Source organism: Oncorhynchus mykiss, chromosome 2 (genome assembly GCF_057628025.1).
Source record: "Oncorhynchus mykiss isolate SJ-2025 chromosome 2, ASM5762802v1, whole genome shotgun sequence".
Lineage (NCBI taxonomy): Eukaryota > Metazoa > Chordata > Actinopteri > Salmoniformes > Salmonidae > Oncorhynchus > Oncorhynchus mykiss.
In genome coordinates, this window is record NC_143023.1 from 42305907 (window position 1) to 42450085 (window position 144179).

Consider the following 144179-nt stretch of genomic DNA (forward strand, 5'->3'; position numbering starts at 1 on the left):
ACTGGAGAACTGAAAGTATAGCTGTCAACGTCAATTTATATGCTCCCATGACTTGCTATCAGCAGAAGTACCTGTGAGTCCTGTGCGCCTGGAATGATGGATAAGTTCAAAACTGTTCTTAACATTTTTCAGAAACAGCAGACTAGTCTCGGGTTTGGTTTAGTTGCGTTGTTAACTGCAGGCGGGGAACAGATATTTTCGTCAGTGGTGTTCAAATGTCCTTGCAGCGGCTGGAACTTTTCCTACGGCATGGTGTTTCTCTTAGTGCCTGCTCTGGCACTGTTGGTGTTAGGTTACATCATGAGCAATAAAACATGGAAATTGTTTACAGGTTTGTGTTTACGCAAATCCAAATTTTGTAATTTTAAATATGTTTGCGCCAGTGGAGTGGTCTTCTTTCAGATCACCACGACAGCAGCAGTTGCACCTGTCAGTTGGATTGCAGTCGCTTTGCTCAATGGCAATTACTTTGAATGCGCCATGACTGGCGTCAATGTAACGGTTTTCACAAACCACCTTTGCGATGGAAAGAGTCCGCAGTGCCAGGATGAACTTTATAAATTCCCCTGCGGGAGAGCAACCCACGTGCCCCAATCCGACAGCAATGATGTGCTGGCAACCATCCGCGCTGAGTCGCAGGTGAGATAATATTCACACTAATAGAACCAAGTTATGGTTTGAATTATCTATTTTTATCATATCTTCTTTGCCCCATTTTACTCGCTTCAATATGTTTTAGTGGGCTATCCTTGTTTTTGTCGACGGCCTGTTGGAGTGTAGGTGATTAGACTGACAGATTTCTGCTAACGTTAAATGACACCACTGGATGTGTTCTGACAGCTAAGGGAGGTTTAATATATTTAAAACGGACATTATGAAGTACACATTTTTGCTTTGAAGGCATTTGTTGCATCGCATTTCATTTGGAAATGCCAACATTAAAATGCCCCAAAGCAGAAGTGCCTCAAAGCATAGTCTACTTCCATTGTTATAAAATAGCAGTTATTCTTCCGCCTGACTTAGTTCCTGTATGACTTGTTGTCATTAATGTACAAAACTTCCCAGTGTTTCCCCTATATGAATTTATCAGTGACAGGCAGCAGCTGCTAAAACGTGTTCAGTGTAAATGTAAAAGTTTAAAACCAGATATAAAGTATGTAGAAAAGATAAGGCAGCCCCCATTGATTTTGATAGAATGTTGGAGTCACTCAGATAGCATAAGAACATGGCTCCATTACAAAATGTGTAGAATTGCAGAAAATAAGCTTTGAAACAGCTACATTCTTTCTCTGTGGCCAAGAGGAGGGCCTCTAAAATGTATGGTCGGAGATCGCACCATTGGACACACCCACTCCACCCTATGCTAACTTTGCCACCACTGCTGAAAAAAATCCGACAGGAAACACTGCTTCCTATGTGAAGAGGTGATGGTGGAATTGCTGACCAACACACACCTCTGAAATGAATCTACCGTTCCATATACAGTATGCTTCCCTAATACATTCTCCTGCTACCTGCTATTTTTATAGATATGGTTTGAGTTTGAGCAGTACAGTGTACTGTATTATAACTGTGACATTAACTCAGGCATTCCAGGTAAGGAGTTAAGCAGAATAGTTCAATATTGTGTTGAATGTATTGGTTTTGATTTCAGGTCCTGGGTTGGCTACTGATTGCCTCCATCATGGTCTTTAACCTCCTGCTGACCTGTGTTGCCCGGTGTAACTCCCCAGTCAGCTACCTGCAGCTGAAGTTCTGGAGGGTCTATGCCCAGCGGGAGAGCGACCTGCTGGAAAGCTACACGGCAGATCACGCCGAAAAGCTTGCCGAGAGGAACCTGAAGAGCTTCTTCCAGCAGACGCCTCCAGAGCCTGTCACGACCCCACCTAACCGGGCATGGGAGAAGATCTCGTCCCTCTACAGGTTCAGCACCAGAGACCACTACTACAGCATCCTGCACAAGTACGTGGAGATGTGCCACAACCCAGCAGAGGCCAGGGCCCACAGGATGTCATCTGTCAGGTCAGACGGTCCAGACACTGCTAATCCAGCCGTGCTCGCCTTTGTGGATGAGGGCAAGATGATGCTGTGAATGGGCATGCATATGATCATAGGAACAGCATCACTATCATGACCCTATCTGTAAGCATCCTTATTTTTATCATCAAAGTCATGACTCATTATAGAGGATTATTGTCAGCGTTCTAATCTTCGTCATCATCGTCATCATTATTGCTGTGCATCAGGGGATTTTTCAGTAGAAAGACGAATTACATCTGATTAACCACTCTCAGGTCTTCACTTGAATAACAATACTTCCCAATTTTATATTGTTACTTGAAAGTTCACTCACTGTATCACGAGTGCTGCTTGCAGCTTTTTATTTGAAATTCTATGCTCAGAAGGGATTTTAAAAATATATTTTTTTTTATAGTTGATCATACTTTCTTTCTCTTCTCTTCTACTTTTCTTTTCTCTTTAGTATTTTTATGCTCCTCAGACTTGACCTACATCCAGGTGGTCTGTGGTATTAAACAGGAAAAGCATGGTCTTGTTCTATGAAATGGGGCGGCAGGTAGCCTAGTGGTTAGAGTGTTGGGCCAGTAACTGAAAGACACTGAATCCCCGAGCTGACAAGGTCAAAATCTGTCGTTCTGCCCCTGAACAAGGCAGTTAACCCACTGTTCCCATGCTGTCATTGTAAATACAAATTTGTTCTTAACTGACTTGCCTAGTTAAATAAAAAATAAGGAGCATATTTACTTCCTGTTAGCTAGTGCACTGCAAAATACATTCAAGTAAAACCCTGTTGCCAGTGTATATGTAGCATCTTTATGACGGTAACCCACAAGAATATTTAGTTAGACCTTACAAGCTTGGTCTCCAACGTATTTCTGCGTTATTGTTATTTATATTATTGCACTGTAGACCGAACATTGCCACGAGTGAACTGCGATGAACATCAGCTCTGAATTGAATAATAACTCAGCGAAATGGTTAGATCCGTATCTCTGTGTAAAGCTTAAATGTGCTGCATCGGTATCAGAAGTCTTATGGTACTATCGTGTGAGGGCAATGGGAGTTGTTGTTGGATGAGCATGAAAGTATTCACTTTAAGTATGAGGATAATGCAGCAATTTGGTCCAAAAGGGGAAAGTAGAGACTTTTTGAAAGGGAACACGCTATGTTATTGCCACAATGTCACTTCACTCACTGTCATTCGGGAAGCGAGTCCTGTGCCTCGACTTTCTTTCAAACACCTTTTCACCTCCACCTGCACCTCTGATTACGTCACGCTCACAGTATCTCATTTCTGACACCAATGCAAATGAATTTGAGGTAACGGGTCCACAAAGCTCTGAAGACTAACATATACCTTGATAAATTGGTCATTAGGGTAATTTTTACATTTTGTGACAAGATACATTTTGATTTAGTACATTAGGTACCTGATGTGGCTAGTCCAGCCCTGTTAAAAGCTTCTCTGTGGGAGAAATCAATGCACTCAGAGCCTTTTAGGGTGAGGATATTATAGCTTCACCCTGTGGGAATTGTAGAGCATAGAAACTCATCACAGCCTTCTATAGGAAATGGGAGAGGAAACTCTTCTGTCTCCCAACCACTGACTCAGAACACGTGTTTGATCTGCCCATTTCTCCTTTTTCTGAAAAAATGGTAGGTCTTATGCAAGTCTAATGTAATGTCTAGCTAGCTATATGATTGTCTATAAAACTGTGCTCTGTGTTATATTTTGGGGTATGCATGATATGCATCTGCGTGAGGTTCCATAGCTCAGTATTAAAATTACTGTTGATTTCCATTTCATTTTGCAACTGCTAATGAATGCAGTGCAGCCTTCGTGCCGAAATACCACATTGCTTTGTGTGTGTGTGTGTTTAAGCGTGTGCGTGTTTGTGCATGTAAGAGAAAGGGAAAACGAAAGAGAGGGCGAGAGAGAGAGCAAAGGGTGATTTCATATACTGTATAATGTTGTATCTGGCTCAAGCTGTATGTGAATTTAATACAGATAATAAATTGTGTTGCTGAAATCACTGTGCTGCTCAAATAACTATGAAATAAATCTGGTTAAAGTGAAGTTAATGTTTGTTGTTTTGACAGACTGCATGACCCAGTGGCTACTTGTCATATGGCGTCACTCTGAGAGGACAACGGCAGCTGCATGGTCTGAAGTACTAAAACAGATCTACAGGATCTCAGCCAGTTCAGTCACTGCTATTTTATTACCTACGCATAGGAAAGGAGGGGGAGTGACAGAGAAGGACATTTAGAAGGAAGAAATACATATCAGGGTGGGGTTTGAGAGTTGGAGAATGCAGACAACCTCACTGGATTAAGTGGGTGGACAAGGGTGGGGAACAGAGATACAGTGAGGAGAAGAAGGAGGAGTTGGTGAGGAGGAAGAGTGAAAGAGAAAGAACAGGAAGGAGGGAAAGGGAGGGGCAGAAATAGGCTCAAAAGAACTTCAGTGTGTTTGTCTTCGGCTCAAACAGCACAGGGAGTGGAGTGAGTGTTGGGAGACGCAACCGTTTGCGTCTAAACTATTTCACCGCTGTATTTTTCCTCTTCAAATTCTCCATTCTCTTTGCATTATTTTGGTTTTTGCGGAGCGTGCGTGACAAACCCCTCGTCGACACCATGGATAACTTCCAGACCGTCCTGCGCTTTTTCATGAACCAGAAGGCCACCATTGGCTACAGCTTCATGGCCATCCTGACCATCGGGGGAGAGCGAATCTTCTCCATGGTCTCATTCCAGTGCCCCTGCAACCACGACCAGAACTTTGCATACGGCCTGACCTTCCTGTTGGGCCCGGGCCTGGTGCTTCTGGTGCTGGGTCTTTTCTTCAGCAGCAGGCTGTGGCGCCTCTATACTGGCTGTTGCCTAAACCCCATTAAGCTATGCCCCAGGGGCAACTGTTTCGGCTGCCTCAAAGTGTTTGTCAAAATCTTCTCCGGTGCCTGTGTGGCCCCTATCATGTGGCTGTGTGTGGCACTGTTGAACGGGACCTTCTACGAGTGTGCCGTCAGCGGGCTGGATGATAACCTGGTGGTGGATCTGTTCTGTAAAAACAAGACCTTGATGTGCCGGGAGGAGTTGGCCCGCGTGCCCTGCAGCAAGTCCAAGCTGCCCAGCGACGAGAACATGGAACTGTTGCTCATGTTCCGGGCTCAGTCACAGGTGAGTGCAAGCAGCAGTCAGACCCTGTTTGTGACTTTTGTATGGTGGAATGTCATATTTTTCACTGTCAATGGGTCATTGATAGAGCTGCAAATGCTGGTACGAGTCAGACCAAAATGAAGGTGTAATTCGTTGATTTATTTTACTGTTTGTAATTCAATTGACAGTATTGAATATGTTTGTTGTTTGTTAACAATTGTCATTGTTGACATTGTTTATTCATTTTATGTGAGCGTAAGTTTTGGTTCATGTCTGTACATCCCCAGATACTGGGCTGGTGTATTATCATCATTTCAGCCGTTCTAGGGCTCCTCGGGACCTGCTACACCAACTGCCGCTCAAAGGTCAGCTACCTGCAGCTCACCTTCTGGAAGCGCTACGTAGAAAAGGAGAAGGAGCAGTTTGACACATTCGCTATGGAGTATGCATCCAAGCTGGCCGAGAGGAACCTAAAGAGCTTCTTTGAGAACCGTGACCCGGAGATATTCCCATTCCCCAACCACAAGGCATGGGAGGAGATCTCAGCCCTCTACACCTTCTCCAAGAGTGAGCAGTGCTACAGCACCCTGCAGAGGTATGTGGAGCGTGATGACCGAGACTACAGCCCTGAGAAAAGACCAGTCATGGAGCTGGAGCACGGCATAGAGATGGGCTGAGAGAGGGGCAGACAATGGCAGAGTATGAATTATAGTATATCCTATTTGTTTTACCTTTATAAATGACATGCAGTAAATGCAATAGATTTAACTCACAGACTGAGAAGAAGCGTTGTTGCCTGCATTTCCCCCAAAGCACTGACATATACACAGGGCACCATTCAGAAAGTTATTACCAGTGACACAGCAGTGATTTACCAAAGAATGCAGCCATTGCAGAAGTGGTGAAACAGTAGGGCTTCTTGTCTGCTGCAACCCACAGTTCGTGAATGGTCATGAACACTAGCTGATGCAATGTCCCTGTCATAACAAACACTTTGATTTGACAAAGTCTCCTCTACCTCTCTTTGACATGCCTTTGAAGCATTTCATTCACTTTACTGGTACATAATGGTAGGAGAGCTATTGTAATTGTATAGCTTTAATTGGGTATTTTGTGTGTAATATTGCACCACAATATGAATGCTACATGAATGACAGAGTTGTACCATGCAATTTGCTTGAAATGTTTACACAACTCAATGTTTACATTATTATGACAACCTGAGCATCATAAAGTGTCTTTCTATGGCACTACAAGCGAAGCAGCTCACTTTATATTTTATGTTAATTTGGGAATAACTCTGCCATTACTACCGTCCTGTTCAATTATTGACATCAATAGTAGAGGTAATAAATCATGTATGACATACGGAATATTCTCACTGGATTCTACAAAAAACATTTGTTGAACCTGTTTCTTTTTTTTCGTTCTCCTTTCTAACATCTGTAAAATCCCTACCATGTAATGTGTAAGCACTAAATTAACATGTACATAGAACATTATTTGGACATGTTGCATCATGCCTGATAAAAAAAAAAAACATTTTAGGGTGGTGAGTTTGTGTGTAAAAACGGTCCATATTCCACCATGTTTGACTAAGAGGGGGAGAATGCAGCCATATCGGTGTACCTTCAGAAAGTATTCATACACCATGACTTGTGCCACATGTTGTTATGTTACAGTCTGAAAAACAAATGGATTCAATTGATTTTGTTTCTCACCCGTCTACACACAATACCCCATAATGACAAAATGTTTTTAGAAATGTTTGCAAATGTACTGAAAATGTAATACACAAATATCTCATTTGCATATGGTACCAGTCTCAAGTTTGGACACCTACTCATTCAAGGGTTTTTCTTTATTTGTACTATTTTCTACATTGTATAATAATAGTGAAGACATCAAACTATGAAATGTAATAAAAACAAGGGCTTCGGGGGAACACATAGTCCAGGTAGCCATTTGATTACCTGTTCAGGGGTCTTATGGCTTGGGGGTAAAAACTGTTGAGAAGCCTTTTTGTCCTAGACTTGGCACTCCGGTACCGCTTGCCATGCTGTAGTAGAGAGAACAGTCTATGACTGGGGTCCTTGACAATTTTTAGGGCCTTCCTCTGACACTGCCTGGTGTAGAGGTCCTGGATGGCAGGCAGCTTAGCCGCAGATGTACTGGGCCATACGCACTACCCTCTGTAGTACCTTGCGGTCAGAGGCCGAGCAATTGCCGTACCCGGCAGTGATGCAACCAGGCAGGATGCTCTCGATGTTGCAGCTGTAGAACCTTTTGAGGATCTCAGACCCCATGCCAAATCTTTTTAGTTTCCTGAGGGGGAATAGGCTTTGTCGTGCCCTATTGACAACTGTCTTGGTGTGTTTGGACCATTCTAGTTTGTTGTTGATGTGGACATCAAGGACCTTGAAGTTCTCATTGGGCGCCATTTTAAATTCAGGTTGTAACCCAACAAAATGTGGAAAAAGCAAAGGTGTGAATACTTTCTGAGACACTGTAGGTGTACATGTTTAGACCTGCCTTCTCAGACAACCGAGGGCCTCAGGCACCAAGTGCCTCTCACCTCAGCTCTCTATTACGTCATGTATAACTTCCATAACCTTTGACTGCTTTGTTTCCTCAGTCTTGGAAGATCAGAAAGCTATTTTATAAAAAAAAATCTGAAATGTAGCTATATACTGAGTGTACAAAACATTAAGGACACCTTCCTAATATTGAGTTGTACCTGCCCCTTTTGCCCTCAGAACAGCCTCAATTCGTTGGGGCATGGACTCTACAAGGTTTCGCAAGCGTTCCACAAGGATAACGGCCCGTGTTGACTCTAATGCTTTCCCACAGTTGTATCAAGTTGGCTGGATGTCCTTTGGGTGGTGGACCATTCTTGATATACACAGGAAACTGTTGAGCATGAAAATCCCAGCAGCATTGCATTTCTTGACACAAAACCGGTGTGCCTGGCACCTATTACCATACCCCGCTCAAAGGCACTTAAATATTGTGACTTGCCCATTAACCCTCTGAATGACACACTTACACAATCCACGTCTCAATTGTCTCAAGGCTTAAAAATCATTATTTAACCTGTCTCCTCCCCTTCATCTACACTGATTGAAGTGGTTTTAACAAGTGACACCAATAAGCTGGATTCACCTGGTCGTTCTAGGTCATGGAACGAGCAGGTGTCCTTAATGTTTTGTACACTCAGTGTAGCTCTATGGTTCGGTTTTCTTTAATTAAACAGCCACTACAAACTTAGGCTAACTTTAGCCACCACAAGCTAGCAGTCAATGGAAGTGATAAAGGGATTGTATCATGTATGTCTTTAATGGCCAAATCATCTCCATATTTGGTTTCATGTCACTTATAGGCAGGGCTCCAAAAAAAAAAAAATCCTTAAGTGCTAATGCTTCCAACTAAAATTCAGATTCTCCAGATTCTCCGTAATGGGACAGTTTCTACATGCATCCAATCCGGACCTACAAAATCATCCTGCTACCAGGAAGATATTTGGGGTGAGATACATTCAAGACACGCACCTGATACCCCGCTTAGGTGCAAAGCTGTCATCAAGGCAAAGAGTGGCTACTTTGAAGAACCTCAGATATAAAATATATTATTATATTATTATTTTATAACACTTTTTTGGTTACTACATGACTCCATGTGTGTTATTTCATAGTTTTGATGTCTTCACTATTATTGTACAATGTAGAAAATTGTAAAAATAAAGAAAAACCCTTGAATGAGTAGGTGTATCCAAACTTTTAACTGGTACTGTATATTTTAAAGTTCAATCTTGTAGGTCTGTGTCATGACTTCCGCCGAAGTCGGCTCCTCTCCTTGTTCGGGTGGCGTTCGGCGATCCACGTCACCAGCTTTCTAGCCATCGCCGCTCCATTTTTCATATGTCCATTTGTTTTGTCTTGTTCCATACACAGCTGGTTTTCATTCCCCAATCAATCTACATGTATTTAGTCCTCTGTTCCCCATCATGTCTTTGTGTGTAATTGTTCATTGTTAACGGTGTATGTTTACGCGCAATACTTTTATAGTTTATGTTCCGTGTTTTGGGGCACTTGTGTCATTTTTGTGCCTATTGTTGAACGGAATAAAAGTTGCGCCTATTTACTCTACTCTGCTCTCCTGCACCTGACTTCGCCTCCCTTACACAGCCTTAACAGTCTCATTGAAAATGTGCTAAATCTGACTTCGAAATATCCAGCCACCAAATGATTTTATGTATGATATCGGAGGGAATCCAAAATTATTTGTGAATGAAAGATAAAATTGATTTCATAATTGTCAAATTATTTGACAGCTGAAAACTGAGCTGAGCTGAAAACTCAGAAATGCATCAGAAATCGTCCTTATTTTCTGTTACGTGGGGTGGAACAGGGGAACCCAAGAGCAGACTCAGATGAGGATACTGGGATGAAGTAACCAAGGTATTTACTGAACCCCAGGGGGGAAGTCAGGGGAATCTTGGGCGGGCTGCTGGAAACCAGGTGTGGAGGCTGAGGCTGAAGCGAGAGGGGTTGAGACAGGGTAAGCAGGTCCGGAGGGGAATCCAAAGGAGTAGTAGAGTGAGGAATCCAGGACAGAGATGCACGATGATGAGACTTGGGACAGGAGACAGGGACCAGAGTCAGAGCGGGCAGAACTATAGTGGAGAGGAAAACAGCATCAGGCAAGGAAAACAGGATTGCAGGATCTGAACAGTAACAAATGGCTAGAACATGGACTGACTGAGCAGGGATTACGATCCGGTTGCGTGGAAGTGGCAGGACTGAGTATTTGTAGAGGTCTTGATTATGGAACAGGTTGCAGCTGGTGGGGATCTGCTCTGACTCCAGCACACCTGTCTCTGCCCACACAATCACACACACACACACAGAGAGAGGGAAAGAGTACTGGGCGAGTGGTGGCAGGTTACAGAGACACAGGATGAGCAGTAGACGGCGTTGCAGAAGCACATGTGACATTTTCAGCAGATCCAGATCTGGATATGGACCCCAGCCAAGAGAGGCATATCTGGATTCAATATAGCTTCCTATCTTGAATGTGCTGTGTAAACACAGGTATTGAATTGAATTACTTAATTTTTACAGAAGGAACTTCAATTGTGGCAAGACAGATAAGATAAAGATATACACTGAAGTAAACATATAAACAGCAACATTCACACCTGACAGATACAAACGCTTACAAGGTACTGTATACAGTGTAGATGTCGACCGATTAATCGGAATGGCCGATTAATTAGGGCCGATTTCAAGTTTTCATAACAATCGGAAATTGATATTTTTGGGCGCTGATTTGCCGATTTATTTATTTACATTAATAATTTTTTTAGACCTTTATTTAACTAGACAAGTCAGTTAAGAACACATTCTTATTTTCAATCACGGCCTAGGAACGGTGGGTTAACTGCCTTGTTCAGAGGCAGAACGACAGATTTTCACCTTGTCAGCTCGGGGGATCCATTCTTGCAACCTTACAGTTAAGTAGTCCAACGCAATAACGACCTGCCTCTCTCTCATTGCACTCCACAAGGAGACTGCCTGTTACGCGAATGTAGTAAGCCAAGGTGAGTTGCTAGCTAGCATTAAACTTATCTTATAAAAAACAATCAATCATAATCACTAGTTAACTACACATGGTTGATGATATTACAAGATATTATCTAACGTGTCCTACGTTGCATATAATCTGACTGAGCATACAAGCATACAAGTATCTAAGTATCTGACTGAGCGGTGGTAGGCAGAAGCAGGCGTGTGAACGTTCATTCAAACAGCACTTTTGTGCGTTTTGCCAGCAGCTCTTCGTTGTGCGTCAAGCATTGCGCTGTGTATGACTTCAAGCCTAACAACTCCCGAGATGAGGCTGGTGTAACCGAAGTGAAATGGCTAGCAAGTTAGCGCGCGCTAATAGCGTTTCAAACGTCACTCGCTCTGAGCCTTCTAGTAGTTGTTCCCCTTGCTCTGCATGGGTAACGCTGCTTCGATGATGGCTGTTGTCGTTGTGTTGCTCCGGCCGCAAACCTGAACCTATAGGGGAGGGTCCGGGTGGGCATCTACTCTCGGTGGCGGCTCCGGTTCGGGACGTAGCCTCCGCTCCCTACGCTGATCTCTCCGCTTCTGTGGAACCGGACCGTGGATCGTCGCCGGAGACTCCGGACCGTGAATCGTTGCTGGAGGAACTGGACCATGGATCATCGCCGGAGGAACCGGACCGTGGATCATCGCCGGAGGCTCTGAACTGGGAGCCACCGCCAGAGGCTCTGGACTGGGAACCCCCGCCGGAGGCTCCGGACTGCAGCTCGTCGCCGAAGACTCCGGACTGCGGACCGTCGCCGGAGGCTCCGGACTGGGGAGCCTCGCTACAGGCTCCGGACTGAGGACCCTCACTGCAGGCTCCTTTCCATGGATCATCACTGGAGGCTTCGGACCATGGATCATCACTGGAGGCTTCGTACGTGGAGCCGGAACAGGTCTCACCGGACTGAGGGGACGTACTGGAAGGATATGCTGGGCCGTGGAGGCGCACTGGAGGTCTGGAGCATAGAGCTGGCACAACGAGTCCTGGCTGAATCCCCCCTGTAGCACGGCAAGTGCGGGGAGCTGGAACAGGCCACACTGGGTTGTGCTGGCGAACTGGGGATACCGTGCGTAGAGCTGGCGCAGGATATCCTGGACCGAAGTGACGCACCGGAGGCCAGGAGCGCTGAGCCGGCACAATCCGTCCTGGCTGAATGCCCACTCTAGCACGGCAACTGCGGGGAGCTGGCACAGAGCACACCGGGCTGTGGATGCGCATTGAAGGCATGGTGCGCAGAACCGGATAACACGGTGCTTGACCGGAGTCAGGTCTGAACCCTGACTTTGCCAATCTCCCTATGTGCCCCCCCCCAAAAAAAAAGTTTTTGGGGCTGCCTCTCGTGCTTGCTTTGTTGGTTTAACTCCTCGTAACGTTGCCGTTCCGCTTTCGCTGCCTATATCTCCTCCTTCGGACGGTACCCCCTGTATATAGCCTGGCTTGTTATTTTACTGCTGCTGTTGAATTATTTGTTACTTTTATTTTCTATTTTCTACTTTTCTATTTTTTACCTAACACTTTTTTTTTCTTAAAACTTCTTAAAGCATTGTTGGTTAAGGGCTTGTAAGTAAGCATTTCACTCTAAGGTTGTATTCGGCGCATGTGACAAATAACATTTGATTTGATTCAACTAAATCTTGTAATAAATCATGTAGAAATTGAGCAAGTTGAGATGACTAAACTACTTGGAGTAACCCTAGTGTGACGATCGTCTGAAGAAGTAGACCAAGGTGCAGCGTGGTAAGTGTTCATGATCTTTAATACTCAGAACACCAAACAAAAACAACAAAAAGAATAATGAACATCACGTTCTGCCGGCTTCACAGAGCTAACAAAAAACAAGATCCCACAACATAGGTGGGGAAACAGGCTACATAAGTATGATACCCAATCAGAGGCAATGATAGACAGCTGCCTCTGATTGGGAACCACACCCGGCCAATACCAAAGAAATACAAAACATAGAATGCCCACCCCACATCACACCCTGACCTAACCAAACAGAAAAATAAAACGGCTCTCTAAGGTCAGGGCATGACACCTAGATTGTAAACTGTCATAGTCAAAACATATTGATACAACAGTAGTTGAGACGTGGAGAAGTATGTCCATAATAAGGCGCTGCTCTTCCTTCTTAACAACACTATCAACAAGACAGGTCCTACAGGTCCTAGTTTTGTCGCACCTTGACTGCTGTTCAGTCGTGTGGTCAGATGACACAAAAAAAAGGACTTAGGAAAATTGTAATTGGCTCAGAACAGGGCAGCACGGCTGGCCCTTGGATGTACACAGAGAACTAATATTAATCATATGCATGTCAATCTCTCCTGGCTCAAAGTGGAGGAGAGACTGACTTCATCACTACTTGTATTTATGAGAGGTATTGACATGGTGACTGCACAGAGCTGTCTGTCTAAACTACTGGCACGCAGCTCGGACACCCATGCATACCCCACAAGAGAACAGACTATGGGAGGCACACAGTACTACATGATACATGACTACATGGAACTCTATTCCACATCAGGTAACTGATGCAAGCAGTAAAATTAGATTTAAAAAAACAGATTTAAAAAACACCTTATGGAACAGTGGGGACTGTGAAGCAACACAAACATAGGCACAGACACACGCACACACACACACGCACGCACGCACGCACCCACGCACGCACGCACGCACACACACACACAATAACATACGCACTATACATACACGCGGGGGCGGCAGCGTAGCCTAGTGGTTAGAGCGTTGGACTAGTAACCAAAAGGTTGCAAGATCAAATCCCCAAGCTGACAAGGTACAAAATCTGTCCCTGAACAAGACAGTTAAAACCTGTTATGGCGACCCCCCCATTCAGCTGAAAAGGTGGCGCGGGGAATTCAAAAATATTCTTTAGAAATATTTAACTTTCACACATTAACCCACTGTTCCTAGGCCATCATTGAAAATAAGAATTTGTTCTTAACTGACCTCCCTAGTTAAATAAAGATTAAATAAACATACACATGGATCTGTGGTAGTGGTGGAGTAGGGGTCTGAGGGCACACAGTGTGTTGTGAATGTATTGTAATGTTTGTAAAATTATATAAACTGCCTTAATTTTGCTGGAGCGGGAGCAGGTGTGACAGATTACTTCATTGGCAAAATGGACTAACTTAGGCAGAAAATGCCAACAACAAACAGTGAGCCATCATATTCATGCATAAAAAACAAATAATGAAAGAAAAGCATTGTAAGATTGAATTTTGGAAAGTTAGTGAGGGAGAGGTTGAAAAATTATTGTTATCTATCACAAATAGCAAAATAACTGCAACCCTAAACAAAGAGTTGTAGACCGTTTTAGAATGGGTGGCCAGTAATAAACTGGTCCTGAACATCTCTTAAACTAAGAACATTGTATTCGGTACAAATCATTCCCTAAGTTCTAGACCTCAGCTGAATCTGGTAATGAATGGTGTGGCTGTTGAGCAAGTTGAGCAGACTAAATTAATGAAGTGTTACCATAGACCATTACCAAAACATATTGATTCAATGGTTGTAAAGATGGGGAGAGGTCTGTCCGTGATAAAGAGATGCTCTGCTTTTTTGACGCCAGACTCCACAAAGCAAGTCCTACAGGCTCTAGTTTTATCTTATCTTGATTATTGCCCAGTCATATGGTCAAGTGCTGCAAAGGACCTAGTTAAGTTGCAGCTGGCACAGAACAGAGCGGCACGTTTTGCTCTTCATTGTAATCAGAGTGCTAACATCAATCATATGTGTAACAGAGTTATATTGGTTGCCACTGTATTGTTGAGCCAATGGGTTTTTGGTTTTAGTTTTGTCTTGCCTTCACCTACTCAACATGGCATCTTATTGGCTGGTTTGCGTAGCTTGCTGACGAGGGAGGATGTTTCATTAGAATCGTCCCAGTGAACAAGCACCAAACCAGCGGTAAATTATTGGTTGCAAAGCACTGCACGTCAAAAGTGATTTTTCTACTCCCAAGTGATGATTTAAATGTACAATTTATATCAATTTGTTTGTAAATGTTATTCGAACATCACACATAAGATGCAGCATTTTTTGGTGCATATTTGTTATGCATTTTGTTGTAGAGAATTCCAGCTAATACTAGCTAGCAACTTACTGTGTCTGGTGGGGAGGTTCGTATATTTTGTACAATGCGTCACGTGCAGAGTTTGATGGTGAGCTGAGCATTGCATGACGTGCAATTTTGTGCTGTTTCTATCAGGGACATTGTTCAAAATATTATATTGTAAATTGTAATTGTTATATTATTTTGTTAACTACATTGCCCAGTGAACAAGCACCAAACCAGCGTGCGTCACGTGCAGAGTTGGATGGTGAGCTGTGCATTGCATGACGTGCAATTTTGTGCTGTTTCTATCAGAATAAATCTCCATGACTGGTGCTACAAGTTGGAGCTCGTGTCGATGATTGATTGTACACAACGCAAGAAGAGTACTGTTACATATGCATGCCAGTCTCTCTAGGCTAAGAGTTGAGTAAGGACTGCATCGCTTCTTGTTTTCATAAGTGACATTCATGTGCTGGAAATTCCAATTAGTTTGCATAGCCAACTTACACACAGCACTGACACACACACACTTACCCCACCAGACATGCCACCAGGGTTATTTTCACAGTCCCCAGGTCAAGAACAGATTCAAGGAAACATACAGTATTATACAGAGCCATGATTGCATGGAACTCACTTTCATCTCATATAGCACAAGTGAACAGCAAACCTGGTTTAAAAAAAACCTAATAAATCAACACCTCACCACACAACGCCTATCCCCCATGTGACCTACTTGTTGTGTATGTACTGACATGTATGTGTAAATGATAGACGCAATCACACACGCACACTACATGTTAATATTTTTAAATGCATGTAAATTGTAAAGTATTTTTTCTGTAATGTCTTTTTCGTTTTTTTGTTGGACCCCAGTAAGACTAGCTGTCGCCATTGGGGATCCTAATAAAATACACAAAATATTCATGTATAAACAGTGCAGCATACCTTGCAGCAGTGGATTTCTTTGTGTAGTATAGGTTACTTTTAATCATGTTGGTTCCACATTTCAGTGGTGAGACAGGTTATAATACAGATATTACAAAGATTATTGTGCATGCATAATATTTCCATATAGTGTAGATGTTAAGACTGAAACAACAGAACAAAAGTAGTTGGCTCTCAGACGATATTGAACTCGCAGACAGACGCCTTCTCAGCACGACAGCTCTCATCAAACCACTTTCCATTGGCAGTGGTGGAAAGGATGGCACAGTTGTGGGAACGTCCACCGTCTGGTTGGTTGGTAATGTCAGTCTCCCAGTTCTTAAAGCGCAGGTTGGTGCCCGCCTGGTCGAGCCATTCCCCCTCGGTCACCATGTCATTGATGCCCAGCCATATGTGTTCCTCAGGGCCGATGCTCCGACGGACATAGTCAGCAAGCTGATCGTTGTCTTCCCCTGTCAAAGGGGTGCTGATTGTGCCCCCTTTAGCAATGCAGTCATCGTAGGCTGTGTGGTAGATCTTCTTAGCGGCGTCGGCCAGGAAGCACTTGCCAATAATCTTGATGCCTTTCAGGCAAACTGGAAGAACATTTATATCAAAGTTGGATTATTTTTACAACCCAATATCCACAACATCGTCACAGAAAACAGAAAACGTTCATATGTAGTCTACTGCCATACAGTGCCTTCAGAAAGTATTCACACCCCTTGACTTGTTCTACATTTTGTTGTGTTACAGCCTGAATTTACATAATAGGGGGTTTAATTTTCTCGCCCCAAACAAAAGAGCGAGGTGTAAACCTCTAAATAATACACTCGGAAAACAAGTGCACAATGATACAACAGAGGGGGGGGGGGGGGGGGGGGGGGGATCCGTGACACAAATATTGTACAATCCAGATGTGCAAAGCTCTTAGAGACTTACCCAGAAAGACTCACAGCTGTAATTTCTGCCAAAGGTGATTGTAACATGTTTTACTCAGGGGTATGAATACTGATGTAAATTAGATATGCCTGTATTTCATTTTCAATAAATGTGATAAGATCTCTAAAAACAACATGTTTTCATTTTGTCATTATGGGGTATTGTAGAGAGATGGATGAGAACAAACCAACCAACCCAGGCTGTAACACAACAAAACGTGGAACAAGTCAAGGGGTATGAATACTTTCTGAAGGCACTGTACATGTATACTTTATGGGCATACTTTATAATCTAGACCAACTGTTTTAACATATCCTTCTGTTAGTACTTTAAATATTCATGTTAAGGCAACACCCCAAATTGAATGCAGACTCAACAACTTCCCTTGACCAATGCAATACATTCCCTGTGGCAGGGCACAGGTGCTCCCTGTCATGTGAAATGGTCTCTAAGATCGCTTCAGGGCACCACAATAGACTAGGACAACCAGATCACTTGTGACTTGCATTTTCACTATGCTTCACTGAGATTAGAGTACAATTTCAATATCAACAGTAACATATCCCTTACCTGATTGCAAGGCTTGCTGCTCTTTCAATAGATTCAACTCCAGCACTATGTTATCAATCTGTTTCTTCAGCTCCTCAATGGCAGCATTATTTTCAGCATCTATGTTGAAGAAATTGGAGAAGAATCAACTAAGTTTTACAACTAGAACTGTACCAAGGAGGATGGTTTATGGTTGAGCAGTATTGTGCTCAACCTCTTATCTACTCAAAGTAAATGATCGACTAACATTGACTCAAACATATTGAGCATTTATTTAAAAAAATATATATTATTCTTTTCACATAGAGATAAAATATGTGTCCTACCTTTCTTTCCGCCCTTTTTCTTAGATGAGGTCTGTTGGAATGTGGATTGGCCGAGGAGGAGAAGGCAAAACAACAAATGCACACCACTGACATGCATGGTGTATATCTTAGTAGCCTATATTGCCACTGATATGATGTGTAAACGACTGTTTATATTTCCACTACTAGCAAGGAAAAATATGTTTCGAGAATTGGCACTCTGGGAGTTGACAGAGGAAATCTCAACTTTGAGAGAACAAATGTTTTACAGATGTCAAACTGGCGTTTGTTCTTTTATTCCCTTTTTCTTTTGACAAGGGGTGGAGCAGGATGTTCATTGATGCCTTTTAACCCTGTTGAGCCAGGGGGGACATTAGCTCTATGTGTTAACATAGGTTACCCATATGTTTCCTTTTTGGTTCCCATAATAAAACATTTAAGGGCCATTTTCTATTTTACCATTGACCTACGTATTTCCCCCTGCACTTTGTATTCTAAATTGAACAACAAGTTGTCGTGCTATTAGAATTAAATGATCAAAGCAGCCTTAGTATAATCTTGTATAAACATTAGGCCTGTAACTGTTAGCCTATGCATTTATTACCATAACAAAATGTGACAAAGTTGTATTAGTAAACTCGGGCACTCTTTATAGACATCTGTTATAATTGTAGTAGAATACTGGCTGAGGTCCAGGGAGTATGTTTCCTTTGTTCTAGGGGCTCCAATGGTCTATGTGTTGGGTGGATTGGGAGCTCCATAAACCCTGCATCTGGTTGTTCTCAGCTAGCTGGACAAGGTTTGGCTGACACCATGACAAAAGAGTGTGTGTTTGTTTTTGTATTTCACATGCACAGACCACAGATTCCCATTGTCTCAAACTTGTGGCCATGCAAAAATGCAAATATATCTCACAAACTTCATTGCTGTGGGGAGTATAAGAATTGTATTGTGTATTGTGTATTTCCAACATATTTTTCACATTTGTGGTTTTTCATCAGAAATGATTACTTATGGTACCTTCCTGTTTGTGTAAAATATTACTGTTCTCAGATTTTTTTATTAATAAATTTTAGATGTGTTAAAACATTTTTTTTTGCAAAACGCTATACCTTAGTAAAAATAATGAAGCAGAATAAAAATACAGAATAAAAATAATCCAAAACATGCATCCTGTTTGCAACAAGGCACTAAAGTCATACTGCAAAAATTTTGCAAAGCAATTCACGTTTTGTCAAGAATACAAAGTGTTTGTTTGGGGCAAATCCAATACAACATATTAAGGGGTACCACTCTCCATATTTGCAAGCATACTGGTGGCTGCATCATGTTATGTGTATGCTTGTAATCGTTAAGGACTGGGGAGTTTTTCAGGATAAAAAATAAATGTAATGGAGCTAAGCACAGGCAAAATCCTAGAGGAAAACCTGGTTCAGTCAGCATTCCACGATACACTGGGAGATTAATTAAAATCTACACTGGAGTTGCTTACCAAGAAGACAGTGAATGTTCCTGAGTGTCCGAGTTACAGTTTTGACTTAATCTTGCGACTATCAATCCCGGATCCGGGAGCGTAATCATAGCCTCAAACGAATTAGCATAACGCAGCGGACATAAATCTTCCTACAAAATCTTCCTATTCATGAAATTCACAAATGAAATATATTGAGACACAGCTTAGCCTTTTGTTAATCACACTGTCATCTCAGATTTTCAAAATATGCTTTACAGCCAACGCTAGACAAGCATTTGTGTAAGTTTATCATGGCATAATGCTATGCTAGGCTCTGCTGGCAGCAGGCAACATTTTCACGAAATTAAGAAAAGCAATCAAATTAAATCATTTACCTTTGAAGAACTTCGGATGTTTTCACTCAGGAGACTCCCAGTTAGATAGCAAATGTTCCTTTTTTCCAAAAATATAATTTTTGTAGGCGAAATAGCTCCCGTTTGTTCGTCACGTTTGGCTGAGAAATCGACCGGAAAATGCGGTCACTACAACGCCAAACTTTTTTCCAAATTAGCTCCATAATATTGACAGAAACATGGCAAACGTTGTTTAGAATCAATCCTCAAGGTGTTTTTCACATAACAATTTGATAATATATCGGGGCAATTGGTTTCTCATAAGAAGCGATTGGAAAAATGGCTACTTGTGTACTTTACGCAAGATTGTCTGCGGGAGCCACCATGTGACCACTTGCTAAATGTGGTCCCTTACGGCTATTCTTCAACATAAATGCGTAAAAAGATGTCACAATGCTGTGGACACCTTGGGGAATAAGTAGAAAACGTAAGCTCATTCGTAGCTCATTCACAGCCATATAAGGAGTTATTGGCATGAGGCGGTTTCAAAAAATGCGGCACTTCCTGATTGGATTTTTATCTGGGTTTCGCCTGTAACATCAGTTCTGTTGCACTCACAGACAATACCTTTGCAGTTTTGGAAACGCCAGAGTGTTTTCTATCCAAAGCTGTCAATTATATGCATAGTCGAGCATCTTTACGTGACAAAATATCTTGTTTAAAACGGGAACGGTTTTTATCCAAAAATGAAAATACTGCCCCCTAGTTACAAAAGGTTTTAAATCTACTTGAAAATCTATGGCAAGACTTGAAAATGGTTGTCTAGCAATGACCAACAACCAATTTGACAGAGCTTGAAGAATTTTGAAAATAATAATGGGCAAATATTTTACAATCCAGGTGTGGAAAACTCTTAGAGACTTACCGAGAAAGACTCAGCTGTAATCACTACCAAAGGTGCTTCTACAAAGTATTGACTCAGGGGTTTGAATACTTATGTAAATGAGACATTTCTGTATTTTATTTTCAATACATTTGAAAACATTTCTAAAAACCTGTTTTTACTTTGTCACTATGGGGTATTGTATGTAGATTGGTGAGATTTGAAAAAAAAAAAGATACATTTTTTATTCAAGCTGTAACACAACAAAATGTGGAATAAGTAAAGGGGTATGAACACTTTCTGAAGGTTCTGTATATCCATTGTTTCAGTGGAATGGAATATTTGTATACTGTACATTTGACTGTGATATGTGGTTGTCTCACCAAGCTGTCTTAATATGAATGCATTTGGTCACTTAGGATCTACGCATCTGCTAAATGTTTCATATACAGATCTCATTTTACTGTATTTAATTATTTATTTTATATATATATATATATATATATATATATACAGTATATCACAAAAGTGAGTACACCCCTCACATTTTTGTAAATATTTGAGTATATCTTTTCATGTGACAACACTGAAGAAATGACACTTTACTACAATGTAAAGTAGTCAGTGTACAGCTTGTATAACAGTGTACATTTGCTGTCCCCTCTAAATAACTCAACACACAGCCATTAATGTCTAAACCGCTGTCCACAAAAGGGAGTACACCCCTAAGTGAAAATGTCCAATTTGGGCCCAAAGTGTAAATATTTTGTGTGGCCACCATCATTTTCCAGCACTGCCTTAACCCACTTGGGCATGGAGTTCACCAGAGCTTTACAGGTTGCCGCTGGAGTCCTTTTCCACTCCTCCATGACGACATCACGGAGCTGGTGGATGTTAGAGACCTTGTACTCCTCCACCTTCCGTTTGAGGATGCCCCACAGATGCTCAATAGGGTTTAGGTCTGGAGACATGCTTGGCCAGTCCATCACCTTTACCCTCAGCTTCTTTAGCAAGGCAGTGGTCGTCTTGGAGTTGTGTTTGGGGTCGTTATCATGTTGGAATACTGCCCTGCGGCCCAGTCTCCGAAGGGAGGGGATCATGCTCTGCTTCAGTATGTCACAGTACATGTTGGCATTCATGGTTCCCTCAATGAACTGTAGCTCCCCAATGCCGGCAGCACTCATGCAGCCCCAGACCATGACACTCCCACCACCATGCTTGACTGTAGGCAAGACACACTTGTCTTTGTACTCCTCATCTGGTTGCCGCCACACACGCTTGACACCATCTGAACCAAATAAGTTTATCTTGGTCTCATCAGACCACAGAACATGGTTCCAGTAATCCATGTCCTTAGTCTGCTTGTCTTCAGCAAACTGCTTGCGGGCTTTCTTGTGCATCATCTTTAGAAGAGGCTTCCTTCTGGGATGACAGCCATGCAGACCAATTTGATGCAGTGTACGGCGTATGGTCTGAGCACTGACAGGCTGACACCCCACCCCTTCAACCTCTGCAGCAATGCTCACACGTCTATTTCCCAAAGACAACCTCTGGATATGACACTGAGCACGTGCACTCAACTTCTTTGGTCGACCATGGCGAGGCCTGTTTTTTCAGATCCTCAGAGAGTTCTTTGCCATGAGGTGCCATGTTGAACTTCCAGTGACCAGTCAGTATGAGTGTGAGCGCGATGACACCAAACTTAACTCACCTGCTCCCCATTCACAAATGAGACCTTGTAACACTAACGAGTCACATGACACCTGGGAGGGAAAATGGCTAATTGGGCCCAATTTGGACATTTTCACTTAGGGGTGTACTCACTTTTGTGGCCAGCGGTTTAGACATTAATGGCTGTGTGTTGAGTTATTTAGAGGGGACAGCAAATGTACACTGTTATACAAACTGTACACTCACTACTTTATATTGTAGCGAAGTGTAATTTCTTCAGTGTTATCACATGAACAGATATACTCAAATATTTACAAAACTGTGAGGGGTGTACTCACTTTTGTGCTATACTGTATATACACTACCATTCAAAAGTTTGAGGTCACTTAAAAATGTCCTTGTTTTTTAAAGAAAAGCACATTTTTTGCACATTAAAATAACATCAAATGGATCAGAAATACAGTGTAGACATTGTTAATGCTGTAAATGACTATTGTAGCTGGAAACAGCAGATGTTTTATGGAATATCTACATTGGCGTACAGAGGCCCAAATTCAGCAACCATCACTCCTGTGTTCCAATGGCACGTTGTGTTAGTGATAAAATAATTTATAAGGTTAAAGATAAATGATTAAATAATTCTACCCGGAAACTTAACCATTAGGGATTAGAGGTTGTGTTGCATGGATAAGGAGTAAATAAAAATATTAAACATACGTCCAACTAGGTGGGACTGGGGAAGAGAGGAATGTATGTGTGTGCCTAAAGAAAACAGAGGACAATTAATCTGTGTTTGAAACGACCCGGCTAGAACTTTGAGAAATTACGATAGGACAGGGAGTACCAATCCAGGTTTCCCTAATCTGGGGGGAATGGAACTGTCAGCTGGGTAGTGATAAACCGTGGTGAGAATTCTGGAGAAGATAGCTATCCTAATGTTAGTGTGCATGTGTGTGCGTAAGTAAGAAGAATGGTGTAAAAATAATGTCTTTGTATATGAACTGTAGAGCTCTCGTGAGTAAACATTGATTTGACTATTGTGAGCTGGGAATTCTGTCTGTTTCATTTAAACCAGAACTTTACAAACCGATTAGAATGATTGAAATTTATGAACATTGATAACAAAATTCTATTTCAGTTAGCTAACCCAAGTTTCTTATTTTAAAAGGCACATTTTTGAACGGTGGTGTATATTCTTAATTTTCTACATTGTAGAATAATAGTGAAGACATACATCAAAACTATGAAATAACACATGGAATCATGTAGTAACCAAAAAAGTGTTAAACAAATTCTTCAAAGTAGCCACCCTTTGTCTTGATGACAGCTTTGCACATTCTTGGCATTCTCTCAACCAGCTTCATGACCTGGAATGTCTTTCAATTAACAGGTGTGCCTTGTTAAAAATTAATTTGTGTAATTTATTTCCTTCTTTTTTTCATTTTATTAATATTTTTTCTTAAAAACAAATGTAAATATCACACCCTGGCCTTAGAGTTTTTTATGTCTCTATTTTGGTTTGGTCAGGGTGTGATTTGGGTGGGCATTCTATGTTCCTTTTTCTACGTTTTTGTATTTCTTCGTTGTCTCTGATTGGGAACCATACTTAGGTAGCTTTTTCCCACAGGGTTTTTGTGAGTAGTTAATTTCTGTTTAGTGTTTTCACCTTACAGGACTGTTTCGGTTATTCTCTTGTTTATTTTTGTTATAGTGTTCAGTTTTAATAAAACAATCATGAACACTTACCACGCTTCGGTCCGATGATTCCTCTTCTTCAGACTACGAATACCGTTTACAGTAACCCCTTTTTCTCCCCAATTTTGTGGTATCCAATTGGTAGTTACAGTCTTGGCTCGGGGGGAACCTATTTCAAAACGAAAACGTGACTATTCTACAGACACAGATGATTTAATATTTTCACCACCGGGAATGGTAAAGGTCGAAACCGATCTGTTAAAATCAATAAATGACAAACTGGGTATATTTGAACTAGTCAGATGAAGGCAAGCCTCGAGATGAGTGATGAAAAAGCTGCGAAATTGGAGAAAGACACAAACAAGCTAAAAGGGACAGTCAATAAGATTGAAACTGAAGTGAATGAACTTAAAAAGGAGAACACCGTTCTGAGAGAAGCCTTACTTGACATACTGACTAGATCCATGAGAGAGAATCTGGTACTTACAGGTATTCAAGAGAAAGAAGGAGAAGTTCCTGAATCTGTAGTTAGAGAGTTCCTTCTTACAGCACTTCAGATTCCACGCGAAGCTATCGACTAAATCAAACTCGAACATGTGCACCGCTTCGGACAGAGACGGCAGAGGTATGAACGCCCAATCGTTGCCAAATTTGCTTTCTTTAAAGATAAAATAATGGTTAAAAGCCTGGGTAAAATACTTTCTGGCACGGAAATTTGCATGAATGACCAGTTCCTGAAGGAAATTGCAGGACGGCGTAAAGTTCTGTATCCAATTTTCAAGGAAAATAGATTAAAATGGAAATGAGTAGCTCTCGTCGTCGATAAACTATATATTGATAACCAGTTGTTCAGAGACACAGACTAATCCATGGCTATTTAAAAAATTACAAAGTTCTTATAGATGAGGAAAATAATGAAACACACATTTCTAGCCTGGTTATGGATTGTAATAATACAACAAAAAAATATGGCTTTTCTATGTACCTTCAAATATAACTAATTGGAACACAAAAGCAATTATTCAACATAGTGAAGATAAAAACTCAGTAAACAGAAGGCACAGTATGTGTGGATGGTGTGGTGTGTGTTTTTTGGTGTTTGGGAAAGTGTGGCATTGAGTGAGAAAGGAAATGGTTGCATATCTCAGAACCAATGTATTGCTGTGAGCAGGGGTTGTGAGAGAGCTTTCAATGTTGTTCAGATGCTGGATATACTTTTTATAAGGAATTGTTCATTTTATTTATTTATTTATTGTCCTATCATGGTGGAACAGCGTTTTAAAATAAAATATACATTTAATTTATTTATTGTCCTATCATGGGGAACTACATTTTTAAAATGAATTATACATCTAATTTATTTATGTATGATCCTATATTGATGGAACGGTCCACATTTTTTCTCTTCAGGGCTATGGAATCGGGGGTCGGGGGTGGTCTGCCGGGCATTGGAATGACAGCACCACTCGGGATGAGGAGGGCTTTTAGTTGGTGGAATAGTGGGGAACAATTGGAGGTTTACTTAGTAGCAATGCAAATATCATGGTACAGCTATATAGACACTCAATCATCATGTTACTTTTTAATGGTACGTTTACAGACATATATTTTGATAAATATAATTGAAAGTTGTGTCTCATTATGGTAAGTGATGAAATAAGTATAGCCAGTCATAATTGTAATGGCTAAGCAGATAATAAGAAACAACTATCAGTATTTACCTGGCTAAAAGAGAAGGAATATAATATCTATTGTTTACAGGGAACTCATTCAACAATATTAGATGAAGTTTTGTGGAAAATGGACTGGGGGGGGCAAAATATATTTCTTCCATGGGCAAAGAAATTCAAAAGGGGTGATGGTATTAATTAACAGTCATTTTGATCCAAACATGTCATCAAGGTAGATGGATTATTTAAAATAGGTTATTGTACAATAAACAGATATGGCTTATTAACCTATACGGTCCGAATAATGATGATCCAAGCTTCTTTGAAAATATATATAAGAATTTATCAACTCTACAAGCAACACTAGACTTTATTATTATGGTGGGAGATTTTAATAAGGTCTTAAATACCTCTATGGACCGTAAAGGAAATCACACTACAAACTATCACCCTCAGGCACTTAAGGAAATCATGAATGTCATGGATATATTGGAATTAGTGGATATACTGTATGGAGACTTAAATACCCTGCCCTAGTGAGATATACATGGAGGAGGATTAATCAAGCTAGTCGTCTTGATTACTTTCTTATGTCATTCTCTCTAGCACCAAAAGTTTAAAAAGTGTTGATAAGGGACAGAATGCGGTCAGATCATCACATAATTGGCATATATATTACTCTTACAGAATTTCCACATGGGCGAGGATATTGGAAATGTAATCAAAGCCTACTAGATGATAAATTGTTTAGAACTAGGACAGAATAATTTATAACAGACTTTTTCAGACATAACATAGGTACAGCAGATCCCCTTATTGTATGGGACACTTTTAAATGTGCATTTAGAGGCCATGCAATTCAGTACTCATCCATAAGAGTCCATATCAACAAAGGAAATTGAAGGACTAACAGTACAGTTAGATAGCAATAAAAACTGTACAATAGAGGCACAGAATAAGTTAGAGGAAAAACAAAAAGAAACAAAGGAACTTATTCCAGAGAGATCCAGTGTAATATATTATAAAAATAAAGCGAACTGGATGGAATATGGGGAAAAATGCACCAATTTCTTTTTAAATCTTCAACATAGAAATGCTACCCATTTTTTATTGAAACTTGTTACAAATGATGGAGTCACGCATTATTCACTGAATGATATTTAGAAAGAGGCAGTAAAGTACTTTAAGAATATGTTTTCGTTTCAGTCTCCTCCATCTCCACTAACCGAAGCTAATTGTATGGATTTTTTTCCTAATAATGTAAAATTAACATCTGTACAGAAATACTAATGTGAAGGCCAAATTACAGAGGAGGAACTTATTGATGCAATTAAAGCCTTTAAGGCTGGGAAAACCCCAGGGCTGGATGGCATACCAGTGGAAGTATATCAAACTTTTTTTGATATACTCAGAGGACCATTATTAGCATGTTTTAACCACTCCTATATAAATGGTAGATTATCAGACACGCAACAAGAAGTTCTGATATCATTATTACTGAAACAGGACCCAAGTGGTATATATAAAGATACAGTCCATTTAAAAAATGGGAGGCCTCTTACACTTCAGTGTTGTGATGCAAAAAATCCTAGCTAAATGCTTGGCACATAGAATTTAAAAAAGTATTGTCAGATATTATTCATCCTAATCAGACAGGTTTTTACATGGACAATACATTGGAGATAATATAAGACAAGTACTGGAAACAATACAATACTATGAAATATCGGGGACACCAGGCCTGGTTTTCATCGCTGATTTTGAAAAGGCTTTTGATAAAGTACGACTGGAGTTTATATATAAATGCCTAGAATATTTCAATTTTGGGGAGTCTCTTATAAAATGGGTTAAAGTTACGTATAGTAACCCTAGGTGTCAAATAGTAAATAATGGCTACATCTCAGAAAGTTCTAAACTGTCTAGAGGAGTAAAACAAGGTTGTCCACAAGGTTGTCCAGGTTCAGAAATGTTGTGAAATAGCACAGTTACACATAGAAATCAACCTGGATGGACATCAGAAATAGAGGAAGGACTAAAAACAAACAAGATATAACTATTGTAAAATAGATTGTGTCTGTAAAATGTGTATAAGATGTATAAACTGAAGGTAGAAGCCTAAGTGTTATTGTTTATTAGTTTACTCCAATTGGGGGAAGGGTGGTAGGGTTTGCGGGGAATAATAAAGGTATATTCTAAAATAAGTATGCATATCTATGTAGGTATGTGTATGTATGTACGTATGTATATATGTGTATATGTATGAATGTTTATGTATGTACAGTATGTGTGTATGTGTATGTGTATATATATATATATATAAATACACCCCAAAAATAGATGGGGGGATTGGAAATGACGCAGACAATTACATTGACGTCAGCTGCAATCTATCCGCAATATTAAAGTTGATCTACCCCCCCATAATAAAAAATGTAACTGGAACTAAGGGGTCTAGCCCAAACCATGAAAAACAGCCCCACACCACTATTCCTCCTCCGCCAAACTTTACACTTGGCACTATGCATTCGGGCAGGTAGCATTCTCCTGGTATCCGCTAAACCTAGGTTCGTCCGTCGGACTGCCAGATGGTGAAGCGGGATTCATCACTGCTGAGAAAGCGTTTCCAATGCTCCAGAGTCCAATGACGGCGAGTTACAGTCTTGTACAGTCTCGGACTCGGACTCGGGAGAGGCGAAGGTCGAGAGCCATGCATCCTCCGAAATACAACCCAACCAAGCCATACTGCACATCCAACCCAGAAGCCAGCTGCACCAATGTGTCAGAGGAAACACCTGGCGACCTGGTCAGCATGCACCACAGGAGTCGCTAGTGAGACAAGGATATCCCTGCCGGCCAAACCCGGATGACGCTGGGCACTCCACTCCAGCCATCGCTTGGCATTGCGCATGGTGATCTTAGGCTTGTGTGCGGCTGCCCATTTTATGAAGCTCCTGACAAACAGTTGCTTCCAGAGGCCGTTTGGAACTCGGGAGTGAGTGTTGCAACCGAGGACAGACGATTTTTACGCGATACGTGCTTCAGCACTTGTGTGGCCTACCACTTCGCGGCTGAGCCATTGTTGCTCCTAGATGTTTCCACTTCACAATTAAAGCACTTACAGTTGACCGTGGCAGCTCTAGCAGGGCAGAAATTTGACGAAATGACTTGTTGGAAAGGTAGCATCCTATGACGGTGCCACGTTGAAAGTCACTGAGCTCTTCAGTAAGGCCATTCTACTGCCAATGTTTGAATATGGAGATTGCATGGCTGTGTGCTCGATTTTATACACCTGTCAGCAACGTGTCTGGCTGAAGTAGCCAAATCCATTAACTTGAAGGGATGGCCACATACTTTTGTACCAAATGTACCATTTGTACATTTCTTTATTAAAAATGTAGTTATGGCCCCCCGGGTGGCACAGTGGTCTAAGGCACTGCATCGCAGCTGTGCCACCAGAGATTCTGGGTTCGAGCCCAGGCTCTGTCGCAGCCGGCCGTAACCGGCTGCCCAGCGTCATCCGGGTTTGGCCGGCAGGGATATCCTTGTCTCACTAGCGACTCCTGTGGTGCATGCTGACCAGGTCGCCAGGTGTTTCCTCTGACACATTGGTGCAGCTGGCTTCTGGGTTGGATGTGCAGTATGGCTTGGTTGGGTTGTATTTCGGAGGATGCATGGCTCTCGACCTTCGCCTCTCCCGAGTCCGAGTCCGAGACTGTACAAGACTGTAACTACTACCAATTGGGGAGAAAAAAGGGGGTATAAAAAACATAGTTATTTATTACATTTGACTATGTAAAAATGAGCAGTACTACTTATTTCTCTGAGTTGAGTTATTTCTCATGAGTATTTGTCTCTCTGAAATGAAATCCTCAAGTGATAGATTTTAAACTGTCATTCTGTCATTGAACCACACCATGCCATGATTAGATAGTGAAAAACACATCTCTTTTAATTTCATTAAACAATAAAAGTTAATTTACCGACATATATATGGTAAATCATATATAATTTTGGTATGAAACTCTTCATGTTTTTTGCAGATGAGGCCTCTATTAAACATGAGATATTCTGTCATGACATGTCTCCATTCATATGCTCCATTTAGCAATAGTGAATGAGTTTATCTCAGTTTACCATGATGAAAATGTTATCATCTTAGATATCAATATCAGTTTCCTATCTTGAAATGTAACTCCATTTCGATATAATATGAATGTGAAATATGAATAATATGATATTATCTCTAGACATCTCTATCTCTAGATCTTTGTGTTTCATTCTCATTCCAAACAATAGTGATATTCTTGTGGTATCATTAAGTTCTTCATGGGGTGCCATGTGTTGGTTTGGTTGTCACGTGGCCTAATTTGGCATATATCATCCCACTCATCCTGCAATCATGTTCCCACCAGTAGGTACCTACAAGCTTGGCCTAGCTGCCAAAATACCCTTACATTTATTTATTTCATCTGGTTCCTCTCAGCTAGCTGGACATGGTTTGGCTGACACATGGCCAGCTGATAATGAAACAACAGTGTGTTTTGGAGTGTGTTTTTGTATTTCACGTGTATTATATGCACGTGTGAGTTACTCTTATCCTCAAGTATCAAGACGCCTACTGCTGAGGTGAAAGACACTGTTACCAAAGGAGCCATATCTCTCACATTTGCACAAACCATTTGTTGTTCCTCTTTCCAATGTTTTTCTCCTAGTTGGAGTTTGAAAAATGTGTTAACTGTCAATGATTTGTGTTCAATATAACACTAGCTTTATGATTTCCCATGTTCCAATGAGGATTAGACTACAGTGGCATTGAAAGAGCATGGATCCCTGTTACAATATTAAAAGTACTGGCCGGGGGTATTGGCTAAAAGCAAGGTTGAGTTTGCATAACTAAAATAAGTTTTCTATGTTGGTCCATATCATTGTCATTGACGAGTAGCTGGAGTATGCTGTATGAGCAAGGATTAAAAAAAAGGGAGTTGACTCAGTAATGAAACAAAACCAGATTAAATTGGGTTTTTCATTGACTTTATACATTTATTTGAAATAAAATATTTACAAAGTAAATTAATAGTTTAGCAGATAAGTAGCTTAGTATAATAACATTTTGTTAAAAATAAGTCAATGTACAAAAAATTCTGGCAAAGGCAAAGGCATCTTAATTTATTGTGTATAGAAATATAATAATGCCCAGCTTGTGTGCACAGCCTTCACAGGCTGGCCAGGTCTGGGCTGCATGGTGCCTCTGATTCAGGGCTTCAGTGAGCCATTATTTACTCAAATGCATAGCTAGTAGTCACATCAGTGCTCTGTAATTAATTACAGTTCTGTTCACATTACCTTTGCAATTCCTTCTAAGTATGACAACAATGGTACTACTACAGTATTTAGCTATGACTACAAAATACATGTGCAGTGCTTTTAGGGAGGCCAAATGATGGACTGAGTTGTGTAGAAAAATGTTAGTATTTAGTTCAAGGTTTGTTTTATTACTGAAATGTATTTAAGCACTTTAAAAACTAATCTAAAATGTTTCATATCCCTGATATTACAAGTGCTGTGGAGTGCAGCTCAGTCGTTTCTGAGACCTTCAGATTAGGTTAATCCAATTAAGACACAAACCTTTGGATATGAGCAGCTTCGATCATACTTCAGGGCCAAAAATGTAAGGCTCCCTTTCGTCCAAAAAGGCTGTTTGAAATCAGCCACATACAGTAGACGCTACACTAGAATGTATGAGTATCTTTCTTATGACTTTGAGAACTGAATTTTACACTGTACATAAAGTAAAAACTATTTTTTTTAAATACTTGAAGTAGTCAAATACACAAGGTTTGTGAAATCACCATGCTCAACACGGAGGAAATAAAACTGAATGAGCTATTAAAAACATCTATGGGTATTACACAAAAAGGAGCAACTGGTAAAATACCATTGCATCATTAAGAATAAATTAAGTGTTCTTATGTTTTTATTTTTTTATACACTGAGCAAGTCCTCTTCATTTTGCTTGTTGACATTGAAACCAGATCCCTCACCTCGTTTCCAAAATGTCAGTTATTGTCCTTCCAGTCTATTTTGGGCAAAGCACTGTGGGAAAAAAACACATATTAATGAGTATGGCTGAGACTAGGTGTGAATGCCAGTTAGGCTACTACGGGAAAATATAAAGTAAGAAATAGAACAGGCTTGGGTGGAGAAAAAGGAATGAAATAGTAAAACAGGAGAAATAAAATAACCAAGTACCTGTATCTAGGTTTGATCAGGAAAACAGTCTCAAGGAATCCAAACACACTTGAAACAGATACGACAACAATACACAATATGCCAATACAGCCATTTAGTATTCAGTGAGCCCAGAGGGAGAAACCGGTTCCGATGGTTGTAAAAGTAGTGATTCCCAGGGAGCGTTTTAGTAGAACCCGTAAGGTCCATTTAGGATGACTTGAAGATGTGAAGGGTTAGGCAAAGCAAGGTCGTGGGTCAGGGATAACTTTGTGACACCAACAGGAGCAGCAATGGGGTCTACCATACCCTAAACAGCAGCAGTGTGACAGTGAGGGGTGGGGCAGGGCAGTGACAGGACACAACGGCAGGGTACGGTTACATTACACTAAAGCTCAGTGGCCACTAGGGGTGCTCTCACGCAATGAGTGAACTACACCACACAGTACAGTGTCTGAATGTGTGCCACAAACCTCTCTGTCCATGGCTCTCACACCAGAGCTAGCAAGTACAATGCAGCGAGACATTGAACAGAAAATTGAGAATGGAGAGATTTTTTTTTAAAGAAATGAATGAAGGAAAAAGGAGATCACTCAACTGTAAATTGCCCTGTACCACACACACAAAATAAAAGGCACAACAACTTAAATAGTAGAACAGCCTAGTTTAAAATAGCCTAATGTGAAAATCATGAGTTATCAATAAACGTTATGTTCTTGAATTCTACAAAAATTGAGAGACAACAACTATACAAAAATGCAGAGACAACAGTATGCCAACAACACATAACTCACTGTAATATAGCCTACTAATATTAAATGTACATAGAGAGAGGCTGAGTGTATTCACCTTTGAGAATGTAGTCTGTCAGAAGGCTGGGCACCTTGTCACTGTCGTCTCTCATAGCTTGCAGGACTGCAACAGAAACACAAACCAATCAGAAAAATGTATTTATTCCAGGAATGTATTTGACCAGGGTATGTCAACCATCTATAACACTAGATAAACAACTGTACCCTGTACTTCAAGTAGCACAAATGTTTTTATTTATTTAAGAGTCGTGTGATGGGTGGGGGATAAATGCTCTGCACCTTACAGGTGCCACTTACTTTGGGTAAGGATCTGAAGATCTTCCACCGATGGAGGGCCTCCTTTCTTCTCATATGGGATGACTGTGGTCAGATACTAAGAGAGACCATGGGGTAGAAACAATAGAGAAAAAGAGAGAGAATAAGTACAGTGCCTAGTGAAAGTGTAAACACCCCTTGTACACTTTTCACATTTTTCTGCCTTAAAATTCAATTACACATTATATTGTTTTCCTACTGATCTACACAACCTATCCCACATTTTCAAAGTGAAAGAAGAATTATAGAACATTTTCCAAATGAATACAAATTAAAAATACAAGTCTTGATTGCACGTCTTCACACCCCAGAGTTAATACTTGGTGGAACCACCATCGGCAGGCATTACAGATGTGAATCATTTTGAATGAGATCCTACCAACTTTACACAAATGTTCCTCTCACAGCTGTAATGGCTGCCTAAAGTTCTCCCACCAAGTATTAACTATGGTGTGTGAAGACATATGCAATCAAGGCATCTTTGTTTTTTGTTCTATTTAATTAAGATCATTTTCTATAATTTTCCTTTACAATGAAATTGTGTAGTAGGTTGTGTAGATTGGTCAGGGGGGAAAAAATCTAATTTAATCCCTTTTTACATGTAATTTTAAGGCAGAAAAATATGAAAACTGTGCAAGGGGTGTGAAGACTTTCACTCGGCACTGTACATGCTAAAAACAATTGTTCAATTGCTGCTCCAATGTAGAAAGGCAATTGGTGATGTTTGTTAAGACTCCTTAAATACAGCAGAGAGGTGAGACAGCGAGTAATTCATGTTCAGTTTATGGAAATGTGACGCTGGATGAATCAGCATTTTTAGGTGGGACTTGCGAAGCAAAAGTCCAGACTTTAAATATTCGTCATACTTCTGACATTTGATTATTATTATTTAGCACATACTGGTCAGAACCAGTGTGCTTACATACAACTTATAAAAAAATATATATATATATTTAATACTTTTTTTAAATTACATTTTATACTTTTTAAGTTGTACATTTTTTTTGACCTTTTTGTCCTCCATCCACTTTCATGGCAATTTCCTCAATATTCTAAAGGCCCCCTTGTGACATCATCAATTCCAACATTCCATTCACTGTCAATGAAACAATGCAACTTTTTACACAAATCATCTAATTTAAGCAGTTAGTCAACAACTATTACAAAATGTTAGAGCATATGAAATCTTCATCTACTTCTCTGCTTTTCAAATCTGAATGCAAAACAAAAATATTTTATTCTGATACAAAGTAATAGCTATTTTAGTAACAGCATCAACAACATTTTCTGAAACTTTTTATACACAACTGAAATTTAGGCAAAAAGTTATGGGTATGACATCTTCGTCTACTTCTCTGCTATTCAAATCTGGCAACGGATTAAGAATAGCTTCTACCAATCAATCGATAGAGCTGTTTTAGTAACCAATCAACTGCTCTCTTTATAGATGCTGTTAGTCATGTCAGAAGCTAGCAGGTTCATTACTTACCAACAACAGCTGCATATTCCATTAAAACTGAAACACGTTTGGAAGTTCACTTTCCTTGCTTTGTCTAAAAACACTATCATGAATCTAGCAAATAACTTTTCTGGGTCAGAGTGCGGTATTTATTTATTAGTTTCAAAGCATAAATGTTTGTTAGCATGAACTTCTTATGGATGAAATCCCTTTAGTGGGATCGATTTGACAACATCCGATGAAATGGCAGAGCACCAAATTCAAATTAAATATATAGAAATATGAAACTTTCATGAAATCACACATGCAATGCACCAAATTAAAGCTACACTTGTTGTTAATCCAGCCAACGTGTCAGATTTCAAAAAGGCTTTATGGTGAAAGCAAACCATGCTATTATCTGAGGACAGCACCCCATCAAACAAAGTCAATCATAATTCAACCCGCCAGGCACGACACGGAACTTAGAAATAAAGATATAACTCATGCCTTACCTTTGACGAGCTTCTTCTGTTGGCACTCCAATATGTTCCATAAACATCACAAATGGTCATTTTGTTCGATTAATTCCATCGATATATATCCAAAATGTCAATTTATTTGGCGCATTTGATCCAGAAAAACACTGGTTCCAACTCACGCAACATGACTACAAAATATCTCATAAATTACCTGTAATCTTTGTCCAAACATTTCAAACAACTTTCCTAACACAACTTTAGGTATTTTTTAACGTAAATAATCAATAAAATTTAAGACGGGATAAACTGCGTTCAATACCGGAGGAAAACAAAGTGGAGCGTGCTTTTCAGGTCTATCAAACTGTACACTTCACTCGACCCTTGTTCTGGACAGCCCTATTTCATCATTACACAAAGGAAAAACATCTACCAATTTCTAAAGACTGTTGACATCCAGTGGAAGCAATTGGAACTGCAAGCAACTGCCTTAGAATTCTAGATTCCCAATGAAACCCCATTGAAAAGAGAGTGACCTAAAAACAAATCCTGGATGGTTTGTCCTCGGAGTTTCGCCTGCCAAATAAGTTCTGTTATACTCAAAGACATCATTCAAACAGTTCTCCTCAGTGTTGCCATGTTCGCGGTTTCCTGGCCAAAATTGGGCTACTTGGAAAACGATGTCACGGGTGAAAATGTACTCGTTGCGGGTTTTTGTTTTTTGGGCTATTTCTAAATTGCACCGCAGCAATTTAAAACATATATATTTCACTGTGACCTGCTCCTGACTGTAGGCAGTGAGTCATGCTGTTGCTGAGTGATTGAGAGATCAGGAGTGGTGTGTGTGTTGAGAGAGCACTAGTTATTGGCTGAGTCAGGTGAGCGAGAGGAACAAGAGCAGCACGCGTGTACGTTGTGACAACTTTTTACCAGTTGTTGGTAGGCTATTTAGATTGTCATTGTGGAGCCACCTTTTTCCATAAAATATGTTCATACTCTAGAACTGATGCACATCAAAAAATAATGGAGACCAGGCACTGGAAAATGACTTTTGGGGCGCACTAGAACGCATTACATAAATCCGCTTGGTTTAAACGGCATTCTAAAGTTGACTGCTTAAGTGCTTTATGCATGCTCAGTTTATGGGTATCGGGGGGCCGCCCGAGTGGACATTTTAAATGGAAGCTATGGAACTTCCTCATCTGGTTATTTTTATGGGGAAAAGTCCTCAATGAAACTGACTTTAGGCTAAATGTGGAGAATTATACATTTGCATCTTTTGGCCATCAAGTAAAGCTAGTAATATATATGCCATTGCAGGCTACCATTTTATACAATAGATATGTTGAAATGACGATATCACTGGACTCCTTGCAAATCAATTTGTGCAACCTGTGTAGCCTATCTGGGGCTGGCGAACCAATTTAATAAATAGTTTATAACTTTGTTGTTGTAGCCTTGTGTTATTATGAACAGTAGTCATATTAGGCTACAGGTGACACACATTCAGAAAAATAAACTGGCTGTTGTTGACAAGCATATTAAGTTCATATATCTATATATATATATATATATATACACAGTGCCTTGCGAAAGTATTCGGCCCGCTTGAACTTTGCGACCTTTTGCCACATTTCAGGCTTCAAACATAAAGATATAAAACTGTATTTTTTTGTGAAGAATCAACAACAAGTGGGACACAATCATGAAGTGGAACGACATTTATTGGATATTTCAAGGAGCAATGGGAAAAAATTTCAGTCTCTCGATGTGCAAAACTGATAGAGACATACCCCAAGCGACTTACAGCTGTAATCGCAGCAAAAGGTGGCGCTACAAAGTATTAACTTAAGGGGGCTGAATAATTTTGCACGCCCAATTTTTCAGTTTTTGATTTGTTAAAAAAGTTTAAAATATCCAATAAATGTCGTTCCACTTCATGATTGTGTCCCACTTGTTGTTGATTCTTCACAAATAAATACCGTTTTATATCTTTATGTTTGAAGCCTGAAATGTGGCAAAAGGTCGCAAAGTTCAAGGGGGCCGAATACTTTCGCAAGGCACTGTATATATATATAATTCATATTTAATTTAGTGATTGAAATTATGACCCCATTCTCTGTAGCCTATTCCAGCAGACTATTGGGGAAAGAAGAACTTATATTAGCAAAATTGCCTTGCTATTCATGTTGAATAAATTAGTCTTCATTTGAATGAAGCAAGTTTACATCTTGCCTACATCTTGTCTAGAATACTGTAGACTATCTGAAATTAGATGTAAGGCCTATACGGGGCTATAGGCTACCTGCCTTTATCTGAGCAAACTGTGGTAAAATTGAATTAGAATCAAAAACCCTGAATTTAGTTTGAAGCCTATGCCTATTGAAATGACAAGTCAATGGCGGTTCGTAGTCTTAACATCTGGCATATAATAAGAGCACAATTACCAGAAAAGAGCCTAACATTAATTTCTTTATGTTCATCCAAGTGTTTCTTGCTCAGAGATTTTGAGACCCTCTATTCAACTTTCATCACTCAAACTCTCCTGTGGGATTTATCTATAGTTATGCACATGCACAAAGGGGATAAGGGCACAAGGCGATTACCCTGTAACCAGAATAGCCTTGGTTTCATGCATGTTAATATTAGAAGCCTCCTCCCTAAGTTTGTTATATTCACTGATTTGGCGCACTCTGCCAACCCGGATGTTCTAGCTGTGTCTGAATCCTGGCTTAGGAAGACTACCAAAAATTCAGAAATGTTCATCCCAAACTACAACATTTTCAGACAAGATAGAACTGCCAAAGTGTGTTGCAATCTACTTCACCATAATTTGCAAATAAATTCATAAAAAATCCTACAATGTGATTTTCTGGATTTTTTTCTCATTTTGTCTGTCATAGTTGAAGTGTACCTACGATGAACTTGCACAATTGGTGGCTGACTAAATACTTTTTTTGCCCACTGTATGTGTCTGGTTAGACTGTAAACTCTCCTTCCAGACCCACATCAAACATCTCCAATCCAAAGTTAAATCTAGAATTGGCCTCCTATTTCGCAACAAAGCATCCTTCAATCATGCTGCCAAACATACCCTTGTAAAACTGACCATCCTACCAATCCTCGACTTCGGCGATGTCATTTACAAAATAACCTCCAATACCCTACTCAACAAATTGGATGCAGTCTATCACAGTGCCATCCGTTTTGTCACCAAAGCCCCATATACTACCCACCATTGCGACCTGTACGCTCTCGTTGGCTGGCCCTCGCTTCATACTCATCGCCAAACCCACTGGCTCCATGTCATCTACAAGACCCTGCTAGGTAAAGTCCCCCCTTATCTCAGCTCGCTGGTCACCATAGCATCACCCACCTGTAGCACGCGCTCCAGCAGGTACAGTGCCTTGCGAAAGTATTCGGCCCCCTTGAACTTTGCGACCTTTTGCCACATTTCAGGCTTCAAACATAAAGATATAAAACTGCATCATGAAGAACAAGGAACACACCAGGCAGGTCCGAGATATTGTTGTGAAGAAGTTTAAATCCGCATTTGGATACAAAAAGATTTCCCAAGCTTTAAACATCCCAAGGAGCACTGTGCAAGCGATACTATTGAAATGGAAGGAGTATCAGACCACTGCAAATCTACCAAGACCTGGCCGTCCCTCTAAACTTTCAGCTCATACAAGGAGAAGACTGATCAGGGATGCAGCCAAAAGGCCCATGATCACTCTGGATGAACTGCAGAGATCTACAGCTGAGGTGGGAGACTCTGTCCATAGGACAACAATCAGTCGTATATTGCACAAATCTGGCCTTTATGGAAGAGTGGCAAGAAGAAAGCCATTTCTTAAAGATATCCATAAAAAGTGTCGGTTAAAGTTTGCCACAAGCCACCTGGGAGACACACCAAACATGTGGAAGAAGGTGCTCTGGTCAGATGAAACCAAAATTGAACTTTTTGGCAACAATGCAAAACGTTATGTTTGGCGTAAAAGCAACACACCATCCCCACTGTCAAACATGGTGGTGGCAGCATCATGGTTTGGGCCTGCTTTTCTTCAGCAGGGACAGGGAAGATGGTTAAAATTGATGGGAAGATGGATGGAGCCAAATACAGGACCATTCTGGAAGAAAACCTGATGGAGTCTGCAAAAGACCTGAGACTGGGACGGAGATTTGTCTTCCAACAAGACAATGATCCAAAACATAAAGCAAAATCTACAATGGAATGGTTCAAAAATAAACATATCCAGGTGTTAGAATGGCCAAGTCAAAGTCCAGACCTGAATCCAATCGAGAATCTGTGGAAAGAACTGAAAACTGCTGTTCACAAATGCTCTCCATCCAACCTCACTGAGCTCGAGCTGTTTTGCAAGGAGGAATGGGAAAAAATGTCAGTCTCTCGATGTGCAAAACTGATAGAGACATACCCCAAGCGAGGGGGGTTGAATAATTTTGCACGGACAATTTTTCAGTTTTTGATTTGTTAAAAAAGTTTGAAATATCCAATAAATGTCGTTCCACTTCATGATTGTGTCCCACTTGTTGTTGATTCTTCACAAAAAAATACAGTTTTATATCTTTATGTTTGAAGCCTGAAATGTGGCAAAAGGTCGCAAAGTTCAAGGGGGCCGAATACATTCGCAAGGCACTGTATATCTCTCTGGTCACCCCCAAAACCAATTCTTTCTTTGGCCGCCTCTCCTTACAGTTCTCTGCTGCCAATGACTGGAACGAACTAAAAAAATCTCTGAAACTGGAAACATTTATCTCCCTCACTAGCTTTAAGCACCAACTGTCAGAGCAGCTCACAGATTACTGCACCTGTACATAGCCCACCTATAATTTAGCCCAAACAACTACCTCTTTCCCTACTGTATTTATTTTGCTCCTTTGCACCCCATTATTTTTATTTCTACTTTGCACATTCTTCCACTGCAAATCTACCATTCCAGTGTTTTACTTGCTATATTGTATTTACTTTGCCACCATGGCCTTTTTTTTGCCTTTACCTCCCTTAGCTCACCTCATTTGCTCACATCGTATATAGACTTGTTTCTACTGTATTACTGACTGTATGTTTGTTTTACTCCATGTGTAACTCTGTGTCGTTGTATGTGTCAAACTGCTTTGCTTTATCTTGGCCAGGTCGCAATTGTAAATGAGAACCTGTTCTCAATTTGCCTACCTGGTTAAATAAAGATGAAATAAAATGTATTTATTTTTAATTACTAAAGAGAGAGCCAGAGATCAATGTAGCCTACCCAGAAGAAAAACACCTGTTCCTGACCTTCCTCCTCCCGTTGTTGCTCGCTTTCTCAGATTCCGTCTCTGCTGTTAAGCTCCTGACTTTGCCGGTAATGGGCTACACCAGTGGTCGGCAACCTTTTCCATTTGGAGTGCCAAGTTATCGTACCATTTCTACTGATCTTACATGCCAGTTATGATTTTTATATGCACATTTACATGGAACTTTAATTTAATGTAATTTATAAAGTCATCATATCTCAAAATTAATGTTATGTGGTAAATCTAAATTATTTCTAAATGAAAATGATACAAATCTAAAAGTAACTTTTATTTTCATTGCCAATATGTAAAAATAGCCTACATAAAGACAACAAATAAAAACACTGCAACCTGCAGGTAGAAAATGATCAAAATAAATATAATCTAAATCACATTGGCTATGCATGACCTGTCTGCAAGGAACTTGCATTGTGTCAGCTATTATATTAACTTGGTCTGGCCTGAAGCTCCTGCTAGCAAACTTGCAACATTGTATAAAATATTCTGGGTCCTCAGAGTTTCCAGCTACAGTGAACTCTAGACAGACAGACACGGCTGCAGGCTATTTTGCACAAGGGATAAGAAGTAATCAGGTAGATCTATTTTATGACGCTTCCACCGGATCAGAGCATGACATTTCTTCCCCTTTCATGCTGAGCGGTAATCGAAAGGGAGCGAGCTAGAATGATGTTTCAAATAAGCTGTGTTGAGGAACAACTGTAATTTTCAATGGATGTAAAAACAGACGTTGTCTACTCGCTGCTTGATGTGAAGAAAAAATTACTTTCAGAAATTCCACAGTGATGGTGAGTTAAGACAATCATAAATAGTATTAGATCCTCAAATGGGCACAATTATAGACCTACATTTGCTCGCAGACCAAGTAGACTAGTCCTACTTCTATATGCGTAATCAGTTGTGTGTCCCTTACTCAAGATTGACAGGAGTGCTCAAAACAAAAGACAATTAATAAATTGACAACTCAAATGGAATGAAATAAACCATAACTTTTTTCTCACAGCCTAAGTTGTGCGCTCTGCAAACAACGTGTCTACTCCTACAATGACAACGGTAAAACTGTAATAAAAATAATAATATATTGAGTGCATTAACAGAAATTACCAAGGCCAAACAAACATTGTAGATTAGAAATTCTGGGAGTTAAGAGTAAATGTACCTCCGGTGATACTGGTGTGCCATCCCCGCGGCCTCCGCAATAGATTAGTCTCCTCAGACAGGTTTCTTGTGTGCCATAATTTGTTTATATACTCTACATGGCCAAAAGTATGCGGACACCACTTAAAATTAGTGGATTTAGCTATTTCAGCCACACCCGTTGCTGACAGGTGTAAAAAATCAAGCACACCACCATTCAATCTCCATAGACAAACATTGGCAGTAGAATGAAGAGCTCAGTGACTTTCAACGTGGCACCGTTATAGGATGCCACCTTTCCAACAAGTAAGTTCGTCAAATTTCTGCCCTGCTAGAGCTGCCCCGGTCAACTGTAAGTGCTTTTATTGTGAAGTGGAAACATCTAGGAGCAACAATGGCTCAGCCGCGAAGTGGTAGGCCACACAAGTGCTCAAGCACATAGCGCGTAAAAATCGTCTGGAGCAACAACGGCTCAGTCGCAAACAACGACTCAACCAAGTGCTGAAGTGTGTAGCGCATAAAAAATCCTCTGTCTTTGGTTGCAACACTCACTGCCGAGTTCCAAACTGCCTCTGGTAGCAACTTCAGCACCAGAACTGTTCGTTGGGAGCTTCATGAATGGGTTTCCATGGCCGAGCAGCCACACACAAGCTTAAGATCCCCATGCGCAATGCCAAGCGTCGGCTGGAATGGTGTAAAGTTCGCTGTCAGTGGAATTGCGTTCTCTGGAGTGATGAATCATGCTTCACCATCTGGCAGTTCGACAGACAAATCTGGGTTTGACTGATGCCAGGAGAACGCTACCTGCCTGAATGCATAGTGCCAACTGTAAAGTTCAGTGGAGGAGGAATAATGGTCTGGGGCTGTTTTTCATGGCCCCTTAGTTCCAGTGAAGGGAAATCTTAACGCTACAGCATATTTAAGATGATTCTTTGCTTCCAACTTTGTGGCAACAGTTTGGGCATGGCCCTTTCCTGTTTCCGCATGACAATGCCAAGCACAAACCGAGGTCCATACAGAAATGGTCGGTCGAAATTGGTTTGGAATAACTTGACTGGCCTGCACAGAGCCCTGACCTCAACCCCATCGAACACCTTTGGGATGAATTGGAATGCAGACTGCGAGCCTGGCCTAATCCCCCAACATCTGTGCCCGACCTCACTAATGCTCTTGTGGCTGAATGGAAGCAAGTCCCTGCAGCAATGGTCCAACATCTAGTGGAAAATAGGGGCTAGGCTATATATCGAATTAATGTTTTTGCGCGATATTCCAAATGCCTGTATCGCAGAATCAAGGTTTTTGTATTTTTCGTTTTCATGAGCACTTATGTCGGCTTGTTCTCATGTTGTCTTTTTGGTCTTGTCTCGTTCGCTCCTTCTGTGCTGTGCACCTTCCCATTACACCAGGGATCTGTATATAATGACAAGATGCTCATGTCTCCGCCCTAACAACAGGTATAGTTGTTCGAAAGGAGGGAAGGCAGGCAACAAGCTTAGGTTCAAAATAAGCGCATAGAAACGCATTGGCCTTATTTTGGACAGATTTTAGCGAGAGTGAAACCTCTCATTTCGCCTCTTTCTCCCAAGACCCCCCCCCCTCCCCCCCCCCCTACAACTCACAAAAACAAAGATGAGCGATCACCTCTTCCTCTCTGACAAACGGTTTCAACTTGCTATTTGCATTTGAGGTTAGGTCCAACAGAATCGGTCACATGGACACTGAAACACATGGAGACATTATTTCACTGTAATAGAGGAGAAGGTAACCTTTCGAACCATACCCTGTTTATGTTTTAACTCCTCAAATTTCAAGCAGAGCAGACACTACTAAAACGGATGTACCAATGAACATTCATTCTGGAAAATGAATGCTCAGTTTGTAGCACGCACATTACGTTACCACGTATCGCTAGCAGCATTTTTGTCAAATAAAGATAGATATACTAGCTGTTTAGTCTGTTTTATAAATGTGCAATAAGAATAAAACAATTACATAAGGAATTGACAACTCGTTCTCATTCTGAGAAAGAAGGTAGGCCACTTTGTTGAAATAGTTGGAGACGAACAGAAGGTTGTGTTCGTAACAATTCAACTGTTTTGCCTTGTCAGCTGAATTCAGAGCTTGTGAAAGTATACCTAGATCTAATTTGGCTAAACTTGAAATATAAATATTAGCTGGCTACTTACTAGCACGTGGGCTTGTGCTTGAGAGATTGTTTATGAGACCGGTGTTCATTTTCTATAATGCCTGATACACTACTAGTTGATGTGCATTATCCATAGTTCTGGTTTAAACAAAAATAGCATTTTTATAGACAGACCGGAAAGCCATATCAGTGATTATTACAAAAAAAAGAAGGTACAACTATTGTGATAAAATAATTAAATTATTAGTGGGTCTTATGGTTGTTGAAGGCATATATGCCTAGATATAATTTCACAAGCTCTGAATTCATTAGATTATTGCTGACTGATTAAAATACGGTGTATTTTACCTTTAAATTGTACAACAAAGCTTATTTAGAGAAAACATTTTTTTTAAATTGAGATATATATTGCGAATCTCCCATAAGTTTGAGAAAATCGAGATATGAGTTTTAGGCCATATCGCCCAGCCCTAGTGGAACGCCTTCCCAGAAGTGTGGAGGCTATTATAGCAGCAAAGGTTTTGAATTGATTTTTGAATTGATTGATTTTTGAATTGAGATGTTCGACGAGCAGGTATCCACATACTTTTGGTCATGTAGTGTATATTTTCCACTGCTCGACTAAATAAATCTCGGTCGACCAACAGCCTATCGACCAAACAATCGACTAACTGGGGTCAGCCTTAATACACTGCTTTCAGAAAGTATTCATACCCCTTGACTTATTCCACATTATGTTGTGTTACAGCCTGAATTCAAAATGGATTAAATATTTATTTTTCTCACCCATCTACACACAATAACCCATAACAACAAAGTGAAAACATGTTTTTGGAAATGTTAGTAAATTAAAAAAAATAAATAAATACAGAAATATCTAATTTACATAAATAAGTAATAACACCCCTGTGTCAATACATGTTAGAATCCCCTCTGGCAACAATTACAGCTGTGAGTCTATCTGGGTAAGTCTCTAAGAGCTTTGCACACCTGGATTGTACAATATTTGCACATTATTATTTAAAAATTCTTCAAGCTCTGTCAAGTTGGTTGTTGAACATTACTAGACAGCCATTTTTAAGTCTTGCCATAGGTTTTCAAGACGATTTAAGTCAAAACTGTAACATTCAATGTCATCATGGTAAGCATCTCCAGTGTAGACTTGGCCTTGTGTTTTAGGTTATTGTCCTGCTGAAAGGTGAATTTGTCTCCCAGTGTCTGTAGGAAAGCAGACTGAACCACATTTTCCTGTAGGATTTTGCCTGTGCTTAGCTCTGTTACATTTATTTTTTATTCTAAAACACTCCCTAGTCCTTGCTGATGACAAGCATACCCATAACATGATGCAGTTGTGTTGGATTTGCCCCACAACACTGTGTATTGAAGACATGAAGTTAATTTCTTTGCGACATTTTTTGCACATAATTTAGTGCCTTATTGCAAACAGGATGCATGTTTTGGAATATTTGTATTCTGTACCGGCTTCCTTCTTTAATCTCTGTCATTTAGGTTAGTATTGTGGAGTAACTAGTATTGTGGGCCAGTGACACGAAATCTCAATTTAATCCATTTAAAATTCAGGCTGTAACACAACAAAATATGGAAAAAGTCAAGGGGTGTGAATACGTTCTGAAGGCACTGTAGTTCTTCAACTACCACACAAAACCTTTTTTATTTTTTGTGTGTGTGTGAATTTTACCCCATTTTCTCCCCAATTTCGTGGTATCCAATTGTTTTTTTAGTAGCTACTATCTTGTCTCATCGCTACAACTCCCGTACGGGCTCGGGAGAGATGAAGGTTGAAAGTCATGCGTCCTCCGATACACAACCCGACCAAGCCGCACTGCTTCTTAACACAGTGCGCATCCAACCCGGAAGCCAGCCGCACCAATGTGTCGGAGGAAACACAGTGCACCAGGCAACCTTGGTTAGCGCGCACTGCGCCCGGCCCGCCACAGGAGTCGCTGGTGCCCAATGAGACAAGGATATTTTCCTACCGGAAGACGCTAGGCCAATTGTGCGTTGCCCTTAACCACTGCGCCACAAATACTTTTAAAGAGTTGTCACCACTAGATATTTCTCTCCCAAAATAATAGCGTACAACTTTCTAATCATTACATCATCATTCACCTAAAATCAAACTTCGAATGTAAATTGTGCATCTATTTATCTGAAACCCACAGCATGATTGATTCAGAGTTTCTTTGCTTTCCTAAGAGTGTTGCCCACATGATCCGGCTTTTTATTCCCATCTTCTAACAAAATAATGCTTTGTTCTATGTGTTTCTTCTTTAACTTCCTGATGCACGCATCCCGTTACCGGGATCATTTGTCAATATCCGCTGAATTGCTATTTTTTTTCAATTTTCATGAAATCACAAGTGCAATATAGCAAAACACAGCTTAGCTTGTGGTCTGATTTCAAAAAAGCTTTTCGGCGAAAGCATACCAAGCGTTTATATAAGGACATCACTCTCAGTAGACAAAACATTACAAACAGCTAGCCGCCAAGTAGATTGGTCACAAAAGTCAGAAAAGCAATAAAATGAATCGCATACCTTTGATGATCTTTGGATGTTTGCACTCACGAGACTCCCAGTTACACAATAAATGTTCCTTTTGTTCCATAAAGATAATTTTTATATCCAAAATACCTCCATTTGGTTGGCGCGTTATGTTCAGAAATCCACAAGCTTGAGCAGTCACTACCAGGCTCGAGCGGTCACTTCCAAATTGTCACGTCCTGACCTTAGTTCCTTTTTTAGGCCTCTATTTTGGTTTGGTCAGGGCGTGAGTTGGGGTGGGCATTCAATGTTTTTCAGTCTTTGTTTTGTTCTGTGTGTTGTATTTCTATGTGTTTGGCCTGGTATGGTTCCCAATCAGAGGCAGCTGTCAATCGTTGTCTCGGATTGAGAACCATACTTAGGTAGCCTGTTCCCACCTGTAACGATTCTCTTGTTGTGAAGTTGAGGCGGACCAAAACGCAGCGTGGTGGTTGTTCATTGTAATTTAATGAAGACACTATACATGAACAAACTAACGAAAACAAGAAACGTGAGAACTCAAAACAGCCCTATCTGGTGCAAACACAAAGACAGGAACAATCACCCACAAACACACAGTGAAACCCAGGCTACCTAAATATGGTTCCCAATCAGAGACAATGACGAACACCTGCCTCTGATTGAGAACCATATCAGGCCGAACATAGAACTAGACAAACTAGACATGAAACATAGAATGCCCACTCAGATCACACCCTGACCAACCACAACATAGAAATATACAAAGTAAACTATGGTCAGGGTGTGACACCACCTGTGTTTGTGGGTAGTTATTTTCTGTTTAGTGTTTTTGTTGCACCTTACAGAACTGTTCGTTTGTCGGTTTGTTGTTATTGTTCTGGTATTCATCTTCATTAAAAGTATTATGAATACGTACCACGCTGCACTTTGGTCCTCTTCTCCTTCCCCCGACAACAATCCTTCCACAAATAGTATCCATAAAGTTCGTAGAAACATGTCAAACGTTTTTTATAATCAATCCTCAGGTTGTTTTTACAATCGATAATATTTCAACCGGGACTGTAGCTTCTTCAATAGGAGAAAGAGAAAATGTCTGCTCCAAGCTGTTGGGCATGCAAAACGCTGCTGGCACCCAGCATAACAATGACGCGATGTGATCTTTCTTGCTAATTCTTCAAAATAAAAGCCTGAAACTATGTCTAAAGACTGTTCACACCATGGGGAAGCAATAGGAAAATGAATCTGGTTGATATCCCTTTAAATGGAATGAAGGCAGGCAATGGAACAGAGAGCTTTCAGGAAAAACAGCACTTCCTTGTTGGATTTTCCTCAGGTTTTCGCCTGCAATATCAGTTCTGTTATACTCACAGACAATATTTTGACAGTTTTGGAAACTTTAGAGTGTTTTCTATCCTAATCTGATAATTATATGCATATTCAAGATTCTGGGCCTGAGAAATAGGCAGTTTCATTTGGGTATGCTTTTCATCCAAACATCCAAATACTGCCCCCTACACTCAACAGGTTAAGTTTTCAAAGCAACAACTGTAGCTGAGACATTTTTGTGATCTAACTTCCCTACAATCCAAATTAATACAGTTGATATAGTAGTTTATCAAAGTAATTATTTTACTACAATAAAATTTGACTATATGCAACTGCTTTGCTTTAAATAGTAAAGTAAAACGTGTTAAACTTCTACCACTAACACAAAAATACTTTTAAATAGTTAAAGCAAGTCCCACCAATTGTACTTCATGTACAATTACCATCTAGTTGACCAACAAAAACACACACAGCACCAATGAAGAGGGCAACAGACAGAGAGAAAGAGAAAAATATAGGCACCTGTCTTTCAATGCCACCACTCCCAAAAGTTTGCCAGAAGCCATTTTGAATGGCAGAGGAGAGGCCCTCCATGCTGAAGCGCTGGAGAGGAAGGAAGTGATGCAGAGAAACGGGAAGTAAGAGGCACACAAACAGGAAACAAGCAGGTGAAGAGAGAAGGAACCATACGCAAGGTTTAAAAGGTCAAAATTGCCAAAACAATAAACCAGTAAATGAGTTCGTAAAAAGAGCAAAGTAATAAGGTATCAAGATAGTAATAAGGGGGACATCTGCACAAGCAATAAATAAGTTGTATAAGGTTTGAATACATTTTAAAAGGTTACTAAAACTGTCCACTCTGAATGTAAGCAATGCCATGAAACAGTGGATCAGCAGGCATTGTGTGTGTGTTTGTGTGTGTGTGTGCACGCACAGCATGGATGGTGTCACTCACTGATCCTAGTGCTTGTGTTCTCTCTGGTCGGCCCTGCGGGGCCCCGGCACCACTCTTAAGTTTTTTCTTTTTCTTCAGTAGTTCCTTGTGTTCCTTTTGTCTGTTCTGCACATCTATCAGGATAGAGATGAAGCTGTTCTTCACCTCTTTTTCAAAGTCCAGTTCGTCCCTGAGGGCCAGGTGTTGAATCAGCTCCTCACTGTAACGTCTGATGGCCGTCTCCACCTCCTCTAGCCGTTCATTCAGCTCTGATAAACACAGGGTCCTCTCGCCTGCACACACACACACACACACACACACAACCACACACAGACAGAAATGTAGCATAAGAATGCAAACACACTTTCAACCTCCCTCTAACCCTCCCTCACACCATTTGCACACACACACACACACACATGCACACACACACCTAACTGACAGAGATATACTCACGCTCTTCATAGCTGTGGTATGTTCTGGAACGCTGGATGTCTAAAGAGAGCATGGAGAGGTCTGACTGAGAGGGGTGGTTCTGCTCTGCCTCCAGGTCAGGAGAGTCCTGCATCATCTCCTCTATCTCCTCAATAACCTAAAATACACACGGTAACACCACAAATTTGGGATCAATTCCATTTATATTCCTGTCTGTTGCATTGGACATATAATTTCTCTATGTAGTGCTATTCCATTTCTTGGAATGACATTTTATTCCTGAATTGACTGGAAATGTCAATAGAATAGACTCCAACTCTGGTTAACACACAAACACCGGCTCAGTCCACCTGTCATCTGTCTATGTGAAGCACATTCAAGCAACAGGTACAAGCCCCATACCCAGCTCTGCTCCACTGTATTCTATCTTTGATAAAGTGCAGGTCAATCTTGGTCTATTCCAGGCAGAGCTGTGGGTTGGTAGGTTGGTAAATTGGTGGGTAGCCTTACCTGTTCTGCGGTGAAGAGGGGTTCGTCATTGAGGCAGGAGACGATGATGGTGTGCATGTCCATCTGTTCCCTCAGCTCCTCATCGTCGGACAGCTCCAGTGTTGCATCATCCACCCTCTGACAGTTCAGGGGAGGGGATTTAATCAAAACTAAATCCTGGCACAATGAAATCTGAATTTTAGATTGGAGCTATAAACAGATTGGACAGGAAGGTAGGGGCAGGGAGAGGGAGAGTGGTAGAGATATAGGGAGAAAGAGAGAGTGGGGATGGAAGGAAAGGGGCAAAGAGAGAGCCCTCTATGAAGCAAGAACTTGACTCACCACTGGTTTGTTTTCGAGGTTTAGACTGGGGAGATGGAGGGTGCGGGTTCTAGACTGTTTCCAGTCTACTGCCATGACATTACCATAATTATCTGCAAGAGCATTCCAGATCCTGTGTGGGAAATGAGATGAGAGACACATAAAAGTGAACACCACCGTCTCTAGGTCCAAAGCCCATGTAAAGAAGTGATAGCTAACTTCTAATAATGGTCAACAGTGGTTATATTTGGGATAATGACACTGCACTGTGCATGTAGCCAAATATTGGTTACCAAGTGACAGATGCCACAAGGTCACAAACATCTTACAAAAGATTTACCCAGATGATACTGTACATTTTCGATCAAAAACATACATTGGAAGCAGTAAAATGAGGACTAATCCTGCAGCTGTGCGATATGGTTGGGCTGTTGATAATGCTACAGCCGCACTGCTTTAAGACAGTATTATGAATAGTGAAAAGGTGAGACATTAATAACTAATATATCATTTATAAACAGAATGGTATTAGGCTAACTATTTATTAACCACAGACAGATCAGTGGGATCAACTATCTCTACCCAAGGCATTATCCAAATCTTTCATCTTTTAGGAGGGGATAAATGTGAATTGTCCTATTCTGAACTCCAGGGAAGGGTATTTAGGTCAACATTCTAATCTAGAGTTTAGTGGGATGTCTTTGTTAGGCATATTTGGGACACCATGCACGGATATGTTTTCAACAGAGATTATGTGAGTTCTAAAATCTAGTTTGACGGAGAAGTCACATGACCACTGATAACGTTGCTTATTGACAAGTCATCAGCATAACTGGCAGTGAGCATAGCAACAATAATGCATGAAAAACATACTTATAAACGTAAACTTCTAGTGAAATTGATGTAGCCTTACTGTAAGCCTATAGCAATATTCTCGAATAGGTGTAAATATGATATACGCCTATCTAATACAATGTTGAATGTTGGCAGCATCAACTATCAATACACGTGACAGCATGTATGAGTGGAACGCAATTATGCAGAGCGAGACATTGAAATGTGATAGTATGTTGCAAGGGACGAACTAACTTTGGCCACGAGTCACTTAGCTTACTCACTCGTCGTTCCTCAGTGTTGTGTCCTCGGCGATAATGTTTACAGGGGCAATGTTCTCAGCTTTGGTGTTGAAATTTCGGAAACACATTGTCAATTTCTCGTCTAAATTGTTCACCAGATCTTCCATGGACTTTAAGCTGCCCATCCTGTCCTCGGGAAGGACCTTCAGAACGTCTGTCACCTGCTCGACAACCAAGTTTACTCGGTCCATCCGAATCCCCTGCTCTGAAACCGGCTCAAATTCCTTAAAATCGTGCCACTCATCACCGAAATGCGCAAAGGGCGCCGCCATGCCTGCCGCGCGAAACACCCTATGTGCCTCTGATGAATGATGTATGCGGCGATGTAATGCCAGGACACTGCATCCTCCAGTGCGAGCTGTGTCTCTGTGGACCCGTCCGAAAACTATTTTTCGCCACCTCCAAGGTCCTAACCTCTTGGGGTTTGCAGATCTATACAAACAGGATAGGTGCAAGCAATATGGTAATATAACAACATTCGGGGAGCATACGCATTATTGCTTACACCCTTCTGGGTTTTACAGATCTGCAATCACTGAACACTAAGGTCAAAGGAAAATGGAGCCTGGGGTTCCTTTCAGTTCGGGCTTCCCTCTCACAAAATGACCCTTTGACACAAAAACGTAACCAAATGTACTGACATAGATAGAGGCCAAACAAATGATCTGGCAGATTATTTTCAATAATCTAGAACGTTAAATAATTTGTGGTCCCAAGACCCAAACTATGGCATGTAATGACATTTACACAATAATAGTAGATCAGATAGGCTCCAGTCAAATTCAGACCAGTCACCAGAGAATGACTAGACATTTTGATGTTTCAGGGACTAATTTGACATTGGTTTGCAAACATTCTGAGCCAACACCTTTTTGCTCTTGTATAGCAACACTACAAAGCAGCACCCCAACATCTGAAAAATAACAAATAGGTTTCCTTTGGAAAGAATGACAGAATGTTCAACTGCACAACACAAGCATGACAACATAATTCTTTCATACTAATTAGCCAATTGTAAAGTAACACTTTCCTTGACACCCAGCTTCATGTCATGTTATGACAGTCATAACCCTGTCATAATATGTCATAACAGCTAACATAACTTGTCATAACCTGTCATATTATGGTCATAACACTGTCATGACCCATATGTTTACACCTGCATTATGACCATCCTGTGCCACTTCACTTGGACTAAGAAAATGCACTTTATGATACTGTCAAGAAGCTTTATGACCATCCTATGTCACTTTAGTTGGACTAAGAAAATACATTTTATGACACTGTCAAGAGGCATTATGACCATCATAATCATATAGGCCTATCACATACATGCCCTTATGTCAGTCATCAGTCAAAAAAAGGGTGTCTTGTCCTGCTTCTGAAATCTGCTCCTGCATTCATCCCAGCAAAAGAGCGTTTGTCACGCCCTGACCATAGTTTGCTTTGTATGTTTCTATGTTTTGTTTGGTCAGGGTGTGATCTGAGTGGGCATTCTATGTTGGATGTCTAGTTTGTCTGTTTCTGTGTTTGGCCTGATATGGTTCTCAATCAGAGGCAGGTGTTAGTCGTTGTCTCTGATTGGGAACCATATTTAGGTAGCCTGTTTTGTGTTGTGGGGTGTGGGTGATTGTTCCTGTTTCCAGTGTTCACGTTACGGGACTGTTTCGTCTTCATTCATTTTGTCTGTTTATAGTTTTTTTTTTCGTTGATCAAGTATTCTATTAAAATGGATAATCATCACGCTGCATTTTGGTCCTCCTCTCTTTCGCCCGATGAAGAACGTTACAATATCTACATAGGTGTACAGAGGCCCATTATCAGCAACCATCACTCCTGTGTTCCAATGGCACGTTGTGTTAGCTAATCCAAGTTTATAATTTTAAAAGGCTAATTGATCATTAGAAAACCCTTTGCAATTATGTTAGCACAGCTGAAAACTGTGGTCCTGATTAAAGAAGCAATAAAACTGGCCTTCTTTAGATTAGTTGAGTATCTAGACCATCAGCATTTGTGGGTTCGATAACAGTCTCAAAATGGCCAGAAACAAATAACTTCCTTCTTAAACTTGTCAGTTTAGTCTTGTTCTGCGAAATGAAGAATATTCCATGCGAGAAATTGCCAAGAAACTGAAGATATCGTACAATGCTATTTCCCTCATTAAAATGCAAATCAATTTATAACATTTTTAACATGCTTTTTTCTGGACTTTTTTGTTGTTATTCTTTCTCTCACTGTTCAAATAAACCTACCATTCAAATTATAGACTGATCATTTCTTTGTCAGGGGGCAAACATACAAAATCAGCAGGGGATCAAATATTTTTCTCCCTCAGTGTACATACAGTGCTTATAGAAAGTCTTCACCCCCTTGAACAAAAAAACAAAAATGTGAGTTACAAAGTGGGATTGAAATAGATTTAATTGCATTTTTTGTCATTGATATACACAAAATACTCGATAATGTCAAAGTGAAAAGAAAATTCTACAAATTAAATAACTCAAATATAGTAATTTCATTAGTATTCCCCCATTTCTTTAGGCAAGCCTAAATGAGTTCAGAAGTAATATTTGGCTTAACAAATCAGAGACGTTATATAGACTCACTCTGTATGAAATAATAAGGGTTGGCATGATGTTTTAATAACTACCCCTTCCTCTGTCCCCCAAACATACAACATCTGTAAGTTCCCTCAGTCAAGTATTGAATTTCAAGCAAAAATTCAACTACAAAGACAAAGGAGCTTTTCGAAAGCCTCATAAAGAAGGACACTGATTTGTTGATGGGTAAGAATAACAAATTAGACATTGAACATATCTTTATGCATGGTGACGTTAATAATTATGCTGTGGATGATGTATTAAACCACCCAGACACATCAAAGATGCAGTCGTCCTTCTGATCTGAGCTGCAGGACAGGAAGGAAACAGCTTCACCATGAGACCATTGGTGGTTTTATTGTTGACTTCAATGGCTGTGATGGGAGAAAACTGAGAACTGGTAAACAACATTATAGTGACTCCACAATACTGACTTAACAGAGTGAAAATAAATGAAAAAATATGCATATGTATGCAACAAGGCACTAAAGTAATGTGCAAAAAAACAGCATAGGAATACACTTTTTGGACTAAATGCAAGCCTTATGTGTACTTCTTCTTCTTTGCTATCATGGCGTTCGCACATTTTGATTGTGCATACCGCCACCTACTGTGCGGTAGTGTTGTGATTAAACAATGAAAAAGGAAGGCAGGAAAGGAAAATACTGCACTACCAACTAACCCTACACGCACAGTACCAGTCAACCAGCTTCATGAGGTAGTCACCTGAAATGCATTTCAATTAACAGGTGTGCCTTGTTAAAAGTTAAGTTATGGAATTTCTTTCTTTATTCATGCGTTTGAGCCAATCAGTTGTGTTGTGACAAGGTAGGGTTGGTATACAGAAGACAGCCTCTATAGTAAAAGACCAAGTCCATATTATGGCAAGAACAGCTCAAATAAGCAAAGAGAAATGAAAGTCCACCATTACTTTAACTTCTTATGGCTGGGGGCAGTATTGAGTTGCTTGGATGAATAAGGTGCCCAGAGTAAACTGCCTGCTACTCAGGCCCAGAAGCTAAGATATGCATATTATTAGTAGATTTGGATGGAAAACACTTTGAAGTTTCTAAAATTGTTTGAATGATGTCTGTGAGTATAACATAACTCATATGGCAGGTAAAAATCTGAGAAAAAATCCAACCAGGAAGTGGGAAATCTGAGGTTTGTAGGTATTCAAGTCTTTGCCTATCCAATATACAGTGTCTATGGGGTCATATTGCTCTTCCTAAGGCTTCCACTAGATGTCAACAGTCTTTAGAACCTTGTTTCAGGCTTCTACTGTGAAGGGGGAGAGAATAAGAGCTGATTGACTAAGAGGTCTGGCAGAATGCCATGAGCTCAGTCAGGCGTGCGCCCGTGAGAGTTAGCTGCGTTCCATTTCCTTTCTAAAGACAAAGGAATTCTCCGGTTGAAACATTATTGAAGATGTATGTTAAAAACATCCTAAAGATTTATTCTATACATCATTTGACATGTTTCTACGAACTGTGATGGACTTTTCGTCTGGCCTTCGCCTCGTGAATTTGGATTTGTGAACTAAACGCGTAAACAAAAAGGAGGTATTTGGACATAAATTATGGACTTTATCGAACAAAACAAACATTTATTGTGGAACTGGGATTCCTGGGAGTGCATTCTGATGAAGATAATCAAAGGTAAGTTAATATTTATAATGCTATTTCTGACTTATGTTGACTCCACCACATGGCGGGTATCTGTATGGCTTGTTTTGGTCTCTGAGCGCTGTACTCAGATTATTGCATGGTGTGCTTTTTCCCGTAAAGCTTTTTTGAAATCTGACACAGCGGTTGCATTAAGGAGAAGTATATATATATATATAATTCCATGTATAACACTTGTATTTTCATCAACATTTATGATGAGTATTTCTGTAAATTGATGTGGCTCTCTGCAAAATCACCAGATGTTTTGGAAGCAAAACATTACTGAACATAACGCGCCAACGTAAACTGAGATTTTTGGATATAAATATGAACTTCATTGAACAAAACATACATGTATTGTGTAACATGAAGTCCTATGAGTGTCATCTGATGAAGATCATCAGAGGTTAGTGATTAATTTTATCTCTATTTCTGCTTTTTGTGACTCCTCTCTTTGGCTTGAAAAATGGCTGTATTTTTCTGTGACTAGGTGCTGACCTAACATAATTGCATGGTATGCTTTTGTCGTGAAGCCTTTTTGAAATTGGACTTGGAAATTGGTGGGATTAACAACAAGTTTATCTTTAAAATGGTGTATAATACTTGTATGTTTGAGGAATTCTAATTATGAGATTTCTGTTGTTTGAATTTGGCGCCCTGCACTTTCACTGGCTGTTGTCATATCGATCCCGTTAACGGAATTTCAGCCGTAAGACGTTAAGGCATGAAGGTCAGTCAATCTGGAAAATTTCAAGAACTTTGAAAGTTTTTCAAATGCAGTCGCTAAAACCAGCAAGCGCTGTGATTAAACTTGCTCTCATGTGGACTGCCACAGGAAAGGATGATCCAGAGTTACCTCTGCTGCAGAGGATAAGTTCATTCGAGTTACCAGCCTCAGAAATCGGCAATTAACTGCACCTCAGAATGCAGCCCAAATAAATGCTTCAGAGTTCAAGAAACAGACACATCTCAACATCAACTCTTCAGAGGAGACTGTGTGAATCAGGCCTTCGTGGTCAAATTGCTGAAAGAAATCACTACTAAAGGACACCAATAATAAGAAGAAACTTGCTTGGGCCAAGAAACATTAGACAAGTGGAAATCTGTCCTTTGGTCTGATGAGTCCAAATTTGAAATTTTTGGTTCCAACCGCAATGTCTTTGTGAGATGCAGAGTTGGTGAACGGATGATCTCTGCATGTGTGATTCCCACTGTGAAGCATGGAGGAGGAGGTGTGATGGTGTGGGAGTGCTTTGCTTTATTTAAAATTCAAGGCACACTTAACCAGCATGGCTACCACAGCATTCTGCAGCAATACGCCATGCCATCTGTTTTGCACTTAGTGGGACTTTCATTTGTTTTTCAATCCAAAGCACACCTCCAGGCTGGGTAAGGGCTATTTGACCAAGTAGAGTGATAGAGTGCTGCATCAGATGACCTGGCCTCTACAATCACACGACCTCAACGCAATTGAGATGTTTTGGGATAAGTTGGACCGCAGAGTGAAGGAAAAGCAGCCAACAAGTGCCCAGTATATGTGGAAACTCCTTCAAGACTGTTGGAAAAGCAATCCAGGTGACTACCTCATGAAGCTGGTTGAGAGAATGCCAAGCGTGTGGAAAGCTGTCATCAAGACAAAGGGTTGCTACTTTGAAGAATCTAAAATATAACATGTTGTAACAGCTGTTGGTGGAAGAAGGTGAGGACCAAGGTGCAGCGTGGTACGTGTTCATCCTTTTATTAATGGAACTGAACACTGATTAACAAAACAACAACGAGAACAACCAAAACAGTTCTGTCTGGTGCAGACACACAAAGACAGAAAACAACTACCCACAAACACCAGGTGGGAACAGGCTACTATGGTTCTCAATCAGAGACAACGATTGACAGCTGCCTCTGATACCAGGCCAAACACATAGACATACAAACATAGAATACCCACCCACATCACACCCTGACCAAACTAAAAAATAGAAACATACAAATCTACGGTCAGAGCGTGACACATGTTTAACACTTTTTTGGTTACCACATGATTCCCTTTGTGTAATTTTGTAGTTTTGATGTCTACAATGTAGAAAACAGTACAAATAAAGAAAAGCCCTTGAATGAGTAGGTGTGTCCACACTTTTGAATGGTACTGTATACACACCACTATTTAATACAAATCTAAATCACCACCCCATTCCACTACTTTGTCCCTAACTGATCCTACACCAGGCCAACGGACTAGGAGAAAGGGACTCGGTCGTTCAACACACCTTGAACTCTTCTGCAGTAAAACCTTGTACACCCAAGTACTTCTCTGCAGGTGATAACCATGGCAATGAACGCTAAGAAGCCAAACTTACTGACAAACAAATTTGTATCACTCTGTATTGGCCTAGGCCTACTACTCACCCTTGACCAATCATCCTCAACTCTCTTCACTGCCTCAGTATACAACACCTTCTGTTCTACTCTGACCCTGGAAACCTCAACCTTTCTCTCACACCGGGCACTTCTGATCCCCAGCAACATGGGCACCCCCACAATTGACACAGTTTTTTCCACCGATACTACAAATTTGTTCGTCCCATGCCCTCCTGCACACTTCTCACATCTCCTAATCTCCCTCCTACACACTGCTGCAACATGACCATTAGCTTGGCATCTGAAACACCTTAGTGGTTCCGACACAAGTTATTTGGACTGACTGGATAACTGACATATCCTAAAATGACTTTATGAGGTAAAGATTCTGCTTCAAAACTCAAAAGGACAGACAATGTCTCCTCAGTTTCACCACGCTCACCACTGGGTCTGCGTCGCACCAATCAGAGGGTGTCACAGACACAGAGAATTTTCCATTTCAGTTATAAGTTCCAGTCATCTCCTGGGATTTCTTTTAGGTAGCATTCTTTGTTTTTGCCAAGGCCCGTATGCGTCCTTCAGAAATGTGAGTACATATTTCTTACTCTTCATGTGTTTATGTTGTGGACACACTCTGCTATGATTTTTTTGTTTCTCTTTGTTATACTAATTGGTGTTTTTCAGCACAATAAGAGCTAAGACCTCAATATTTGTGGTAAACTCTACACAGTTGTGTTCTGTGAGTGTCACTAAGTAGGCGGATACCCCATTTCACAGGTGCACAATTCATAGGTTAGGCTGCAGAGAGCAGTATGAATGGCCAATACACACAATAGAATGATTGGAAAGGTGATTCCCCACAGTCAAAGTCCTGCAATAAGAGCTAAGAAGGATGTTATGGATGTTAAACTGGTGAGTTTTTTGATGCTACCTAACATGCATTTGCACACTGCAGTCAGTGCACAACAGAGCCAAAGGCGCTGTTAATGTCATTAGCAAGCCATTTGTTTTCTCAGCAGTTTGAATAACGTTAGTGTCCTGTCTGACAGTGAAATGTGGCTAAGTTAGGTAGCTCTTACTGTAACTTGGACTATGTATTAGCTAGCTACTAGTAGTGTTATGGCATTTGGATGTAAACTAATGTTAGCTAGCTTCTGTGTCAAGGTCAGCAGTTGTTGTTTGGCTCTAGCTAGCTAGCTAATGGCTGAAGTTATTTGTGTAACAAACTTTCCATAAACAAATATAGCTAACTCCCTTTCTTTGCCTTTTCGTTAGCTAGCTAGCTGACTGGTGTTAGCTAGCTACAGAGGTTAGCTGCTGGACTTTGGACAAGCAAGCTAGCTAGCTAATAATGTTAACAGCAGCTGTGTTGTTGCAGAGCAACTGAGTTTCTGACCTGGTTAAATAGAACTCTGAGATTTGGCTGAGTTGATTTGCAAATTTAAAAAAAGGTGGTATCTCAAACCTAAAAGAGTTCATTGGCTGTCCCCATAGGATAACCCTTTGAAAACCCCTTTTTGGTTCCAGATAGAACCTATTGGTTCCATGTAGAACATTTTCCGCAGAGGAGTCTACATGGAACCCCAAAGGGTTCTACCTGGAAACAAAAAGGGTCCTTCAAAGGGTGCACCTATGGAGACACCCGAAGAACCCCTTTTGAACACTAAGAGTGTAGTGTAGGTAGATCCAATTGATATAGCACCACTTCTAATAGAATACCATTGTAAAGCAAATAAAATCCTATTTAATCTCGCCTTTTTTTCCAGGTGCAAAACCCTTGTGTCCTGATTCAACAGACACCTACTATGGTGAGTCATGTAAAGTTTCTTCCTTTTCTCTCTTGCTCACTCAAACTCACATACGTGCGCAGTTGCAGAGAAGAGGAAGAGATTTGCCAATAACCTCCATTTCTAACTATGTTTGTTGCTGAAATGATATGTCAGACAACTTTTGAACAAGATGATATGTTATTGTCTCTTTATTGCCTCTTTACACATACTTACATTTTTACAAGTAGCTTTCTTCTTTTAAGACTGCCAAGCTGTCCTCAATTGGGGGAACCTCTGTCAGGGACAATGTCCTCAGAATTATGGAGTGTGTTTCTAAAAGGTTGTATGAATATCACAACATGTATTAGGATTAAGCAAAACTTTACAATTTAAAATGGGTTAAAAATGGTCATTGTCCAACTTCTGTCTAACGTTGATATCTTCTTTCTTAAAATGTTTCAGATTGATGACTAATTCATTAAATTCCCACTTCAATATGAAGGGACAGAGGAGCAAACATGCCATTGCTACGACTTTTTGTCGATTCTGTTAAAGATAGTTTACTGTGCGTTACTGTTCTGTCGTGTTGTCATGACTGTCTTGTGAGGATCACAATGGGTCAGATCAGCTTGGAAATGGCTGACAAAAACCAGACCTTCTCCCACCCGCAGAGGGGAGGATGGAACTGGTGTGGGTGTTTTGATAATACCTCCACACCCGGTCATAAATTAAGCAGGAGAGGACTCTCTCTCTACCCTTCAGTATTGGCTAAAGGAATGTCCCTTTGTCTCCAGAGACTTTTGCCCACCCAAAACTCTTAATGTCCAAAAAGTGGATAATGGAACAATAATTCTAACATAAAGAATTTTGGGAATGGTCAGTGGGGAAATGTAGAAAACTAATGTCATATTGTTTTTCATTGTGTGATGTCATTAAAAACAAACTGTATGGACGAGATTCTGTAACTAGGAAAGGAAACCCCCTTTATCTGTCAAGTTTCCATCCAATACGTTGTGCATAGGACATGAACAATGCTGAAAGTATTTTTGTTAGGATAGATATTTGATTTTAGGAGTTATAAGGGATAACTTCTAATCATACCCTTTGCACATTAAGTAGCCACACCCTGAGTGAGGTCAGAAGAGCGTGTCAGACGGAAGGAGCAGTCCTTTTGGCAAGAGTGCATAACAAGTCTTGGTAATGAAATTCACATTAGACCAGAAAAGTGTGTGTGGAGCAATCGCTACACGTCGGAAATGGTTGGAACTTTGAACCTCAACACGAGGTGAAGAAATAAACTCATCTTCCTTTAGACCAGAGAGATGAAAAGCTGCAGCTCACGTCCATAGTGGTCAGAATTCCGAACCCTGAATAATCAACACGAGGAGGAGGTTCAGAATGATGAATATGATAAGAGGTAATGATTAATAAGTTGACCGTTTATCGATGAAATAGATATATACAGTTAAAGTCAGAAGTTTACATACACCTTAGCCAAGTACATTTAAACTCAGTAAACCCCGGTTTTCACAATTCCTGACATTTAATCCTAGTAAAAAATCCCTGTCTTAGGTCAGGTTAGGATCACCACGTTATTTTAAGAATGTGAAATGTCAGAATTATAGTAGAGAGAGTGATTTATTTCAGCTTTTATTTCTTTCATCACATTCCCAGTGGGTCAGAAGTTTACATACACTCAATTAGTATTTGGTAGCATTGCCTTTAAATTGTTTAACTTGGGTCAAATGCATCGGGTAGCCTTCCACAAGCTTCCCACAAGAGGTTGGGTGAATTTTGGCCCATTTCTCCTGACAGAGCTGATGTAACTGAGTCAGGTTTGTAGGCCTCCTTGCTCGCACACAATGTTTCAGTTCTGTCCACAAATGTTCTATAGGATTGAGGTCAGGGCTTTGTGATGGCCACTCCAATACCTTGACTTTGTTGTCCTTAAGCCATTTTGCCACAACTTTGGAAGTATGCTTGGGGTCATTGTCCATTTGGAAGACCCATTTGCGACCAAGCTTTAACTTCCTGACTGATGTCTTGAGATGTTGCTTCAATATATCCACGTAATTTTTCTTCCCCATGATGCCTATTTTGTGAAGTGCACCAGTCCCTCCTGCAGCAAAGCACCCCACAATATGCTGCTGCCACCCCCATGCTTCATGGTTGGGACGGTGTTCTTCTGCTTACAAGCCTCCCCCTTTTTCCTCCAAACATAAGGATGGTCATTATGGCCAAACAGTTCTATCTTAGTTCCATCAGACCAGAGGACATTTCTCCAAAAAGTAAGTTATTTGTCCCCATGTGCAGTTACAAACCATAGTCTAGCTTTTTTATGGCTATTTTGCAGCAGTGGCTTCTTCCTTGCTGAGTGGCCTTTCAGGTTATGTCGATATAGGACTCGTTTTACTGTGGATTTTGAGACTTTTGTGTCTGTTTCCTCCATTATTTTCACAAGGTCCTTTGCTATTGTTCTGAGATTGATTTGCACTTTTCGCACCAAAGTACGTTCATCAGAATGCGTCTCCTTCCTGAGCGGTATGATGGCTGCGTGGTCCCATGAGGTTTATACTTGCGTACTATTGTTGTGCAGATGAAAGTGGTACCTTCAGGCGTTTGGAAATTGCTCCCAAGGATGAACCAGACTTGTGGAGGTCTACAATTTTTTCTGAGGTCTTGGCTGATTTAGTTTGCTTTTCCATTGATGTCAAGCAAAGAGGCACTGAGTTTGAAGGTAGGCCTTGAAATACACCCACAGGTACACCTCCAATTTACTCAAATGATGTCAATTAGCCTATCAGAAGATTCTAAAGCCATGACATCATTTTCTGGAATTTTCCAAGCTGTTTAAAGGCACAGTCAATTTAGTGTATGTAAACTTCAGACCCACTGGAATTGTGATACAGTGAAATAATCTGTATGTAAACAATTGTTGCACAAAGTAGTTGTCCTAACCGACTTGCCAAAATTATAATTTGTTAACAAGAAATGTGTGGAGTGGTTGAAAAACAAGTTTTAATGACTCCAACCTAAGTGTATGTAAACTTCCGACTTCAACTGTACTTTATAGAGTATAATTCGGGAGATGGTAACTCTTTAAACAATTTATTCCATGGTGCCCCAAATCCTAATGAGTTAATTGTTACATGATTAATTTAATCGGGTAACAATTCAACGTAGTTAGTGGATTAAATAAATAATCATATTACTGAAGGTAAAGTCACGACAAGGTCCTGCATGCCCACATTATGCCTATCATTTCTTCTATTTTTATGCTTACAGTAAGTGCCATGAAAAGCCAGAATCTGATCTGTTGCTGTTGCTGTAAAGTCCTAAAATATGCCCCTGGCTGCAGTGGTGTAGAAGGATGCAAACTATGTATATGAACACCTTTAAGCTACAACTGCAACAAAATTTGTCAACTAGCACCATGGAAATACCTATAGGCAGCTGATTCCACAAAGTTTCTTCAAGAATGTCCTTTTCTAGTTTTCTTTAAAAATCTAAAATTGATACAGATGTAATGCGCTGATTCTCTTCATTGCAGATCTGACACATCACACGACTCGTCAATAGAGCCACTACGCCCCAGATCGCCTTCTGTGCTCAGAAGACCTTGTGAGGCTCTGCCCCATCAAACCATGCTTATTAATAATTAATCAAATAAGACAATGGGCCTTTATATACTCTGTGTCCCAGTCTTTCTATTCATGTAATGTCTGTGGGTGAATTTTGAAACAATTACTGTATGCAGATGTGCGAAAAATTCTGATGTAGATTTGTTTTTGCCATTGCTTGATCTATTTCAAATGTAAGAATATGTTGCAGATTAACTTTATTTGGTGACTATGGAAACAAATAGAAATGTAATGAACAATGTTTTCAATCTCCAACTTTTTCCCCAGCAATACATTTTACAGTACACTCTTAGGTTCTAGGTGGCACCTTTTTTTCTAACAGGTTTATTCGGCTGTCCCCATAGGATAACCCTTTGAAGAACCCTTTTTGGTTGCAGGTAGAACCTTTTGGGGTTCTATGTAGGACCCTTTCCACAGAGGGTTCTACGTGGAACCAAAAAGGGTTCTCCTATGGGGACAGTTGAATAACCCTTTCGGAACCTTTTAGAAAAAAAAGTGTAGGTTATAAGCAGTAGTCAGGTGGTCATTACCATGTTATGATGAGATCTTAACTATGACCAGTAGGCTGCATAATATAGTGGTCACAATTATGACCAACTAGTCGTATGGTGGTCAGAAAAATATGTTATATTCTGGTCAGTAAAAATATTGTAATGACCTGGCTAGATCCTAAATGAACAAATGTCCAGACAGAGGATTGCGTTTACGAATTACCGATTTATTAACTAAACTCATCACAGGCTGTTTTGCCGTAGCCCACGCCAAATAAATCAAGGAAAACAGTATCAAACAAAGGTGACCAATCTCTTGTTAAAGACCAGACGTAAAGAGGGAGAACAATGACTAAGTATGGTCTTAAACTTGCGGTGCTCCACCCCCTTCCAAACTATCTACTACAGTTCGAAAGGTGGTCAGAAAAATATGTTATATTCTGGTCAGTAAAAATATTGTAATGACCTGGCTAGATCCTAAATGAACAAATGTCCAGACAGAGGATTGCGTTTACGAATTACCGATTTATTAACTAAACTCATCACAGGCTGTTTTGCCGTAGCCCACGCCAAATAAATCAAGGAAAACAGTATCAAACAAAGGTGACCAATCTCTTGTTAAAGACCAGACGTAAAGAGGGAGAACAATGACTAAGTATGGTCTTAAACTTGCGGTGCTCCACCCCCTTCCAAACTATCTACTACAGTTCGAAAGGTGGCAGTATAGGTAAAACCTGACCCTTTACACCAATTTTAAAATAACCGGAAATAGCAGTGAATGCGGAAGAAAAAAGATGGAGGCGGCTGTGTTCATTCTATCGCTGGTCGACTGCTGTGCTTTGATTTTTCTGGCGGTGTACTTCGTATCCTTTTCTTGAACATTAGCTAATACGTTGTGTACTGGAGCTCTAGTACTGTTCTTTGTTACAATCCATACGTTTTAGCGCTCGTGCTTTGTGGGTCCATGTCGGTGGCAGATAAGTGCTAGTTAACGGTGGCCGTGATTTAACATTATCAAACGGATCAATCCAATCCCTACTGCTGTGTCTTGATAAACGAACGTTAGCGAACTAGCCAGCAAGGGCCAGTTAGCCAACGCCCCTGTTCGTCCTTTGCACTTTAAAATGTCGATCTTCTGGCTGTCAACAGAAGTGTTGACATATTTTAGATGCAGTGTCTGCTGCTTGTTTTTTCCTAGCAAAAGTTCAGTGGTTAAACAGACCGTGAGTCCTTGTTACTCACACATTCCTAAGTATTCAATGGCTTCCTCGCTTGAGTTAGCTGACATTCAGAATATAGAGAAACTGTTACTGTATAGCTAAACGTTAGCCTTATACATCTCTGCCAAGACAGTTTACATACCTTAACTTCATTAATAGGTAATTACCCTCTCCGATCTAGAATGTGACTACATCAATGCACGAGCCTGCTGTTCGAAGTTAAACAGAGTAAGCACAGTTGTCATGGGTAATTTCCTTTCAAATATATAGTTTTGCTTGTACACGCAGCTAGCAAGCTCTCGAGAACCCAGGGGGCATAGCCCACCTTTACGGCTTTCGGTTAAAGGTGTAGACCACAACTGGCTCACTGTAAACTATAATCCCGACACTGTTTTAACGGTTCGAAACATACAATCTCGTTTGCGATAAGGTTTTGGAAACATTTGTGACTTAACTTTCACATTAGCAATAAATCATATTTCAAATTCCAAAATATACATTTGTGAATCGCAAATCGAGCATCACCGGGCTACATTTTGGTGTGCCGACGTTTGACAATGTTCTTGGATTTCGTTTTAAGTTAGTTATATACGGCAGAGCACCCAGCTAATAAAGCGAGATATCCCACTTTGTTACCCATTCCACAAAGCTGGGAGGCAGCCTGCGGTCAAAACGAGTGCAATCATTTTTACAAGGATAAACGCCCCCTACCGGGTCAACCGGGTGAGCTAAATCGAACTCCCTCCATTGGATTTTTTTTTTTTTTTTACACAGCAGGGTGTAACTTTTAGAAACTGTACAGTAAGTGTATTTTTGATATGAAAGTTAGCAGCAATATGTAACTTTTTGGCCACTGGGTCAAATTCCCATAGAAATGTGTGTTATAGATCTGTCATTCTCATTGAAAGCAAGTCTAAGAAGAGGTAGATATGTTTTATGTGCGAATTCTGTGCTTACGTTTCGTTTTTGCGTCTTTACTTTAGGTTTTGTACACCATTTTCATTCAAACAAATGAAATTACAATATTTTTGGTTATGGAAGATATTTCACAACGGTTTAGATGGTACAATGATTCTCTAAACTATACTTGCTGTTTTGTCAGAAACTGACATTTTTATTAAGTTCCAAACATTTCCAAAACCTAATCGCAAGTGAGGCGTATTTACGTTTAGACAGAGCATTTGGGTAGGGTCAATACATTTCCCACTGCAAAAAGGATGTGGAATGCCATAGAGCCCCACAGTGGAGGTGTCATAATACCCATAACCTAATGGTCAAACAGGAAATTGGTTCCAAACGTTTTCCACCCATCTAAAAATCCCCTATGTGAAAAATTAAATTCTTAAAATAAGTGCTGTGTTTCGTGTAGGCTTACCCTGGCGTTATGTTTTGATAACCATGTTCTATCTCGAACAAGGTGATTTGTCAATATATTCTGTTCCATTAACTCTGATTCGAAAATGCTAATTAAGATCAAAGTAGACATCATGCAAAACTACAAATCCCTGCAAGCACCTGCAAACCATCGCAAGCTGACACCTTTGCTAACAGGTACTGTGTGAATTTGAAACTTGCACGAGACAGTTCACAGAATTGTCAATTTAAAAGAAATTCAGCCAATTTATTCATTACTACATTGACCTAACATTAGATAATTAATCCAGTTAATTTTGCCTTGATTCGGCAGTCTCGTCCAGATCATCATGACATTTGTAGTTCTTTATGATAGCCTTTATGATAGTCACATTGGCAGCTAACTAGCCATTCATTTTTTTTTGGGGGGGGGGGGGATACAGGCAAATATATTGATAAAAGTAACTTTATCCTAGAGCAGGAGTGGCAAAGGCCGACCTGATTCAATATGGCCCGCGGACCTCAGATGACATAAAGAATAAATAAAAAAAAACGCATAATGAATACTCGCCTTTGTGTAATGATGTAACTCCGACCGCTTGGGGGACATTTATTTTGAAGGCACGTATAAGTAACAACTGCACGAGGACAGGCAGTGGCTGACACACACGTTACAAATAGTAGCTAGCTAGAAATTGCGCTAAAATGAGTTTTTCCAAAGAAAAGGAAAGTAGACAATGAATGTAGGGTGTTCCAGCAAGAGTGGACTTAGAAATATTTCTTTATTGAGGTATCAGGGAAAGCTGTGTGCAAGGAGAGCATCGCTGTCTTGAAAGACGACAACTTATCCCGACACTTTCAGACGAAGCATGCTGAGAAATATAGGAATATGTCTTCTGAGCAGAGGGCAAGTGCAAAAGCAGCAAGGACTTTTCACAAAACTGCATTCAGCAAACGACGGAATTGCGAGTGCTATCTAAGTACTGTCCTACACAATTGCTAAACATAGCAAGCCATTCGCTGAGGGCGAATTCATTAAAGAATGTTTCATTGACTCTGCAGCAATACTTTGCCCCGACAAGAAAGCTGTTTGAAAATGTTTCCCTGTCAAGACGAACAGCGACACGGCATGTTGAGGACATCACAGAGAATATGGAACAACAGTTGAAAGACAAGGCAAAGGATTTAACCTATTTCTCCTTGGCCCTGGATGAGAGCAGTGATGCATGTGACACGGCGCAGTTGTTGATATTCTTATTAGGCATAACCCCAGACTTTGAAATGGCAGAGGACTTTGCTTCGGTGCAGTCAGTGAAGAGCACAACCACAGTGAAAGATTCATTGGAGGAGATTAATAAGTGTGTGACCACTGATGGGTGCCCAAACTTCACAGGAAAAAACGTTGGCTTTTTGAAAATGATACAAGATCAAGTAGCTGAGCTGAACCCAGATCAGAACATTATTTTCCTGCATTGCATTATTAATCAGCAGGTGCTCTGTAAATGTGTTCTGAAAATGAGCCATGTTGTGCATGCAGTCACTAAAGTGGTAAACTTCATAAGAGCAAAATCTTTAAACCACAGGAAATTTGTCTGTTGGAAGAGACAGAGTCGGATCATGCAGATTTCCCCTTACACACAAAAGTGAGATGGCTCAGTTTGGGGAAGGTGCTTAAAAGGGTGTGGGACCTGAAGTCGGAGATTGCTGAGTTTTTGCAAATTAAAGGAAAATATGGGGATTTCCATCAACTGCCAGATAAAGAATGGTTGGCTGATTTTGGCCTTCACTGTGGACATCATGGCCTTCATGAATGAACTGAATTCCAAACTACAAGGAAGGGCCTTTTTGCACATCCGATGTACAGCCTTGTCAAAGCCTTCAAGGGTAAGTTACTCTTCCTGACCTGCCAAGTAGAAGCCAACAATATCACCCACCTTCCGACACTACTAGTCTGTTCCCTATCAGATGACCTTCCGACACTACTAGTCTGTTCCCTATCAGATGACCAGTGGGAGAAGTATACATCACTGCTGCGTGCTTTGAACGGTCAGTTTGTCATTTTTGAGTATTTCAAATGTTGGAAAATAACATGCTGTTGGTTTCCTTTCAACTTCAATGTGGATAACGCTCCCACTGACCTGCAACTTGAGCTTATCGATCTTCAGTCTGATGCAGTGATTGGAGAACTATTCAGAACAATGTCCCTGATGAGGTTCTATGCATCTCTCGATGAACAAAACTTTCCAAAGATTAGGAGTCATGCTCAGATGTTTGTACTGTTTGGGTCAACCTATGTATGTGAACAGACATTTTCAGTGATGAAATGTAACAAGTCGAGGCACAGATCATCTCTTACTGACTCACACCTCTCAGAAATCCTGCACATAGCGATGTCAGAAACTAAACCTGACTGAACTGCTGTAGTTAATGCCCATCAGAGTCTTCACTCCTTACTGATTGAGTAGTTGAAATGTACTGTTGAGTTCTCTCTCTTGTGTTTTTGTACATACCCGTTAACAAGAGTTCTGTCCGTGGTGCTGAATGCACAGTGTACTTTTCCCTCCGAGTAGTGCATTGCATGTTTAATAATGAAAATACTACCAAAAGGAGAGCATGGATGTGGTTTATTTCTGTGCATTTAAAAAAAGTAAAATAAGTATCATATCTGGATGTGATTTACAGTAGATATATCTGTCAACAGTCATACACATGATGTATAATCCTGTAATATGATTTAGGCCTGCGATGGCTAAAATATATTCTAATGAGGCTCTCCATGGAAAATAATTGCCCAGGCCTGTCCTAGAGAGATTTACACAGTTATCAAGAAGTCACTCAACTTGAGAAACAGCATTTATTTGAAGTGTTTCTAAAATCCCCTATGAGAAAAATGAATGGTGGGAAAATTCTTGGAACCGTTTCCCTGTTCGGCCGCCAGGTTTAATGGGTATTATGACTCGTACTGTGGTATTCTATAGGACTCATGATAAGTACAAGCTGTGCACCTGAGTGCCGAGCAGACATGAGAAAGAACGTCATATTTTGTTAATGTTGGTATAGGTTAAGGGAGTGAACAATACTTAAAATAAGGTTTACATGGAGAAAATCGGACACCATCCCAGCAGCTATCTTAGAAATATAACTTTGCTCTGTGCTTTTCGAGCATGCACTTCGTAGCCAATAGGCTATGGATCGTTTGATTGAGAACACACTAAATAGCCTATAGGCGCACTTGATATTGAGTGCCCAGCGGAGAATCTGAGATGAGGGGCGGGATCGGGCACACATTGATTTATTGCCTAAACAAGCAACTACTTCTAAAACACAAATATTTACATTTCAATCAATTACAAATGACATGACCCTCCCCTGGACTATATTTAATAAAATACTAAACCCTCCACTTGACTAATTAAAAAAGCATGACCTTCCCCATTTTCCTCCAGGTAACCATTCTATAAATGTCAATCCATCCCTAAATCCATTTGAAATCAAATCGCTTTTTGGCAGGATCCCTTTTGATTTAAGTAAAACTTTCCAGACATGGTTGTCCATGGAAAAAGTGGTCTGAAAGTGACTTTTTGGACCTGATTGCCAAAAGGTTCAGGAGATAGGTGCCAAGAGTTTACCAATTATTCGTACCCCACCATACCATGAGACATCCAGGTCTTCTTCACTAGAAAGATAGTTTAGTGTGATATCATTTTAAAAGCTTACAAACAGTGTGGTCAAACTATTTTATTTATTTGAAAAATATTTTTGAATACAGAATGTCATTTTGAAACCTTGAACATCAATTATCAAAAAAAAGTGTCAAAATAATTTTTCTTCGTTCTCATATATCCTATTTCACATCATCTGAGGTTTTTGGTTGAGACACATGCCCTTGAATACATGGGGGGGGAGGGGGGGGGGGTGTGTGTGTGTGTGTAATTTCAATCATAGAAATATAATTCATAGAATGGAACCAACCCTTCAGACCACTGTAATTTAGCTGGTACACTATTGACAGGTTTCCTATGGATGATTGACAGTATAATTTAAAACAACAGATATTCCCATTCAAGTCAACATTCTCTGATGTGTGGACATCCAACTATCTTTGTGGTACCATTCAAGATTTGACATTTCAATTTTATTCCCATATTTGAACATATTTGAACAGCCAAAACATGACACCCACCTTGTATTCAAGAGCATGTTGTCTTAACCGATGACACAACACAAACATCTTAGACTATGTATAATAGGGTTTAAGGTACAACATATGCGAATAGCGTTTTTAGATAATTGATGTTAAAGGACATTTATAAAATTATAAATCTAGAAATTGTCAAACAATTTGACAACCCTGTTTTGTAAGGTTTTAAATTATATAAATCTCAACTGTTTATCTTTTCCAGTGATGACGACATGGAAAACGACATGCAAAATGGGTTAACTGTGAGCACCTTTACCTCGTGAATGTTTTGGAATTCAGGTCCCTAAAGTCACTTTCTGAGCACTTTTCCAATGGTTAAATAGGCCTATGTATGGAAGGCTTTGTTCAAATCAAAAGGTGTGCAGTCAAAAAGTTACTGAATTCAAATGGATTTACCCTACATGTAGGTAGTAACTTTCAGCTTCCTGACTTATACCTCTGTGGCCCATTGTCTTTTATTTATTGTGTCCTGTATGCTTGTGCTCATATACTTTTCATAATGTGCATCTGCAGTGGGTTGTACCAGAGCTGGTAGGCCAGGCCCTGGCAACAGTGCTGATGCTTGTCTCCCTGCACTGGTTTGTCTTCCTACTCAACCTGCCTGTGGCCGCCTGGAACATGTACAGGTAAGTACGTTGTACCTTTTGTTTTTGATGACAACTGAATGATCAACGGCATCTTCTTTTCCTATGTGGACAGTAAAGACACTTTTGTGTCTGAGGAGTGAGAGGTTCCGCTCAGAGCTGTCATCAGTGGCTGTGTTGTGAATCTTACAATAAGATATACTTTATTTTTATTTTAGGCCTCCCGGGTGGCGCAGTGGTTAAGGGCGCTGTACTGCAGCGCCAGCTGTGCCATCAGAGACTCTGGGTTCGCGCCCAGGCTCTGTTGTAACCGGCCGCGACCGGGAGGTCCATGGGGCGACGCAGCGTCCCAGCGTCATCCGGGTTAGGGAGAGCTTGGTCGGTAGGGATGTCCTTGTCTCATCGCGCACCAGCGACTCCTGTGGCGGAGTGCGCGCTAGCCAAGGTTGCCAGGTGCACGGTGTTTCCTCCGACACATTGGTGCGGCTGGCTTCCGGGTTGGATGCGCACTGTGTTAAGAAGCAGTACGGCTGGTTGGGTTGTGTATCGGAGGACGCATGACATTCAGCCTTCGTCTCTCCCGAGCCCGTACGGGAGTTGCAGCGATGAGACAAGATAGTAGCTACTACAACAATTGGACACCACGAAATTGGGGAGAGAGAAAAAGGGGTAAAAATTCAAACAAAAAAAAAGATATACTTTATTTTACATTAATATTAAAATTCATTTCTCGACGTCAGCATATTGAAGCATAAAGTCAGAAATTTACATACACCTTAGCAAATACATTTAAACTCAGTTTTTCCACTACTGGCATTTAATGCCAGTAAAAATTCTTAGGTCAAATTAGGATCACCACTTTATTTTAAGAAATGTCAGAATAATAGTAGAGTGATTTATTTCAGCTTTTATTTCTTTCATCACATTCCCAGTGGGTCAGAAGTTTACATACACTCAATTAGTGTTTGGTAGCATTGCCTTTAATTTTTTTTTTACTTGGGTCAAGCGTTTCTGGTAGCCTTCCACAAACTTCCCACAATAAGTTGGGTGAATTTTGGCCCATTCCTCCTGACAGAGCTGGTGTAACTGAGTTAGGTTTGTAGGCCTCCTTGCTTGCACATGCTTTTTCAGTTCTGCCCACAAATGTTCTATAGGATTGAGGTCAGGGCTTTGTGATGGCCACTCCCATACCTTGACTTTGTTGTCCTTAAGCCATTTTTCCACAACTTTGGAAGTATGCTTGGGGTCATTGTCCGTTTGGAAGACCCATTTGCAGCCAAGCTTTAACTGACTGACTGATGTCTTGAGATGTTGCTTCAATATATCCACATACTTTTTCTACCTCATGATGCCATCTATTTTGTGAAGTGCACCAGTCCCTCCTGCAGCAAAGCACCCCCACAATATGCTGCTGCCACCCCCGTGCTTCATGATTGGGATGGTGTTCTTCGGCTTGAAAGCCTCCCCCTTTTTCCTCCAAAGGATGGTCATCATGGCCAAACAGTTCTATTTTTGTTTCATCAGACCAGAGGACATTTCTCCAAATAGTACAATCTTTTTCCCCATATGCAGTTGCAAACCGTAGTCTGCCTTTTTTATGGCAGTTTTGGAGCAGTGGCTTCTTCCTTGCTGAGCGGCCTTTCAGGTTATGTCGATATAGGACTCGTTTTACTGTGGATATAGATACTTTTGTACCTGTTTCCTCCAGCATGTCAAGCAAAGAGGCACTGAGTTTAAGGTATGCCTTGAAATACATCCACAGGTACACCTCCAATTGACTCAAAGTATGTCAATTAGCCTGTCAGAAGCTTCTAAAGCCATTACATAGTTTTCTGGAATTTTCAAAGCTGTTTAAAGGCACAGTCAACTTAGTGTATGTAAACTTCTGACCCACTGGAATTGTGATACAGTGAATTACAAGTTAAATAATCTGTCTGTAAACAATTGTTGGAAAAATTACTTGTCATGCACAAAGTAGATGTCGTAACTGACTTGCCGAAACTATAGTTTGTTAACAAAAAATGTGTGGAGTAGTTGAAAAACACACTTAGGTTGGAGTCATTAAAATGTATGTAAACTTCCTACTTTAACTGTATTACATGCGGTACTGAAAACTGGAAAGTTAGTATGCAATTCACTCATTTACATTTTCACATATTCTACTGTCCGACAGTGTATTGGGCCTACATCTGTCCTGCATCTGTCCTATGTCCCACTGTTGGCAGGCCCTGCTCCTATTCTTACTGAAAAGTGAGACCCTTAATCTCCTTCTGGAGGGCAGCAGCTCAAATCATTGGGCAAGATTGTGTGGGGTCCTCTATGATACTCTTGGCCTTGTCCCTGGCCTGTTTATCATAGTGGCTCTGAAGACCCCTGCATTGCAGCCCGTAGAGCTTGGACCCCAGGTTCACAGTCCGCCTGAGGATACACTTATTAGCCACTGACTGCCCACCGTACCAGGCCAGGAAACAAAGTCAGCACACTCCAAATGGCAGGTGTAGTAGTTAGAGAGTATCTAGGTGTTGACGTTCAGTTGTCTGTCTGCGCAGGAGGTACAGTCGTTATTGGTATTTTTTATTGATGTTCTGAATGTTGCCATTAAAAGGGTGTGCTGTCCATGATGGTTCCCAGGTACCTACAACTCAACACTATCTCTTTATCAATCAGGACTAGGTGGCTCACTGAGTCTGCCTTCCCCATGAAATCAGTAAGCAGTTTTGTTGAGTTTGGGGTAGTTATTGCACCAGTCATGAACCCTGTCTGTTTGGAAATGCAGTGTGTCATCTGAGGGTGCCTGGTGGTGTCTGCATATTTCACTGCCAAGCAGTTCCCATCAGAGCCTTTCAGGTCATTGGTGCATATGAATAATAGCACTGTAGAGATGACAGTTCCTTTTGGGGAACCGGTAGATATACACAGAGGGAGTGATGTTGTTGAACTTGACACACTGCTTCCTGCTCAGCAGGAAGTCCAGCACCCACAAGTCATACTATAACTACCCTAGCCCATGTAAGCCCCTTACAAACTCTCCAACTCTTAGAGATATAGCCCACACCCAAGCTGTTACCTACAATGCTATGGTTGTTCTAGTGTCTCGAGTGTTGTCTACCTATTGTTTATCTGACAGGGTTTGGAAGGTGCCCATGGGAAACATGGGGGTGTTTGACCCCACTGAAATCCACAACCGGGGACAACTAAAGTCTCACATGAAAGAGTCCATGATCAAACTCGGCTTCCACCTGCTCTGCTTCTTCATCTACCTGTACAGGTAAGAGACTGGCCCTTGCTGTCTGGGATTCTATATGCTAGCCGCTGTCACGTTACAGTACTAACATAGCTAATCTTACTGCTCCTTTATTTCTTGCTTAGTACAGGATAACGTATGTTTAGCCTGAGCTTAAGTTTTGTTTTAAAGTAATTTCTTCACTTGTCACACGATTCCTTTCTCCTCCACAGCATGATCCTGGCACTGATCAACGATTGAGATCCCCATGGCCGTTTTAATCCAATCGGCCAAATCACCAACTATTCAGAATGTGATGTTCAATATGTCCTGGTCCTCAGCTCAGCTGAAGTCACCTGACACTTCAGCTGACACTCCCCTTGGACACCTAATCATTGCTCAGCCCCCCCCTCCCCTCCATTACGTACTTCTGTGTTCTCATAACTGCCCTGGAATTGTGTGCGTGCGTGCTTTCGTTCAGCCTGTGTCCAACAATGCTGTCCATGCACGGCTCCTCTGGGCAGATGGAAAACATGACAATCATACAGGCTAGATGGTGCATACGATTGGCTAACATATTTTCAGCCAAGAGCAACAGCTAGCACATCCTCTTGCAGCCTGCCAAACATCATCTTTGATATGTCAATGCCATATTTGATTGTCATATTTATTTTTGTCTCTTGTCAACATGCTGGAAAATCCTTAAATCCTTGAATATCCTTTGCAGAATACTAACCTGTGTTTTGGCGATTTATTTCTATATTTTCTTGGTCTCTTAACATCAATAAGTTGTAGATCTGCTGCTGAAAGGTGCACATTTGATTGGTATTATAAAATAGTGTTCTCAGGGGAATACATGCACCTGGATTGGATTTGTATCCGATTTTGCATCACTCGACTGTATCAATGGGCAATATAACCTCGATTCAATCCGTAGCACTGAAGAGCAATTTCATTTAAGGTAATTTCCAATTGAGTTGATATGTAAGTCTTTAAATTTGTGTAGTGCTTCAGCTTGAATCAAATCCCATGTCTGTATTATAGTTGTATTACATTTCACTATGTATGACAGAAGCACATTTACTACACATCACTATGTATGTTATTTGTGCAGTTTGAGAATGACCATGTTCCAGCCAAATGTATTTCTCCATGGGGAAAGGGTGCGTGTTCAGATTGTATTAAATCAAACTAAAATTACTTGTTTTTTGTGCTTTTGAAAATAATTTGTGGGGTTTCTTAAATAAACTTGAAAGAGAACAATTGGTGTATTTTTCTTGTGAGATTATATTGTGGTAGGGCTAATACTGTAGTCCAAAGTCATGTTTTGAAAATATAATTTCCGTGACTGTTTCGTAAGCTGCTAATCATTAAAGCCATCACTCATGGTCTTAAAACCCTGAATGCTTTATTGAAAATATGCATACATAACATTACAATCACTTTTTGTAATAACACTTAAATGCAAAACGGATTCTTCCGAACCTAGCTGCTAACAAACCTAATAAATGGCTTCTCACCTCGCCAAGCGTTTACAGCAAGGAGAAGGAAATAAGGTACGTCTCAAGAACTTGCATAAACTGAACCTAGAACACATCTGTGATTGTTTGATCTGTACTGAGGTGTGTGGTGTGTGTATACATATTTTTTTATATCTATCGGTCTTCTGTAATAAAACAAGCTGGTGGTGGCTATAATGACCTGTGGGCAGGCGCTCGCCTGATGCAGGGGAGATCTGTCACAGAAAAATGCTTAGCCTATACGCTGCTCTTACTCTCATTATACATCAGGAACAATTTGTACATGTACAAATGAATACATGTTAAATTGTGGAAAAAATACATGGTTGAAGAGGCCAATGATAGTACAGAGAAAAAAACAAATAAGCAAGTTTTTTCAAAGACATTTTATGTCAGCCTGTATTGAATACATAAATCAGGAAAAGGAAAAACAAAGCAAATAAATGCTAATTTCACCACAGCTAGAGAAAAAAGTGGATACACCAAAAATGTAAGCGATAAAGGTGAGGGATAGGAGAGAAGGGAACAAGTGAGAGACGAGGGAAATGGAGGACACATAAACGAGATCAAAGTCAAGGAAAACCCAGTTAACCCCGTTGATCAAACAGCAAGTTTAAGCAATTCCTTCAACACCTAACCACTCCACAACTAAACTCAGCAAAAAAAGAAACGTCCCTTTTTCAGGACCCGGTCTTTCAAAGATCATTCGTAAAAATCTAAATAACTTCACACATCTTCATTGTAAAGGGTTTAAACACTGTTTCCCATGCTTGTTCAATGAACCATAAACAACTAATGAACATGCACCTGTGGAACGGTCATTAAGACACTAACAGCTTACAGACAGTAGGCAATTAAGGTCACAGTTATGAAAACTTAGGACACTAAAGAGGCCTTTCCACTGACTCTGAAAAACACCAAAAGAAAGATGCCCAAGCTTATCGGCGTGAACGTGCCTTAGGCATGCTGCAAGCTGCGGCATGCTGAGGACTGCAGATGTGGGCAGGGCAATGAATTGCAATGTCCGTACTGTGAGACGCCTAAGTCAGCACTACAGGGAGACAGGACAGACAGCTGATCATCCTCACAGTGGCAGACCACGTGTAACAACACCTGCACAGGGTCGGTACATCCGAACATCACACCTGCGGGACAGGAACAGGATGGCAACAACAACTGCCCGAGTTAGACCAGAAATGCACAATCCCTCTATCAGTGCTCAGACTGTCCGCAATAGGCTGAGAGAGACTGGACTGAGGGCTTGTAGGCCTCACCAGACATCACCGGCAACAACGTCGCCTATGGGCACAAACCCACTGTCGCTGGACTGGCAAAAAGTGCTCTTCACTGACGAGTCGCTGTTTTGTCTCACCAGGTGTGATGGTCGGACTCGCGTTTATTGTCGAGGGAATGAGCGTTACACTGAGGCCTGTACTCTGGAGTGGGATCGATTTGGAGGTGGAGGGTCCGTCATGGTCTGGGGCGGTGTGTCACAGCATCATCGGACTGAGCTTGTTGTCATTGCAGGCAATCAACGCTGTGCGTTACAGGGAAGACATCCTCCTCGCTCATGTGGTACCCTTCCTGCAGGCTCATCCTGACATGACCCTCCAGCATGTCAATGCCACCAGCCATACTGCTCGTTCTGTGCGTGATTTCCTGCAAGACAGGAATGTCAGTGTTTGCCATGGCCAGTGAAGAGGCCGGATCTCAATCCCATTGAGCACGTCTGGGACCTGTTGGATCGGAGGGTGAGGGCTAGGGCCATTCTCCCCAGAAATGTCCGGGAACTTGCAGGTGCCTTGGTGGAAGAGTGGGGTACCATCTCACAGCAAGAACTGGCAAATCTGGTGCCACACCAGATACTGACTGCTACTTTTGACCCCCCCTTTGATCAGGGACACATTATTCAATTTTTGTTAGTCACCTGTCTGTGGAACTTGTTCAGTTTATGTCTCAGTTGTTGAATCTTGTAATGTTCATACATATATTTACACATGTTAAGTTTGCTGAAAATAAACGCAGTTAACAATGAGACGTTTCTTTTTTTGCTCAGTTTTTAACCTCCTAAACATTCCCATTAGAAAGTTAGCCTCAGCACGTGCTTCACTAGGTCTAGCATGGACTCTGAAGAGTAAGAGCATAACCACCATATAATCAAATGCTATTTAGCTGAACCACAGGTGGTCAAAATGGTTTCTTCTGGCAGCAGTGAGGCCTAAGCAACATGCACATCAATCTCACCATCCCATCCTTTGGGGAAACAAAGCTACATCCAATTTAAAAGGGTATTTAACTGTGTTAAAAAACACTAAACAAACGTAATCATCATAACCATACAAGCATCTCCAAGATTCACTTAGATTTGTGGATTTTATATCCATCCGATTCAGTTAAAATGCCTGTAAGTCCTGTCATTTAAAAATAGCTAAAAGTTTGAGGTGAAATAAAATATGTCATTATTTTCAGCGTGTGAAAACCCCAATCTCATATACGTTGAGAGGTTTATTAGAGGCAATAAATAAACCAATAAAAATTACTTTCCTGTTGGAAGAACAACATAGATATACAGTGCCATGATAAGTATTTGCCCCCTTCCTGATTTTGGCATATTTTTGATACCGAATGTTATCAGATCTTCAATCAAAACCCAGTATTAGATAAAGGGAACCCGAATTTACAAAAAAAAATATTAACAAAGTTATGCAACACCCAATTACCCTGTGTGAAAAACGAATTGCCCCCTTACACTCCATAACTGGTTGTACCAACTTTAGCTGCAATGACTGCAACCAAATGCTTCCTCTAGTTGTTGATCAGTGTCTCACATCGCTGTGGAGGAATTTTCACCCACTCTTGCATGCAGAACTGCTTTAACGATATGCTTTAGCGATATTTTGGTATTTTCAAGCATGAACTGCTTTTGTCAAGTCCTGCCACAACATCTCAATTGGGATTAGGTCTGGACTTTGACTAATCCATTCCAAAACATAACATTTGTTACTTTTTAACCATTTTCATGTAGACTTGATTGGGTGTTTTGGATCATTGTCTTGCTGCATGACCCAGCCCATCGCAGAGTTGACAGGTCACCACCACCCCTCAGCTGCGCTTCAGCTCACAGACTGATGGCCTGATATTCTCCTGTAGAATTCTCTGATACAGAGCAGAATTCATGGTTCCTTCTATTAAAGGCAAGTCGTCCAGCTCCTAAGGCAGCAAAGCATCCCCAAACCATCCCACTACCAGCACCATGCTTGACCGTTGCTATGAGTTTCTTACTGTGGAATAAAGTGTTTGGTTTTCGTTAGACATAATGGGACCCTTATTCACAAAGACTCAAGTTTGCCAAAATGCACATGGACTTCCATTAAGACTCTTGGAAGAATGTTCTATGGACAATTGATTCAAAAGTATAACTTTTATAATGACATGTGTACCATTACGCCTGGTGAAAACCAAACATTGCATGCCACAATAAAAACCTTAAGTATGATGGTGGTAGTGTGATAGTTTGGGGATGCTTTGCTGCCTCAGGACCTGGGTGACTTGCCTTAATAGAACAAACCATGAATTATGCTCTGTATCAGAGAATTCTACAGGAGAATGTCAGGCTATCCATCCGTGAGCTGAAGCTGAAGTGCAGCTGGGTCATGCAGCAAGATCCAAAACACACAATCAAGTCTACATGAAAATGGCTAAAAAGCAACAAATTTGAAGTTTTGGAATGGCCTAGTCAAAGTCCAGACCTAATCCCAATTGAGATGTTGTGGCAGGACTTGAAACATGCAGTTCATGCTGGAAAACCTACAATGTCGTTGAGTTAAAGCAGTTCTGCATGGAAGAGTGGGCCAAAATTTCTCCACAGCGACATGAGAGACTGATCAACAACTACAGGAAGAGTTTGGTTCGAGTCATTGTAGCTAAAGATGGCACAACCAGTTACTGACTGTAAGGGTGCAATTACTTTTTCACACAGGGGAATTGGGTGTTGCATAACTTTGTTTATGAAATAAGTATGTAATTGTTGTGGTATTTGTTCACTCAGGTTCCCTTTATCTAATATTCGGTTTTGGTTGAAGATCTGATAACATTTAGTATCAAAAATATGCAAAAGTAGAGAATTAAAAAGGGGCAAATACTTGTTCACAGCACTGTATATACCCATACCACTCTCCACCACTACAGCCCTCTCTCTATATATCAACGTACTAATCATGACAATAAATAATACTATCAATAATAAATAATAAACTCTCGACGAGGCAGGTGAAAGGTGGCAGACCTGGGGTTAGCTCCAAGACGAAAGAGGATGGGGCTTGGCTGAACACAGGAGGTGCAACAGACATCAGACACTGTGAGCCACACAGGTAAGAAGAGGTGGGAGGTCAGTCAAGGTGCCTGCTTGGTAATCAGTTAATTTAAGTGATTTGTCTGACATCTCCGTGTGCGTGACGCTATCACCTGCCACTGGAGCACAGCCCCAGAGCAAAACCTTCAGAAAGCAGCTGTCAAAACGCAATAGTTTCTCTGCTTCATTCGTTAGAGTTTAGTGTTTTTCTCCTGGATTCGAGAAGTAGTGTCTTCTGCTCCAGGGTCACCATCAGCTGTCCATGCTACAACATTCTTTCAGGGAGAGAGAGAAACAGAACAGCATTTTCATTTATTGTTTATTTTTTGAACATCCCCTTCTTCGGATGACAAAAATAAACATTGTTCTTTCAGTCTTTTATTTTCTTGTTACATGTAGTCTACACACGTTTTACATAGATGCCACTTTTGATTTTCTTTACAGTAGTTACATAGCAAGAATAAAATAATTTGATATTTTTATATACATTACATCTATATAGAATAGTACTTATTTATACATTACGTTGTCAGTCATAACTATTATAGAACATGAGCTTTTAACCCCACCCCTCAGCTACTCTCAGACCATCCCACCTATCACCTTAACCCCACCCCTCAGCTACTCTCAGACCATCCCACCTATCACCTTAACCCCACCCCTCAGCTACTCTCAGACCATCCCACCTATCACCTTAACCCCACCCCTCAGCTACTCTCAGACCATCCCACCTATCACCTTAACCCCACCCCTCAGCTACTCTCAGACCATCCCACCTATCACCTTAACCCCACCCCTCAGCTACTCTCAGACCATCCCACCTATCACCTTAACCCCACCCCTCAGCTACTCTCAGACCATCCCACCTATCGCCGTAAACTGCCCTCGTATGATTTCCATGTGCCATATATTTTTCAACTGTGCCGTTTCACATAAATTCTGAACCTGTCTAATCCTATAGGATCTACAGATTGTATGTTAAAGATACAAATTTTTACCCAAAGTACAATTATATTGTTGATTGATTTTGGCTTTCCAAATCTCCCAACAATGCCATATGTAGAGTTAATTATAGAAGAGGCACTTGCATGTATATTACCTTTAACTTCTTGGTCCACCCCTACACAATAGACTTAAAAACCTTTCAAATTGTATTTTACATCACTTTGTCTCATAATTACAGTGTAGAGACTATGGTAATAATATACACTGAACCCAAAAACATATGGCAGATATAAAGAGGGCTCTAGGCCACTAGTTAAAGTATGATGACCAGTCAAATAAATCCTTACCGTTTAGCCCCTCAGCGTCCTGGACATCAAGGAAAGGGGCGGGGCCCCAGATTCGGACGGTGCCGTCGTCTGAGGCGCTGGCCAGGAGACCGGGCACTACAGGATTCCAGCTCACACAGTTCACTGTACGTGAATGACCTGTCAACTCTGCGATGGGCAGCTCACTGCGCCTGTGCCAGATGTACACTTTGTGATCTGTAGATGGAGGACACACAGTATAAACCAGACCATGTGAGTGTTAAACATTCACCTCTACCTTTTCCTGGGTCATGTTCATTAGGCAACAAATGGAAGAAAACAGACAAACAGGGAGGGACTACCTGGCCTTTTTCCTTTGCAAATTGTTTGAAAACGTTTTCTGTTGCATGAGCTAATAAACAGCCCTGATGTGTGAGTGAGTAAGTGTGGTTATACTGACAGGTTTACAAAGAATACTGAAAGTAATGTCAAAGCATAATTTGGACACATCGACTAGAAGAGGACGTGGCCTTACCCTCACTCCCACTGGCGATGAAGTCTTCGTTGTGTCCTCCAAAGCAGGAGTGGATGGTGTAGAAGCCCTGTGTCACACCCTGATACTTCCTCACCAGCACCCGGTCATGTAGGTCCCACAGGTGCACACCCTACAGACAGGCAGAATATTAACCGGTGCACTCTCAGACAGCTCGACATAAACCTGACCAAACCCCCCCCAAAGAAAAGCCAAACCACTCACCTGAGTAGCCACATTCAGCAGAGCTAACCTCCCGTTCTTTGAAACTGTGAAAGACATGATTGGATGGTCCTCCTGGACTCTGGAAATGCAGCACAAACACAGAACTTGCATAAGCACAGGATGGGCCTCGTGCATATAGAAACAATGATTAGATATGACAATGAATGGGACTAACTCACATGTTTCTGTCCGTAAGGTCCTCAAAGTTGTAACCACGGATACGCTGGTGTGTGTCTGATGCTAGGACGGTCCGAGTGTCACCCAGGCACCACAGGCATTGAACCCTTACTCCTTCCCACGAGTCCAGCAGGTTACCATCCAGATCCTGGGGATAAGGTTATATCAACCTAAATGCACTGATTAGTCCCAACACACACAATAGCTCAATCTGCCCTTATGCTGAGACAGACAAGTTACACCCTGATGGAAGACACTCACACACTGGTAGAATTGGCCCCTCTGGCCTCCGGTGACGAAGCGTTTGCCGTCTGGATTCCAAGCCACACTGGTCAGACTGTCCTCGTGTGATTGGCTCATTTTTGTCCGCAACTCACCCGTCTGGCCAATGACAAGAGACATGGGTGAGTGAGCAGGGAGGACTTTTAAAAAAACCTTTAAACTTTTTTAATGCCTAGTAATAACATGACAATAACAACTACCATTTTCATCCTGGTGAGAGTAAGACGTGGAAGTCATCTCTAATTTACCCGCAACACAATCATTGACGAATAGAACTTTGTAGAGGACTTTTGATCTTTCCAACAGCAAGCTTTCTGGATAAAAAGTAAATCCAACATTACCTGTACGTTCCACAGCCACAGCTCTGAGCAGTCATCGGGGCCACAGGCAATCAAGTAAGTGTCATCAGGGCTCCAGGCCAGGTATGAGACACCGTAGGCGTGGCCCTCTAGAGTCTTCATCAGCTTCAACTGGTGACTCTCCTGTCAATCAGCAGCACAGTTATCACCTCAGCTAATAATTTCCCCCAAAGTTCACATCTTCCTGCCCCCGCCACCCCTTTGAAACCCCCCTCTCTGATATGCTGTTTACTAAAACCTGATACACTTATCAGCATGATAATGGTTCATCTGTAATGAGAAAGGTTCCTACTGTGTTGACATGCCACACGATGACTGTGGTGTCTTTGGATCCCGTGGCCAGTTTGGTGCCGTCATTGGAGAACTTACAGAACCACACTTCATTGCAGTGTTCGGTGAGGATCTGCTGGGTGTAGCAAGGGAACTGTTTCCTGTAGACGTCAGGGAGAGAGGACATATAGGAGAGAATAAGGTTTTGTAAATTCCAGGAATAGACCGTATCACCCTGAACGTTCTACCCAGCTAGAGTGGGTACCTAATTTATATATTTTTAAACCAGGGCAGATAATGACAATGCGCTAAGGTTTTAGCATTGGTTTAAAGGAATCACTTAATTTCCTATCCAGTTAGAAAATGTGACAGTCAGAAAACGAACATTAGTCAATGGCGCGTGAATACATATGATCTGTACTAGAGTTTGACCGATTATGATTTTTCAACGCCGATACCGATTATTGGATGACCAAAAAAAGCCGATACCGATTAATCGGCCGATTTTTTTACATTTCTTTTATTTGTAATAAGGACAATTACAACAATACTGAATCAACACTTATTTTAACTTAATATAAAACATCAATAAAATCAATTTAGCCTCAAATAAATAATGAAACATGTTCAATTTGGTTTAAATAATGCAAAAACAAAGTGTTGGAGAAGAAAGTAATATGTGCCATGTAAAAATGTGTGCCATGTAAAAAAGCTAACGTTTAAGTTCCTTGCTCAGAACATGAGAACATATGAAAGTTGGTGGTTCCTTTTAACATGAGACTTCAATATTCCAAGGTAAGAGTTTTTAGGTTGTAGTTAATATAGTATTTATAGGACTATTTCTCTCTATACCATTTGTATTTCATATACCTTTGACTATTGGATGTTCTTATAGGCACTATACTACTATTGCCACACTCGAAGCATCGTTACCCATCGCTCCACAAAAGCCGCGGCCCTTACAGCGCAAGGCGAATAACTACTCCAAATCTAAAAGCGAGTGACGTTTGAAACAGTATTAGCGCACACCCAGCTAACTAGCTAGCCATTTCACATTGGTTACACCAGCCATTAGGCTGATAGGCTTGAAGTCATAAACAGCGCTGTGCTTGTGAAGAGTTGCTGGCAAAACGCACGAAAGTGCTGTTTGAATGAATGATTACGGGCCTGCTGCTGCTCAGTCAGACCGCTCTATCAAATCAGACTTAATTATAACATAATAACACACAGAAATACGAGCCTTTGGTCATTAATATGATCAAATCCGTAAACTATCATTTCGAAAACAAAACGTTTATTATTTCAGTGAAATACGGAACCGTTCTGTATTTTTTTTAAATCTAACGGATGGCATCCCTAAGTCTAAATATTCCTGTTACATTGCACAACTTTCAATGTATGTCATAATTACGTAAAATTCTGGCAAATTAGTTCGCAATGAGCCAGGCAGCCCATATACCCTGACTCTGTGTGCAATGACACAATTTCACCTGGTTAATACTGCCTGCTAAACTGGATCAGTAGTTATAACTAGTGATTATGATTGATTGTTTTTTATAAGATAAGTTTAATGCTAGCTAGCAATTTACCTTGGCTTCTACTGCGTTCGCGTAACAGGCAGGCTACTCGTGGAGTGCAATGGTTAGAGCGTTGGACTAGTTAACTGTGCGGTTGCAAGATTGGAACCCCTGAGCTGACAAGGTGAAAATCTGTCGTTCTGCCCCTGAACAAGGCAGTTAACCCACAGTTCCTAGGCAGTCATTGAAAATAAGAATGCGTTCTTAACTGACTTGCCTAGTTAAATAAAAGGTATAAAAACAAAAAAAAAAAAAATATTTTTATAATCGGAAATCGGCGCCCAAAAATACCGATTTCCGATTGTTATGAAAACTTGAAATCGGCCCTAATTAATCGGCCATTCCGATTAATCGGTCGACCTCTAATCTATACAAACAATCTTGTGACATAACCATAATAGAAGCAAAACAAACTATTACTGGGAATTAAGACCATTACAGCTACAGCTACGGTCCAAGGCAAGGCAATTTTGACGGCCCAATTAATGGAATGAACACAGAAAGGACAGACAAATATAGACAGAGCCTTACCGGCTGCAGGCGTGGTCCAGGAGGAGGGACACAGAGTCCAGGCCACTGTCCAGTTTGGTGTTGTGGTAGAGGCAACGCTCTCTCTGCAGCTCCACAGCCTGCCTCAGCAGGGTCTGCAGCCGGCGCGGAGGCAGCATCACAGAGGGAGGCAGGTACGCTGCAGACAGGAGAAGGGAGGGAATGAGGCACAGTGTGATAAGATAGGAATGAGGGGAACAAAGAGAGAGGGAGAGAGATACATTGTTTAAAAGAAAGTATATTCTTAAAATGTCACTCGGAAAAGAAGAAGAACAAAATATGTGTTTACAGACCATCAATTCCGTTTCTAATCTGGAGAGTGTTAGGTTCTGAATGAACCTATTAAAACTCACGGACGGTCAATAAAGCTCAAACCAAACATTTTCACACAAGCACTGATATTTAACCCTTCTCCTACGCTGAGTCTCCTCCTACACATCTGAACAGCCAATGCATCGCGGTTGCTAGACAGAACCTTAGTGATACCCGTTCTTCCTCACTTCATCTGACCTGACCTCTGCCCCAAAGTGCTCACTCCTTCCCAACTCACGGCTGTCACGTTGACTCGTTCCAGACTGTGTCTTTTCTCCTCCCATAGGATCCCTGATGGCTAACAATAACATATCCGGACAGAATGTAAACGTTATACAGTTCCCTCTCTCCCTCGGTGACATGAATAAGTATATTTCATATTCTCAGAACCCAACAAGAGGAATACATTTGATAATAAAGGTGCACTCATCTTAAAACCGGGGGGAAGGCTGAATGGGAGGATGTGGTATGTGTGTGTGTGTGGTATGTGTGTGTGTGTGAGATGTGCGTGTGTGTGTGTATGTGTGCGTGTAAGATGGCACTCACTCTGTAACTTGTCAAGGAGTTTAGTGCGGGAGGCAGTGCCTTTGCCCTCCCACTCTGCCTTTGCTCTCAGGTCCTCTGCATGGCTGCACATCAGGTACCTTGGAAATAGATGACATCGGTATTAGGCTGCCCTGCAGGACTCACCCCCAGCAACACGGAGACAGTCAGCTAGAATAATGGGATTCCCTGTCTAACTCAAAATCAGCTAAAATTAAAGAGGAGCAAAAAATGTGTCTTTAACAAATCCATACCATCGGCCATACGGAATGAGGATTTGGCTATATTCCAACACAAACACTCCTCACTGATGGAATAGTTAGTTGTCACATTGCAATGGACGTGGATCAAATTAGTTTTAAAAGGTACTACAAGTGACAGCGGTTTCAATTTCAAAAGAGGCTTAGCTATATCTCTGTGATCTAGGCCATTTCTTTAGGGTGTGGTAGGGCATTAGGACTGTTGATCAGAGGTAGCTACCCGCTCAGGATGTGGATACGCTCTGTGTTGTACTTGAGGGGAGTGAGCTCAGCTCTCAGGACCTGCAGCGCCTCCAGGACCTTGGCATCCTCCAGACACTCCAGGTACTTCTGCTGCAGAAGCAGGAACTTCATCCGCTATAGAGGAGAAAATAAGACAGACAGGGGAGGAAAATATGAGTGCATTATGAGTTAAGCACATGCATCTTAAAACATATCAAAATGGTTGTCTATGAAGAAAATGAAGCCTACACATCCTACTCTTTTACTCTGACAAGCAATAGTTGTCAATGTCTTGTCCGCATTCTACTGTAGCTAGTGCTGAGTGACTAACCGAAATGTTGGTTATTTTTGGCTTTTTAAACAACTAATTGACCGATTTCAGTTCAATTATTTGAATTCCATTTTATTCCGTTTTTTTTCTATGAGTGCAATTTCTCTAGAGATAAATCAGATCAATCCTGAACTGCGGAATGTAGTAGTTAGTTTCCAACAGGCCAATATTCTACATAGTTTGGTGTAGAAAACATGGTAATTACCTACAATGACCATAATCAAGAGACAGAAGAACACACAATCAATAGGGATAGAGAGCAGTTGCTTTGTGTGATATCGCTACCTGAAAATACATAATCTAAGATTGATAGATGGTAGCAGTAATAAAAGTATGCCTTATTTACTGTGAAGAACAAGAATTGAAAAGTGTTTTTTTATTTTATTTTTGATATATAATCAAAACCGAAATGGACCTCAAAATGCACCAATCACTCAGCACTAACTGTAGCACTGTTGGGCTTACCACAATAGCACTTGGAGAATGCATCAATGCTTTTAGCTCATTCAGGTCACTTTCAGCCTATATTCAAACCAAAAAAATAGACACAGGTTATTTTCAGTTTTCTAACTACTGTACATTTCAACTTAATAAGCAAAACTGTTTAAAACGTTTGGGAGAAATGTATAAAATAAGTCAACAAGTAGAATAGGTGTGTTGTGAACCTCTAAGGTTAGATGATTAAAAATAAAAACATCTCAAATGGTTTCATCACCTTGTCCCACTCTCCTTCCACCACATGGTTGCGGAACTTCGTGGCAGAGGGATGCTCCAGTCTGCAGCCAGACTCCTGCATCAACAGGTCCACTGTCTGACTGTAGATGAGAGGGGGAGGGTGAGCACTTGCAAAGGAGGAATACAAAGTATTTGCAAATACCATTATTTTATGTACAGATATTCAACACTCAAATTTTTGTTCAATTTCTTATTTTGTCAGAGCCCTGACCAAGTTATAAAAAAGTAATAATTAATTTGAATCATGTTTACTAACTTATTACTTGGTCAAGTACAACATCACAATGCCTGATCATTGTATCTTTATCAATGGCTTGCCAAAGTCCTAAACAATTCGACTTGTGCTGTATCAAATATGTAGACATATCTTTAACGTTGGAGGCAAATGTTGTGACCGTTCAATTTTCTAATTTCTTTAACGAAACAGATCGATTTCACGTGACCTTGTGGCTTGATTGACATGCAAATACTATCGAGTAACCAAACATTCTCAAAGCATTCTGGACTAGATTTTCCAGTTCCCATGGTCTTGGCAACTCCCAAGAGTAATGTCATTATGAGCATATTTTTAATTACACTTAAAACATAAGTATGCATATGGCTGATGATTAGGGAAGTGTTGTTTCTTTAGGCTACTTAACGAGAAAACTGCATGTTCTTGTCATTTCATGAAGTCCCATTTCTGGACCCCAAAGTAACTAGCTTCCTACCAAGACTAGCTAAATTGTGTAATAATGGGCCATCTTTCTCCCTTCATCAATTTTCTAAAGGACCCGTGCTGTATTCTATTTACCTCTACAAAGCCCCTCTGTTTATCTCACCGAACTAGTCGCTGTCAACATGATGACTTGCTTTATTCGCGTTTATTATGAAGAACATGATTTAGCATCAGCTGACAGCTAGCTAGGAAGCGAACGTTAGCTAACGTTACTTACTTAAGTCCTAAATCGTGTAAATGTTGCCCTATAAGTCTAATGACATCTTCCTCTGACTGAGAAAGACGTTTCTTCTTTTTCACGGAGTTTGCATCCGAAGACACGGTGTTGTTGGATGCTGCTGGGGCTGGGATACCGTCGTTGTTACTGACAGAGTTCCCATTGTTTGTTGTGGATAGTCCATTAACGTTAGTGTGAGCTTCCCCGGCGGAGGACGACTCTCCGTTTTGCGCACTGTTGTTTAGGCAGGACAGCTCCGAATCTTGACCCTGCCCTGCCCCGTTGGCCTGCATGTTATTAATGTTGATGTGGGCTACACTGTGAGGCTTGAATCGAATGATAGGAGCAACGGGTGAATTGGGAAAAGTTCAAATCCCCACAACTGTAGACAGGGCCGCTGACCCAATTGCAGCCCCAAGCCCCCCTGCTCCCTCCGCCACCGAAGCTCGGTATTTCTTTCGCAGTGGCGGCGACGCTCCGACGGTTTCTGAGTCGGAGGAAGCGGAGGCCAGAGTTAATTCACCGAGGGTGTTGGTGACAGAATGATGTAAAGTTGGGGCTAGCAAAGGTGTCAGAGACGAGACAATAACTCGTTTTATCGCTGAGCTTCTCTTGTTATTGTTGCTCTCCAGACAGCTGCAGACCCATTATGGACATTGAGACGCGGTGACGTCACCGGAAATTCCGACACTCCCTTGTGTCCGGGTAGTCCATAGGTGGTGCCCTTGAAGATCATACTGAACCGTTTGTTTCACAAGTTAATATACCTTTTTAAATGTATATGTATTTGTTTTATATTTTAATTGTTTAATTATCTCTCGGGAAAAATATAACTTGTTTAATATAAATCTTCAGTTTAAACAATAACATCGCCCGTCCTGTATGTAACCACGGTAGCCAAACGCAACCACTCTCAAATTCATAGAGCTATGTCTGCATGGACTGACCATCCATGACGTCAAAATTATAGAATTAACCAGTTGAGGCTGTACAGCTTTTGTTTCAAATTACATTGTTTACAAACACTGGAGTAAAACAGCTTATATTTTCAGTTCTGATGGAGTATGACAATTGACCTAAGATCATGAGACAATATGTTATATTCTTCAATAATCAATGGATTATTATTATATATACCATTAATTCAAGTCTAAAAATGGAAGTTCAATTGCAGGTTGCCCCTCTAAGTTTTTTTCAAGGTACATCAAAAAGGGGAACTCTTCTCAGTAAGCAAAATGAATTCAAATGTATTTTCAACATATTGTGCTCATTGGGTTCTGCAATTTCTGCATGCAATGGATCAGACATCACACTCTCACACATATGCAACAACTTTATGCTATCCAAAGAGGAGACAACAGACCTACCCAAAACACACTGAATAAAGAAAGTATTAGAGACAATGGTTTAAATTCTTTTTTTTTTATCAATACACTTGAAAATGACAAATCATTTAAATTAAATACATTATTAACTTAACTTTAAACTCAAACACAAATAGTTTACAGACCATTCAAAGTGCCATTTTATTCCCAAGCCTGAGGTTCTTTAAAATACAAATCGAGAAACAGCAAAGACCTGCATTTTGGCCACATTTTCAGGGACCAAAGCCATTCCTTCAACATTGGCACTTTTACATTGGTTTAAAAAAAGGAAATCTGTCCCTGACATCTGCAATAAATTAATTTAATGAACAGTAAACTGTATGTACAACTCAGACTCATTAGTCCTTTATCCCTTCACTTTAAATATAATCTCAGAATGAATGAAACTTAGTTATAAAAATATTAATTAAAGGGCCAGCAATGTTTTAATTTGTGTTAGGGGCAAGCGAGGGTAGCGGGTTGTAGAAGAATAAACTATTGCACTTTCATCCAATTTTGGAGAAAAGACACTGATGGGGATACAATACGAGCAAAATAAACATACCCGCATCTGCAATACTGTTCACCTTACATACAGTCAAACAAACAAACATATGGTGCTTTGAAAAAGTACGTTTGCACATTTTTCATACTGAATTTGATCAGATCTTCAACCAAAACCTAATATTAGATCATGGGAACCTGAGTGAACAAATAACACAACAATTACATACTTATTTCATAAACAAAGTTATGCAACACCCAATGCCCGTGTGAAAAAGTAATTCCCCCTTACACTCAATAACTGCTTGTGACACCTTTAGCTACAATGACTCCAACCAAACGCTTCCTGGAGTTGTTGATCAGTCTCTCATGTCACTGTGGAGGAATTTTGGCCCACTCTTCCATGCAGAACTGCTTTAACTCAGCGACATGTGTGGGTTTTCAAGCATGAACTGCTCATTTAAAGTCCTGCCACATCTCAATTGGGATTAGGTCTGGACTTTTGACTAGGCCATTCCAAAACTTCAACTGTGTTGCTTTTTAGCCATTGATTGTGTGTTTTGGATTATTGTCTTGCTGCATGACCCAGCTGTGCTTCAGTTTCAGCTCACAGACAGTCTGACATTCTCCTGTAGAATTCACTGATACAGCAAGTATTTCGCTACACTCGCAATAACATCTGCTAAATATGTGTATGTGACCAATAACATTTTATTTGATACAGAGCATAATTTATGGTTCCTTCCTTCTATTACGGCAAGTCATCCAAGTGCTTCCAGGTGTTTTTTTTGTGGCAAATTTAAGTCAAATGTAATCCAAAACAGTCAAGTCTACTTGAAAATGGCTAAAAAGCAACAACATTGAAGTTTTGGAATAGCCTAGTCAAAGTCTAGACCTAACCCCAATTGAGATGTTGTGGCAGGAATTGAAAGGAGCAATTCATGCTTGAAGACCCACATATGTCACAGTTCTGCATGCAAGAGTGGGACAAAATTCCTCCACAGCGATGTGAGAGACTGATCAACAACTACAGGAAGCATTTGGTTGCAATCATGGCAGCTAAAGTTGGCACAACCAGGAGTTTTTTTATTTTACCTTTATTTAACCAGGCAAGTCAGTTAAGAACTGATTCTTATTTTCAATGACGGCCTAGGAACAGTGGGTTAACTGCCTGTTCAGGGGCAGAACAACAGATTTGTACCTTGTCAGCTCAGGGGTTAGAACTTGCAACCTTCCGGTTACTAGTCCAACGCTCTAACCACTAGGCTACCCTTATTGAGTGTAAGGGGGCAATTCATTTTTCACACAGGGGAATAGGTGGTAACTTAGGTAACTTTGTTATTTAAATAAATAAAATAAGTATACATTTGTTTGTTATTTGTAAACTGGTGTTCCCTTGATCTAATATTAGATTCTGGTTGAAGATCTGCTAGTTCAGTATCCAAAACATGTAAAAATAGAGAAAATCCGAAAAGGGGGCAAATACCTTTTCAGGGCACTGCATTTCTACCCACCGGAATACCCATAATGGCCACAGGTGTCAGCTACTCACAAAGACCTGGTGACCACAAACTCTAAAATACCATGAATCACTCATGCTTTACAACATGCATGCACACACCTGCAATGCCTCCAAAAAAAACACAAAAACATTCAACCTGTCTCCAATTTCGCACCTGAGGACTCACACCTGGGTTCTGTACCCACTGTCAGAATAGCCTCAGATGCCGTAAAGAAGTAAAATGTGCCAATGTAAGCCCAGGGGGGAAGAGCAGAGAAGGCATGTGTTCCAAATTCATAGCAAACAGAAAGAGGGCATTGCAACATTACTTGATTCCAGATCGGAAAAAAAGTGAGAAAGAACACTTTCACTGCAGGCTTATACAGTACACACACACACACACACACACACACACACACACACACACACACACACACTGCATTAACTTTCAAACACTCTACCATCTTATCTCAGGTCATCTTCATCTCCAAGCAGTTTGGAGATACTGTAATAAACACAATGAAATCCATTATTTTCCAAATATAAAGTATTTTGTAAAAGGGGGGAAGTATTCAAAATGAGGCATTTAGTCCAACAGCCTGGCTGCATCTGGCTTGAGTGATGGCATTGTAGTGAATTCATTAATGTGTTTGTCAGACGGTCTGTGTCTGAAGAGTGTTTGTCTAAGAATGTGTGTAAATATGTGTAACTATACAGTAGCGTGATATGTGTTCATAAGTCTGTAGTGGAAGTAGCTGAGCACTATTTTGAAAAGCTTTGAAGTTTGCAAAAAAAATATTTGAACAGGCAGGGTAGGGGAGGCGGGACAAATCTTCTCTCTTTGCAAGATGTACATATCCTCTTACATTCTTTGCAATTCTGAAAGATGGAGTGTTGGTATAAGCATTATTTCAGATCTCACTTATACATTAGAATGTATATTTCTGATTATGTGTGTGCGTTTGTGTTTCTGTGAGCGTTGACACGCAGGTCAGGAGTTGTCCACCACTTGGTGTGGCAGGGTGACCGAGGAGCCGTTGATGAAGGATCCCTGTTTTTCTCTACCCTTCAGAAAGTAGGTAAGCAGCTCTCCTTTCCCCTTCACAAAGATGGGTCCCCTCCTCACAAAACGGAATCCGTACTCCTTCAAGATGTGGTAGCAATCTTCCACCACCTGGGGGAAGCAGAATCACATTGAATTTTAGGTGATTAATCTCAATATGCATACAGATCCAGCCAACACATGTTTTCTGCCCAGATTTGGTAATCCACTTAAAGATATTCCCTGATGTCACATCCCACGATCTAAATAGTAATCAAACAAAGTAGGATTATTATTGTGTTATTATAGCCATCTGGGAGACAATGGCTGCATTCCAGGCCGACTACATTTCAGTCAACCAATGGTTTCATGCCACATCATCGACTGCGCAGTCGGGTATCAGATTGCTATATGTGGGTTTGAGATCTTGCAGGTGACTGCAATGCATCAATCATTGTAGGCTATCAAGTGTTCCTGCTCAGTCCTCACCTGAAATCAGGTACATCAACGACCTTACGGGCCAATGCGCTACAGCTATAACTGATTGTCTGGTTGTCACCTCACTACTTATCACATCCTGCATCTCGTCGCACCCTGTTATGGAGAGGCCTTACCTGGATGTTACCCATAACCCCTGTGGACTCCATGCGACTGGCCACATTCACAGTGTTGCCCCAGATGTCATAGTGAGGCTTCCGGGCGCCAATCACTCCTGCCAGCACCCCCCCTTTATTCAAACCTGGGGAGAGGAGGAAGTATGGGATACATGATATGCATGCAGTACAAAACTAGGACACGCTCTCCATTCTCTTCTCACCTTAAAATATATGGCTGAAAGGTTAGCACTGACCTATGCGTAGCATAAAGTTGTTGAAGGACTGGTAGTTGATGTTCATGAGCGTGACCTTCATGGCCAGAGCAAAGTCAGCCAGATCTGCCAAATGCTGCCAGCGCTCTCTGTCAGTCAGCTCCTCTTTCTGCACAACAGAGCCCTCTACCTTAACCATCTTCATCACCATCATCAAGTTAAGTGAATTAATTTGATCACCACCACCACCGCCACCATCACGATCATCATCACCCATAAAATTAGAGGGTAAAACATCAGTACTTAAAGCTCTAGATCACATTTCTGACCTGCTACCACAAACAGTAGAAGATGCTCTAGACTGAGTTCATCAGGAGTTCTGCTGTTTAGCTATAGGAGTTCACATGATTATGTCATACTATAGGAGTTTACCTAATATAGTTTACACGGCTAGTTTAAGCCTCCCCTGACCCAGACCCATTGGCTGATGACCATGATAATGAGCTGACCTTCAGACAGGCGTAGCCGTTGCTGACGTTGGGAGTGACACCTGATGCTGCCATGTAGGTGCTGCCAATGGTTTTGATTTTGGTGATGCAGCGGAACTGAGACTCGTCCAGGAGCTGTCAGAGGTTAAAGGTCACGGGTTGAAAGGTCAAGTCTCAAAGTGTTGGGCAGCATCTTTAATTCCTATACAGTGGCATGCATCGGGAATAGGGAGTAATAACATACAGTACCTCCATTGTTATAGCATGCTAGTTCCAACATTTGCACGACTGTTACAAGTCACAAAATGAAATTATGCATTCATGAGCTTCTTACACTGTCAAAATCGGAGATGATTTCGTTTAGGAACCTGAGGCACTCAATCCCCCCGTTGTTGATGCTCTCCTCTGTGTAGAAGTCCGAGAAGTTGGGGATGGAGGCGAACATCACCCCAATCTCATCATATGACTGGCTGTACAGCTCCTGGAAGGGGCATACATTTCGGATTAACAGACATAGATAACTCAAGAGTATAACTCCAGCTGTAACCATTGCAATAGCTAAACAAACCTTACCTGTTATGCCCTGATCTGTTTCACCTGTCCTTGTGATTGTCTCCACCCCCTCCAGGTGTCGCTTATTTTCCCCAGTGTATTTATCTCTGTGTTTCCTGTCTCTCTGTGCCAGTTCGTCTTGTATGTTTCCAAGTCAACCAGCGTTTTCCCCGTTCTGCTTTTTGCATTCTCATTTTTCTAGTCCTCCCGGTTTTGACCCTTGCCTGTTTCTGGACTTTCTACCTGCCTGCCTGACCACGAGCCTGTCTGCCAATCTGTACCTCCTGGACTCTGATCTGGTTTTTACCTTTTTGCCTGTCCACATACCATTCTCTTGCCTACCCCTTTGGATTAATAAACATTGTATGACTCCAACCATCTGCCTCCTGTGTATGCATTTGGGTCTCTCCTTGTGCCTTGATAGTACCACTGTGATAACATGGGGGCTGATCACCGCACACAGTGACCGTGGCTGATACCTCTTTCTCAACTTCAGGAACTATACATGTATTGGTCCCACTTCACATTGACTGCCTTAAAACCTATGTATTTACTAGGGCTGGCACAATTACCATATAACCAATGGCTATGGATGAACACCATCATGACAATTAAATAACTGTCATATCCATTAAATAAATATATATACACGTTTGGACAAAACCTACTCATTGAACGTTTTTTCTTTATTTTTTACTATTTTCTACATTGTAGGATAATAGTGAAGACATCAAAACTATGAAATAACACATATGGAATCATATAGTAAGCAAACAAGTGTTAAACAAATCCATTTATATTACTTAAAGTAGCCACCCTTTGCCTTGATAACAGCTTTGCACATTCTTGGCATTCTCTCAACCAGCTTCATGAGGTAGTCACCTGGAATGTATTTCAATTAACAAGTGTGCCTTGTTAAAAGTTAATTTGTGGAATTTCTTTCCTTAATGAGTGGTGTTGTGACAAGTTAGGGGTGGTACACAGTAGATAGCCCTATTTGGTAAAAGACCAAGCCAATATTATGGCAAGATAAGCTCAAATAAGCAACAAGAAACAACAGTACGTCATTACTTTAAGACATGAAGGTCAGTCAATCTGGAAAACTGCAAGACCTTTCAAAGTTTCTTCAAGTGCAGTCGCAAAAACCATTAAGCGCTATGATGAAACTGGCTCTCGTGAGGACCGCCACAGGAAAGGAAGACCCACAGTTACCTCTGCTGCAGAGTATAAGTTAATTAGAGTTAACTGCACCTCATATTGCAGCCCAAATAAATGTAACAGACACATCTCATCAACAACTGTTCAGAGGTGACTGCATGAATCAGGCCTTTGTGGTCGAATCGCTGCAAAGAAACCACTACTAAAAGACGCCAATAATAAGAGACTTGCTTCAGCCAAGAAACACGAGTAATGGACATTAGACCGGCAGAAATCTGTCCTTTGGTCTGATGATTACAAATTTGAGATTTTTGTCTCTAGCCGCCGTGTCTCTGTAAAACTCAGAGTTGGTGAACGAATGATCTCCGCATGTGTTGTTTCCACCTTGAAGCATGGAGGAGGTGTGATGGTGTGGAGGTGCTTTGCTGGTGACACTGTCTGTGATTTATTTAAAATTCAAGGCACACTTAACCAGCATGGCTACCACAGCATTCTGCAGCGATACGCCATCCCATCTGGTTTGCGCTTAGTGGTACTATCATTTGTTTTTCAACAGGACTATGACCCAACACACCTCAAGGCTGTGTAAGGGCTATTTGACCAAGAAGGAGAGTGATGGAGTGCTGCATCAGATGACGTGGCCCCCACAATCACTCGACCTCAACCCAATTGAGATGGTTTGCGATGAGTCTTCCCAAACATGCTCAGCATGTGTGGGAACTCCTTCAAGACTGTTGGAAAACATTCCCGGTGAAGCTGGTTGAGAGAATGCCAAGTGTGTGCAAAGCTGTCATCAAGGAAAAGGGTGGCTACTTTGAAGAATTTCAAATATAAATTATATTTTGATTTGTTTAACACTTTTTTGCTTACTACATGATTCCATATGTGTTATTTCATAGTTTTGATGTCGGCCATTCGTGCAGTTGAGTCAGTTTCTGCTGTTAACATGCACTCTACAACGTGATGAAACTTTGTTGCTCCTTGCTGAAACATGCAAGGTGTTGTAGCAAACAAGGCTTCGGTTGCCTAGGCAACACCCCACTCCCTGCAGCAGCAGCACAATGCAGTTAGGAGCAGAGGAGAAAATGTGCCTTTAAAAAATATATATACACTGAGTGTACAAAACATTAGGGACACCTTCTCTTTCCATGACAGACTGACCAGGTGAATCCAGGTGAAAGCTATGATCCCTTGTTGATATCACCAGTTAAATCCACTTCAAATCAGTGTAGATGAAGGTGAAGGAGACAGGTTAAAGAAGGATTTTTAAGCCTTGAGACATGGTTTGTGTATGTGTGCCATTCAGAGGGTGAATGGGCAAGACAAATATTTAAGTGCCTTTGAACATGGTATGGTAGTAGGTGCCAGGCTCACCGGTTTGAGTATGTCAAAAACTGCAACACTGCTGGGTTTTTCACGCTCAACAATTTCCTGTGTGTATCAAGAATGCTGCACAACCCAAAGGACATCCAGCCAACTTCACACAACTGTGGGAAGTATTGGAGTCAACATGGGCCAGCATCCCTGTGGAACACCTTCGACACCATGTAGAGTCCAGGCTGTTCTGAGAGGAAAAGGGGGTGCAACTCAATATTAGGAAGGGGTTCCTAATGTTTTGTACACTTAGTGTTCACATGTTTCGTACATCTATTATAACTGTTTTGCTATTCGAACGGTTATAACGGTGAACACGTTTATTTGGCTGACTAATAACTGTCATCCAAAATTCTACCGTCTCAGCCCTATAATTTACATTGTTGCTACGTGGTAGGTGCGGTCAGGGCTATAAAGTGTGACAATTCTGGTCACATATGGTCCTAAATGCATTTACAGGGTTACATATTACTTTCAAGGACACAACGTGTGCTTCAGAAGTAGCTAGAATACTTCAAGGCCCAATATACATTAGGCTATATCTTAATCGATGAAAAAAAAATATTTTCAGTGCTATCAAATGACATTTTTTAATTTAGAGCTCTGGGTTTTTATATAATTTTGCATATTTTTTTATACTGAATGTTATCAGACCAAAACCTAATATTACATAAGGGGAACCTGAATTTACAAAAAAATAAAAAATGGATACGACCCCAAACCATCACACTACCGCCACCATGCTTGAATGTTGGTATGAGGTTCTTACTGTGGAATGCAGTGTTTGATTTTCGCCAGGCATAATGGGACCCATGTCGTCCAAAAAGTTGATTCATGTTTGCCAAAACACAACTGGAAGATCATCAAGACTCTTGGGAGAATGTTATATGGACAGATGACTGAAAAGTATAACTTTAGTCAACTTTTTGGACGACATAGGTCCCATTATGTCTGGCAAAAACCAAACGCTGCATTCCACAGTAAGAACCTCATAACAACGGTCAAGCAGGTAGTGGGATGGTTTGGGGATGCTTTGCTGCCTCAGGACCTGGACGACTTGCCTTAATAGAACAAACCATTAATTTTGCTCTGTATCAGATCATTCTACAGTCTGTGAGCTGAAGTACAACTGGGTCATGCAGCAAGATGAGAATCCAAAAAACACAAAGCCTACATGAAAATGGCTAAAAGGCAAACAAGTCAACATTTTTGAATGGCCTACTCAAAGTCCAGACTGGATCCCAATTGGGATATTGTGGCAGGACTTGAAAAAAGCACTTCATGCTTGAAAACCCACAAATGTTGCTGAATTACAGCAGATCTGCATGGAAGAGTGGAACAAAATTCCTCCACAGCAACGTGAGAGACTGATAATCAACTACAGGAAGTGCTTGGTTTGAGTCATTGCAGCTAATGGTGGCACAAGCAGTTACTGAGTGTGAGTGGGAATTACTTTTTCACACAGGGGAAATGGGTGTTGCATAACTTTATTACATAAATAAAATAAGTATGTAATTGTTGTGTTATTTGTTCACTCAGGTTCCATTTATCTAGTATTAGGTTTTGGTTGAATATCTGATAACATTCAGTATAAAAAATATGCAATAGTAGAGAAAATTAGAAAGGGCAAATACTTTTTTGTGGCACTGTATATTTACCATGAAGGGGGAACCAGGTACTGCTTCTACAGTAGTAAAGCTGTCTCACCTCGTCCCTTTTCTTGGAGCCCAGGAAGTGGCGTGCTACGTGCTCTGGCAGCATGTTAGTGACCAGCGCCTCGTTCCAGCGCCTCATCTCATACACCTTCTCCTTCTGCTCATGGACCTCAATCTTCCACAAGAACAGAGTACGGGCTAGCTTCTCCACCTAAAGTCAGGGACATGGTGGCAGGAGACAGGAAATAGGTTCAAATAGAGGTGGGGAGGTTAACAAGAATGGAGAGGAAGCAGAACATGTGTAAAATAGAGAAGCTAGTGATGACTTAGTGAGGTTGGAAGGTATATAACTAGTAGATTTCTGCCACAGCAACTTACATGTCGAGAAAAGTAGTAGAAACTGATCATCATGATGAAGATCATCACAGTCATGGCATATTTGGAGGGAACCAGGTAAGACCTAAAAACAGAGCACAGATATAATCAGAAATCACCGGCATGCTCACATTGTTTACAGAACAGCAATATCACACTAAATATGGCAATCAGAGTTGCGGTTCATTTCATTTCAATTCAGTCAACTGAAATTCCAATTACAGTTTTACTAATTGAAAATAAATGATGACCACACATCCATAAACTGATGACCACCACCCACACCTGTTCTACAGCTTATAACACCACAACCACATCCACCTGTAGTCCTGGAAGCGGGCCATATCGTAGCGGTCAAATATGTCCCTCCAGCTGTAGATGTTGACGATGCCCGTCGCTATGGTGATGAGGAGCATGAGTGTGACCTTGACCATGTGGCTGACCTGCACCAGCATGGTGGTCGCCATGAGTGCCAGCACAGCGATGTAGCTGTAGTACTTGGGGTTGTCCAGACAACCCTCTGCCCCGGATTGGACAACAGAGGAAGGAGGGGCAATTGTGGCGTTTCCCGAGGGACGGGGACAGCTCAGCTACAGGGCGTGGACAGAGAGGGGATAGAGGCCAAATGTCAATGCAAGGCCCGAGCCACCACTCAATCGAGTTCTAGTGCTTCCTCCAAACTTACCTGGACCCCTTTTAAAAATCCTTGGTTTCACTCCCATCTTGTGGTTTTATTATGAATTTAAAACATTTAACTGCAATGGTATGCATGCATGTCAATACCAAAAACGGACCCTTAAGCAAACCATGGTTTATGGGAAGGCTTGTGTGTTGGCATGCTACTGCATAATTCAACACCAGAAAGCCATTGTTCTCAGTGTTGTGATTTTTTTTTCTACTGGACTAACGATGAACGTTTCTCACCATGTCCACAATGTCGGCCATGGTGAGGATGAAGATTGCTGCCATGGCCCATGTGTTCCGTGCCCAGCGGGTGTGGTCGATCCATGTGGAGAAAGACACCAGCCTCTTAGGGAAAACCTAGGAGGAAAAATAACATGTTGGTCATCAACAGAAATATCATTAACCAGTCACGTGAACTACCAGTAATATATATCATCATCATCATCATCATCATCACCACCACCATTGTTGTATTTTGAGTAATGTTTTACAACACTCTTTTATGACACCTGTGGTATATGTGGGGCAATGGCGGAACATGAAAAACGTTTTAACTATGATTGATGGTGACGGCCGTCTTTGCTCGCTGTAACCAACAAAGTAATACAATTGTAATCATCATCGTTATCAGGTTCAGTTTTCAAACGCATCGTCAGATGGAAACCATAGTAGAGGTCAGGGTATTTCTCCAAGTGAGTTTGTACAGATGAAGATTATTCATTTGCGCCAGTTTGCTACAGCATTAAAAAAAAAGAAGAAATTATTATGTGGATTATAGTTATTGGACATTTCTGTCGGGATTGATGCATTTCTCATAAGAGAAAATCAAGTCTGAAATGTCAAAGTGGTAAACTCCAGAAGCATTTCTAAACCTCAAATACACTACAAGTTGTACATTTCCTGCATTGCAGGAAAGTTCTCCTGCAACAGTAGGCCATCATTGTAAATAATAATTTGTTCTTAACTAACTTGCCTAGTTAAATAAAGGTGAACTTAAAACAGGGTGTTCAGAGCCTACATCTGTACTATTAGTGACTTTCATGTTAGTGACAGTACAGTATACTACTATATAGTGCTGTATCTGTCAACGGTCATTTCAGATGAGCTGTGACAAACCGAGGACGAGACATATTGGTTTTCCTCATTGAACCATCAATCATGCCATTAGGAGTCATACATCAGTCCAACCAGAGGGCTTCTCTATGAACATCTATGATGTGCAGGGATTGATTTTTCCATAGATAAAGAATAGTCACTGGAGTGGAACTACTGTCGCGCGAGGGGACTCAGATATCCAAGGTTAAATCTGATCTCATTGGGTACAGTACATTCTCTCAGCAGCTGAACAATAACCTGGTCCATTTAGCTTCAAGTAAAAGCATTTCATTATGTAGCACTAAAAGCTCTTTTTAAATGGTTCTGGGGTGAATTGTATATGTGAGTGTGTGTCGTTTCTGGTGTTCATGTGGTTGACATTGTATTGTAACAGGCACAGACATGTCGACATGGACATGCATTTCGCCCTCGATATAGTAGTTGTTTATCTGTTTGTTTATGTGTGTACAGTGCATTCGGAAAGTATTCAGACCACTTCCCTTTTTCCACATTTTGTGACCTTATATTTTTATATTATATTTTTCCTCATTTCCTCAATCTACACACAATATAAATTGTTGTAAATATATATATAAAAAAAAAACAGAAATACCTTATTCTAAAATAGATTGTTAACTAGGCAAGCCAGTTAAGAACAAATTGTTATTTACAATGACGGCCTACCCCGGCCAAACCAGACGACGCTGGGCCAATTGTGCGCCGCCCTATGGGACTCCCAATCACAGCCGGTTGTGATACAGCCCGGGATTGAACCAGGGTCTGTAGTGATGCCTCTAACACTGAGATGCAGTGCCTTAGACCACTGCGCCACTCGGGAGCTAATTTACATAAGTACTCAGACCCTTTGTTATGAGACACGAAATAGGTGCTCAGGTGCATTCTGTTTCCATTGATCATCCTTTAGATGTTTCTACAACCTGTTTGGAGTCCACCTGTGGTAAATTCAACTGATTGGGCATGATTTGGAAAGGCACAAATCTGTCTATATAAGGTTCCACAGTTGACAGTGCATGTCAGAGCAAAAACCAAGCCATGAGTTCAAAGGAATTGTCTGTAGAGCTTCGAGACAGGATTGTGTCGAGGCACAGATCTGGGGAAGGGTACCAAAACATTTCTGCAGCAATGAAGGTCCCCAAAAAACAGAGAGGCCTCCATCATTCTTAAATGGAAGAAATGTGGAACCACCAAGACTCTTCCTAGAGCTGACCGCCCGGCCAAACTGAGCAATCGGGGGAGAAGGGCCTTGGTCAGGGAGATGACCAAGAACCCGATGATCATTCTGACAGAGCTCCAGAGTTTCTCTGTGGAGTTGAGAAAACCTTCCAGAAGGACAACCATCTCTGCAGCACTCCACCAATCAGGTCTTTATGGTAGAGTGGCCAGATGGAAGCCACTTCTCAGTAAAAGACACATGACAGCCCGCTTGGAGTTTTCCAAAAGGCACCTAAAGGACTCACAAGATTCTCTAGTTCTTTGTCATTATAGGGTATTGTGTGCAGATTGATGAGGAGAAACATTTTCATAAATTTTAGAATAAGGCTGTAACTTAACAAAATGTTGAATATGCCAAGGGGTCTGAATACTTTCTGAATGCACTGTATTTGTGTGTGTCTGTGTGTGTGTGTGCGTGTGTGTCTGTGCGCACACGGTGCACAGATACAGTGCATGGGGTCCAAAACCCTTGTGGGCAATGTGAGGATGGGGGAGGTGTGTTGCTGTTAGGGTGATAGTAGCAGTCGATAGTGGTAGCTACATAACTGTCTGTAGCAGTCAATAAATGTGACTTTCCATGACCTGGCTCATGAAGTCAGATCAAAAGTGCTGATGCGTGACAAAAGAACGAACGTATGGGGTGCTGATTAGACACATTCTTTACCACATTCAGCTTACATAACATTGGGAGTGTATGTACACATCAAATGCACAGCATCATGAGATGCTTAGCACATCTAAGTTATTTAACTACGATCCACTATCACAACTACGTTATTTTTAGTCAAGAGTATACCACAACAAATATCTTCATATCTACAGATTTATTATGTTGTGGAAAATGTTCTATGATAAAATATGATTTGGCTGTGGGTTAACTGTTGCTCGCTCTGAAAGGCTTGCTTCTCTTTGGTTGGATGTTGAGCAAAGTGTGATAGTGGAGTGGGGGGGAAGGGGCACTCACTCGAGGGAAGATGGCCGCCAGAGAGCAGACAGTTAGGATGAGCAGCAGGACCTCTCCCACAGCTAGGGTCACGTAGTTTGCTATCATCCTGTCAACCGCAAGACCACACAGAACATAAGGAACACGAGAGAGAGAGAGAGAGAGAGAGAGAGAGAGAGAGAGACAGAGACAGAGACAGAGACAGAGACAGAGAGAGTGTTTAGGTGCACTCACCGAGGGTCTATGAGGACCTCCATGGCTGCAGTGAACAAGAGCACTACACAGGAACAGCTGAAGGCAGCTCCGCTCTGCTTCTCCTTTTCTACAGAGTAGCGGGTCTCCAGCTCAGGGTCCACAAAGCGCAGGGACAGACGGTTGGTGCGTTTCCCCTTCAAACTGACAGGGCAGAGGGAGGGTTCACACGGTCTGTCTACTCATATAACCATAGGATTCATACCTGGCTGCACAGGGTTCACTCACACACCCTCTGCTACTGGTTGTTTCTCTATGACTATCACACACACACGCATACATAGATACACACAGGCTGGCAAAATTCTGTGAATTTAAAATAAAGTCCCTGGTTTTCCCAAAATGCCTGGCTGGGGGATTCCCGGAATCAGGAGGGAATAAGCATGAAATCCAGAATCCGCCAAACAGGATTACAGGAAAAGCAGGGAATTTATTTAAAGTTCCTGGAATTTTGTAACCCAACACACACCCTCACTCTCACTCTCTGTCTACTCACGCTTGTACGGTCTCTCTCTCCAGCAGTGCCTCATTGAGCAGTTTGTTGAGCTCCTGTTCGTTCTCTTGCGCATCAATCACCCTCTCGGCCAGGTCCCGCAGTCTTAGCCTCCGCCGAGGGTTGGGGAACGAAGGGTTCACCACCTGGAGTCACAAGGTGGCATTCCTGTTCTGTCATTACACCACCCACTGGATGCACCCCGATTCTCCACACTTCTTCTTGCACACTCCCTCGTGGATTTAACAATGGTCGAAACTCTCTCCAGCCAATACTTACACCAATTCAATGCTTTTAGATCCATGATGGAGAGTGTGCAAGTTTTTGTACTAGCCAGCACACCCCTGAATTTACATATCGAGGTCTAAATTATAAGACAATGATGAGTTAATCATTTGAATAGGTGTACTAATCCTAAACTGGAACAAAGGCCTGCACACACTGTGCACTTGTAGGACACAGAGTTGCAATCCTGTGTGTTAGGGGTTACAGTAAAGGTCATATGTTACCCGTGTGTCCAGCTCCTCTGGCTCGTCTGGTGTGGTGCAGGCTGTGTGGACACTTCCATTACACTCAGTGGTGTTGATCAACAATGGAGAGTTCCCATTGGATGACATCACAGACAACTTCTGATAGGAAACGAAGAGACAGGAAGGAGGAGAGAGAGAGAATGTGAGGTGTGTTACAGTGACTGTGGTGTGTTGACAGGAGGAATCTGGAGAGAAGAAAATATTGACATTTTTGTAACGCTTTCTTTTACAGCCTGTTGTAAGCTGTTACTTACCTGGTATTTTCATGGTATTAACTAGGAAGCTACGCTGGTAAATACCTCAAAGAATTCAACTAAATTGGTGACTGGTACCAAAGTTACAGACAAAAGTTATTTCTTAGTAACTACTACCTGGTTGTAAAATAAAGTTTTACAGAGGTTTTATCTCAGTGAGACGAACCTGTAAGAATAAAGGTTGAATAAAACTAGGTGCTGAGGCAATACTCACCACCCCGTTGATGCCGTTCTTTCCCAGGGGGCCCTTGGGCACCACCACCAGGTAGGAGTCGATGCCCCTCTCCTTCAGGTACTCACAGCGGTCCCCCCCGTTCCCCGGCTCCATATCAAACTCCCCGTGCAGACACTCCATGGTGGCTTGGGAGATGTGCACACGCCTGCCACAAAGGTCAGGGGTTATAGGTTATAGGTCAGAGAGCCTGGCATATCAATGGCAGGGCGGGTGGAGGCTGACCCTATGCCCTCCCTATTGAAAACTGAATAATTCCTGCTGTCACCCTCTTATTTGATATACAGTACATCAACATTTCCTTACAGACTTCATAACTTATTGCTAGCAATAATTAATTTTGTATTGGTATGTAGGGTTTGTATTGGGCACAAACACATTTGACAAATATGAGTGCATGAGGCAGGTAAATCTTGCCTGTGCGTCATCTAAGGTTGTTGTAAAGATCTATAAATAGAGTTAGGGAAAATGTAATAACTTAGAAGGGTTTAACCAGTTCCTTCTTACCCCGGTATTCCCCCCGCCTCCATCTTATTGGCCACGGTGACGTCAGTGGACCAGACGTCATACTGCCACCGCTTCTGTCCCAGGACGCCCCCCAGGACAGTGCCAGTGTGTACCCCCACACGCATGTCCACATCTGTCCCGGTCTTCTCACGAACATACCTACAGGACAACCCAGTCACCGTGGCACAGAACCAAGAAGAACCACCCTAGCCAGTCTTTCCCCTACCATTTGTTTTGCCTCCAGCACATCACATTATTCCTACTCTATGTGCAAATCTCAAATGACACCCTATTCACCACCACAAGTACAGAAGGACCTCTGAGATGTGAACACGTCTGAAAAGGAAGTCAATTGGAATACTGAAAGGTTTTGACTTAAAAGCACATCAAACCTTTTAAGAAAATATGAATTGTGTTTTATTTTCTCAGCATTTATCCAGATACTATAGATGTCAGACCTTTTTTCAGCACATGAAAGTAATATGTCCTACAGTAGTATACTCCCTTTGACCCTAAGTGGGTGAATATGATGTCCTTTGACACATGCAGCCTATACCACAAACCACTTTAAAGTTTCTACAGTCCACATTTCCATTGGGTGCTACTCACGAAATGGCCTCCACCATGGCCAGGCCCATCATGATGGAGCAGGCAGCGTGGTCCTCTCTGTAGTCTGGCAGGCCACAGATGCAGTAGTAACAGTCTCCCAGGATCTTGATTCTCAATTGGTGGTATTTCTACACAGAAACACACACACAGAAACACACACACACACAGTGAGGTAGTGGAGAGGCTGGAACATTCAAATAAGTGATTTCATCTGTATGTGAAATTATGTGATTATTCATTTAAATTAACTTTCATCTATAAATAAATCTGTTTAAAAGATTAGTATACATGCCAACCAATATACATTTTTAGTCAGTAAGTAATATATTTATGTCTGTGTGTGTGTGTGTGTGTGTGTGAGTGACTCACGGCAGCCAGCTTGTCAAAGCGGGCAAACAGTTCATTGAGGAGCTTGACCAGCTCATGGGCACTGCATGATGATGACAGCTGAGTGAATCCCACAATGTCTGCAAACAAAATACTGCAGGAGAAAGGGGATTTACATGCAGTCATCACGTCATCCTGCCTCTGTGTTATATAACATAGTATACTCTATAAGTTATGTTCTCCTAGCCATAGGTCTATAGTCTTACCTGACGTTTTCGTGGCGATACATGTACATGGTGTTGAACTGCTGCATCTCCTTCTGTCCAGTCTGACTGGCTTCTTTCTTCTTCATGTCCTGTAACATCTCGTCTGCTATATGCTTGGGCAGGATGGACAGCAAGAGACGCTCCTGTGGATGACAGGGAGAGTGGTGAGGTTTCAGTCGATATGACGAGACTCTAAAGAGCCTCAGTAGACGCATGCACAGCTTACAATAAAGGCACTTCATTGTGTGTGATTGGCAGCAGAATCAATCAATGACTCAATCAGAATCAGAAAATATTCAGTGACCTGATCAAACCACTTTCTATAACAAAGGAAACCGTCAGTTGGAAACTGTCCAAAGGAAACTGTCCGTTGCCATCCCAAATGCCTCCACTTCCATTTATATCTACTTCTATCACCCTTCAACCAATAGATGTGCTCAAACAGTACATACAGTGCATTTGGAAAGTATTCAGACCCCTTGACTTTTTCAACATTTTGTTAAATTACAGCCTTATTCTAAAATAGATTTAAAAAATAACTGTTTCCCCTCATCAATTTACACACAATACCCCATAATGACAGAGCTAAAACAGTTTTTTACGTTTATTTTTGTACATTTTTGCAAATAAAAACCAGAAATACCTTATTTACATAAGTACTCAGACCCATTGTTATGAGACTCGAAATTGAGATCAGGTGCATCCTGTTACCAATGATCATCCTTAAAGATGTTTCTACAACTTGATTGGAGTGCACCTGTGGTAAATTCAATTGATTAGACATGATTTGGAAAGGCACAAACCTGTCTATATAAGGTCCCACAGCTGACAGTGCATGTCAGAGCAAAAATCAAGCCATGAGGTCAAAGGAATTGTCCGTAGAGCTCCGAGACAGGATTGTCTCGAAACACAGATCTGTGGAAGGGTACCAAAACATTGCTGCAGCATTGAAGGTCCCCAAGAACACAGTGACCTCCATCATTATTAAATGGAAGAAGTTTGAAACCACCAAGACTTCCTTGAGCTGGCCCCTCATACAAACTGAACAATCAGGGGAGAAGGGCCTTGGTCAGGGAGGTAACCAAGAACCAGACTGTCACTCTGACAGAGCTCTAATGCTCCTATGTGGAGATGGGAAAACCTTCCAGAAGGACAACCATTTCTGCAGCACTCCACCAATCAGGCCTTTATGGGAGGGTGGCCAGACAGAAGCCACTCCTCAGTAAAAAGGCACATGACAGCCCACTTGGAGTTTGACGAAAGGCACCTAAAGGACTCTCAGACCATGAGAAACAAGATTATCTGGTCTGATGAAACCAAGTTTGAACTCTTTGGCCTGAATGCCAATCGTCGCATCTGGAGGAAACCTGGCACTCTCCCTACGGTGAAGCAAGGTGGTGGAAGCATCATGCAGTGGGGAAATTTAAAAGCGGCAGGGACTAGGAGACTAGTCAGGATCAAGGGAAAGATGAACGGAGCAAAGCGCAGAGAGATTCTTGATGAAACCCTGCTTGAGAGCACTCAGAACCTCAGACTGGGGTGAAGGTTCACCTTCCAACAGGACAACGACCCCACCTTCACAATAAATCCATGATCTATTTTAGAAAATGTAGTAAATTTCAGAAGAACAGAAGAGCATACTCTGATTTTTCCTTATGTTAGGTCCTGATCTGGCTATGCCAAATGGCTGTGGGCTACACTAGTTCATTCAGCAGACAAGATTTGCTTTGAATTCCATGGCATTATTTTATAGTATAAAGAATACAATTGAACAAAGCTGAATAAAATAGAAAGGATATTTTCTCCAAACGATTTGAGGGAGCGCGGACGCGGCTCTTCTGTGATGAGTGGTTAACAAAGAAATAGGTACTCCTATATGCTTAATTTTGAGTTAATATTGTAACTTTAGTTGTTCTACAAACGTTGGGCTATATGTTTTGATTGTTAATAAACTCAGCAAAAAAAAGAAATGTTCCTTTTTCAGGACCTGGTCTTTCAAAGATATTTGGATTTTTACAAATTAACTTCACAGATCTTCATTGTAAAGTGTTTAAAAAATGTTTCCGGTGCTTGTTCAATGAACCTTAAACAATTAATGAACATGCACCTGTGGAAGGGTTGTTAAGACACTAACAGCTTAGGCAATTAAGGTCACAGTTATAAAAACTTAGGCCTTTCTACTAATTCTGAAAAACACCAAAAGAAAGATGCCCAGGGTCCCTTTTCATCTGCGTGAACATGCCTTAGGCATGCTGCAAGGAGGCATGAGGACTGCAGATGTGGCCGGGGCAATGAATTGCAATGTCCGTACTGTGAGATGCCTAAGACAACGCTACAGGGAGACAGGATGGACAGCTGATCATCCTCGCAGTGGCAGACCACGTGTAACAACACCTGCACAGGTTTGGTACATCCGAACATCACATCTGTGGGACAGGTACAGGATGGCAACAACAACTGCCCGAGTTACACCAGGAACGTACAATCCCTCCATCAGTGCTTAGACTGTCCACATTCGGCTGAGAGAGGCTGGACTGAGGGCTTGTAGGCCTGTTGTAAGGCAGGTCCTCACCAGACATCACCGGCAACTACGTCGCCTATGGGCACAAACCCATCGTTGCTGGACCAGACAGGACGGGCAAGAAGTGCTCTTCACTGATGAGTCGCTGTTTTGTCTCACCAGGGGTGATATTCGGATTCACGTTTATCGTCGAAGGAATGAGCGTTACACCGAGGCCTGTACTCTGGAGTGGGATCGATTTGAAGGTGGAGGATCCGTCATGGTCTGGGGCGGTGTGTCACAACATCATTGGACTGAGCTTGTTGTCATTGCAGGCATCCTCAATGTTGAGCGTTACAGGGAAGACATCCTACTCCCTCATGTGGTACCCTTCCTGCAGGCTCATCCTGAGATGACCCTCCAGCATGACAATGCCACCAGCCATACTGCTTGTTCTGTGTGTGATTTCCTGCAAGACAGGAATGTCAGTGTTTTGCCATGGCCAGCGAAGAAACCAGATCTCAATCCCATTGAGCACGTCTGGAACCTGTTGGATGGGAGGGTGAGGGCTAGGGCCATTCCCCCAGAAATGTCCGGAAACTTGCAGGTGCCTTGGTGGAAGAGTGGGGTAACATCTCACAGCAATAACTGGCTAATCTGGTGCAGTCCATGAGGAGGAGATGCACTGCAGGACTTAATGTAGCTAGTGGCCACACCAGATACTTACTGTTACTTTTGATTTTGACCCCCTCTTTGTTCAGGGACACATTATATTTATGTTAGTCACATGACTGTGGAACTTGTTCAGTTTATGTCTCAGTTGTTGAATCTTGTTATGTTCATATAAATATTTAAACATGTTAAGTTTTCTGAAAGTAAACACAGTTGACAGTGAGAGGACGTTTCTATTTTTGCAGAGTTTACATTGTAATGCTGCATGATGTGACTCTAATGATGATTTGAAAAAGGTTGCTTGAAAGACATGAGCTCTGCTCTGCTTTGTTTATTGTGCAGGCTGTACACACTACATCAGTCACTCATTCACAATTTGATAAGCAATTGATAATGCCTAGAATTTCACAGCAGCATCCCCTTTGCATGCTCCATCAAGTGATCGGGACTTTCTCACAGGCTACAAGTGAAGACAGACACATTGCGGACACAACTGCTTGCGTCCTTACCCAATTCCTAGGTGCATATTGAAGATATTGGAAGAACTGTTCAAATTTACTTTTTGTCAGCCAACAAGATAAGTAGGCATAACAAACAGCAAAAGCACTAGCCTATGTCAATCTACTATTCCCCATAGTGCAAAAGTCTACCTATTCTATTCTGTGCGAGTAATAAATATTCCAAACATAGTCTGGGACAGTTGTGGGATGCGATAGATCCCAAAAGAATACAACAAAAAAAACGTTTTGACGCAATGTGGCTGACGCAACAGATCAGAATGCTTAGCTTAAAATGTTGATAAACTATTAGGGTATTTCTTCACATTATAAGTGCACACATTGCTATACATTGCAATGCACACACAGGCTATAAGTGCAAATGTTCTATTAGCGGAAAACACCATTATCAAAAGCGAACGCAAATGCAATTATGCCTGTAATGCTTTTCTTATAAAGCTGCATTTTTATGGTGAATATTATCTTCCCCAAACTTGAAACTCACAAGCTGCTTACGTATGCCAGTTAGGCTCTACACCCCTTGTAAAGCGGATTAATGTGCTTCATTTTAAGAAGTTATTTGGCTACTTTACCTGTGATACAAACATTATTAAAACATATAGGCCCATGGGCTAGGCTACATGAGGTGTACGACAATGATTTTAAAAAGTAGCAAAAAAAGACTGTTTCTTATGCTGGGCATCATTCAGAATTGATAATATATCATTCACAAGTGATAAGCTAATATTGTATTTACATGTAATAAATAATATATGTGTGAAATTTGTTTTGATTTAGAATGGACCATTATCATGCACCTGTTTCAAAACAAGGGCAGCAGTAAAAATTACATGTCACCTAATGCACTTAAATCGCGAATGGAGGACGCTTTTCCCTGTGGTTTGTTTTCATGCCAGCCAGGTAGGCTATGCTCCTGTTGTAAATATAAGCAATGTGTGCAATATTAGGAAAGTTGAGAAATAAATAGTAGGCCTAGTCTATAGAAAGCTGATGGGAGCCTCCTCTTTTTAGTAGAGGCCATCACTCTGTTTTCTTGCACAATTGCATAGCCTATTGAAACATTGCGCAACATGAGCTCATGGGCTCACATGAAGTGTTTGATTAGATTTTCAAATACTTCTGCATTGATGTCAGAGTGATTAGTAGGACAATACAGTGCTGAGTACTAGGCAGTTAGCACGTTTTGTAGGCTACTAATGACCAGCAGCAGCATCTGAGCTTGGAGAAGCCTAATTACCGTGACTAAATGGCCATGTGGAATTTGACTGCCTTCATGACCGCAGGTGTGGCGGTAGTACAGTCACCGAAATAGCCCTAGGAGAGACCTGAAAATAGCCGTGCAGCAACACTCCCCATCCAACCTGACAGAGCTTGAGAGGATCTGCAGAGAAGAATGGGAGAAATTCCCTACATATAGGTGAGCCAAGCTTGTAGCTTCATACCTGAGAAGACTCGAGGCTGTAATCGCTGCCAAAGGTGCTTCAACAAAGTACTGAGTAAAGGGTCTGAATACTTGTGTAAATACTAATCATTGGTTCTACTCTGATTTAGCCACTGTCTCCTGTATTCCTGACCCAGAGTTGGCTCTAGAAAATGTATCCTCCACATGTAATTCCTCTGGCATATAAACAAGCCCCTTTTAAACAATTCAGAGTCAAAGACAGAAAACCAAGGGTTAGATCTTCAGAGCTATCTGAGCTAGAGGTCGATCGATTATGATTTTTCAATGCCGATATCGATTATTGGAGGACCCCCCCCAAAAAAAGCCGATACCGATTAATCGGCCGATTTTATATTTTTATTTGTAATAATGACAATTAGAACAATACTGAATGAACACTTATTTTAACTTAATATAATACATTAATAAAATCAATTTAGCCTCAAATAAATAATGAAACATGTTCAATTTAGTTTTAAATAATGCAAAAACAAAGTGTTGGAGAAGAAAGTAAAAGTGCAGTATGTGCCATGTAAGAAAGCTAACATTTAAGTTCCTTGCTCAGAACATGAGAACATATGAAAGTTGGTGGTTCCTTTTAACATGAGACTTCAATATTCCCAGGTAAGAAGTTTTAGGTTGTAGTTATTATAGGAATTATAGGACTATTTCTCTCTATACCATTTGTATTTCATATACCTTTGACTATTGGATGTTCTTATAGGCACTTTAGTATTGCCAGTGTAACAGTATAGCTTCCATCCCTCTCCTCGCCGCTATCTGGGCTCGAACCAGGAACACATCGACAACAGCCACCCTCGAAACAGCGTTACCCATGCAGAGCAAGGGGAACAACTACTCCAAGTCTCAGAGCGAGTGACGTTTGAAACGCTATTAGCGCGCACCCCGCTAACTAGCTAGCCATTTCACATCGGTTACACAAGCCTCATCTCGGGAGTTGATAGGTTTGAAGTCATAAAGAGCGCAATGCTTGAAGCACATCGAAGAGATGCTGGCAAAACGCACTAAAGTGCTGTTTGAATGAATGCTTACGAGCCTGCTGGTGCCTACCATCGCTCAGTCAGACTGCTCTATCAAATCATAGACTTAATTATAACATAATAACACACAGAAATACGAGCCTTAGGTCATTAATATAGTAGAATCCGGAAGCTATCATTTCAAAAACAAAATGTTTATTCTTTTAGTGAAATACGGAACCGTTCCCTATTTTATCTAACGGATGGCATCGCTAAGTCTAAATATTGCTGTTACATTGCACAACCTTCAATGTTATGTCATAATTACATACAATTCTAGCAAATTAGTTTGCAATGAGCCAGGCGGCCCTAACTGGTCTATATACCCTGACTCTGCGTGCAATGAACGCAAGAGAAGTGACACAATTTCATCTGGTTAATATTGCCTGCTAACCTTTCTTTTAGCTAAATATGCCGGTTTAAAAATGTATACTTCTGTGTATTGATTTTAAGAAAGGCATTGATGTTTATGGTTAGGTACACATTGGAGCAACGACAGTCCTTTTTTGAGAATGCGCACCGCATCAATTATATGCAACAAAGGACACGCTAGATAAACTAGTAATATCATCCACCATGTGCAGTTATAACTACTGATTATGATTGATTGATTGATTGTTTTTTATAAGATAAGTTTAATACTCGCTAGCAACTTTCCTTGGCTTCTTACTGCGTAACAGGCAGGCTCCTCGTGCGGCAGGTGGTTAGAGCGTTGGACTAGTTAACCGTAAGGTTGCAAGATTGAATCCCTGAGCTGACAAGGTAAAAATCTGTCATTCTGCCCCAACCCACCGTTCCTAGGCCGTCGTTGAAAATAAGAATGTATTCTTAACTGACTTGCCTTGTTAAATAAAGTTGTAAAAAATATCGGCAAATATCGGCAAAATCGGCATCCAAAAATACAGATTTCCAATTATTATGAAAACTTGAAATCGGCCCTAATTAATGGGCCATTCCGATTAATCGGTCGACCTCTAATCTAAGCTCATTCAGATGCGAAATCAGACCTGGGCCAACGCAAGGAAAAAGGACTGGAAATGTTTCAGACAATTGCGAAACAGATGTACTGTCTTGATTAAGAAAGCTAAATCAAACTTTTTTAACCTTTTAAACTCTATATCCGACTGCTGGTGATCCTTCAAAATTTTGAAAAACAGTAAATGCACTGAAGCGTACAAATTCCTCTTCTTCCCTGCCTAAGAAAGTTCTGTCTGACTCTGGCATCATAACTGAGAAGAATCGGATGAGCGATGCTTTTAATCATGATTTTATCCAAGCAGGCTTTTTATTTGCCAGAAATTGTGGTTAAATTTACCCCGGTAAGTTAATCAACTGCTCTTCCTCTGCCAGCCTCGATGGTTAACCCATCAACTTCTAGTAAATCTTTGTTTTCATTTCAACAATTTACTATATGTGATGTGCTAAATGCCTTGTTTAAGACTGGTAAAAAAAAATCCACTGGGGCTGATATTCTTGTTCGATCCTTGCTGCAGCTCTCTGCCCCACTGATTACTGAATCAATAACCCATATTTTTTACCTGACGATTATATCTGGTACTATCCCCAAGGTTTGGAAGGCGGCCCATGTACTCCCCCTTCACAAACGTGCAGACCCTTGTGATCTAAATCATTAAATCACCCTATTTCTAAACTTTCTTGCCTGGCTAAAATATTAGAATCTTTGATTAATTCTCAGATAAGATCTTTCTTATTTTTAAAATGTATTCTAAATGTACATCAGTCGGGTTTTAGACCAGCTCATAGCACTATCTCTGCTGGATCCCTAGTTATAAATGATGTAGTTAACTGTATGGATAAAAGGCTTTAGATACTTTTGATCACTCATGGCTAATTCAGAGTCTTTCCTCAATTGACCAAGACCAGATTGCATGTAACTGGTTTTAAAATGTATTGACAGATAAAACTCAATGTGTATATCTACTGATGGTGTTAAATAAGGTTTCCTGGATATTACGAAAGGTGTCCTACAGGGGTCGATTCTGGCCCTGTGCTTTTTAACATTAACAATATCGACATGTTTTTAAAAAAAAAGAAGTAGAAACTGCACTTGTATGCCGATGATACTGTTGTGTATGCTATTGCTCCCACGGTTGAGCAGACTCTAGCTGAACTACAGTCTTCCTTCATTGTATTACAGAAAAACTTTATTGACCATGGAATTAGTATTGCATGCAGGTAAAACTGTTCTCTAGAGCACATAAAAATAACTCTGATGATTGAAGCATGTCATTTGGATAGTGTCCATATTGATTGTGTCCCTGCTTACAAATATCTGGTTAGATTTAAAGCTGTCTTTTAAAAAGCATATTGATGAGTTATGAAGCTGATAATAAAAATGGTCTTCTATTGTTGTGATTTTTATGAATAATGACTAAATGATGTATACATTTAACATAAGAAAGGAATGTATGTGTGTGTCAAAAGAGACCGAAGAGAAACATTAACCTATGTTTGAACCGACCCGGCTGTAACTCTGGGGAAGATAAGATAGGACGGGGAGAGCCCCTCCAGAGCTCTCGTATCTGGGGGAGACTGGAACTGTCAGCTGAGTGGTAATAAACTGTGGTGAAACTCATGAGAAAATCCCTATGTTGGTGTGTATGTATGTGTGTAGGGTAAGAGAAAGTTATTAAAGGAATGTCTTTGTATATGTACAGGAGCGCTCTGGTAAATAAACCTTACTGACTGTTGTAAACTGGCCTCTGTATATTTCATTTCAATAAGAACCTTACAAATTCTTAGTAATAGACAGAGTATTTTAAGTGAAGTTCAGTTTATGAACATTGAGAACAAAATTATCATAACATCTATAGAAATAAGTCCAGCCTCTCTAGTAGAAAGTAGATTATTCAGTCGACGTTCCTATCGGTCCTAGACTATGGCGACATCATCTATATGAAGTCAGCTGCCACTTCATTAAAGCTGTTAGATGCAGTTTAACATAGTGCACTGCGCTTTAATACGGGCTAAAATGTTTGTACTCGTAGTCACTGCATTCTTTTGATTTATTAGTATCCCCATTAGCGACAGCTTGTCTTACTGGGGTCCGACAGACAATTGGTTGGCCCTCTGATGTCACGTAGGTTGATATATTGCTATGTTTTTATTTAGAAAGCCCTTTTACAAAACGTCCCACTGTACCTAACTTCTTTACTAAACTTTAGACATACGAGTTACCACATTCTGTCTCAGGGCTTGCTAACTCTGGAAAATCCTTTGGTTGCTACTGAGTTAGGTAAATCAGCTTTTAGTTTCATTGCACCTTATTTATGGAATAATCTTCAAAATGTTCTTACATTTGATATCTGGGTGCCTCTAGGGACATTCAGTAAGCTGATTGAGAACCTTATTTACTATTTTTTAACCTGACAAAGGCTTATTACTGATGAATGTGTTTGTATTTTACAACCGTGTTTCTTTCTGCTTGCATTTTGATGTGTGAATTTTCTGTTATTTCTGTAATGCAGGGCTTATCTGTAAAAGAGACCTTGGTCTCAGTATGACTCCCTGATTAAAAATAAACATCCAACGGACAAACATGATATATAATCACATATTACACAGTACATAGAGATATAGACCTATAGCTTTTCTCCCTGTTAAAAGCACTGTCCCTATACACAAATCTGATTGGCCTAAAACTATCACTCATCGCCACGTAAGTCCATCTGAACAGATTCCACCCTTGATGACAGAAGACCAGAAACATAAACATTGGAAAACACAAACGCATCAGGCAAACAAAAAGCCTTGAGTTCACACACACGTGGAGGGAGGAAAACAAATAATGTGGCGGGGTTTTTCTACGTTCTTATCAAAACCTGATGGAGAGAGACAAAAAAAATGGGCAAGCGAGTCAGCAGAGTGATTACTGCGGACATCGTCTCAGGAGGCCGGTCGCCATAGTAACCTGCAGCGACCGGATGCTCCTTGATTGGCTGGCGGCCCTTGTATCCCGGCAGCCCATGCTTCTCCATTAGTATTCTGGGAGAGTCTCTCTCTCTCTCTCTCTCCCTCACTTCCATAATCACCCCTTTCCTCTCAGCCCTCTCCCTCTTTCTGAGCTCTATATAGCAGTGACCGTCTGTTCCATAAATAGTAGCAATCAAGAATGCCCAATGGCCACAGCTGTGAGACGGGGAGGGAGGGGAAATGACTGCTGACACAGTGCTAACTCAAACAGACAAAATATGCACAAGCACACACACACACACACACGTAATTAGCTTAGTGTACGTGTACTGTAACCGTAGATCAAATGGAGCTATAGATACTAAGAATTTGGTTTAAATTCCCTTTGGCTTCAACATAAATAAAACAGGCCTGAATCAGAATCACATACATTCAAACCAGGGCACTACTCTGGCACTGCCACATGATCCTTATTGCCCCCCACTCTCTAACCTACCACTCAAACCTACCAACCTCTGTCACTTTTCTCTCTCTGCACATGTTGTCTCCTGCCCTATATTGTATATGCCCCTCTGTCCTCCTGCCATATGTTTTTGCCAACACTTCCTCCCTGTCTCAGTCTGTCAGTCTCACCTGTTGCTGGCTCTGTTCCTCCAGATTGAGTTTGACCTCCAGGGACTGCCGTGCTTCCAGGAAGGCCTTGCGGTGTTTCCGGTCTGCCATGTAGTAGGACATGACGCCCACAGTGATGGCACACACATAGATCACTATGTTGGCCAGCAGCTGGAGAACGCCAGAGTCATTAGACACACACATTTACACACGACATGCACACACCACCTGCACTATAACAAACACACAAACAGGCACGCACAGTAGCCTTTCACTGTTAGTCTACACCTGTCGTTTACGAAGCATGTGACAAATACAAATTTGATTTGACATACGGACACAATCTGAACACTGTGGGGAGGAGCCTTGTGTAGACTTATCATGATCTAGGCTAGTGGTATCTTACTGAATTGCTGCAGCCATGAATGTGGCAGACAGGCAAAAAGAAACCAGCACTCTAAATAAACCATTACCAAACTCTTATAGGTTGCAATGAGGTGGCTACTGATGTGTTCAATTTCAAAGGTTTGGATACTGCACTGTTTTGATTGAATAATATTTTGATTCGCTCATCTTGAAGCTCTGATAGGGTGGTTGGCATTTTATTGGGCTGCCTGCCTCTCATTGGATTAATGTGACATTATGATAAAGACATGAGCATACTGAGAACCAAAAACTGTGGACCATTTGAGAACAGTATTGATGTCAAACAAGAGAATGACCTTTAAAATAACAAATATAGAAAAATGACAAAACCACAGAGGCTTTTTTTTTGCCATTGATAATTCTACCTAAGACTCTTTTAGTTGGTAGGAGACACTGAGACCCCAGCCTCTGCTCTGTCACCGAAACATTTGATAGCGTCAGCCTATTTGCAGACTCATCAGTAACACCTACTCATTGTAGATGCTGTAAGACAATTACAGGGCATAATGTGACATAAATAGTACATAGACTTGAGGCTAATCTTCTGCATGATGAAATTATTTCAACACACCATTTGTTGTGATCAGGAAAGCTTGCATGACTTACCTGCACTGTCATTTTAACATTATTAAATCTGCTGTATATACCCTAGTAATCGCTCATAATTCCTTGAGTTGCAAGTATGGCATGTTGCACTGTTCCTAGTTATTTTATGAGCTACTTCACAAGATATGTTCACATCTCTCTACCTGCCACCCTACTATATACCGTGCCTCCCCCCCACACACACACATCTGCCTGTCTCCAACTCTTATGTGTCCACCCACCCCAGGTGTTTCCTGAACCACTCTCACCCGTCTCCCTCTCCACCTGCAACTTCCTTCCCCTCCTGCATGTGTCCTCAGCCCCCATTCTTACCCGTCTCCCACTCTACCTGCAACTTCAATCCCCATCACAACTCACCCACTCCCACTCCCGCTGCAATTCATCCTCCACCCAAGGTGTGTCCTCAGCCCCATCCCCACTCTCACCTGTCTCCCGAGGGCAGCCCCCTGGATATCCTCCTGCTGCTGCTGAGCAATGGTGACCCCCAGCACTAGGGTGTGGACCCCGCACGACACGGATGTGATCAGCACAATGGGCGTGAGCCGCAAGGGCAGTGTCAGGAAGAAGGAGAAGCTAAAGAATGCCTGCCAGCCCACTGTGTCACTGGCCTGGTGGAAGCGGGCATAGTTCAGGCCCAGGTAGCAGAAGATCTGGGCCGCTATGAGCACCCACAGGGCGTAGGGCACCACACGTCTCGAGATGCGGTCGGGTAGCAGGCCGTAGCGGCACAACACATAGAGTAGGATGTCTGATGCCAGGCCCAGTGATGCCACCACCACAGAGGCCAGCTTTTCGCCTGTGTAGACCACAGCACACATGACAATGATGTAGCTGTCAAACAGGGCAGCAAACACAACCAGAACCAGTAGGGTTTCGTGTCGCTGCCGCCGGAAATAGGTCTGATAGAGGTTCTCCAGAGACTCGGGTGCAAAGGTGAGACGCATGAAGCGCGGGAGGCAGAGGCAGCACCCTTGGCTGCGAACCGTTACCTCGTGCGAGCGCCCCACGGCATGGCCTGGGTCCGATGGTAGGGTCACAGAGCAGTCCGCGGAATACTCTGCTGAGTACTCCGGCTCTGAAAAGGCCCGGTTGCGAGGCATCGTGAATAATGACTACGTTTTGTATTCTTCCTGTGACCTCGTCGTAAAAAAGTGGAAATCTGTTTGTAGTTCTGCAGGTGTAAAACTCCTCAAGGTACTGTTGTAAGGTTCAAACGTAGGCCTACATCGTGCTCTCTCATCGGGTTTCCTTTTATTCTCCTGTGTGTAAACTGAACCCTTTGCCCTGAGGTGTCACGAATGTCCTTTAAATCCCACGTAGTGTCTTGATTATCAGGATCTGCACTTTGGAATAGCTTTGCTCACATATTCGTTAGTTACACGCCTCTGACAGTGTCAGTTGATTCACCAATCCAATGTTCTCTAAATGTAGGCCTAAGGCAAAAGGAGCCCATGGAAAATTCACTAAGAATAAAGTATAAAGATAATATAGCTTTGTTTCTTTTCAAATACAAAACTTTGTTTACATTGCCACCCTTCTCTCCATATTCATTGCATCAAGGTCATCACCAATGTTCACATGGGGTTTCCATGGTGAAAACTCATGGAATGCTGTTTGATCATGAATTGTGGCCCCTCCACCTGAGATAACGCCTGACTAGCAATCCACGTTGGGAAAAACAGGGATTTTTAAGAAAATTACTGGAAAATATGGACAGCCTTTGCAAGTTTTGCAAAAGAGGCCTAGATTCGTTTCTTCTTTGCAGTTGACAGACTGATCCCGAGAGCAATGTCTTTCGTTCCCTTCCAATATTTAGCTTGAGAAAACTGCGCCTCTGTCCTCAGTTGATAGTAACCCCGGAGCACTATGCGGGACTTCTGATTTTACAGTGCACACAGGAAATCGGCTACATGTTGCGCTCTATGAAAAAGACAAAAACGTTAGAACTTGTAAAATGGATGTCCAAAATGACACCATCGAGACTATCCATTTAAAATACTTAAGTATGTTTTGCCGTGTTATTAAGCAACACGGTTTCCCAGCCTACAGTATAAGGACATCATATTTACATATTTCTTGCCCTCATTACACATTTTGATGAGTTTGTTGCCTGTGATTTCAGGGTTAAATCGCGTGGCTACATTTCTATTTCGAAAAGGTGCTAGAGGACTGCTATTGTCATACCCACTTAAATGATCGAATGACTGAAAATAATAAGCGTCATTATTTACCCATTCAGTATCCATTTAACATGTGGTGATGGCCAAAGATGAACGTGATCTTTCAATGTAGGTTTTCATTCTCCAGTGACTCGACGTTTGGCATCTCCTGTCTATCTATCCCTTTTAAAATGCCGCATGTGAACAGAGATTGTGTACCAGATGCTGTAAAAACCATCCGCATATTGTTGCATCCGCTTACAGAGCCATGAAAAAGCCACTTTCGATCTCCTATAGGTGGTGCTCGCTCTTTTAAGGATTAGATGTCACTTGTAATCAAAACAGTGCGTTTGGGGTGTTTGTTATAAGAATAACATGAACATGTCCCTCTCGACGAGTAATAGACTACAATGGACTCTCGCCTTCTGCAGAAAACACGGAACAGCTCTGCTTTTTCGCCCTCGATCTTCACTTTCACCCATGATAAGCCCGTCCCAGTCTTTAGATCACCCCCTTGCCTCCCATGTACAAAGTCAGAAATTAGGACAGACAATTCCAAATAGGATAACTAAATGTAAATAGCATATGGTTATTCATTATGACTGGATGAACTAACATGACACTTGATTTCATATTATGGATTAATTGAAATTAAAGTTCGCATAATGTTTTCCCGCCTCCTAGCCATACCAGCACAATATCTGAGTGCACTAATTGACTCTGACCATTATCACACCAAATGATCAACTTCTACAGTTAAATAAAGGTTTAAAAAAAGAAGAAAAAAATGTTCGAAGTTTGGGCCTACCCCTGGATCCAACAAACACCGTAAAAGAAATATGCATGTCACTTGAACCAGTCTTTGGGAGGGAACAATTGATAGCGTACTTATCCACAACTGTTCCCGCATCGGCTTGAACAATCCAAACAAGAGCAGCAGTCCATTACACAACATCAGTTTATTTTGCGAACGCCCACCCTAGTTTAAGTCAAAGGTCACTTACACAGTTTAGAAAATCATATAGCGGGTGCAGCGAAATGCTTGTTACTAGCGCCTAACAATGCAGTAAAATGCCAAACAGTGTGTGTGTGTGGAGCAGGAACTGAGTCTAGTCTATGTGCTCCAGGGCTGTTCATGCACCATATGGCGTCGTTGTTCATTATTATTTTTTGACTATGAGATGCGTTCAGGTTGTTGTGTCTGGTCATTTGTTTGTGTCCCAGAAACACTACTGGCTGTGCCGAACCTGCCGAGACAGGCTTCTTTCGTTGACACTGCCATTAGACCTGTATTGATTATTCCACTGAAACCCTGTATTGAACCTGTGGTCAATACCCAGACCATTGACCTTTTTTTACTGGAAACAAACTCATCAACAACTCCCTTCCTCTCAGGCCCAAATTGAACAATCATACTTCCCACTGAACTCATTCCTCTATAGCTTGGGGTGTTTGATACCCCGTATCACAAGGTCCTCTCCCTTGTCACCATGCCCCCCCCCCCCTCCCATAAACACACCCCTTGATCTTACTTTTGCCTCATTTTTTAAGTGCATGATGTATCAATTTGAATTTTGTTAAAGAAGCAGAGGTTAGAGACCACGAGAACACATGTGGACATGTTTTTGAGAATGGAGAATTAACCTACCGCTACTGATATGTGCCTCGATGCAGCCCATTGAAATAGATGAGTAGTGTTTCTGCAAAATTAGACACAGATTATGGGAGGCAATGGATTAGGGCACATCCTTTAACAGTTGACAGATGATTATGTAATGTCATGATTTTATTCAGAGGCATAACAATTGATTGCTTTGCTAAAGCGGATTATACAAGTCCGGTTTTCAGAATGATCTCTTCCCAGTAGAAATGGGCAAGGGAAGGGGACTGACAAATTAATCCTGTTTATTGTGTCTAACCATGTCTCTCATCAGGTGAGGGTTTTCTTTAGATTCATAAATGAACATTGTCCTATAACAATATCACAATCATGCTCTCAGTATCACTATTGTTTTAGAGAGACAATTTTTTTCACCATCCCTCTAATGTGATTAAGCCAATACACTGTAACTATTTGAATGACCCTGTTGGGAGGAATCAGAATAGAACATCAGATGTGCATATTGTTTTCCATGGCATTGGCCACAGAGGACAAAGAAAAACATATTATTTGCATGAGGAAAGTGTTATTATCAATACATTGTTTGGCCAATATAGGCCTGTGCAAATATTTTCTGCTGTCCAGATCTACAGAAGGTTTTAGCTCTATGTAGAATAGAATACATCTATGTAAAACATTTGTTTGCAAATATTTGTCTCTTGTTTTGCAATGCTTTTAAAAATGTTTATTGTGTTTAGAAAAAAAACAACAATACAGTTAAATCAATACAGTGTCACAGAAAAATGAGATATATGTTTCACCGGATATATAAATCTGACGCCACCGGTTGGCATTTCCGTTCACCACCAAATATGGTTATGAGAGGAAGCCCAGTGGCTGGCAGTGGGAGAAGATGGAGTGAGATGGATTTTGGATTTTGATCTTAATACAGTTTTCTGTTCCCCAAACTAGAATCTGTTATGAACAGAGTGGACCAAGTTTTGTAGACTTTACCCTTTGCCAAAGTTAAAAATACATGTATAAAAATGCGTTGTTTAGTAGCGCAAGAACAAATTGAGTTATTGCACACGCACACTCCACAGAGTAGACGTTACCTAACGGAAATATGCAAATGTAGGCAAGAACGCACCAATAGGATTTCGCTAACTCGTGCTCGGCTCTGCCCACCGAGCTTGTTCTGCCCACTATGATTACTTTTCGCCCATTGGAAACGACGGGGTGTGGTCTATCTAGGGCTAGTTCAAATGTTTTTTTTGACAGTGTACGTACAGTGGCGTCTTTAATGACGTAATCGCTCAGATTGCACGCTGCTGACGTGTATGTAGGGAAGTAGCAAGCTGGCTACCTAGCTAGCTAGCAACTTTAGCGTTATTTTCATTGGATATGTGCAGCCAGTGACATCTCATAATGGGAATAATAGCCAACTAATTGAAATAATTGGCATCAGTAGAGAAATCGGAGCAGATTACACAGGTAGAGTTTGCAAGACCTCAAATACATGAGCATACAATACCCAGTGCACCATTCATGCTCAATTAGCTAACGTTAATGATTGGCTGGCATGCTAAAAGCTTAGATGGCGAGTTAGCTAGCTAGTTAAACTATCTTGTACATATTTATTGTGCAGTGACAATTGCAAATATTTCAAGTTATGGGTGGGTATAATTTGTGGAACGTTCCAACAGGAATATGTTCCAAAAACGTCGTTGCCAACAAATAACGCATATAATGTAGCACGATCAATTAACCTTGCTAACGAATAGGCATCAACTCACCACGTAGTTTATTCTTAATGTTTGTCCATAGGCTACCAGAGTGAGGACAGACTTTTTTCGGAATAAACGTGGTGAGTTAAACACAATGAAATAGCCCACTCCCTACCCGGTATCTTATTCGGCCGCAATACAACTTTGTACGCGTTGTTTGTTGGAAACCTTGTTATTTACGACGTTTTTGGAACAGATTCCTGTTGGAAAGTTCCACAAATTATACCCGCCCCCTGTTCTAGTTAGTTATCAAACGATGTAGCAAGCGCCTTAGGCTTGACAGGTAGAAGATACCATCCCTACAGTTACTCTTGTTTGCACCGGAGGTCGTAACGCAATCATGGTTACATTAACACACCTTGGAGTCGGCGCGAGATATGGGTCAGAAAACCTACTTAATTGCAGGGATGGGATATGCCACTGTACTCCAAATGTTACCTTTATCCACACTGCTCCATCGAGAAGATTGAAATACTGCTAGTTTTCCCAGAAAACGTCACTTTTCATCCTCAGCTGACAGTTTTCCCAGGAAAACTAGCAGTATCTTCTCAATGGAGCAGTGTGGATAAAGGTACAATTTGGAGTACAGTGGCATATCCCATCCCTGCATTGAGGTACGTTTTCTGACCCAAATCTCATGCCGGCTCCATACGGTCTTAATGTAATTATGATTGTGTTCCCAGCTCAGTGTAAACACCTGTAATGGTAGGGTCAGGATCTTCTAAAACAGGAAAAATATGTGTACTGTCTTTAATACACAATTTTCCACCACCATTTTCGGACTACTTAGGATGTTGCAAACCGTGTTCAGCCAAGGGTGTGCAGCATCCTAAGTTGTCCGAAAATTGTATTTAACTTCTGGCTTCCCACGGACTGTTTTGTGCAACCAAATACAATTGAAAGCAACACTAGTGTATATAAACACACCAGCATTGCTAAAAGCAAGGATCTAGCTACTATTGTGTAATTATAGTTTTTTGTCTTGTATTTTGAGTACTCATGCATCTGTTTCTACAGAGAAGGAATTTGCCCTGAAGTGGATTGATTCCTTCAAGAGCCATGGGCAAACGGAGGATGCCAGACCTGTATAGGGCCCCCTTCCCCCTCTACACAATCAAAGTGGACCCCAAAACAGGATGGGTGATCACTGCAGGAGGGGGAGGCGGTTCCAAGACAGGCATAAAGAATGCAGTGGTAAGCTACTGAATGTTTAGGTGATCATGTAATGGTTTTGCTCTATGGGCACAATCTCTCAATTTCTAGTCTCTTCTCTGTCTTCACACCCTTTTACATTGCATGTATTATGTAAGTGTGAAAATGCAGAAACATTGTAGACATTGTGATTCAGCATTTATTTTGATCTAATTAAATCTGAGTAATGTTGTACAGTATTTGCTAAGTTGGGAACTGTCTTTTCAGCACTTCCTGGGTTTGGAGTTGGTAGGAGACCAGCACTGTGCCACCCTGGTGCACTCTCATGACACAGACACGCGTGCCACCATGAACCTGGCAATAGGCGGGGACGTGATCGCCGCAGGGCAGGACGGCAGATGCAGCCTCATGCGCTTCAGACAACGCCAGCCCAGGGGCAAGGCCGCAGCCAAAGACGGTAAGGAAGGGACACCCCCAAAAACTTGCCATTCACTTTTATAAACCTCTTCATACACAAAGTTCAAATTATCTTTACAGATATATTTACTGTAACATCATTCCTATCTTACATTTAATCTCTTACATCGGTGTTTCTCAATCCTGGTCCTGGTGACCCAAAGGGCTGCACATAATTATTTTTGCCCTAGCACTAACACACCCGATTCATCTAATTAACTCATCATCAGGCCTTTGATTATTTAAATCACGTATGTTTGTGGTAGGGGGGAAAAAAACAAAAAATGTGCATCCCTTTGGGTCCCCAGGAGTATGATTGGGCAACACTGCCTTACGTTAACACATCACTATGCCCCTTATTTTCCAGCAGGGGGTGGCAGTGAGCAGGGTGCAGCTAGGAGACGAGCTGGGAAAGGGGGTAAGGGTAGTGAGGGAGCTGCTGCTAGGGGCAATGTGTCTGAGATGAATGATAACACCACCCAGATCTCTGTTGACACGTTTGGGGAGGTGCAGTCGGACCTCAACCCCCAGGACCCCCTCCAGAAGTGTGTGAGGTTCAGTCCTGATCTCAGCCTCCTATTGACTGGCGGGACAGACGGACACATCAGAGTGTGGGAGGTGAGTTTAAGTTATGCCAAAATAGCCGCCATGTTGCGACTTCTCCCCAGTTGTTACTGTGCAGGTTTTGAGCTTGACTGTAATGCGTCTGCTCTCTCACCAGTACCCCTCCTTAAAAGAGAAGTTGGACTTCAAAGCCCATGAGGGGGAAATTGAAGACTTGGACATCAGTCCGAATAACAAGGTACTAAACAGCTAAGTATATGACCTCAATGTCTGTCTGTGTTGGAATCACAGTAATGAGAAGGTTATAAACATAATGTGCAAGCTAAACTGGTAAGTGTTTTCTGACCTGTGTGTATGTTATTTTGTGTTTCTGTGTAGCACCTTGTGACGGTGGGCCGGGACTTTGCCTGCAGTATATGGAGTGGCAACCAGCTAGCCATGAGCCTCTGTTGGCATGAGAAGATGCCTCAGATAGCAGCAAAGTCATACCGCTATATGTCTTGCAGGCAAGCACATACCCCTTTCTCCTACAAATTTTCATATACCCGGTTACATCACCGACATATGGCTCTGATCCAATAGCCACACTAGCATACCACATGTTTTTTCATTCTCCCATTTAGGTTTGGAAAAGTCGAGGACCAGAAAGACACCCTGAGGCTCTACACCGTCCAGATCCCCCACAAACGAGACAGAAAACCTCCACAATGCTACCTCTCTAAATGGGACGGCCAGAATTTCCTACCCATGCTGACGAACCCCTGCGGCACTGAGGTCATCTCCACCCTGGCTGTCAGGTGAGGGAGGATGGAGATGATACCTAGGATTCAATCAATCTTTCCTTGCCCCCCCTTCTGAATTGGAGAAGGTCCCTCCCCTCAGACCTTCTTTTCCAATGCATTTTGAGGAGGCAAATCAGAAAGGATGTGAGGAATTGAGCAAAGATGAATTGAGAAAGAGTCTTATTTGTTAATCTCTGATAAGGTTGCGTAACTGCTCATTGCAGGTATTTCTCTATGATGTTACTGTGTCATAAATGTAGGGCTGATATGGCCAAAGTATCATATCACAATATTTCTCACATTTATGATATGTTTTTGAATAGTAACATTTCTAAATGTTCTTTATGCGTTAGTTGTGCATGATCCTAGGGTGGCTACACATACATTTGAAGTGATTTTCAAAGGAGCTTTCTCTGTTCTGTACAATCAAACTTTAACCAGAAGTTGATCTAATTTGACCATTTCCACACTGCCACGTAGGTGCGCACAATATGCACAAAAAAATCAAGGCCTTATTTTTAACGTAAGTATTGCGATTTAGATCAAAACATTTGGGTGTTGGAATCATGGAAATAGAATGATTATTCTACACTCACTGGAGTGTTTTAGGTACATCACCCCATTCACAAAAATGGATTGCTCCTACAGACAGTGAGTTACGTGGCTTGCTATATAAAGCAGGCAGACGGGCATTGAGGCATTGTTACTGTTCGATTGAACGTTAGGTCACTCGCTTTGCCCATTCTAAGTGACATTTAGTGTGGTATGAACGTCGCTGCCAGGCATGCCGGATCCAGTATCTCAAACGTCCGGCCTCATGGGCTTTTCACGCACGACTTTGTCTATGTTTACCTGAGAAAACAACAAACAGACATCCAGTCAGCAACAGTCCTGTGAAACAGCTCGTTGATGAGAAAGGTTGAAGGGAAAATGGCAAGAATCTTGCACTCTGACAAACAAATAACAGTGCAGTACAACAGTGGTGTGCAAAATGGCATCTCGGAACGCACAACTCATGGATGCGCAATTGTACCAGACGACCACACCGGGTTCCACTCCTGTCAGCTAAAAACAGGAAGAAGCGGCTCCAGTGGCCACGCAGTCACCAACACTGGACAATTGAGGAGTGGGAAAACATTGCCTGATCTGATGTTGCGTCATGCTGATGGCAGAGTCATGATTTGATGTAAGCAGAATCCATGGACCCATCCTGCCTGGTGTCAATGGTACAGGGTGGTGGTGTACTGGTGTGGGGAATTTATTCCTGGCACACATTAGGTCCCTTGACACCAATTGATCAACAATAATTTCCAACACCTTTGTAAAATCAATGCCTCAAAGATCTCAGGCTATTCTGGAGGCAAAGGGGGTCCAACCCAGTACTAGTTGGGTGTACCTAAAACTGTATGGTGAGCGTTAGAATGTAATAGTGGGCACTTTGAATACACTATTTGACAGGTCAATGAATGAAAAAGCCAAGCAAGCGTTCATAGAACTTGGAATTTCAATACTAATTTGAGGCGTTATTGTGACAGGGTAGGAACCAAAGTGTTGTTAAGTGTTTCCCATGGGAGTGGAACCCTATAAACTTTGGCTACATTAAAAGTTTATCTTACTTCATGTAGCTAGATAATATATTCATGCTTTGCCTATTCCTCTCTGATTTAGAAAATACTGTTGCCTAAACAACATGCTGATTTAGGCCTACACCAGCACTGGTATCAGGCTGTATTAGCTAGCTACATTTGCTCAAACTCAGTACATTTATTAGCTAACTAGCGATTTGCATTAGCGGCTAAAACGATTTTAGGCACAACGTTCTAAGAAAAGACAAACTAGCTGTTTGCAGACAGTGAGATACAAACTAATAGTGTAATTATAGAACACTTTTATATTAAGAAGCAAAGTGGAAAGCAGCATCGCTGTCATCGACATATTGTTTCATCTGCTGCATTGACCATGCAGTGAACTGTCGGCAAATGATCTTGTGGTCTAACAGCAACTGCGCTCCTTCAGTGACGGGGCAGAGCTCGGGGAGGGAGATGACTCAAGTTGCGGAGTAAACTATTTTTAAAAAACGGAGTGGCATATCACATTTTAACAAACCAAACATTGAAATACCGTTACAGAAGGTAAAGTAAAAACTCAAACTGGTCTGTGCATCAATACAGTATACTGCCTATCCCTGAATAAATGTAGTTGTTGTAGATATTTGTTCTTCCCTGTTAACCAGGAGTCAGTGGCTCTTTTTTAAAATTCTCGCTGTGTTCCACAGTGACTCTGGAACTTTTCTCGGCCTTGGGACAGTGACGGGATCAGTAGCAATCTATGTCGCCTTTTCACTACAGGTAGACAAACACACACACAAATAATTAGCTGCCTTAGCTTATCCCTGTGTAACTCCCTATTTATCTTGTCTCATTGTCTCTGTAGAAGTTGTACTATGTGCAGGAGTGCCACGGCATTGTGGTGACCGATCTGGCTTTCCTGCCTGACACTCCCAAAGGCCAGAGCCTCAAAGGGAACAACGAGGCAGCCATGTTGAGTGTGGCTGTGGACAGCCGCTGTCAGATGCACACGGTACGAAACCGAAGTAAGTGGTTTGAATTGGTAGCATTGATTTAGCATTGTGAGCAGTATTGTCTTTCCTTCACCCTCCTTCGTTCTCTCTCTCCCTGTATCTTCACTGTCCCAGGATCCTTCCCTATCTGGCTGGTGCTGTTCTTCTGTGGCCTCATGGTGGTGGGAGCCATCCTGCTCCTGCAGCACCTCTTCCCAGGATTCATTTAGACATTGACGGGGATGTTAATTGGAGGGAGAATGAAGGAATCCCAGACCGCCTTACAATCATCTTCAACAACCACAACCTCTGAGGAACTCCCCTGACGCAACTCAACCCTGGAACATGCATCCATCTCCTACCTATAGCCATCTTACCACACTTACCGAACCGTGGAACATTTTAACCACACTTGCCCAACCCTGGACTACATCTACTAGAGCCATTTACCCACTCTTAACTCTATACTCCCAACCCAACAACATTCCCTATATCAATGACTATACCCTTAACCAATATTTGTATCCCCCATCCTTCCCTGTCACCCCTAGCCCTGATTCAGGAGAGCCCAGTGAACCATCCTTGCTCCTTCCACCCACAATTCTGCAAGACTCAAGAATTTCTTTTTTTCTTGATCTGTATCAATCAGTCATAATTTTTTTGATTTTATACCATGGTGGGGAGTTAAGGGCTCAGCTTCAGTTCTATATCATCATGAATGTGCAAGGGGTGGGGCCTTTTTATCGTAGATATTTAATAAAATGTAAAATTTATAAATATAAAATGTGAATCATTGCTCTGTCTGTCTCCATCTGTCCTGTGCATACATAAACACACACTTGTAATTTTAGCAAGTTGGTTGGATAACATTTCTGCATATGGACTTTCTGTACCAGTTTACATAAAGGCCTGTTTTTCCTGCTTTGCCCACTAGTGGGCAACATAGACCAAATGTTTTTATCTAATATTGTTCATCCCAGACTGGAAAGCAGTCCAGGCAACAGGGCATCATGACCTTCAGGAAAAACTAAATAAATTGTGTTTGTGGACTCCCCTTTAGCTCCATTTCCAATGTTGAAAGACCTGGTAAGTTCTTCTCTGAAGGCTCCTGTATAGTATCTCTAATCGTCTCCTTTCAGGCCCATTCCAGCATTAAACCATATTGACAGGTGTAAGAGTGGTCTTTTTCTGCTCCACACAGCTCCGTAGATGTGTTTATGTACAACCATTCAGTCTGGGCCCAGGGCTTGCTCTGATTCGTCAGAGCTGGACCGACTGATTCATATTAATGTGGTGGTCCTGAGTGCTCTAGCCACTCTCACGTGTCATTTAACACTACTTAGCTAAAATAGTAGAAAGCGATAATGTTCCTAAATAAAATGTGAGGCAGGCTATGATCCAGTGTATGTGATGGTTTCCTGTATCTTGCAGAGTCTACATACTTTATATTAACATTGTATGGTCTTTTGTAGCATGGCATTCAAGATTCTGCATGTTCTAGACCAAAGCACCATGGAGAGTGTTTGGTTTGTTTCAAATGGCTGACTAACACTATCATCAAGCTGTATAGTTCATCTGTGTTTGTTTCAACCAATTAAACACTTTATTGGAATCTCTATTGTCGAGGCTTAATGGCCTTCAACTAAAGAGCTTTAATGATTTTCTCTTCCACTTTCTTCACACTCTTTAAAATAATGCCACCAGCCCGTCTGGGTACCTGAATATGTAACAGCTTGGTTCTGGCCCCTAGTCTTACCACCATCCCTCTATATGCCTGGCAAAAGCACTTGCGTTGTTGCAGAGATGGAAAGGTTGCTGTGATACACTGGGATGTGTTCATTAAGCACCAAATGGAAGACGACGGACTAAAACAGGGAGGGCCTACCTGGACTTATCCAATAAGAAAGGCACATTTTAGTTTCCCATTGCAAAACTTTTTTTTAAATGATTTCTGTTGTGTACCCTTATTGAACATGACCCAGGGGCATAATAACAGGGCACAAGGTTGAAAATATTGGAGATACAAATTAGAGGTATAAAATGGACATTCGCTACCATGCGGAATAAAGAACTTTGTAATCTGGGACATTTTAAATGTTTGGTCCCACCAGTTCACATCATAACCTTTATAGGTGCTTTGCCAGTGACAACAAAGACACTTCTTTAGGAAACAAGAAACCTGGAGAGGCTTGCATTACTGGCATGTTGGCCGCAATATTGTTTGGCTTTGGCATACACGACACACTGGATGGGGTTTTAGCCTTAAACCAGCCAGCAGTTGGATTACAATTTTTTTTTAGCAGAATTGACTTGCCAATTTTCCCTCCTCTACTTGAAGGCCTTTGATCACTGATGGGTAGAACTTCAAGGAGTGTGTGCTCTACCTCTGTTAACTTTCTGTTACAGCGGCAGGAAGAATATACCTTTAAAAGGTTGAATGAAGACGGTTTTATTTCAATATCAAATCATTTCTGGGTAACTATTAAGTACCTTAAAGTGATTCTTTTCAATTTAAATTATCAAAAAGAACCAAAAATTAGCAAAGAGCAATTTCTCAAGCAAGAATTTTGTTCGGACTGTGGAGTGGTCTGAGTGGGGAGGGGAAAACTGAAAACTATCTGTTCTTGGCAGAGAGGTTTGGAACTCTTTCTTATTGTTCTATTAACCTGGCAGGCCAAAACTCCATCCCACCAAGTCAGTCAGAAATTCCAGGCAGTCTTTTCAAACAGCTCTTCCACTAAAAGGGTACTATCATAGTTTTCACAATTTCACAATATTATTCCAACCTCATAATGTGGAAGGATATACAGTGTAAAACACAGGAAATCACATGTTTGATTGCACTGGGCCTTTAAAGACATTCTCTGGTACTTTTGTATACTTTTTAGCCAGTAGTCTGAAAGTAGTCCCTGAAAATTGCTTACTATGTGCAGATATGTGCACCACCTCATTGCTCTTGCGCTCTCTCTGCCGAACACTGAGTCGTTGGGTCTGCCCTGCAACCTCATTTGATAACGCTGGGCAGGCCTTTTGCCAGTTGTCACTCAAATGCGAGGGGTTAAAGCTCATTGGCTAGAACACAAATTGCTAGGGGGCTGTCCCATATAGAGGAAATGTAGGGAAAATGTCACGGGACAGTTTCAAGAAACCAGGGATTTTGTGGCTAATTGTGGTAAGACAGTCATTCTGCTTGTTGATTATGAATGTGTAACAGGGTTGGTTATGTTTCTACTTGACAGTGCAGAAATATGTATTTGATGTTTATGTACACATTTTGCTTGGTTGAATTTACATATCAATAAGGTGTTATGCCATCGGTCATGCCTGCAGATAGGGTGAGATCGCAAATTTAAATTCTTCCCACTCTGATATTGACATTCAAGTGGTAGGTCACATTCTAAAATACTGTATTCTATTTCCATATTTATAATGCTTAAGAGTTCACTATGCACCTATGTCCTGATGTGTACAGTGGCTTGCGGAAGTATTCACCCTCCTTGGCACTTGTCCTATTTTGTTGCCTTACAACCTGGAATTAAAATAGATTTTGGGGGGGTTTGTATCATTTGATTTACACAACATGCCTACCACCATATTTTTTATTGTTAAACAAACAACAAGTAAGACAAAAAAACATAAAACCTGAGTCTGCATAACTATTCACCCCCCCCCCCCCTTTTGCAGAAATTACAGCTGCAAGTCTCTTGGGGTATGTCTCTATAAGCTTGGCACATCTAGCCACTGGGATTTTTGCCCATTCCTCAAAGCAAAAACTGCTCTAGCTCCTTCAAGTTGGATGGGTTCCGCTGGTGTACAGCAATTTTTAAGTCATACCACAGATTCTCAATTGAATTGAGGTCTGGGCTTTGACTAGGCTTTTCTAAGACATTTAAATGTTTCTCCTTAAACCACTCAAGTGTTGCTTTAGCAGTATGCTTAGGGTCATTGTCCTGCTGGAATGTGAACCTCCGTCCCAGTCTCAAATCTCTGGAAGACTGATAAACAGGTTTCCCTCAAGAATTTCCCTGTATTTAGCGCCATCCATCATACCCTTAATTCTGACCAATTTCCCAGTCCCTGTCGATGGAAAAACATCCCCACAGCATGATGCTGCCACCACCATGCTTGGTGTTGGGGATGGGGATGAGGTTCTTGGGGGTGATGAGAGGTGTTGGGTTTGCATCAGATCTAGCATTTTCTTTGATGGCCAAAAATATCAATTTTAGTCTCATCTGACCAGAGTACCTTCTTCCATATGCTTGGGGAGTCTCCCACATGCCTTTTGGCAAACACCAAAAGTGTTTGCTTATTTTTTTCTTTAAGCAATGTCTTTTTTTCTGGCCACTCTTCTTTTTCTGGCCACCCAGCTCTGTGGAGTGTACGGCTTAAAGTGGTCCTATGGACAGATACTCCAATCTGGACAGATACTCCAATCTCCGCTCGAGACTTGCAGCTCCTTCAGGGTTATCTTTGGTCTCTTCGTTGTCTCTCTGATTAATGCACTCCTTGCCTGGTCTGTGAGTTTTGGTGGGCGGTCCTCCCTTGGCAGGTCTGTTGTGGTGCCATATTCTTTCAATTTTTGAATAATGGATTGAATGGTGCTCCGTGGGATGTTCAAAGTTTATGATATTTTTTATAACCCAACCCTGATCTGTACTTCTCCACAACTTTGTCCCTGACCGGTTTGGAAAGCTCCTTGATCTTCATAGTACCGCTTGCTTGGTGGTGCCCCTTGCTTAGTGGTGTTGCAGACTCTGGGGCCTTTCAGAACAGGTGTATACTGAGATCATGTGACAGATCATGTGACACTTAGATTGCACACAGGTGGACTTTATTTAACTAATTATGTGACTTCTGAAGGTAATTGGTTGCACCATATCTTATTCAGGGGCTTTATAGCAAAGGGGGTGAATAGATATGCACGCACCACTTTAAAAAAAAAATTAAAACATTTTTTTTAAACAAGTTCTTTTTTAAATTTCACTTCAACAATTTTGACTATTTTGTGTATGTCCATTACATGAAATCCAAATAAAAATCAATTTAAATTACAGGTTGTAATGAAACAAAATAGGAAAAACGCCAAGGGGGTGAATCATTTTGCAAGGCACTGTATATACAGTATATATGTGTATGGTAACTGTTAGACATTGGGGGAATCCTGGGATCTGCTTTTGCATGTTATTGCTGTAAGAGCGAGTTAGTTAGCATACTCTAATTGTAATGGTCACATTAGCTCCCTGCAAATTCACAGTCATTTCCATGCTAACAGACTAATCACGAATCTACAGCCAGCGTACTGTTGTCCTGAATATCTAATGTGCTTCTGTGTGTCTATTGTCAGGTACTTACATTTATTGTATTTTGTACTATTTTTGTCATTGTTTGATTATAAAATACCCCGTCTAATATTGACATTCAAGTGACGAATCAAGAAATCTACAGCCATAAACATATTGTTGTCCTGCACATCTAATGCGCTTCCTTGTGTCTATTGTCAGAATAAACACAAATCAACTGGCATCACTGGCTGGACAGTCCTTTGTTTAAAAACACAACGCAAGAGAGTCACGAAGTATGATCACATCTGTTACACTACTGGTGCTGAAACCAGTCATCTTGTCTTTGCTGGACAGCTGTTACACATGCATGAACTACACCAAATCAAATCAAATTTTATTGGTTGCATACATATTTTTAGCAATGTTATTGGGGGGGGGAAGCTAAATGCTTGTGTTCCTAGCTCCTGCAGCTCCAGCAATATGAACTAGACATTGACACATCCAGCCCAAAGCGAGAGGTTTAAAAATGACTTAGTCGCTAAAGTACCGGAGCATGTCTTTAAGGCCTTCAATGAAAACAAATGTGTGCATGTGTGCACTCACACAGTGTGTTTGGCCAGCAGGTGGCACTGTGTGTCTGGCAAATGATTGCTGTACAGTGGTGAAAGTCCCCATGTTGTTGATCTAACCTACATTCTGATTCAGTTGAAGCAGCACAACCTTCCCACACATCCAAGCCAGTCATCACGGATTGGGGGGATAGACTCAGACCTCTCAGACTCAGAGGTCTATGGTTTCTCCAGAGAAGTTCAAGGCCACTTCACAATAGCAGTGTGTGTTTCATTATGAAGCGCTCTAAATGCTGTCTGTCCAGCCAGCCATCCCTGGTTTACTTGTCTATATGAGAGATCGAAGGGGCAAGAATCAGTCATCATTGTGCTGAAAATCCTGAGCTCCATCAGTGAGACAAAATTATGTCCTAAATGGTCAGCAGCCATGTTTGCGCAACCCCCTCGCCCCTCCAAAACATCATTCTTCTCACCAAATTGTGAAGCCGATTCAGACATTTCCCCAAATACACCCCCGCCCTCCAGCCAGCCTCCTCCACCCCACGGCCCGCCCCTACATCAGCACAAGGCAGGAAACCCAACTCCCACCTCTCACCTACATCGCAGCCCAGCAGGAAATGAATTCCCCAGACAGGCCAGTGTCTCAAACTCCATGAAGAGGAAGAAACACCATCTCTTTCTCTTTTTTTCACCTCCTGTCCTCCCAACAACGCACATACCCTGTCGGCCCGCTGTCTTAAACTTGCCAGACCAGTAAAATGGTTTCAATTTGTCTAAGGAATTGACGGGTGGCATGGGGCAAAATGGCTAGACAGAGAGGGGGAAGTTTGTTTTCTCCAACGTGACTAGGGGCTGACTAAGCCAGTGACCATGATTATCTGTCTCATCGTGGTGATTGTTTTGGCGTACCTCTGATAATACAGTAATACAGTAATAATGCAGACCAGGGTCATGTGTCTCAGTGGATGGGTTTTGTTGGCTGGCCAGTCAGCCTGGTCTGCACAGAGCATTGGGGACTCCTGTTCAAATTAGACTACTAAAAGACTATTGTTTTCATGAATGGATATGTGAGTTCATGGATCAAACCTTGTGGGACAACATGGACTCAGGGGTAGATGTAGCATAGCAAATGTAAATGCAGTACACTCCAATTAGCATGATAGGTAATGATTTTTATGGTATGTATTAATTTGTGCATGTCCATTATCCATTTCATATGAATCATGAATTCATACGAATTACAATTTGTGTGAAATGTTACAAATTGCAATTTGAACAATATATTACGAATTGCAATTCATACAATATTTTACGAATTTGCAAAATGCATGATATGTTACGAATTCCAATTTGTTGTGGCTAATGCTAGCTAGGTGGCTAACATTAGCTAAGCTAGGGGTTAGGGTTTAAGGTTAGGGTTAAGATTAGGTGTTAGGTTAAAGGGTCAGGGGAAGGGTTAGCTAACATGCTAAGTGGTTGCAAAGTAGCTAAAAAGTAGTAAGTAGTTGCAAAGTTGCTAATTAGCTAAAATGGTCTGTGATGAGATTTGAACGTTTGCGTTATATGCCTACCCATCCACCCTGACCAGCCATTCTACTTTTGTCTTTGCCTTAAGTAACCTGCTGTCTCATGTAACCATCACAAACGTAACATATCATATACATTACTACTAATTGGAGGGTCCCTGATTTACATTTACTATGTTACGTTTAGTCTATGAGGCCAGGCTGTGTGGGACCACTGGTTCAGATACTGTCATGTTGAATTACAGGGAAACTTTGATCTTCTTTGCACTTCTCTTCGATTCTCGTGTAAAAAAAACCCTTCAAACTCACCCAGTTGGATACAGTTATGGTATCAGAGAGCAGCCCTTTAAGTGGATTTCAAAGATGTGAGATAGAAATCATAAAACTTGCATGTTTCCACTATAAAGGCAGGCCTCTCCCGTTGCTGTTTCAGGTGTGTTGAAGATCAAGCATTTCAAATTAGGGAAAGAAAAAAATGCATTCTCCCGGAAGAAAAGGTTTCCCGGGGTCAAAAGCACATAAAATACAGTCTTAAATGTAGTACAGTTAAGCAACCATGAAGGGTAATGTGAAACAGACAAGCAGGTCAAACATTATACCTGCCTTTACGGCAAACAACTAAGATATAAAAGAGACCCCCCCCCCCCTCCCACACACACACACACACACACACGCTAAACCCCATACATTGCCTTCAGAAAGTATTCATACCCCTGTCGTGTCTTTGGCTATGCCGGATTAAGTGATATGACATGCTATAATATAAAATACTTTCTCTGTAATATAATATCACCTGAGCTAATCATGTAAATGTAATTAACTAGAGAGTCGGGGCACCACAAAATAATATTTATAGAGCTGTTATCTTCCGAATAAACTCTTAAAGACCTAGTAATGTTTTACATCAATAGCAGTCAATATTAATCGTCACCTTAATTCAGTCTCATCTGAAAGTTGTAAATTCTTGGTTATCTTCACGAGCCCTGGCTAACAAGTTGAATCAGCAATACAAAATTGGGTTTAATTATTTATTTACTAAATACCTAACTAATCACACAGAATTACACATACACATAATTAATCATAACTTGATTACAAATGACGTCATAAAGGAAAACGTCCCTAGCGGGCGGAACAGATATGACAGCTTGTTACGCAAAAGAAAAGGGTCTGGGTTTGAGTGAAAGAGCGGGAAGACTGAGGAACAAAGGGAGAAGCTGTGTTATCGTAAATACAGTATATTATGCATTCTAAATTACTGCCCATTTGGAAAAGGAAAATGCAATAAATATTTACTCTGAGCTGCGCTTCGGTAGGTTGGTGGTAGATGGAAGGCCGTGTTGACAAACCGAGTCCTTTGTCCTTTGAAGAATGTCTCTGGTGGTCAATTGGATACGTTGTAGTAACGTCGTTGTGTGGTAGACGGAATACTCTGTCTGTTCCTTCCTAACCTGCGTTTGCAGCTGCTGTTGCTAACTCAACGGCTAGGAGGTATCACTTCTGTAGTGAATAAGAGTTCAAAATTCATACCATTCGCAACCAAAGCTCACGCTGATGTTGGCTTCGTTCTGTAGTTATTATCTGAACCATTCTGACATCAGATCGTCGTCCTCACATCCTCAGAACAGGAGGTTATATTGTCGTCAAGGCTTTATATAGGAAGGGAGAAAAGGGGTGTGTTTCATAGTTTACAACCTATGTCTCTTCACGTGGGCGAGCCACTGAGTCAGGCCTAATTCACTCATGAAAACCCAAATCTCACATTTTAGAAGTTAAAATCACATTTCATCCTATCACGAAAATTTAATATTCAAACATTTAAATTGAACAACAATTCCATGTGAATCCGATAACTTTGATGTGTAGACTTTCCACTGTAGAGTTTATGTCATCTTATCATTGATGAGAATGTCTCAGATGACAACCGAACTGACATCATATTCATTAAGTACCACCGCATATTTTCAATTGGTCGGATTACCAGAATATAGTTCATTTCCCCCACCTTCTGATGTTCCCAGAATCTCTATGTTAACCAAGGTGTTTGCAAATGTAACATCAGTAGGGTAGAGAGAGAAAAAAGGGGGGAAGAGGTATTTATGACTGTCATAAACCTACCCCCAGGCCAACGTCATGACACCCCATTGACTTATTTCACATTTTGTTGTGTTACAGCCTGACTTCAAAATGTATGAAATACATATTTTGGTGGCTAACATTAGCCACTTAGGTAACGTTAGCCACAACAAATTGGAAATCATAACAATAATGTTTTGAAAATCCGTAAAAATATTGTACAAATTGCTACAACAACCCTTCTTACATCCTTGTGTTCTCCATCGATCATCATATGCATCAAAGCCATTTCGGAACATTGGTATCCCACGTGTCTGTTAATTGAGTATTGCATAAGAAGGCTACACTGGAGCTTTTTCTCTGACTGTGGCTATCAGGACAGCGTTTGACGTAGAGCCCTGCACAGGCATGAATTTTAAGCCTATGCCCGCGACGTTCAGGCTCTACCCTACCCAGGCCTGATTGCTTAAAGGCCCAGCCCTGCCTGAAACCCGAAATGACTTTCCCCATTAGTAAATCCATTAACTGCTACTCTCTGTCTGTCACCTGTTCCCTGTGCACAGCTCACTCTGTATGCGTTCTGCTCATTGAGCTCAGAGTCTGTGAGTATCTATAGCAACTGCTCTGCTTGGGCTGCTCTGCTCAATGAAGAGACATGAGAGAGCTGTTAGCTACTTTTTGTCTCTCTAAACTCAGACAAAACTCAAGGAACATCATTATTTTCTTTGAAACAATCTCTCCTGCCTCATATTTGACATAGTTGAAGCACTTCTGATACCATGTTATGATCTTAGTCAGATATGACTGTACTACGCAGCAGAGCACAAGCAAATGGGTCAGCTTCAAAATGTTAATGATCAATTTAGTGATACCCTAGCCCTGCCCGTACTCTAGTTATTGATGAAAATGCAGGCCCTACCCGGCCCTAACCCAATGTATAATGTTGGGGCCCATCGGGCTCGGGTCGAGTAGCAGAGCTCTAGTTTGAAGAAGTCGTCACCTCCTGGTAGCCTCTGCAGCCCAGAAGCCTAACCTTTCATAGCCACATCACAGCAGCATAGCGCACAGCAGTGGCGAGGCCAGGCCAGCTGCCTTTGACTGAAACCTCCTGTCTACTCATCTCCATCTCTCAGCCCTCTCTTGGATGGGAGAGAGGGAATTCCTCATTATCGTATGGTCCTCTCTATAGATATAAAACATTTTATATTAATTATATACGACCACTCTTAAAAGGTCTTTTCATCCATTATTGGGAACCGACAAAGAGCGAGGAACCACTTTGAACAAAATGTGTAACATACCTTTGTACAGCACCATAAGTGGTACAATAAATAGGCTGTGTCTGCATGCATGTGTGTGTAGGCTATTTCATGTTTGACTTTGATTATGTGTGTTTGTTAGAGTGAGTGTAATAGTGTGGCATAGAACTGAAACAGTGTAGTGTGCTTATGTCTCTTTCTGTGTGTGTTTGCAGTGTGGTGAGTGAATATGTATTTGAGTGCACTGTATGTGTGGCTGTGTATTTGAGGTGAGTACAGCATATGGGGGATGGAGTGACTATGTGCTTGGGGATTGAGTGACTGTGTGTGTGTGTGGGAGACTGCTGTAGTCTAGCAGTGTGATTGTATGAGGTGGAGGGGTAGCCAGAGTGGCACCAGGTACAGTGCTTTATCAGAGATGGAACACATTAGAGTGTGTTATTGCTTCAGCATGTTTCGGCCCACACTTTACTTCACTCCCACTCACACCTAATCACAACCAGTTTGAATTGGAAGGGTTAGGGGTTAGCTTTAAATTCCACAGATAAATTATACATTTATTTTAATTTGCGCTCAACCCTGTCTCTTTGTGAGTGTCTCTGTGTGTGTGTGTGTGTGTGTGTGTGTGTGTGTGTGTGTGTGTGTGTGTGTGTGTGTGTGTGTGTGTGTGTGTGTGTGTGTGTGTGTACTACGTGCTGTGTGGGTGTGCATACTGTATCTGTCTGTGTGTGTGTCTTCATTTGGCTTCCAACCCTGTGCACATGGCAACGTAAGACGAAACAGAAAAATACTGCTTGAGATTGTTGGTGGTCGAATGTACAGTAAAACGTAATCGGCCCTGAGTTTAATTTTGTGGTGGGCAGAGAAAGAAAGAAAAATAGTTTGTTTTTGACAAGAAGCTGTAGGGATGGGCTGGAAAGAAAATAGCAAATTTCTGTGTCAGGGACTTAAATTGTATGGCCCCTTAATCTGGAATGATTCACCCCCATGTCTGGGAGGCAAAAAGTGAGTCCGTTTGTGGACTAGAACCTCATCTCGATCTCCCTCCCATACCTTCCAGTGGCCATGCGCTGTTTATTCTCATCCGGCCATTGTTTGAACACTGCTGACCCGTCTCACCAACTCAGGGTGGTATGCTAAACAGGTAGTCTTGCTGGCACGGATTAAACAAACACACACACACACGCATATGTACAGCCACATGCGCACAGCAGACAGATATAGGCTGTAGACTTGATAGAGGGGTGTGCCTCTGTAGACGCCAAGTCCTACCTAAAACCTGGCAGACCTATGTCTTTCTAAACATTGGTGTTCTAATGGTATCTGTCAATGCCATTTCAAAACGTCATGACTTTCCCCACAGGAGAGGTCAAATATAATCAGATTTACATGGGATGGAATGACACCTGATGAGATAACTAAAGCCCATGTGTTATAGTCTAGTCTAGTGTCTAAGCTCTTACCCTAGCAGCGAACTCAGGCCAGTGGTGACCTAGCCACAATGAGCCAGGCAGTGAGTAAGCCGGGATTTCCAGCGAGAAAACCCTGTCTCCCATCCCACACACTCACAACACAGACACGCCACAAGTGTCTGCGCTGGGGCCCCTCTTCACTGACGTCAGCCATGGAGTCAGCCGGCCCACGGCTGGAGTGGAAATGTGTCGCACACAGCTAAAAGTAGCCATGTCTGTGGATGTGTGTGTAAATACGCCAGAGCCCAAATAGAAGGCCACATAAACAAGAGGAGAAAAACAACAAACAAGAAATGAAGGATGTAAAAGTATCTGTTTTTCCTTTTCATGAACAAAATCTCCCAAGACAAACAATATAAATCTCTTTAACTCTTTCGATATAAAAAAGCATAACCCTGCAATGCTTGACCAAGCTTGTCCTATACATATAAAATAGTAGGCTAAATATTACCATTTTAATTGGCACACCACCACATACACACGCAACCAATAGCTACAGTATGTTGAATTTGCTGGCAGAACAGTGTTGACGTTATGACTCTCCTGGCTCGTGCTCACAGGACAGTAGACAGTAGACACAGAGCGGAACTGGACCATGGCAGCCAAGCTGTACGGAAAGCCACAGACATGTTATTGAGGCTGTGACGCAAAGCCCTGCGTGTCAACCAAGCTATATATAACCAGCAGTAGGATGTTTGTTTGTGTGTCACACGTCATTGTTTCTAATCATACTGTGCATTGTGCCATGTGCGTAGAGTCTGGCCTACAAGAAAGCCTTGGTGGCGAACCTTAACTACGGTTCTGCCCACCCATTTAGTCACAGTCTGTCTGGGCCATAGACGGGTTAGCTGACAGCATCACGAAAACAATGCACACGCTTCAATGTGGCAGAAGTCTGTTTGTTTATTTATGTTTTCAATTAACATTGGAGACTAAATATAGTTTACATGTTGTGAACAATGTAAGCCAACCCCATCTGTTTTGTCCCATAGTTGCACACATGTCGGTTTTGTTGCTAAACAACCAACCCATCTATCGGTCTGAGCACTTTCTCCCAGCCTGATATACAGTGGGGAGAACAAGTATTTGATACAAATCAAATCAAATTTATTTACTGGCTAGGCCATTCCAGGACCTTGAGATGCTTCTTACGGAGCCACTCCTTAGTTGCCCTGGCTGTGTGTTTCGGGTCGTTGTCATGCTGAAAGACCCAGCCATGACCCATCTTCAATGCTCTTACTGAGGGAAGGAGGTTGTTGGCCAAGAACTCGCGATACATGGCCCACATCCATCCTCCCCTCAATACGATGCTGTCGTCATGTCCCTTTGCAGAAAAGCATCCCCAAAGAATGATGTTTCCACCTCCATGCTTCATGGTTGGGATGGTGTTCTTGGGGTTGTACTCATCCTTCTTCTTCCTCCAAACACGGCGAGTGGAGTTTAGACCAAAAAGCTCTATTTTTGTCTCATCAGACCACATGACCTTCTCCCATTCCTCCTCTGGATCATCCAGATGGTCATTGGCAAACTTCAGACGGACCTGGACATACGCTGGCTTGAGCAGGGGGACCTTGTGTGCGCTGCAGGATTTTAATCCATGACGGTGTAGTGTGTTACTAATGGTTTTCTTTGAGACTGTGGTCCCAGCTCTCTTCAGGTCATTGACCAGGTCCTGCCGTGTAGTTCTGGGCTGATCCCTCACCTTCCTCATGATCATTGATGCCCCACGAGGTGAGATCTTGCATGGAGCCCCAGACCGAGGGTGATTGACCATCATCTTGACCTTCTTCCATTTTCTAATAATTGCGCCAACAGTTGTTGCCTTCTCACCAAGCTGCTTGCCTATTGTCCTGTAAATCAAATCAAATCAAATGTATTTATATAGCCCTTCGTACATCAGCTGATATCTCAAAGTGCTGTACAGAAACCCAGCCTAAAACCCCAAACAGCAAGCAATGCAGGTGTAGAAGCACCTGTAGCCCATCCCAGCCTTGTGCAGGTCTACAATTTTATCCCTGATGTCCTTACACAGCTCTCTGGTCTTGGCCATTGTGGAGAGGTTGGAGTCTGTTTGATTGAGTGTGTGGACAGGTGTCTTTTATACAGGTAACGGAGTTCAAACAGGTGCAGTTAATACAGGTAATGAGTGGAGAACAGGAGGGCTTCTTAAAGAAAAACTAACAGGTCTGTGAGAGCCGGAATTCTTACTGGTTGGTAGGTGATCAAATACTTATGTCATGCAATAAAATGCAAATTAATTACTTAAAAATCATACAATGTAATTGTCTTGATTTTTGATTGATTTTTTGATAAAACATTTTTTAGATTCCGTCTCTCACAGTTGAAGTGTACCTATGATAAAAAATTACAGACCTCTACATGCTTTGTAAGTAGGAAAACCTGAAAAATCGGCAGTGTATCAAATATTTGTTTTCCCCACTGTATACCACTCTGCTGATAACAGGGTGCCACGGGAGAGTGGGGGCGTTTTGGGGGCGTCTGGTTTTTACTCTTTTTTTTGTTGTCACCGTGGTGAGTATGGTGCGCGAGTGAGGGACAGGGTACTAAATGACACAGATGATGGGAATCTGGGTGGACACGCCCTGGCCCTGCTGCTGCGGCCATTTTGAGTTCCGAACACAAACATGGAAAAGACAACATGGTCGCATTAAGAGAAGGGCTTTGGTTTCTAACAAAAGGGTAATGAAACAAAGAAAATAACAGGGTGAGTGGAACAACTATGTCCCTCTGTCCGACTGTCTGTCTGTCTGACTCCCTCCTTCCCTTTCCCTCTGTCTGGCTGTGGGTGGCTTGAACAGTCTTGGCCCATTGAGCAGCATGGGGCTTGCCTGCTGAGGCGAGACAGTGGGAAAACTGATGCTGCGACAGGACAGGGGTAACTGGATCATTATGTTCCACAGACAAGTTTGAAGTCTTCTAAAACGACTCACATCTTCACTTGTCAACATTTAGAAATGATATATTACTGCATCATGGGTTATTTCTGGTATCTCTCACAGACCCACAGTCTGGCCTGGTAAACTCGCAGTGAT

At 41.4% G+C, this 144179-nt stretch overlaps 8 protein-coding genes across 23 annotated transcripts in view; 4 read left to right on the top strand and 4 right to left on the bottom strand.

The window, feature by feature from the left end:
• Window positions 1-4096, top strand: part of LOC110490056 (calcium homeostasis modulator protein 6) — a 4156-nt gene extending 60 nt beyond the window's left edge. The window contains exons 1-2 of the mRNA XM_021563186.3: window positions 1-639; window positions 1655-4096. The exon at window positions 1-639 is cut by the window's left edge and continues 60 nt beyond it. Coding sequence (XP_021418861.2) covers window positions 94-639; window positions 1655-2092 — 984 coding nt within the window. The 5' untranslated portion in view covers window positions 1-93 and the 3' untranslated portion in view covers window positions 2093-4096. The remainder of the gene's footprint in view (window positions 640-1654) is intronic.
• A 23-nt stretch (window positions 4097-4119) lies between these two features.
• On the top strand, window positions 4120-9323 carry LOC110490064 (calcium homeostasis modulator protein 5). Of its 2 annotated transcripts, none has more exons than XM_021563200.3 (2): window positions 4120-5199; window positions 5466-9323. In XM_021563200.3, the coding sequence occupies exons 1-2, from the start codon at window positions 4657-4659 to the stop codon at window positions 5853-5855; spliced, it is 933 nt and encodes a 310-aa protein (XP_021418875.2). In that variant the 5' UTR covers window positions 4120-4656; the 3' UTR covers window positions 5856-9323. The 2 variants fall into 2 exon arrangements, with proteins under 2 accessions (XP_021418875.2, XP_090056147.1); XM_090200021.1 differs by having other exon boundaries at window positions 4156-5199; window positions 5497-9323.
• A 6511-nt stretch (window positions 9324-15834) lies between these two features.
• clec3ba (C-type lectin domain family 3, member Ba) lies at window positions 15835-17958 on the bottom strand. The gene is made up of 3 exons (XM_021563214.3): window positions 17617-17958; window positions 17312-17410; window positions 15835-16395 (listed from the first exon to the last, which is right to left on the bottom strand). The coding sequence occupies exons 1-3, from the start codon at window positions 17711-17713 to the stop codon at window positions 15995-15997; spliced, it is 597 nt and encodes a 198-aa protein (XP_021418889.2). The 5' UTR covers window positions 17714-17958; the 3' UTR covers window positions 15835-15994.
• A 12376-nt stretch (window positions 17959-30334) lies between these two features.
• LOC110490077 (fasciculation and elongation protein zeta-2) lies at window positions 30335-50867 on the bottom strand. Of its 5 annotated transcripts, XM_036948970.2 has the most exons (10): window positions 50337-50867; window positions 49240-49351; window positions 48919-49035; window positions 48430-48565; window positions 47995-48266; window positions 47562-47642; window positions 32658-32733; window positions 32398-32463; window positions 32022-32049; window positions 30335-31413 (listed from the first exon to the last, which is right to left on the bottom strand). In XM_036948970.2, exons 1-9 carry the CDS (start codon window positions 50624-50626, stop codon window positions 32039-32041), a joined length of 1161 nt encoding a protein of 386 aa, XP_036804865.2. In that variant the 5' UTR covers window positions 50627-50867; the 3' UTR covers window positions 30335-31413; window positions 32022-32038. The 5 variants fall into 5 exon arrangements, with proteins under 5 accessions (XP_036804865.2, XP_021418915.3, XP_036804880.2 ...); XM_021563240.3 differs by lacking the exon at window positions 32022-32049; XM_036948985.2 differs by lacking the exons at window positions 32022-32049; window positions 47562-47642.
• Window positions 50868-60049: 9182 nt separating this feature from the next.
• LOC100301866 (Cornichon homolog 4) lies at window positions 60050-74721 on the top strand. 8 transcript variants are annotated; one of them, XM_090185672.1, is made up of 5 exons: window positions 60050-60162; window positions 62296-62366; window positions 70165-70277; window positions 73363-73503; window positions 73692-74721. In XM_090185672.1, exons 3-5 carry the CDS (start codon window positions 70210-70212, stop codon window positions 73717-73719), a joined length of 237 nt encoding a protein of 78 aa, XP_090041798.1. In that variant the 5' UTR covers window positions 60050-60162; window positions 62296-62366; window positions 70165-70209; the 3' UTR covers window positions 73720-74721.
• Window positions 74722-74849: 128 nt separating this feature from the next.
• Window positions 74850-88827, bottom strand: LOC110490115 (WD repeat-containing protein 26). Of its 2 annotated transcripts, none has more exons than XM_021563298.3 (14): window positions 87889-88827; window positions 86934-87033; window positions 86684-86740; window positions 85886-86022; window positions 85409-85506; window positions 84533-84689; window positions 82447-82585; window positions 82137-82277; window positions 81775-81894; window positions 81516-81661; window positions 81337-81415; window positions 81115-81244; window positions 80622-80816; window positions 74850-79604 (listed from the first exon to the last, which is right to left on the bottom strand). In XM_021563298.3, exons 1-14 carry the CDS (start codon window positions 88179-88181, stop codon window positions 79582-79584), a joined length of 1815 nt encoding a protein of 604 aa, XP_021418973.2. In that variant the 5' UTR covers window positions 88182-88827; the 3' UTR covers window positions 74850-79581. The 2 variants fall into 2 exon arrangements, with proteins under 2 accessions (XP_021418973.2, XP_090056211.1); XM_090200085.1 differs by having other exon boundaries at window positions 77018-79594; window positions 87889-88823.
• A 467-nt stretch (window positions 88828-89294) lies between these two features.
• LOC110490105 (adenylate cyclase type 3) lies at window positions 89295-121124 on the bottom strand. Of its 2 annotated transcripts, none has more exons than XM_021563279.3 (21): window positions 120114-121124; window positions 118308-119802; window positions 116872-117021; window positions 106135-106277; window positions 105911-106022; window positions 105542-105669; window positions 104933-105091; window positions 104408-104573; window positions 103919-104038; window positions 103413-103555; window positions 102899-103060; window positions 102686-102773; window positions 99634-99750; window positions 99031-99299; window positions 98713-98794; window positions 98387-98545; window positions 93930-94076; window positions 93617-93730; window positions 93150-93276; window positions 92914-93038; window positions 89295-92431 (listed from the first exon to the last, which is right to left on the bottom strand). In XM_021563279.3, exons 2-21 carry the CDS (start codon window positions 118980-118982, stop codon window positions 92249-92251), a joined length of 3369 nt encoding a protein of 1122 aa, XP_021418954.1. In that variant the 5' UTR covers window positions 118983-119802; window positions 120114-121124; the 3' UTR covers window positions 89295-92248. The 2 variants fall into 2 exon arrangements, with proteins under 2 accessions (XP_021418954.1, XP_090056241.1); XM_090200115.1 differs by having other exon boundaries at window positions 103919-104035; window positions 120114-120997.
• Window positions 121125-122543: 1419 nt separating this feature from the next.
• LOC110490122 (guanine nucleotide-exchange factor SEC12) lies at window positions 122544-129735 on the top strand. Of its 2 annotated transcripts, none has more exons than XM_021563319.3 (10): window positions 122544-123135; window positions 124446-124622; window positions 124848-125037; window positions 125407-125654; window positions 125758-125838; window positions 125979-126106; window positions 126224-126397; window positions 128658-128730; window positions 128816-128975; window positions 129078-129735. In XM_021563319.3, exons 2-10 carry the CDS (start codon window positions 124488-124490, stop codon window positions 129170-129172), a joined length of 1284 nt encoding a protein of 427 aa, XP_021418994.1. In that variant the 5' UTR covers window positions 122544-123135; window positions 124446-124487; the 3' UTR covers window positions 129173-129735. The 2 variants fall into 2 exon arrangements, with proteins under 2 accessions (XP_021418994.1, XP_021418984.1); XM_021563309.3 differs by having other exon boundaries at window positions 122548-123135; window positions 125404-125654.
• Window positions 129736-144179: the final 14444 nt, after the last annotated feature.

Excerpts from the sequence above, each read along its gene's own strand:
- LOC100301866 (XM_090185644.1), top strand. The coding sequence starts at position 67,182 with ATGGGGATTTCCATCAACTGCCAGATAAAGAATGGTTGGCTGATTTTG. Across the intron at positions 70,278-73,362 it reads GCCGCCTGGAACATGTACAG|GGTTTGGAAGGTGCCCATGG; the intron begins GTAAGTACGTTG and ends TTTATCTGACAG. Across the intron at positions 73,504-73,691 it reads TTCTTCATCTACCTGTACAG|CATGATCCTGGCACTGATCA; the intron begins GTAAGAGACTGG and ends TCTCCTCCACAG.
- LOC110490077 (XM_021563240.3), bottom strand. The coding sequence starts at position 50,626 with ATGGCGGCGCCCTTTGCGCATTTCGGTGATGAGTGGCACGATTTTAAG. Across the intron at positions 49,352-50,336 it reads ACAACACTGAGGAACGACGA|GATCTGGAATGCTCTTGCAG; the intron begins GTGAGTAAGCTA and ends TTTCCCACACAG. Across the intron at positions 48,566-48,918 it reads CCCTCTTCACCGCAGAACAG|GTTATTGAGGAGATAGAGGA; the intron begins GTAAGGCTACCC and ends TGTGTATTTTAG.
- clec3ba (XM_021563214.3), bottom strand. The coding sequence starts at position 17,713 with ATGCATGTCAGTGGTGTGCATTTGTTGTTTTGCCTTCTCCTCCTCGGC. Across the intron at positions 17,411-17,616 it reads GAAAAAGGGCGGAAAGAAAG|ATGCTGAAAATAATGCTGCC; the intron begins GTAGGACACATA and ends TCTTCAACATAG. Across the intron at positions 16,396-17,311 it reads GCAGCAAGCCTTGCAATCAG|TTTGCCTGAAAGGCATCAAG; the intron begins GTAAGGGATATG and ends ATGTTCTTCCAG.
- LOC110490122 (XM_021563309.3), top strand. The coding sequence starts at position 124,488 with ATGGGCAAACGGAGGATGCCAGACCTGTATAGGGCCCCCTTCCCCCTC. Across the intron at positions 125,839-125,978 it reads ACATCAGTCCGAATAACAAG|CACCTTGTGACGGTGGGCCG; the intron begins GTACTAAACAGC and ends GTTTCTGTGTAG. Across the intron at positions 128,976-129,077 it reads GCACACGGTACGAAACCGAA|GATCCTTCCCTATCTGGCTG; the intron begins GTAAGTGGTTTG and ends TCACTGTCCCAG.
- LOC110490115 (XM_090200085.1), bottom strand. The coding sequence starts at position 88,181 with ATGCAGGCCAACGGGGCAGGGCAGGGTCAAGATTCGGAGCTGTCCTGC. Across the intron at positions 87,034-87,888 it reads TTACACGATTTAGGACTTAA|TCAGACAGTGGACCTGTTGA; the intron begins GTAAGTAACGTT and ends TCTCATCTACAG. Across the intron at positions 81,245-81,336 it reads TGCTGAATGTGGCTACTCAG|GGTGTGCACCTGTGGGACCT; the intron begins GTGAGTGGTTTG and ends GCCTGTCTGTAG.
- LOC110490105 (XM_021563279.3), bottom strand. The coding sequence starts at position 118,982 with ATGCCTCGCAACCGGGCCTTTTCAGAGCCGGAGTACTCAGCAGAGTAT. Across the intron at positions 117,022-118,307 it reads GGGCTGCCCTCGGGAGACAG|CTGCTGGCCAACATAGTGAT; the intron begins GTGAGAGTGGGG and ends GGCGTTCTCCAG. Across the intron at positions 102,774-102,898 it reads GAGGTCCTCATAGACCCTCG|GATGATAGCAAACTACGTGA; the intron begins GTGAGTGCACCT and ends TGCGGTTGACAG.
- LOC110490064 (XM_021563200.3), top strand. The coding sequence starts at position 4,657 with ATGGATAACTTCCAGACCGTCCTGCGCTTTTTCATGAACCAGAAGGCC. Across the intron at positions 5,200-5,465 it reads TGTTCCGGGCTCAGTCACAG|ATACTGGGCTGGTGTATTAT; the intron begins GTGAGTGCAAGC and ends GTACATCCCCAG.